The sequence below is a fragment of the Apteryx mantelli genome, chromosome 1 (genome assembly GCF_036417845.1).
Source record: "Apteryx mantelli isolate bAptMan1 chromosome 1, bAptMan1.hap1, whole genome shotgun sequence".
Classification (NCBI taxonomy): domain Eukaryota; kingdom Metazoa; phylum Chordata; class Aves; order Apterygiformes; family Apterygidae; genus Apteryx; species Apteryx mantelli.
Window position 1 is genome coordinate 190,490,248 of NC_089978.1, and position 144,179 is coordinate 190,634,426.

General features: G+C 36.5%; 1 protein-coding gene across 1 annotated transcript; it reads right to left on the reverse strand.

Moving 5' to 3' along the window:
* Positions 1-7,966: 7,966 nt before the first annotated feature.
* NRCAM (neuronal cell adhesion molecule) lies at positions 7,967-76,803 on the reverse strand. The gene is made up of 29 exons (XM_067289953.1): positions 76,707-76,803; positions 74,528-74,545; positions 72,446-72,551; positions 69,337-69,533; positions 68,277-68,399; positions 67,712-67,882; positions 64,992-65,103; positions 62,769-62,953; positions 61,153-61,284; positions 52,436-52,579; positions 51,271-51,382; positions 50,756-50,922; positions 50,525-50,672; positions 49,867-49,991; positions 48,970-48,999; positions 47,510-47,611; positions 45,205-45,402; positions 45,026-45,096; positions 43,928-44,153; positions 43,505-43,620; positions 40,974-41,178; positions 40,643-40,765; positions 39,307-39,483; positions 38,136-38,171; positions 28,572-28,697; positions 27,327-27,479; positions 22,855-22,986; positions 19,855-19,933; positions 7,967-10,335 (listed from the first exon to the last, which is right to left on the reverse strand). The coding sequence occupies exons 1-29, from the start codon at positions 76,792-76,794 to the stop codon at positions 10,098-10,100; spliced, it is 3,840 nt and encodes a 1,279-aa protein (XP_067146054.1). The 5' UTR covers positions 76,795-76,803; the 3' UTR covers positions 7,967-10,097.
* Between the last annotated feature and the right edge of the window lie 67,376 nt (positions 76,804-144,179).

Here is a 144,179-nt window from a genome sequence, read left to right on the forward strand (position 1 = left end):
TTGGAAATAAATGCAGCACTTTCTTTTCTTGTGCTAAGGTGGAGAATGATTCATTTTGCAAATCTGCAGTTAGTAAAGATTAAAATCTGAAAATGAAAAACTACAAGAAAATGGCAACATAATGCCTGGCAGACCCCAGAAACACGAACAGCAAGCCACCTCTTGCCACGCACAGGAACCTGGCTGCCAGTGGAAAGAGGGTTTCAGTAGCTGAAAAGGAACACGACTGCATAAAACCCTAAGCACTAAATACCTGAATATGTAAGCGGTTGCCATGAAGAGTCCAGGAAAGTTTTACATGGTACACACACTGTGACTAAACACAGCACAGAGGGATTTAAGCTCTCTTTACTTCCCCTTCACTCATCTCTTCCACTCCACGCAAGCCGAAATGCAACAGGAGTCGCTGGAGCTGCCAGTCCCCTGCAGCGAAGGCAGGAGCCCTGCTTTGGCGGAGACCCCTGTGCCATGAAGAGCAACACAGCTCCTGCAGCGAGGTGGAGGAGCATGCTTTTTAAGAAGAAAAGCATGAAAGATGAGGCCAGCGGAGGAAAAGATATAGCGTTCCCAGCAACTAGGTGTTCCTTAAAATCAAGTTTGCAGAGCGTTTATCTGCTAAAACACACCTGGCTTTCCACCATTTTAAAAACAGAGTGGTTAAGTCTCATGTATTAAACCTCAGGCGCAAGCAGCCAGAGGTCTCCTGGGCGCGCGTATGGATGTGCGCATGCATGCAAGCACCTGAGCCCACGTGCGGGCGCGGGGCGCTCCGCGGAGGCGTCTGCGCAGGGTGCCATGGGCTGCGGCGGTGGCATCACCGGGCTGGAGGCGCGAGCACCTGTGTGACTGCAAGTGAGGGCTGCTCTGCGGGCTGTTTGCACAGCCCTGATCTGCATTTCCCTGGCTGGACTGGACTCTCGTAATCGTCCTGATAAATATTTATGCACGGGTTGATGCAAACTCCCTCCGCCTTGTGCAGGGAAAAATGGGTGTTCCCAGTGTGATTCATCGGCACTTGCTTTCAGAGTGCCCTTGACTTGGTGTCTAACAACGCAACACATTTATTTGTATTTGCCGGCCTGAGTAAAAGGTGCTAGGAGCCTGGGTTTATTCTCCATTTCCTTGTCTGCTTGAAGAAATAATTCTAACTTAGTCAGTTCTTTATAAAGATACCAGTTTCTTGAAACACGTAACAAAATATTTATTAAAATAGTGAAGTGGAGTGGCTGCAGCAGCACTGTTTGCAGAAGCTGCTTCCAGTGGCTGGCCAACCTACGGAGCAAGAGGTTTTGAAGAGGTGGAAAAGCGTACGTGGAAATATGTGGAAACGTACTTTAAGCGTTAACCTTTCTTTCATGTCTCTTCAATAACTATTGCTCTTGGGAATGTTTTCCCAGCTGTGGGATTTGAGGATTGAAATACATGGACACCTGTAGGGAAGACCTGACTTCTCAGCGTTGAGCATAGAATTAGAGGAAATATAACTCTTGCTGTTGGACTGAGACATAATTTATGACAAAATTTTTAGTAAAGTCATCATTTCCGTTCCTATAGGCTTCACTTTACATTGCCTTTGGTAGAAATCAACCCTGAAAAGTTTACCATCTTTCCATTAGCTTTGAATTATAGCAATCCATGTATTTCATACATTAGCCTTTATTTTCTCAGTGGAAGTAATTACAAATTTCAGATTCAGTATCTGTGTATTTTATATGTTTAGGTCTCACATGGAAAGTTTACTTGAAATTAAAAAATGAATTACAGGAAAAGACTGATGCTAAATGTGGGACCAGGCTGTATTGATTGTCATAAATAGATCTGGTATTTGACAGACATCTTCTTATGCTATATAGCAATTTTTCTCTGAACATCTTGCTGAAAACCTCATCTCCTGTGATGAATAAATCACTCTTGAGACCTATCCTACTAGATGTATCAAAAAAAAAAAAAAAAGCCTGACAGGCAATCAAAAACAGAACCAGATCTGCAGACAACTTTTAGACTGGTGACGAGGCAAAGTAATCTTATTCCTTCTGTCATCTTTTACAAACAAGATCAAATTCCAGTCATTAAAAATAGAGAATTTTATCTACAGTTAAGAAGGATGCTACAATGTTTCTCCCCAAGCTTTTGTGCGTAAGATTAAAATTTACACTTTGAGAATGAGTGTCTGGAAAACATGGACTATGCTTCTGCACTGGTTCTTTTATTTTATTTTTATTTTTACAGATCTTTAGTAACCAGCTGACCAGTAATAATCTCACCCAAAATTACCCACACAATTGAAGTGTTCTGCTTTTTTAACATTTGTATTACAATGTTATTAAGTTGCATTCTGAAATACATAATTCAGAAAACAAAGATTGCTGATCTGTGATTTGGCTGTTTCTAGCATGTAAATTAGCCGTGGCAGTTATGTCCCTGTTATGTTTCCGCTGGAGGATGCTCCATTAGTGGAAAAACCCTGACACTTTATTAGACAGTCATTCAGTAAAAAAATATTCATTATGCAAACCTCTGCCCAAAGACCAGCATAAAAATGCCACAAGCAGGAGTCTCAGCTGGTGTAAATTAACACAGTTTCGCTGGCTTTGGCGGGGCTGGGGCTGCTTGCTCCAGCTGAAACATCTGCCCTGGATTCCAGTTTTCAGCTACTCTGCTCTCATCCCCAGCAGAAGAAATAATTTAAAAGAATTGATTTGCTAAATCTTTTTCATTATTAAACATTAACCATGTGTCTATTCCCATCTCTAAGCTCAATCTTCTTACGCCTATGTATTTTGTGTGATATTGATACAAGACGATTTTCCTATCTTGTTTGGTTTAGACCTTTACATAACGTTTTGTCAACTTTTATTTTCTTACTGTCTTAGGCTCTCTTGTTTTATTCCATCCATGTGACAAGTCTTCTGCTACAAAGCTGGGGAAGGTCCCGTGAATCTCTTCCCCTTCACCTCTGCCAGTGTCGCGCAGACAACGTGATGTTAATCCCAAAGGGCAAAGCCTCTTTGCTCCTCCGATGAAAGGTCCTGATGGCCTTGGACTGCTACTGCCGGCAGAGCCGCTCTGAAGGTAACGCTGTCTGACAACGCGAACGGCTCAGGCCAAATCAACGCGTTGTTTCTTCGTCTCCTTTCAGACACATGGGACTCCTCATGTTGTGATACCAAAAACGTGCTCTTTGTTGCCTGAAAGGTGATGGGTAAGTGCTGTGCTACTCGAAGGGGTTATAGCAGTAACTCTTGGAGGCACTTTAAAAGGAGTGACTTATAAAAGTCTCAGGCTCACAGAGTAGAGCAAGCACAGCACTCATCTTCACTTCCGCTGCGGTGGTACCAGCAGTGACCCAAACACATCTTAAACGCGCCAAGCTATTCCAATCTTCTTGCTTTGAGACCTTAATCCTTTCTTCTTTTACACAGATAAAGCACAATCCTGGCAAAGTCTTCACGAGACCAAGTACCAGACCAAGTTCAGTGAGAGGAACTGCTAATGAAGGCAAGCTGGAAACCTGCACTTGTCACAAGCTTGTGTGTGTCACTTTTACTTTGGCAAATTCAGCTGAGAGTGATACATCGACCTTTTCTAAACATAGTCTGAGTGCTTGGGGCCTTTAACTGAACAAGATCTGAGCTAATTGGCTACAAACAAACCAAACCAACACCTTTTTATTACCTTTATTATTTTATAGCTGCTGAGCACTGGTTCATACATACACTAATCTGGGAATTGACAAAATAGCAAAGTATTCAGCTGACTCCTGATTCATTTCTTTGGCAGTTCTCCAGCTTTGATCTCCAATGTCCTGTTAGGTAATCCAGAGAGCTGCCGCTACCTTCAAAAAGTGCCATTTCTGCTTGCCTTCGGTATCGCAGGACAGGGTTTGGTGCTGTACTGAGTTCAGGGCAAGCCCTCCCTGTACTGCTCACGATCCCACACTTCTTACCAACTTACTTTGCAAATAGCAATTCTGCCCAAAGTGTCCCTGTAATTTCTAATAACAGCAGCAAATAGGCAAATGAGAACAAGATCATTCATGTTATTGCTTACACAGCACCAAACCTGATTGTGGAAATAGTACAGATAGTCAGCATCAAAAGGCTCAAATTCTTGTACTTTTTTATGTTTACTCTCATGTCCCCACTGCCTCTCACACATACAAAAGCAACTCATGCATCCTCATTCTGATGGACGCTTTTCTAGGCACAGTGCGGTCCTGCACAATGAAGAGCTCAACCCTATACTATTTTTTTAAGTCGGCACTCATTTCAATGGGAGTGTCGCTTGCTTATGACTGAGGTTCAGGGTCACATGTGATATGAACTCTGATGCACTGTTTTGGATAGCTGTTTTCCATATTCTTCTGGTAACGAACAACTGTGTCTTCCCCCTAGTGCCCAACTGTTACTTCTAAATTCTAATGATTGAAGACTGAGCTTCCTGTTTGCATCAAAAAAATTGATTTGTTTTAGAAAAGCATGTATCAACTTCCATTCTGAAAAAAACTTATGGTCACTACATAGTTTTAATAGAACAGCAGAGTCTTATCGAAGCAAAAATTTTGACCCAAGCACCTGTTGTAAAATAGCCAGGAAGAAAAAACAATCTTTCAGCTGAATAAAAGTTCTTGCTAGATGACTGGTTCACTAAAAGTTCAAGATATATAATTATACCTAAAACTATGGTTTCTGGACACTTGCAAAATTAAAGCTATAGTATTCATTTATAGGAGGTGTAACTAACCCCTCTTTCTAGTGCTTCCTTATGTGGTGTTTGTTTCTCCAGACTGTCAGATGACAGAACAAAGGACACTTTCCTCTCCTTATGAAACACCAAAATATTCTAGTCTGTGTCAGCTTTGCTCTTTATTCAGTCTGTCCTCTGACTAGGCCAGAAATTGTTTCAATTAATTGTCCTCTTTTTTCCTAATTTTCCTCAAGAAGCTCTTCAAAAAACACTGATTTCAGTATTCCAAGTTTGAAGTCCTCATCAAGCAGATTCTCTCATTTACCAAATAATCTGCATGGTTCCCTTGTATCTTCCTGCAATTATCTAATGAGCTTGGAAAATTCCCACTTTCCTCGCTCTTCTTAGAACAATACTAGTCGAATCAGCTAAGGGAAAAAGGTCCCTTTATTTGGCTTGCCCTATACTTAAGGAAAGCACTGTGTTTCCAGGTATGGTTTTACTTTGGCTTCCAAAAGCGAGGAAACTAAAGCAACTGCCTTGCATCTGTCCACTTGTCTGAGTGCTTCGCTCATGTCAAACCTATGAACCTATTGGCCATTTTCAACCAAATTTGATAGAAGTCTCAAAGATTAGTAAGGTTTTTTAAGGCTCTTGAAACAGTAACTGGATAGATGAAAAAAAAAAATACTATTCCCTGGAAGGAAAGCTGAGGAAGCATTAATCTATTATATGATGTTTGTCAGCAACAGCTAGTGGGGTCTATGTGCAGGGGATTGGGCAGGCAGCTAGTCATGGGCCTCCAGACTAGCAAGAGCTCCTGAGGTCTCCTGCACGGACGGGAGGTTACTGCTTGGGAGGGTGAATTAGCTGATAGAAGTCAACAGAAAATAAGGTTTTGACACCTTTAATGCTCACAGAACTCATTTTTGATATGAGAAAAGTAGCCTTTGGCAACTTTCTTCCTTTTTGCCTTCAGGCCAGCTAACTAAATTGCCGCTTCTCAAACATTTAAAGGAAACCTCAAATACCATCCTTTCGTTCTTTCATTTTCCCTGTCCCAACAGTTTCATTTTCATTTCCTCTTTGGAAAGACTGGGGACTGGATATTTTTCCTCCTTTTCATTTGTATCCAAAATGTAATAGAACCCAGGCACAATTAAACCCAATTTAGACTAGCAGCTTATATTATGACTTGATGTCCTATTTGCTACAGCTGACAGGGAAACACTGTCTTTTAAACTTCTTTATTTTACCTGAGCACCTCAGGGTATGACAGAACAGGATGAAAGGCTGGCCAGGTCCTGCTGACAGGAATTATCTACTGCCCTCTGTCCTTCTTCAATTTGTAACATATGCAACTCCATTACTTGCAAGCTGGCTTCAGTTTTGTCTTGCTGGTTTTCCCCAGAGGGCAAAGCCAGTGCTGCCAAATTCACAGTTGGGCAAACTTCTCCCACCCCCACGTGAAGGTTCCATTTTTTAGCTATTAATTATGCATGTTTTGAAAGCTTTATCGACTCACCTACATTTCCGTACAGCAAACAACTCTGTGTAATTTTTTGTTATCAAAAGTTGTGAGATCACAAGAGTCAAAATTTGCTTGCTCGCTTACAATCATGGTGTATCACATCTATCGTCTGTCAAAGTCCTGTCGACATGTATTTATCTTGATAGTTTGATCTAAAGTTTCCACCTTGTGGAATTACTCCCCTCAGAAATTAAAAGCAAGAGCCAGTTGTACTTATGCATCCTGGGGAGCATCATGCAGAGGTAAATCCCTACAGTAGCACATTCAGTTATTTCTGTCTTCCTATGATACCAGTCATTGCTTCTGCCAACTCTCTGAAATGTTCCTTCCTAAGGTGGTAGAAGAGAGGGGAAGACGGAGAGAGAGAGAGGAGACAGCAACACACAACAAAGGACAATTACTTTTCAGAAATACTTGAAATTTCATCTTCTTCCTGCTTGTTTCCTTCTCTAATTCTTTCTTCAGAGAAAAAAAATGCTTTCAAGCTGTAGACCATATTCCTTCATATTTCTTCTCTAGGCCTTGTCTTAAATACAGGTCAGATTGCAAGTGAAGAGAATTTAGTTCACAAATCTTTTGCCACTTTGCTTCTGATATGAGAAGCACATGGAAACCATATTTTCCAAGGAACAATGTGAGAAGATTACAAGAAAGGAACTATTCTTGGGATATTCTCTTTAATTCCCTCTGGATTTTAACAACCACTTCAGTAAGAATAAAACCAAAAGCAAAAGTAAATCACTAAAAGGAAAATCCAGGTACTTTATGCATTAATACACTTTGGGAAACAGTCACAAAAGAACCTATATAAGGTACATCTCCAAAAATGATTATCATACAAAACCTTTTATTCCAACAAAACTGGGAATTCAGATCCCTCTTTCCAGGAATTATCAAAATAGAAACAAAGTATTTCATATATCCCAATCACTGCATATTGCTGGAAAAATCAACAGATACCTGTACAGAAAACTAGGCAGCCCAGTATTTGAAGGCGCCAGAACTGTGACTAAGCAGATGATAGAAGTTGGAATAGCCAGGGGGTTTCAATCACATAGGCAGCTTGGAGAGCCGACAGCATGGCTTCAGATAAAATCCTTCTTTCACGTATCATAGCCAAACATCAGTTTTTTTGATGTACTTCCTGAAGTATTTCTATCTCTTGGAATCCATACCTCTCCTTCAGTCTTCTCTTCAGAGTATCTGCCCTCCTGCCCCATCTGCTTCCATTCGAACACAGAATAGACAAGATATGAAAAGAGCATTGCGCTGGATTTTCTGTACTGTAAAAGATGTTTTCCTCACTTTATGTACTGTTAAACATACTATTTAAAAATGAATTCTCAGAATTTTGTATGTCAGGCAATTTCCTGATTCAGGATCCTATCTGAGGGTTCTTATTTTGGAATATATACTCTTATTTGTTCTTACTCACTCTTGCAGGTATGGAACATGTCTTCCCTCCTCCCCTCCTTGCCCCCTCCCTTGCTATTTTGACTAAAGTATTCATGGAAGAAAATGTAAATAGCACCTAATTTCAATGGGAAATGGTCGGAGACATTCACATTTTTCAAATGGTAATAAGTAAAGATATGCAACATTCTGCAAATAATTTGGTTAAAGAACATAAACTGCAATATCATGGGAATAACTTCTGACAGAGTTGTTTCATGCTTTTTCCACTTTTAATTTTTAAATATCTGGTGAATCAGATGAGATTTTTACTACTAATCCAAACAGAACAAACAGTGAAATTTTAAAACCACATTTATTTTTAATACAAAATCTGTTGCACTATTACAGAAGTGAGCCTGTATGTTTACCCACACATGCACAGATAATTCAGCATCTATAATTAAATAAGAGTAAAATTATACTTCTCTTTTACCAAAACCGTTGGCAAATCTTATTAAGAAACATTCCCTTTGTGCTTTGTAATCACTGTTTGCATTACTCATTTCTTATTTTGGCTCCCATTAAGAAAACTGATCAATGGAAGGCTCAGAGGTGCGAAAGAAGCTTCTTACAGCTAACTTAGATGTGTGATTACTTCAGTTGTGCTTTACCTACAATATATACATGAAAGCTGCAAGGTGTACTACAGTCTAATGTAATGCACTGGCAAAAGCTCTGAATGGTTTAATTAGGAATCTGCAGTAAATAAGTAGAACAGTTCACTATTTCATTTTCACAGCAAAAAAAATATATATTTAAGTAGATGCTTTAAAATACCATGCACACCATTGGCTATAGTACTTCTTACACAGTACAACATAAGATTTCTTGTTTTATTTGTAACATCTAGAAGCATATAGCATCTACACTTTATGTGTATTTACAAATTCAACAAAATATCTACATATAAAAAGCTTACTTAAAATTAAACTTGATGCAAGTTATGAAAAACCAATTTATTGGCAAATGAAACTGAGCATTCCTTCAACCATAGGTTGTTATAAAAAATTTATATTTGGAGGTAAACATTTGATCGATATAATTTGTGAGAAAATAATTTTGTAACTGATAATGGTAATCTTTTACCACTAAACCATGTTAGCACTTGTCAGATTCCTTGAATTCTGTGGTTCCCAGTGGTAACTCTCACACTGTTTCTGGGTGTGGATAATTCCAAAGCTGCCACGTTCATCTGGCCATGATACAGAGGGAAATGCACTCTTGCTGGTATGGCTGGTTGGTTTGTTTTTTAACAAATTATTTTGCAAGAGTTTATAATTTTGCTGTGTTAGTAAATAATTTAATTCTGACTTTTCTTTTTTTTAACAAATCTTCTAAGGCCATGAAAACTTGTTGTGCTCTGTCTATAAAGCGAATATTTTATTTTCAAGGGGAAAATATCATACTGTTTTTTGCGTAATTTAAAACATTGAAAACCTTCCATTTTTTAGCACAACAGTTTCATAACACTTTTTTTTTTTTTTTACACATTGTTACTTTATTTGGCAATGATAGTAGTCCGCTAATCACAGTTTACTGCACCAACTGATTTAGTAGTACAGTGCATTATGGAATGCATATTGTAAAAAGGCACTGAATGTATTTTGCCCTGTGTTTTCTGGAATATTTTCTCTCATTTTAAAGTTTTTCCTTCAGTGACTGTACAAATTCCAAAATGCATTGCAATGCGTATCTTTCATGCCCTAAAATCAATCCAATGTATTTTGATGTAAAAATAGAACACTGTACTGCTGTAACACTTGATAGATTAAAAAGGCTATAAAGTAATAGGAGCAAAGAGCAGATAATAGGGTCTCATTAAGCATCAGCAAATGCAAGTGTCATACTTAAATCATTTAGCAATTATATACTGTACATACTGTTCCTAACTGTCTTACAAAAAGACATATGATAGCTAGACATTAAGTCACCAATTTCACAACAATGTCCACAAAGACATTGAAGTTCTATATAATACTACTATAACACTCTGACAATGAAAACGGAATTCATATCCAGGGATTCAGCTGAGGACCGCATAACAAATTATCAAACCATGTTTTTATAGTGTACACAAGATTATCTGTGAATTGTGTAGCATTTTTTCATGCATTATACTGTATTTTCAACAGGAAATAATATTATCAGTCAATGTTATTTTTTGTGTCAGCTCCTTTTTTTAAAAAAAAAAAAGCGAGAATACTCAAGTTTGGAACCAAATTTGAATTTCTTATTTTGAGTCATACTAACATATCGCTTAATGTGTCATTATACTGTATAATTATAATGGCCTGCATATTCCCATAATATAAACATCTTGTGGTGAGGAGTTTTGCTACCTGCACGTTCATATTAGAAGGAGGAGGATGTACAAGTGCTTTAAATATAACTGAAGATACTGCGACAAGGGGATCAAGTTCTTTGATTACACAAATGAATTCATGGCATTTACAGGAGAAGGAGCCTCAGAACTTTCATTTCCTTCTGCAGGTTCTTTCTCTTTTTTACCACTGTATTGTCCAATAAAGGAGCCATCCTCATTGAACTGACCATTTACACCTTCTCCATAGTCAACTAAACTATCATCACTGTCTTCTTTTTTCACAGTTCTGTCTGAAGGTGTCCGGCTTCCTTTTTTTAGAGGTTTATGGTCCTCTGCATCACTGGAGACACACACAGATATGCACCAAAAAAAAAAAATTAAAAAAAAAATTAATGAATGTATTATTTATTCAGACAAAATCAGCCATGCATGCAGAGTTTAAAAAAAGCATGTGCACAGCCCTGTAACCCTTTAGAAAACCCACATCGCATTGTAGAGGCAAATCAATATGATGCAGTTGACATGAACACATGGTATAGTAATGGTTTAAACAGATAGTATCTTCAGTGGAGGGAGGGGGTTTTCGTGGTTTCTTTTTTTTTTTCATCGTGCATGATTTTTCAATGATAAGACTTGTGCCCTTGGCTCAGAAGCAATTTAGACGTAACTGCAAGCATTAAAAAGTGGGTTGTAAAGTTACATAAAAATTTATTTGTTCTTCAAAGAAAATAGCTTATAATGTGCCATGAAGTTAGTCTGTTAAACTTCTTAATTTTATTGACTCCTTGAATGTGAATGAAGAATGAATTTGGTTAAATGAAATATACTGTTTTTTTACTAGTAAAAAGAAAATAAAAGTGCTGCATTTCAAATAATTTGTTATATAATGCAGGCCACACTTGCAATTTTCAACCTTACCTTTCAAGAGACCTACATATTCCATTAAAAGGGTGCAGAAGAAACAAATGAAAATAGCCTAAGAAGAAAAGCAAAGTCCATATCCTGATAGTGATCAGTATTTTATGAAGTTGCTCTTAAAACTGCTAAAACATTTACTGTGTACAGGTAAAACAACAATTTAGCTTATATTGGCTAGAATCGAGCAGTTACGAGCATGCTTAGGTTTTTTTTGGCAGGTATGAAGAAATGTTTTACTCCATTTATCTTTGCTAACCTCACCCTGATGGTACTTCCACACTTTCATTACTTATCAGATCAACCTCCCTACCCTAATCCTCAACTGATAACATGTTCTGGCAATGATGATGATGATTTGGAGGACAACAGAAAAAGGAAAGGAGAGAGAGGCCAAAACTATACAGCATATACAAAATCACATAGATTAATTAATGCCTTATTGAGAAGCATTTCACTAAAAATCATTATACCAATTTTCCATTAAGCTGCTACTTTTCATTTCATCATCTTTTTTTGGCTTTGGAAGATACTGAATTATTATGTCCTAAAAAGATACATCTGTAATATGGATATACTTACAAAAAGAAAAGCATAACAAAAGTTTTATTTTTCTACACATACACAGGAAGAGAGAAATGGTAGGAATATAATCGCATTTCCATCTAAGAAAACCTTCATGTTAAAATTAAAATACAAGAAGGCAGAAACTCGCAACTTGACTATCAGCTTGACTTTGTTTTTGCTACTGTGCATGTGGCATGAGGATAAGTATCATATCATTGATCCTCTGTGCCCACTGGTTTTGCAAACAGACAGAGTATTAACACTTACAAAAATTTCACTTCAAAATGTCAAGTATCCAGAAGCAAAGTGAAAATGTTTGTAATACTACAAACACAACCATCGTACAAAATATCTAAGAGGGATCATTTTGGAAGGACACTGCATTTAATAGGTCAAAGAGAGAATAGAGTATTTAAACATCTTAGGTAAGAATGTCCTTGTTGGATAGAAATGTAGTTTGTCCATTATCCTCATTAGAGTGCACTAGAGTCATTAGAAACAGGCTATACAAATGAGATGAAGACCAGCCCCTCACCTTTACATAGTACTAGGTCCTACTCCTAAAGGAAAATGATCTGAGTGTTCAGTGCTTTCTCTGTGAGAGAAAGAATATTGTACATATGATTTACTGTTTAATTTTGAATGGTATTACAGCATAAGTAGGAATGAAAATAAATTAAAAGTGCATTTGTATCACATTCCAAATTGACAGAAAAATGTGCAAATATTCTGAAGTGTGAGCCTATCCAGTGTAATTCAGTGGGCTGGAATATACCATAAATAAAAAGTACATCATCACTGCTTTACAAATATTTACATTTTAGACATCTTTGTGTTTAATCCAAAACAAAACTAGAGGTTAATTTATAAATTAGATAAATCTGGATACAGGAACTTTCGCTTTGTGTTGCTCTTACAGTCTTCTTGTGCGCATTTTTTGTTTATAAATATTTTGCATTTGTTTATAAATAAATAAAGTTTATTTATAATCTAAACAATGAAAAAGTACTTACACAGTTGGTTACATTGTGTCTGTGATTTTTCTATATTTTAGTAAGGATGCAGATTGTACTGTCTGTATAATTAAAAAATGAACAAACAAAACTGCAGATTTACCCAGGAGTGTACCTGCATGGACGTGGCTACTGGTGTAAGTGCACACTTACAGCAGATGCAAAAATCAAATCTGAACCTGGGGATTCCCTCCCTTTTTGCACCATAAAAACCCAGAAAGAAGTTCTGCCCGGACTCTGGCAGTAAAAAGAGAAGTGGGAATACCCAGGGTGCTTTCCACTTGTTCAGGAAGAGGAAACATCAGCCACGGTACCATGATTCTTTATCAAATTGGACTGTGATTGTGACTCTTGTATTAGATATGAATACAAAATTTTGGACGGAAGGGAAAGAAACTGAGGAAGAAAGAGTAAGAAATGAGAGAGAGAGAGAGTGAGACAGACAGACAGGCAGAGACAGAGGCAGAGGCAGTGGAAGTGAAGACACCAGTGTTTTGGTATAACCCTGGGGTGCAAAACAGAGAAGGGTCCCTGGTGCTCTGGGGAAATGAATGGATTTTCTGTGTGCTGCCAAGAAGCGATTTGAAAAGGTAGCTGGATTGTCTCATTGTGAATACTGCAGCCCAAAGAGCTATAAAATACTGGCTTTAGAATGTGTAATACTCCACTGCAGAAACATGTTAAAGCCAGAAATTCTGATATAGTATCTCTGAGGCTTGTTAACCTTGTTTATGATCTTTCACAAAACTGTTCCAAAATGCAATCAGGATAGATCATAATTTCTTTTAGTTTTCGCTTGTGGTTTTGTTTGCTGACTTTTATACTTATCTAGTGCAGTATTTTGAAATGGAAAATAAAGTACAAGTTGGATTGAATAAAATTACTGTGGAATATTTAAAAGTATTCTGAAATATGTCACATACACTGTTCATACAATTATAATAGTGAGACAGTAAGTACTGGGAACAAAACAGGAGGTGAGCATGTGTATGAGTTCTGCATGTAGATGAGACAGCCATGAAAGTTAAGTCCAGTGATACTTTTACTATTTGTTGCCTTACAAATAAATTTCACACTATTAGCTTTTTAAGGATGACAGTTTCTTAATGAAGACTGATACTTACAGATAACCAGGCCATTTCAGTAAGTAACTTGCCATTTTAGTAAGAACAGTGCGTTTAATATTAAAGTATACTCTGAAAACATGATTTAAATATTTTTCATAAAGTACTGCTAATATATGAATACATATTTCTTTTTCTTCTTAGTTTCATGAAACAAACAGCAAACTTGCAGCTAATGATTAAAAGATATGATGAAGTAGGAAGGTGATAATGACAAGCATAAAGTACAAACTTACTTTAAAAAACAGTACTTCTATTTCACAAGCTTATCACAGTTATTGAAAGAAATGTGTTACCTTCAAATCTCCTTTCTTTCTTCACCTTTTTAATTTTTCTTCCTTAGAAATGGGTGCATGCAGCAACCAGTCAGAATGGGAAAGACAGTTTTACGATGCCTCTGCAGTCCAGCAGGCAATTAGTTCCCACTAAACTTTGCCACATTAATGGACATGCAAAACAACTCAATATATGGTTAGCAATACACTACTTTTCCGTATAACACAACTGTTGCATGAAAGGTAACACAAAACAAACAAAATGGGTGAAGCATTCTGGGCTACTGGATAAGAGGATGCAGAAAAAATCTATTCCTTTTTCTGTACCCTCAGGTCAACAGCCCAGAAATGTTTACGTATAAGCATTCATATAAAGTTACAGAAGTACCTTAGACTATGGCTTCCCTGTAAATTTTAAGAGGAACTCTGCCCTAATACCTAACATGTTTCTGCTCATGCTTATAAGTTGTTAGGGATCCTGAAGACCAGGTAGATGAAACACTCTTTCCCTATGCACCTATGCATATGTTTTCCTATGTGTTATGTCTCAATCCAGATTTCAGAACTTTTTACTATTTCTAATCTAGCTAAGATATACACGCATCTATATTTGTTTTCCAAGTAGCTTGTCTTTAGCCACTCTGCAATACTTATCTTCAATCTTAGCAGAAGCTGTAAAAACTGGAAACCTGAGCTCTTCCTCTAACTGGCAGTAGGCTGAAAAAGTTGTTAGTCAAAGAATCTGACTCTCTCCTTGTGAAAATTTTAGAGAAAAATTTACTTGAGATAAAGTTAATCAAATTTTTCACATTTACTATGTCTTCTGGAGGAAAAACATATAAAATGAAATCAATGCAATGTTTCAAAAAAGAAGTGACACGGATGTTCAAGAATTAAGTTAGGAACCATCAAAGAAAGCATGTGTGTGTGAATGAGGACACAGTAAGACTGCTGCCAAATCCAAAGAGACTATTCAGAGGTAAGAATCCTCAGGCAGTCTATTGACGTTATCTCTTGTGTTAGAAGCAACTGAGTTTAGACTTAGAGTGGTGAAGGCACAAGTTATTGGCAGATTCTCTGGAAACAAACCTGAATTGCAAATAAAATTTGAAAAAGTACAATAGAGAAAAATACTATTGCAGGTCATAAACTATATCTGCATTGTTAATCAACCCAGAGAAAGATGGAAGACTGTAATACTTAACAACCTCAGAGCTGTCCACCAACCGTTTCCAGAAAGTCTCTCACAGAGTAGCTAGGAATTTCTGGAAAAAATACTTTGTGCATCAAAACACTTGAGAAAAGAGGCAAAAGAATTCAATGAAATGTGCAAACAGCCTGTGCAACCACACCTAGCAGTCCTACCACTGTAGATGCTTTGTCCTGTTCAACCCTCCTGAGCACATTTCACAGATTGGAATGAGAGGACAAAAGTACATAGATATCATATAATAAAAGATGTGAAAAGCTTCCCTTTCATACCTCCCATAAAGTTTAACAAATCCATGCTTGTAATCTCTCCCCATCCTCAAATCCAAAAGTCTGAAGATGTTATAACTCCTTAATTTATCTTGATTCATGGCCCAGGACAGAAATTTATTTAGGCTGCTTTATTATAGATAGACTGTGCTGATCTGAACAGGAGCCCTATGTCTTTATTTTTTCTTTAAACAAACATTTGTTTATGGTATTTTTTGCAGTGTCTTGGAGTAATCATTCACTGTTCACAATTAACTGTATCAGTCTTCTATAACTCAAAACCATCAGGATTGTAATGCAATTGCTTTGCTATAAAATGGACTTCCAGAGGCACTGTTTTCCCTTGTTATGTGAAGACCCAATTACGTCTCCAGCCACAGGGGGATTGTGTATACAGTTATTCTGTGGTTCCCAAAACAACTGTGTTTCCTGAAGCATTATTTCCTTCATTAGGCTGATATGGCAGAAAAATCCCATGTTGGCAGGTTCTGCAGGAAGTATGCTCTTAGGTAAAGAAACACAGCTGAAGCGTGAAAAACTTCAAACAGGTCCAGACCATCTCAAAAATACCAGGAAGCCTAGCAACTGAATGTGACAAAAACTCCCTCTAAATCTGAGAGCTATGACTTTTCTGGAAAATGTTAATTAGTGGCAAAATTATTTAAATCTTACTTTGAAACAACTAATTTCCTAAGCATTGAGATTACTTGTCCAGAAATACTGATGCCCGTTCACCATAAATTTCCAAATCTTCCACTTTTCCCAGCTCCTGAGAAAAAAGGAAGCAAGTCTATATTGTTAGAAAGTTCCTCTTGATGGCTCTGATGTCTCTCAGAAAATGAGATGTCCTTTTGTAGTTGCTGTGAAATGACTGTGAGACCTTATACTTTCCCTTCCCTCCTTTAAACTTAGGAGGAGAACGGAAGGAGCTCAGACAGTTGTGAGGGTAAGAAAACAAAGAGCTTTCAATAGATCTTTTTTTTCTCAGCTGATGGAAGGAATGTTTGCGTTCTGAAAAATCCTTCATGATCTTTACCATGGATTCACCAAATAGCTTGCCACCTGTATATGGTAAAGACAGCAGCTGACATTTTAGATCTAGCGATGAAGTCCAAGGCCGTAGCCAAATAGCTCTCCAGGCTACTGTGAGGCAGGCCATATTTTTAACTGTGAGTCTTAGAGAATCCTCAGCTGCATCATGGATGAAATTAGCTGCAATTTTACATAGCCTCTGTGTCCTCTGCCTGGCTGTGGATTGGACCCATTTCTTTTTGACTCTGTCTTGTTCTTCCTCCAGCCATATTAGCAAGGCTCTTGAAGCATAGGTGCAGTAGATGGATACTCCAAGTTGGGCTGCAACTAGCTTGAAAGATCTTTTGATTGCTTCCTCAACCTTTCTATCAGTAGGATCTTTAGGTAGAGCATCCATATTAGCAGATACAGAATCCCCAGTAACCACTGCCCTGTCTACCTCAGGCAAGGCCCCCCACAATGCAGCCTTATCCGCTGGAAGAGGATACACCTTACGTAGGACTGCTGGGGCTTCATGTTTTGCCTCAGGATTACCCCAAATCCTACAGACAAGATTTTCCACTGCTGAATGGATAGGAAGGGCATTATTTACCTTGCCTTCTTCAGAGGGGATAGGCAGTTCTTCTGAAGGGCATTCAGATTTGGAAGATTTCAACATTAGCACTCTCTTAATGTGCTTGAACAGATAATTCTGATTCTCCATGTCAAACTTACGCACAGGATCTGGTTCCTCTTGGTCTTCTGTAGGGGACTGAGATGACACCTCCACATCTTCAATGGATGACTCATCCTCCAAGGCCTTGTCAGCCTTAGATTCCTCCTTACTAGAAGCTGTTTGCTCTTTTAAACTGCCCACACAGTCAGACTCAAAAGCTTGGAAGCTGCTCCCAGTTGCTTCTAGGGGAAACACAGGAACTTCTGTAATTGGTACCCTGGGATGCTTTACTGAATGGGAGCTAGCCTGTGCCACAGAAGTTATACTTTGTCTGGCTGCTGTCAGTGCGTCCTTTAACACAGTAGCCAACTCAGGCAATATTACAGATCTCACTAATGTATTTTTTTCAGATTCAGAGAAATGAGTAGTAGTAGAAGGTCTTACCTTCTTGTGGTAGGAGCTTTGAGAGTCTTCTGAATCTGAGCTGTAGTCTGGAGTCTGGATGAACCACTGCTGGAGAGAAGAACGCTGCCTTGCCAGTGAGCCACGAACTGAGTTGCAGCTGAGCCGTTGCTGGAAAGGGGGAGGCTGTCCTGCCTGAGAACCTGAGCCCTCTTCCGACCCCATTATCTGTTGCTTGGAAGCATGATGTCTAGAGCCATGCCTGTACTTCCATTCGTCTGACCTCTTTTCCTCTTGGCAGAGGGAAGCAGAGACAGAACTAACCCTTGTAAGCTCTGAAGACTGCCTAGCTCTCCTCCTGGAGAAGGAGGTCTCTGATCTGGTGCTGCAGTATTGATCCCCTGACCTTCTGAAGAAGTTGGATCTGTCAGATCTCACAGAAATTGCTTTGGTAAAGACAGAGTCTGCTTCAGGAGATTTGGCACAGCTACCTTGTCTTTTCTTTTCCTTGTCCATTTTCTTTACTGTCCAAGTAGACATGGACCTGAAGTGATGAAAAAAGTTCAAAATACTCGAATTCCTAGATCTTTCAAAAATTACTTCTTTTTTTTTAAGGGAAAACCTACACCCTTTTTCCTCAAAGAAGCACTGCATTGTGACCAGTGCCATATGAGACAGACAAACTGGGAACTGAGTGACTGCAGTGATGTTGGGCTGCAGAGAGGGTGCCAAGATATCTTCTGTAATCTGACTGGTTGCTGCTGCTGCCCTGTCTCTAAGGAAAAAAGAGGAAAGCCCAGACTAATTAAACAAAAAAACACGTAGAAAGGAGTTTTTGCATGGTAAATAGGATGAGCTTCTTCATACGAACAACTCTGAAAGCTAACCATGCAATTGTCCATATTCACCAGACAAAAGGTTGATAAATGCATTATAAAATCATTTAATGAAGCACTAGATGATTCAATAGATTAACTGAAGCCATTTAAATATGGACACATACATTCAAATTTTGCTACAGACCACACATGAAAACAGACTGAATAGTCTTATTCTACACCTGAGTAAAAATATATTCAAGCCACATAACTTGTACAATTCTGTATGAAGATCAGTTTCAGCTAATGAAAGTTCCAGCCACAGAAAGGCAGAGGAGCTATAAAGTAGAATGCAAACTGGACTGCCTAGGAAAACTTACACAATACTTATTTACATCTCCATCCAACCACTGCTTCACAACTCTCTTTTTATCAGATAAATTTAATTAACCCATATGCACTTAAAATAAAATGCTGCAATAAATCACTATTCTGAACAACAGGTTAGAGTATTTTTTTTTAAATCAAGAAAGAATTAAGAGAAACTGCTCTTTGGCATTCAGAATTGTGAGTCTCTTCTAGTCAGATTAAGATGCCCATTTGCCTTATATAAAGAAATTACAACAGAGTGAATCCTTCTTGAAAAAATCAAAATTTCCATGCACTTTTGTAAATTTTCCAGCTACAAAAAAATAAAAGGCCTTTACAATTTTTTGACACAGGTATACATTGTAAAATGTATTATAACGCCCAAGTAAAATATAATGGCATTGACATATTTAGAAAATAATAACATTATTTCCTGACCTAATCAAAATACACCAAATAAAATCCTGCTTTTTTAATAAACAACCACACACATATTTGTTAATATGAACACAGTTGCCAAAGCATGCTTTCTGTGTTACAAGGAGATTCGGTTAGCATATATTTAGGATAAAGGAAAATAATTAGGAATAAAAGCTGTGCGGCATGCTTTGAAGCAGCTTGCTATATTTCTTGCACAGAAACAGATGAAATGGAGATTTGTTTTTCTTTTAGGATGTTCTCTCACCTCTGTGTTTAACATATCTTCTTTGCTATTGGATTAAGTGTTAGTATTGTCAGCCATTTTGAATTAATTTAATTTCCAGGCAGTGGAACACCATGTTGTCTTTATTAAGTTTCTGTAAGAAACGTATTTTCAAAAAAAGAATGCAATTATGTGCCGCAACTCAAAGGATGCAAGCACACAGTATCTGAAAAGCACATAATATCTGATATTTTAATTATCTGAAAGATGGGCTTGTAAACAGAGATTCCTCACTTTCAGACACTTTGAGTTGAATTTGGACTTCAACTAGCATTAGTGGACAATCCTTAGAACACCTTCTAAGCTCTCAGTTCATAAATCTTGGGTGTTTAATATTGCTTCTAATGGTCTAACTGAAATGCTATCTATATGTAGTTCTATAAAACACTGGATACAAAATATTTGTCAGAGTGAAAAAGTTAGAATTTTGAATTAATAAGTGAGATATTATATGAATTACATGTGTGATATGAGTAGTGATCATGACAAATCACATCAGTTACTCACCTGTATTCACCAAATGTTCCATCATCTTCCTTCATAGGTTGTATTTCTGGATCAGCATGTGCATCCTCCTTTTCCTTCACTAAAATATTTGAAATTGGAATTTTTATCATTAAATTGCAAGATTAGAAACCTTAGGATCCTAATTTCACATACTGATCACATTTGGCAAGAACATATTTGAGTAAAAACTGTTCTCTGAACTGAGGTCTTAGGCTGTTACATTTTTCCTTTTTAAGGAAAAAATCTCTTAATTAGTTATAGAATTTTATCTTCATTCAAGTAAAAAATATTGTATGTCATTTGGCATTAATAAAACTTCCTTTCATTTCTTACATTAAAGGGAGTTTTCTGTTAAAAAGCCTACTAAAATACTTGCTTTGCTTATGTTATTAATAGAATTGTTTATTGCAATCTGAATAATTTTTACTTATCCATACTCCTTATTCACTCTTGGTATTCCTCTCATACTGATTGATAAAACTGAATCAGTGTCACATGTGTTCACTGTTAGTTTGTAGCCACTCTCCTTTCATGTCATGCACTAACAACGCAGTAAAGCTTCTCTAACAGATACTCCAGGGGAATATTAAATAGTATTTTAAAAATTATTAAACTTGGGAAAAAGTCTTTAGTCTGTTCATTCTTTCTTTTATATAACATGATCAAAAGCAAAACAAAAATGCCTATACTAGACCTAAATTTAACATAATTGCATCTCTTGCAGTACTCGCAATTAAACACATCCTCCTTATAGGTTTAGTAATCTTGTAATCACTCACTGATAAAAGTGCATGCAACTAGTCCTAAAACAACTATGCAGCACTGTCTTTTGGCACTGAAACCCACTAGTACCTGAGAAGACAGTTGTTTATGTAAAACAGATATTCCTATAAATTGAGACTGTTGACAAGAGTATAATAATATATTGACTTCTAGAATTATTTTTAACGGTTCTCCCCTGGGCCTTTTCATTTCTGTTTTTCTAGTTATCATTCAAATCCTTTCCTTGTTTAGCAGATAGTTATATACAACATACAGTCCAACATACAGTCTCATATTCTGGTAATTTACACACTTAATTTGTACATCATTAGTTTATACAGTGTTATTTAACATGATATGAATAATTCCTGAGAGTATTTTCTAACTGTAAAATGAAGACAATGCATAACACCTTGAAATGCATCTGGCTGCTATAATCTTATATTGAAATAACTTCTTTTTTTTAACCACAGGCAAGCTCAAGATGACATGCGAAAATTAAGACAAAAAAGCATTAATAACTATGCTTTGCATTTGCCAGTTCATCTGTAGAACAGGAATTTTGCAATGACACCAAAAACATAATTAGTTCTAGAGTCACTGGTACAAACGAGTATAGACTGATTCTGGAAATCTTACCAGACACAGCTGAAGTCTACCACATCTAGTCAACGGACAGTCAACAGCAGGGACTTCCACAGATGAATGACATTATCAGCAGCCAACTACCTTCTACACTTTTACTCTAGCTATGTTTTACCCTCTTCTGAATGCTCGCTCACTCCAAGTCCTCCCTCTCTTTTCAGTTTTATCACTTCAGTTATTCCACCTTCCCTCTAGCTGTCCTTCTCATTTCTCTCAACTAATAGTCACTTTTCCTATATCCTCTCTAATCTCATTTTCTCTTAACGAACTCCAAATATTAGGAAAAATAACTAAAATGTCTTCAGCCTGTCATTCAACTTGTATATAATACTGCATTCCTTAATTATCTTTTCTCCATGGGCAAAAGCTTTTGGGACAGAAGCTTCCCTTACTTTATTTTTGCTGTACTACAAATCTTTGTCTTCACCATAAAACAATGAAATACTTAGACTGTCTGGGCAGAGTAGGAGTCTTGTATTTATCAAGGTGATTTTATCTTGTAAAAATCATCTGATACATTAAGTTCTGCTATGAAAGATTTGCCTATATACAGAAGAAAAGCTTTAAATGTTCATGAACACTAGTTTTCAGAAGTGTTAATTGCAATAAGGCATTGATCAAAAAAAGTGGCAGAAATTAAAATATAGTATGGATTTTTTTTATATTTGTATAAGTATATCCATATTGTTCATGTCCAAATTGACAATATACACTTAAAGTTAAGCTTGAGTTGGCTTTGAATAAACATTCCAAAATCTGGATACTTGTATCATTTTCCAAACCTTTGGAGTCTGTAGCACTGGACAGAAAATTTCATGAAATCGTTGGGGAAAGATATATATAAGACATATAAACACATGCATGCATACATACACACATATATGTCTTTTATAATATACACATCCAGAAGGATTGGAGTTTGGATAGAAGAGGCACACTGCATAGGTCCCATTTTAAATTACAAATTATGAAACATATTCAGCCATTGCTAGGCCTAACACTCAAATAAACTAAAAAGAAAAACCATTCTAAAAGAAAAAAAAACCTAACTGGAGGATGAAGGCTTCAAATTTAGCTCCAACAATACACAGCCTGAAGAAGACATAGATTCTGAGTAAATCTGAATTTATTTGAAACAAAATAATCTGTGAAGGGAATTTTCCTATGAAATGCTGTTTTCCCAGTACATTAAATAACATGGCAGGTATGATCTGGCATATGTTTCCAGGCCTTCAGACCAATGAAATTCTAACTCAGCTCAATTTAGTGGGTTAAACCCATCTGTATTAGACTTCAGAAACTGGGGCACACAGTACTTCCTGGGAGAGCCAAGTATCCCCAAAGAAAGCTCCAACCTCTCTAGAGTGGTAATGCACTAATACTACCCTCCAGGAATGAGGGAGATACCCTTCTCACACTTAAATGGATTGGAGTCTTCTACCAATAGATGGATTGCTCCCAACAAGCCTACCAAATGATAGGATGGACACAATGTAAATGTAAACCACCAGCAAATGTAATTTCTCCAATAAAACTGAGATCTGCCCTATTAGGATTACCAGTAATTTTTACTTGTATTATTATACATCATACCTGGATATTTGCCACCTTTATTTCTCCTTATGAAGCAAACAATCAGTAAAATCAAAATAAGAAGAGCCACAGCACACATAAGACCAATGAACCATCCTTGAGTAGCAATGTCTACCTGCCGACTTGCCATTGCTGCAGAATAAAAGAAACATGAGATTTTTTGCTGCATTTAAATGTTATAGTAATTCACATAAAAGCCAGTATCCATTGTTCATTAATTACACAAGAATAACACTCACTGTGAAGATCAGTAATAAGAAAAAACATGGTAGTATATTTTGTGAGTATTTTCATTATTTAAAATGTTTGCAAGTACAAATACACAGAACTTCCTTTTGAATATATAAGCATTCTGCCAACTTAGTTCATCATTTAGGCTTAGCAACTATTACTACTACTTTGCAAAACATATACACATCCTACATTGCTTTTTACAAATCTCAAAACTATTCTGAACCATTTTACTGATTAAACTACTGAAATGAAATTGCAAATTATAATTAATACAAACATTTGGATTGCATTCTCAAAATGAATAAAAAGTCAATACTCATTAGCTAATGCACACCCATTAGTCTGAAACAGGGCAACAGATGGGTCATTCAGGACCTTAACATTCAATTTCAACTAATAATCAACAACAAAGCATCCTTTAAAGCCTTATTAAGCATTATGGTTTCTTCTTCTCCTCAAGCTCATATCTCATCCTACAATTTTCATGACTGCCATGATTCAGCATTACTATAGGACTTAGCACAGTGTGATTGGGAAGCCCTTCACTGGCACTCTTTCTATCCAAATCCTGATGCTGCTTGGAAGATAATGCAAGTGAGAAGCAAACTACAGAGGAAACACTACAGTCTTTAACAAGGGCAGGAATTGTATCTGTGTGGTTTGGGGGCCGGAACCTCCCTATTAGTCTCCAAGACATTACGTGGATTTTCCTGGTGAAGCCTATTCCTACTCTCCTATTTGGAAACACACTACAGACACCTGACCTTAGGATTTGCTTTTGAGATAAAATTGGAAGGGTGATAGGAGTGCTACAGATAGAAGAAGACGTGAAACGGGAAGAAGATGGACATCCATCCAACCTTATTTGTTCATTATTTACCTTCGCCTCTAGCCTCAAAACTCCTATGATGAGTTGCCCAATAGAGCTCTCTCTAGATGGGGAGATAGAGACAAAGATCCTCTTCCCACATGAATAAGGAAAGTCACATGCAAAAGGCTTTTTATGCATAGCTCACATGGCATTTTGGTTCAGCATTTTTTGTTTTTTTCTGGCTTCATGTGATAAGGTAAGAGGGATCGCAGTCAGTAAATTACCCAGGATTTTAGTTAGGATCAAATGTGCTTCAGATATCAGTTCGGTGGACACTCTGCACAAGGATGGGTTATACTTGCCACCTTCGGTCAGTCTCTTTCTTGGGGTCTGTGAGTACGTCAGCTCTTATTGCAGAACATGTTTCACCCAGATCTGCTAGGGAAGGTCTCTGGGCCTGTGTCCACTGAAGTGGTGGGGACAATACATAGATAGCTGTACTCGCAGAAACATGAAAGTCTCAGAGCCCCATAAAGATTTTCACCTCTCCTTACAGAAAATGCATCTTTAAGTGAAGGCTCATGGCAACATGTCACAGAGAACCTATTTTCAATGGAGCATTGACTGTTTTCTAGCCCCAAGTTCTGGTGATACAGCACAAACTCTCTTCCCCTTCCAAAACATGGGGGATGACTATTGGGAAGAGTCCCTGGCTGGGGCTGTCCTTTAAACTACCTGGGCCTTGTTTGGCAGACAGCTGACTGGCACTGGGCCGGCAAGCACAGTAACAATAAAATATAACAATATTCATTTACGGGCCAGAATTTAAACCCCTTTCTCAGTCTCACTTTATTTATTAGTAAAGACAGAGACTGAGATTGAGCTAGCTTGGAAACATGAGCTCTGTATGACCCTAGATTCCTGAGGATTTTCCATGGGCTGTATGAAAACTAAAAGTACCTGTGACATTTGGAGATAGTATCTGCTCTCCATTCCATATGGAAGACCAATGCTTATTCCATAGAAGTACTGGGCTAAAATTAACTCTTTACTTTGTTGCCTGTTTTTGGTTTTATTGAGCACAGGTATGATTTGATTTGCAGTTAAATAGATAATAAATGAATGTGTTTGGTTATTATAGGATTACATTTAGGAGATTTCCCAGCTTTTGGTAAAGACTATGCTTTCTGATATTTGAGAAATTGTTTCTTATATGCCTGACAATTTAAACCATTTTTGCATAAAAATGTCTAGAAGTTTTTTATATATGTGTGTATGTATATATAAAGGCAATCTTAAAAGACAAAATCACAAAGGCAATGTTCCTATGAACTATAAATCAAATTAATACAAATTCTTGTTTCCACATTAAGGTTAAAATTATTTTGATTTTTGCAAATGTGCATTTATAATAAGGCATTAAAGGTTGTATAATAAATACTATAGCAAGACGTAAAAGCACATTTAACATTCAAATGTATTAAGAAGTAGCATTGAGCAAAACAACCCATGCGTAAAATAGGCAAGACAGATGGGAAAGAGTAAAGATGAAAACTTACTTATGCAGCTTTCTGTATTCTTTAACTTATTGCATATCCAGTAGGAAAGGGTTTCTAAAGCCTATAGAACCCAGTGCTACTTTAAAAACAGCAAAACATTTCCTGTTTACTCTAAACAAATTATCTGCTTCAGGCAGAAAGACATTTACTTTTGGTGAACGCAGAAGCTGCTAATGCAGGAGTCAATGCAATAAACTATACTGGTATGCTCAAAAAATAAAACCACACACTATGAAGATGCTCTATAGGAATGCTTGCTAAAGAAAAAGTTGCGATAAAAGCCTCATATACTACATCTTGCAGTTTCCTTCCTTATTAGAATTCCTTCCTAACTAGAATATGGACACATTTAATATTCCAGTATTTTACTCTTTCGTCCATTTTATTTTTTCCCAGTGTTTAACAGCTTTGATCTAGGCTACAGTGAGACACAACATTTTTGTGTAAGAAATATGCTATGTATATCACTAGGGTAGGAATCACAGCGCTGTGCATTGAACCTTTCCTTGATCAAGATCAGAAAAGACTACCTTTAAACTCCCTTCTTCCTTAACCACTCAAGGATATAAGACAAGGCAACTGATTGATTCAGAAGTACCTACAGGACTGCTTATCTACTGACTCAGTATTTTTTGTTCAGCAAGGTGCTTCTGGGAAAGTCTCCATTCTGCTTGTTTTGAATTACACTACAGTCTTGATCCTTTGCTTACTGCCACTTTGGGCTTTGGATGTATATTTGCATGAAGTTTTACATATCTGCTTTTATACCTTAGCTGTTCTAGGCATAAACAACCTCTGTATTTAGCCCATACATACTTGCTTGGCATTATTATTCGGTACCATATTTTCAAAGCTTTCCTATAGGAACATGATACACTGAACAGAAATGGAATGAAACAAAGCAAAAAATTATGATTTTAGAAAGCATTCGCTTTCAAACTGACATGTTCAATATTATTCATTATTATTATTGTCTGATAATAATTTCATATTGTTCAGGCATATTTTCATATTTAAACTACTTTCTTAAATCATAACATTCTGTATTTGGTGAGGCTACTGCTAAATAACTATGCATGGGCCAAAATGCTTGGAATGAGCAGAAGTGGCTAGCAAACAGGCAACAAATGATAACAGCTAACCAAGAAAATGCTTTGTTGGCAACAACATATTCAGCATAACATCAAAAAACTTCCAATAAATCCCCTTCTTAGAGTTAAATGAACAAGTATCACTAATTTGCTTATGAACACATGACTGTTGCACCCTTTCTTTCAGTGACTGTTGAATTATTTTTCTATGGAAAATATACATAAAGAATTTAAAACAGTCTTCCTGATTCACAGCAGGCAGTTTGTGAAATGAAAATTTACATGAAACCGGTATATGACAGGAAAAGACACATTTATAATTAGAAATCCCTTAACAGTAGTTTAAATAGATTACATGAAACATAAGATTGAATCTGCACTTCTGATTATGCAAACATTTTAGATCAGATTTTTGTACTGAAAGTATACATTATTTACATACAGCAGTCTTATTATATTAATTAAAATATAAAGTGGAAGCAAATGAAATCGTTTATCTCCAGTGCACAGCACACAGACAGAGTGTGAGCAGTGAGTATCTTGCCCCTAATATAAATAACAGACGAGTGAGTTGAAAGGATGAAAACATTCCTAACCTATACAATAAATGTGCTGGCATTTCTAGCAATTTATAAAATAGTTCAACATTGCTCTAAAAAAAGAACTTACATAGATGTTAGCTACAACATCTCCTTGCTGGAACTAGTTCAGGATTATTTCAGCACGTGGTCTATCACAATTCTGACTATGACACAGAACTGGTATGGTGTGCCTCACCTGGACCTGTCTCAAACACATCCTCTGAACTCTTAAAACCAGACAGGCCCTCAGCACCAACCCGGACTTTATATGCTGTTCCTGGTGTTAAACCCTTTAACACAAAGAAGCTTCGAGAACCATTTACAATTTCTTTTTTCCAATCTTCTTTGCCTACAAAAATTTCAGGAAAACAACATATTGGAATTTTAGTTTTCTATGTGTTACTGAAAGTTTCTAGACAAGATACTATCAACAGTTAGTTGACTAAACTATTAATTTGCTGAAAGAAGTAACTACTCTCTCAAAAATAATAAAATCTTATATAAAATTACAACTGAATAATATATTGCATGCAATATCAAGAAGACATTGTACATGAATTATGAGAACTATTTTAGACATTTGTTCCATTGTACTATAGAAATACTATTTTCATCTATTTTCTTTAAAACCTTATTGAATTTTCAATTATAGTAAACATGAAAATAGATTTTAATCACTTAATTAGATTATGATTCTAGTGGTTAGTCAATATTTACTTGGTTGACGAGTTCTACTTTAAAATTTGAACACATCGTATTTCCTGAACATTCTCTTGCGTCTTTTTCTAATAGAGTCTCAGCTGCTTCTTTGAACAATATCCAGAAAAAAGCATTTATATTCCAATTCTCAGATTGACCATCTTTAGTCATGATTTTAGAAAGACAGTGTATTTGAACAGAAGTATCTTGGTTTTATTAACTAACCTGCTGTGTTTTAATGATTACTAGGAGTAAAATAAAAAAGGTATTATCAAAGATTGAAAACTATATTTTTATATGAATAAAAGTATGTAAGTTCATTGATATCTTTTTAAAGTTTAATTTGCTCTTTTATTTATTTATTTTTCCCTGAATTGGACAAAATTTAAGAGAACCATTATATCCTGTTTTAATAATAAGTAATCATATTTTCATACATGTAATCACTGTATGATAAACAACTTAGAGCAATTTGGGTTTTTAGAAGTTCATGTTCAAAATAGTTGAAACAATACTACAAAGGAACAAAGACTGATTTTCTATCTAAGCATTAGATAGCTGCTAAACATTCATGTTTATTATAATGAAAATTATTTGATCTCCCAATAAAATTAACAAAATAATTCTTTTAGACATTTAAGAGCTATCACAAACACTGTATCAATTTAGGACCACATCTACTACTAAAATATTTGAAAATATATCTGAACACTTAGAATAATTTAATGAAATGACTTCTTACTGCCTGCTACACCATATTCAATATAAAAGTTCGCATGATCTGGTCCCTCATACTCCCAACTGATATTGGCATAGGTCTCAGCAGCAGCTGTTGTAACATTTCTGATCCTTGGATAAAGTGGTTGCACTGAATACACAATAGAAAAACAAAGCAGAATATGAAATTGTGACTTCATATACAAAAAAAATTGAATTTAAGAATCTACTATGCTAATTTAGACCATATTCAGGGAAAGTATAGTATATTCATCATTGTTTCTGTTTTGGGAAATTAGTTACTAAATTAGCATATATGGTAGTGGAATCATAAGCAGTTATTATAATATGAAATTAGAAAGTAGAATCTCTGTACTCTACTGAGCATGCCCTAATTCACCAAGATTGCCAAAGACTTAAAAATACCTAATTGCCAAAATCCTGGAAAATATTATTTCTATTTATCTCAAAGTAAAATGCATACAGCTGAAAACTGAAAATATTCTAAGGGTAATAGGAAATGGTAGGAGAGAAGGGAGGTATAAAGGAGGTACACTCCTCTCTTTATTCCAAGTGTCACTGAACGGACTTCAAATGCCTCAACTGCAAGCCCTTTACAGGATTTTGTCTCTATTGTATTGGTAATGATAAAAAAGGAACACAATACCCTTATAGAATGTTGGACGGACAGTATGCATGACTGGGGAGGTTGCAAAAAGGGTTTCTGAATATCCTTCACCATCAGAGATAGTAGGAAAGAAAAAATAGAGAGTAAAAACACTTTACATCAGAAAGTAACATTTAAATAACACAGTAAGGCCTTACCTGTTAAGTGAATAACACATGCACACTCTACGTTCATGCAGGATTCAATCGGTTTTACTTGTTAAAATATGAAATGGCTAAGTGATACACGTGTATTTGAAAACAAACTGAATTTTGTGTGTACTTTTACAGAACACTCCTGAAATTAGCTTCATTAACATTAGGGATTCACTGAACCTTAAACAGACATTCTTCTGCCCATCAATGGCTCCCTCAAACCTAAGGATACCAAATTTACTCCTTGCATGTTTTAGTTTTGGCAAAGAAATCATAAACCACTTTGAAGGGCAAGTGGTCTTTGGATAGACACTATATTCAGAGGAGGAAGGGGTCAACTAGCCATAGAATTTACTTCTTGGCTCCAGAAAACCAGTTAAAACAGGATAACTCTAAAACCTCTAAAGGGTTACTAATGTTACGGTTCTTTGTGTGGTAAGAATTTTTTCTCTTAATCCACATTTTCAAATCTCCATTTATTCCAGAGAGTATTTTTGGTGCTCAGGCTCCAGTACCTGCAGCAAGTATCAGAATGTTAATTCAAATCTCAGTCAAACATGGAAACTGAGAAAGTGATGATAAATCTAGACCACTTTTATTTATTAAATATATTTATTAAAGACAGAGGCAATCACAGGCCCAGAATTTCCAAGGGTCACTTTTACTCATACTTTTCAGATATAAATAAAAGGACCTTGTGATTGATATGAGTGATGTCACTGAGAAAATATTAGCATTTTCAAAGCTGTATTTTGAAGATTAGAATTCTCAACTAAGATTGCTTAAATCCTTTCTCAGAAAAAAGGGCATATATTTTTATTAAATACCTGATTACTGAATTAGACTATGAAAAACTGATCTGAGTGTCAAAAACCTCAGGTACAGATAACTACACTGCTAATGCAGCCAATGATTAAAGAAACAAAACAAAACTTGAAAAAGTTTGAGTTATGACAAGGTAAAATTAATAAAAATAACAAAATTAATTTTGAATAGATTGAGTTTGTGATGATCCTCTTTCATCTTGTTGATGAAAGCTTATCTTAAAAAGTAGTAGTAGGAAAATATTTGGAAAGCTAGTATCAAAATATTCTGACTTGTAGGATGCAAACCACTGGAATGCAAAAAGCTATGTATTTTAAGGTACTATGGCTTATTAACACTTTCTTTCAACAGCAGTATTTTACACAAATATGTGCAATGTCCATATCTCTGAAAAGCCTAATATTACTGAAAATAGATTTTAATAGTCCGGTGCAGATATGAAGGGGATGTTCCTCAAAGAACAAGGCATAAAATTAATTTTTAATGGAAGTGCCTCATTACTGTAGCACTGTTTGCACCTGACATTTCTATCCTGCTAAAAAAATATCTTTTCAGTTGGAAATCACATCAAAAATGCTTTCCAAAGGACCACAAAACATCAGAAGTGAAATGCTCGCCTTAGTAAAGTCAAATAACAGAATTCCAGTGGCTTCATCTATACTAGAAAATAAAACAGGAGAGGGCTTGTTCTCAAGGCAAGTGGTGCTGCACAGTTGGTATCCATGTGGTTAAATTATTTTCTTCTCAAAACAAGATGACGTTGTTCACATGGCTGACAGGAAATAGTTCCAAATTAGATTCAAAGAGATTGGTAAGATAAAAAAATCTGTATATAATACACTGAAACAAAGTAAATAATAGTACAATGCCGAGAAAACTATAATTTCTTAGTCTTTTAAAAAAAGACATAAATAATGCAAATTCCATCCATTCTCCTGAAAATGTATTCTAGCAATTACAAATTTTCACAACAGCAGTTTTTTATCTTCACACATGCATCAAATTTTTCTTCTTAACTTCATCCCATTAATACAGATTGAAATGTTGAATGAGAACTAAATTTACTATTCCCACATTTGAAGTTTATGTCATTAAAGTGTTTTTAGTCTGTTATTCATTGTAGGTAAGTTGTGCTTATATGCTTTACATATCAGCCTAAATGCCTTTCACCAACACAAAATACTAAAGAATACATTTATTTATTTATTCTCTAAAATGACCTCAGCAAAAATCAAATAGAAAACTGTAGATTTAAAATAAGCCATCGAGGTTACTAAGTCAACAACAAAAACGCTAAGAAATATCAGAGCCAGGGTTATCTATGGGGAATCTAATATGCAATCACATACAGTATGGTGGTGTTAGGGGATTAGATCCTACTTCTCTGTGGCACTTCAAGGTAGCGAGAGGAAAGAACAGCAACTTCTAAACTGAGAAGGGCACAGAGTCCAGGATCCTTCCTCATTTGCGCATGGGAACAGATGTAAGCTACAATCAGGATCTTAGTATTTTTTCTGTGCGAAGAAAACTACAGGTCTGTAATCTAAATATGACTTGTTCTGTTTTGTTTCATCAAATCATGTTTTCTCAAACCCATATTTTCCCATGTTTTGGTCTTCCACAAGACATAACTGACTCACAGCAAAACTGTAAGACTGATATTTGTCACCATTGTTAAAGTCAAAAGAAATTATTAGCCATAATGCAAGTCTTGCACAGCAAGGTCCCAGAACTCCATCTAACATCTCCCTCCACAAGCTCAGGCACTTGCGGATGAAGTAAACCACCTCATCTAGTGTGAAAGACTCCAAATGATACACAGCTTCTGATACCACTTGGCAAATTCCTTCAGCAAATAACTACCTTCCCTGGGAAAAACTGCATCTTATCTCCATCTTTCTTCTTTTAACTCAGATTTTTAGCTTCTTCTCTGATTAAACAGTTGTCTGCCAGATTAAATACCTACTAGCTAGTAATTTTCTTTCTGCTTAAATAAATGAATGTAACAAGTTGGCTCTGAAAATTATCTTCATTGTCTTGGTGTCTTAGTTTCCAAATCCTCTCAAGTGGATTTATGCTTACTTTTCTAAGTTGTACTCTTATCTGATTCTTACCAAGAGCTGTTTGCATAGTTATCTTTGTGTAATGTTTAGTCAAATTTAAGTTCTATTTTTTCTTATTGAAGACAGTACACCAAAGAATTTGATCAGCAGCACACCTGTTTTCAAAATCATCAATTTTGTTATTCTTCCTCTTTTTCACTACTAATTGGTCTAATTTTTCCAGCAGGCCTGGAAAGTTTTGTTTTTAAGTCTGTTGCACATGCCGTATTTGCAACATGAATTGTGACAAATATAACATGATAAGACATGGCTGATGGATCCTGAGGTGATGAAAGCCTAAAGTCAAAGTAGTTGTATTCAAAGTCTGTTGCAAATCTAGCCAGGCTCTTGCCTTCTCAACCTAATTACACCTCTGATTACAGATAACCTTTTCTTTCTTTGATATGTTTCCTAGCACTCCTCACAAATGCAACATGTAATCATCAGTTGGAAGAAACTCTCAGTGTGCAAGTGTCAGTTGTTTAAAGGGAGAAAAGCTTTGTGTCTGGGAGAAGTGCTTTTTTACCAGAAAAGCACTATGTTCTCTAGATTTGTAGCCATACAACAGTGCTGTGCAGCATTACTGACAAAAGATTGACTCTAAAAAAGGTGGGACTGGATTGCTAATAAATTACAATTTTTACAAAAAAAGATTCTTATTCAGCTACCTCCAGTAAATTAAGCTCCTTTAAGCATGCTATGATGCAATGCAAAATTTAGTTGGCATCTCTGAGTATGGTTTCCTTCTGGTAGTGAGATACATTATACAAGCATTTGCCAACTGTTGAGAAAGACACCTAGGTCCAAAGTAATGTTTTTCTTTTTTTTTTTAAATTAATTCCTGTGCTTCCTTAATGCTTTTTATATATTTAACCTTACATCCTTTCAGGAACAGTTCCTCCAAATAACACAGTTACACCTGGGCTGCAGATTCAACAGAATTTAGTAAGACATGACATGAGACATGACAGGATTTTAATAACAGGATACACTCTCTCTCAAGATTTAGTTTAACAGAACAGCAAATTAAATACTCTCTAAAGTGATTAAAACTTTAGCAAGTCTCATGGGATTCACCAGATCTCCATGAAGAATGGCAGGTAAGTGATAAGCACACATTCAAAGGATAGTGTCAAATGGAGAAAAACTCCAAAGAAATATACCATAAAGAATTAGCTGAAATACATATGTAAAGTGGAAAATAAATTCAAATGAAAAAAATACACAAGAAAAGATGAAGGAAAAGGTAACATATTCTGCCAGAATCTGCAAGACAAATAGAGAGGGATTTTGCTTTTGTTTGTTTACTTTTTAATCTACAACTTTTACATTATGAAATTCAAGCCTCAAGATAAAAACAAGAGCAAATTCCATTTGTTGGCATTAACAGATGGGTACTAGTCAACTCTGAGATTATGTAGGCCACTGCAGAGCATTCCTGTAGTGCAAAAACACAGAAGGAAAAGAAGAAATGCAATAAACAGTTTCACTGTTAAACATTTAAATTGGTATGGATTTTGCATGATGTCTACAAAGAGAAAGGTTTTTGCATGGAAGGAATTTTTACATAGAAATCGTCATAATTTTCTCTAGTCTAGCATCCCAAGCATCACCATTTTTCCCAGTAGATTTAAAGGAGAATGCAGTGGTTCTGCATAGCTGGCCATAGCAAGGGAATACCAGAGATGCATGATGGAGAAGTTCACAAAGACAGAGTGGCCGAAGGAGCAATGCAGAAGTACTATAATAACCTGAAAAAAGAAGGTTGAACTTGATAGAGAAAAATGTGGAGACACTACATAAAATGATTCAAAGAAGGAGGTAAAACAACATAATTGGCAGGGAAAATGGTTTGAAAAAGAGCATTTTGTATGGAACAAAGACAATTCAGATGATCATGTCTTCTACTAAGACATCGGAGGTATGAACTCAGCTGAGAATGATTTCTAGCCTATAGAAAAGAGTATGTATCATACACTTGGAGATTCTGTCAAAAAAAGAGTAATTTCAAATGCATAAGATAGTACTTGAGTATTTTTTCATTGCAACAAAAGTATTTCTGTCAATAATTCTTAAGATATTATATGAAGATTGCAGACCAAAACAAGTACCATTTTGACTGGAAGTGCTTGTTTCAGTTAAAGGTAATTATGATTTCACGACTCTGTTTTAATTGCAGTTCAGAACTGCCAGTTATCATTGTCTGTGTGCGTACAGACTACAAGAAACTTCTTTCAAATAAAAACATGGACTATATAAAAAGGAAACTGAATACTGAAACAGGAGAGCTTGCTAAATGTACAGATTGGCATGTAATTATACAGGCATGACTCCCTACACTTCAGCTTACAAAAAACACCATAATGAACCCTTATGAACATTTATTTTAATCATATCTTTCATTTCTGCCACTGGTCTAATCTGCATTCTCTTCCTTCCTCTATAGTCCATTTAAAACTTGTGATGGAAGACAGTAGGAAAGACTTGACTCTAGCGATCACTCCAGTCAATTTTCAGCTGCCTCTATAATTATTTTATATATAATTAGCATCTTACTCCCCAATTTCTTCTCTCACAACTGTTGTCTCATGCTTGTTGTCAGACAGATGTCAATACATAATGGTAATATCAATGCATACTGCTTATACAATACTGGCTATAATGCATTACGTTTTACCTAGACCATTTTCAGACACATACATTTAGAATACAAGTTGCTAAAAGCACATTTTTTTAATCTGTAGTGTCATAATTTGAATGTCATGAGTCAGCATAGTATCACAGTGTTAGAAAAGGAAGTGTAAATTGGAGTATAAACGGTGCAACAGGGTAGCTTGCCCATGTTCAGTAGAATAGTATGTCTCACGATTTACTAATCTAGGCTTGCAGGAGGATGACATGAATCTCCCCTGTCCCATTAAGTTTCCCTGAAATGTAGAGCCTAAGAGAAGACCGAAACTCAATTCTTTGTCATTTGCCAAGACCACGGTATTTCTGTCATTTGATGCAATAGCTTTTCTAGTCCAAAGAACCTTTTGGTTAGGACAGTGGTCACCTTAAAGGAAGACAATAATTTCCTCCTCATCTTGTCCCCCATTTGCTGCAGTATTCTGTCCTTCTAAGTTTTATTCAAGGCACAAGAAAAAATGATTCCTTTGTCCAAACCTTTTATCCTTGTCCTCATATTCCACGTTTTCATCTAAAATGGTTATTTTACCATATGGGAAAAATGCAACAAAGCTTGCTTCTCCACTTACTGATCTAGAAAATTTTGGGATCTTTAGAAAAATTACCTACATCAGTGAGGTCATTATGATCAGACAAACTCAGCTAGGGCTAATGTTAAGAATGTCAAGTGTAGTAGTCAGCAGTCTTTGGTTATTTTATCATTTTTAAAGTAACAAAAGACTAGGTACACTGTGTGTGTGTTGGGGGGGGGAGGCACTTCTGTCTATACATATGGTGCCAAGAAACAGGGAATATACTTCAGGACTACAATCAGAGTAGTGAGACACCATAAGATTCTTAGGAGTACTGTAATATTATTTGCTTCTGTGCTTTTTTTTACTCTAGGAAGCGAAATATATCTCAAGTACCATACCTAGTCCAAGTTTAAATGATTTGAATTCCTCCAGGACCTTGCGTCTAATATTTATGATTGGCCATCTGTAGGCTTTCAGAGGCAGGCAGCCAGCAGATAACACCAGGTACAAAAATTTAGATTGAATTTTGGCTGTCTGAATCTGGATCCTATTGTCCTTCTACCCTCCAGAATGAATGAGCTCCAATTGTAAAAAGAAAGGATAATTGCATTGTTCTAGTAAGACCAGCCCTTCAAAAAGAAAAACTGAGATGATGTTTTTGATAGATTACAAAATAGTTGTGAATATCTAAATTTCATATTCTGTCTGGTGTGGCTTTGGGTCCACATTAATGAGAACTGATTATCAAGTGCTCTGCTGCACTTGACAGAGGAGAAAAATTCACTGTTGGATATGGCTTCTTCTTAAGTGGGCTGAGGATTTCTGTCTTCCAAACCCACCCACTCATGGGACCAAGTAATTTGGCACTTGATCTTGGTAATATGATCCTCCTTTTTCTTCCTGGTAGTCCCTGATCAGTAGTGAAATAGCTAATCATGCCGACATAAGTGACCACTGAGAACATTCATATGAAAACTGAAGCAACTCAGATGTCCTAACAGATGTCATGGCTTTGCTTCCGTTCTGTTTACTGTTACAAAGTTTTCATTGTGAATAGAAGAGCTAGATACTTAAAGGAATACGTGAAAATTTTGAAAACATAAATGGAATGGAACCAAAAGAAGGCATCTGTTTAAGTCTTCAGAGAACCTAAAGCGACAGCTCTGAAACATAAGCTGCTCCAACTGATCTTACAAATAAGATGTTTTCTTCTAACGATGGACTGTGATACAGGTATAATTAGACCTCAGTTTCACACACAGAATCCATTTTTCCTTGCATGAGTTTTTATAGCTAGCTACAAATGATAAGAACTTAATTTTCATTTCTGTTATAATGTCCAGGACTACAAGCCAGTTTTATTGTTCTGTGCTGACCTGCCAGCTACCAGGGCTGATTAAAAAGCAGTAGGAAAGACTTGTCATTAAAATAAATCCACAACCTCATACACTTAGCAGAAATATATTAGAATATTCTGATATTAGAATGTCCTTATATACACATATAAATATGTATAAAATATATTTATACATTATAGATATATATATACACATACAGATATATACATATATACATACATGCATACATGTATAGTTTGACTTTGCTTATATGAAATTTTATTCAAATTTATTGAAATTCTATTATTCAAAATACATAATAATCAAGTAGAAAAAATATGTATAATACAATTTATGCTGTCTCTTTCAAGTTTGTAAAAAAATGTCATATGGGATACTTTCATGTACAGATATGAATTGAGATTTTTATAGTCTGAGAATCTGAAACATGGATGTTCATAGGTGTTAATGACACCTCTGTGGTAAAATGAGACATATATATCAAGACACCTTTCTGGTTTATAACTACTTAGAAGTCCTCAAGACTATCTTTGTTTCTCACAACGAAGTTATCAAAATGCATAAAAACTGTGTGCAAGAATATGAAGAATACCACATTTGACAAAAGAACTGCATCACAAAAAACTGAATATTACTAAAGTCAAGAAGAAAGATGATAATATGTTTCAATCAATGAAAAATTCTCAAGTGCACACTCACAACATTTGTGAACCTAAGAAAGAGAGCAGAAAATCATTTGCCTGTGTATTCAATTTGATATTTGAACTAAGAAGTACACAGACGGTGTTGTCAGTCATCTGTCTCCTATGCACGGTTGGCTTGTAAATCAAATAAATGTGATCAAATGGATAGCATTAATCAGCAGTGAAAACAAGAATGCACCTACTTCTTTAAAAAAAAAAAAAAAAAGCACATGGCACAGGCAGTAAAAAAATATCCTTTGTAAAAGTGCCATTTTTTCCACCCTGACTAATCAGTGTTAGTGCTGCTGGACCCTGAATATTTATGACAATGACAAACATCTGTTAAATGTTGAGAAATAATTAGACTTTAGTGAAGCAAAGCTAATGAATTCCCCTGGAACTTTGTGGCAAAATAAACAGATGAAAGGTATTAATAAGTATTTTGGATTTTTATCACAAATGTTTCCTCCCAGTACTGATTAATACTTTGTATACTAAAATGTAGTCCAAGATTTCCTCTCCTTACCACTGCAGTTTCCCCATTGGCAACACTGCAAAAAATCCACACATTAACAAATCATGCAATTTTATTTTACCTTTGCCTGCTCCTACAGCAGGACGGAGAATACCAGCTTTAATGGAGGAAAATAAAAATAGGAACACTATATAATTAGATACAACACCAAAGGGAACATACATATATAATTTCATTATAAAACATAAAAGCATGCAGACTAAATAAAATGTACTAATTCAAATAAATTAGAAACAATACAAATATGCTGAACACTGACAGACTATTACAAGACAAAAAGTTAATATACATGCATTTATTAAATTTTATTTTCATGCTTGTTAAGATTCATGGTTTAAAATAAACAGTTCATATACAACCTTAATATACTATTAGAGAATTGTATTGCATATCAACCCACCTATGGCAATTGCAATAAACCGCAATTTTACTAACCATAAAAAACACATGAAAAGATGGTAACAAAATAGGCTTTTAATATTAAGATGTGCAAATTCATAAAAAGCTAACCCCCCAAAATTTCCCCTTGAATTAAATTACTATTCTTGTATTGAATTTTCATATTTAAATAAATAACATCTTCAACAAAAGAACTGCCAAAATTTCAGATCTATAGTGGCTGCAAATGTAAAAATGAACAGTGATAAAATCAAATACCAAAATTAAGATTCTTTAAACATCACACAATATCACCAGTTTCTTGAGGCCTTAGATGAAAAATTTATTACTGCAATGTCTCAAGTTATTGCCAGCTCTGTGGCAAAAGTTTAGACCTTACAAAAGCTATTGCATACTGCAAAAGAGAAATAATTTTCTCAACTAGACATAATGCTGCATCATTTCAGTATTTTTTTCTGTGACCAGAAGAGGTCTTTGAAGCAGAATAGATGAATGGAGGAAGACCACTTAAAATGTAAAGTTACATGAAACAAACTTTGAAAGTTTCTGGATACATTCTAGCCCAGAAAAGGCAGAGTCTTAGATCTTGTAAGTTTATATCAAATGAAGCGGTTTTATACCTCTTTTGTGCTTTCACTGCAGTAAAAAACCTTTGCACATCTTTTCTTAAAAACTATTTTAAATCTTTCATTAGCACACACCAAAGTTAAGAAAGCTCTAGAAAAACTTTTAATAGGGACTATTTCCTCAATGTACCAAAAAAGTAGTAATATTTTTAATAAAACTCAATTTTTTAAAACTCAGTGGATTTTCTTTATACATACCCATCTTACCTTCATCCATAATTGTTACTGCTTCCTCAGTTATCTGACTTCCTGATCCAACTGATGTTTGTGCATTAAAGTAAAACTTGTATCGTGTGCTGTAATTTAAATTTTTTAATATCAAGCTGCTCTCGTTGGCAGGAATTCTTATCTCTACCACAGGACCTAATTCATGTGTGTTGTTAACTGTTATTACAAGAAAAAAAAACACAGTTAGTTAGAAAAAATACCATTGTGTTTAATCAGGCTTCATCTTTTGTTTTTGTTTGCTTGCTGCATTGTTCATTTCAGATTATATGAATGATAATTTACAATTTCCAAAGAAAGTCATGTTTGGGGTAAATAGGATCTATGCAAGGGGCAAAAATTTAACATGGAGACAGGAAACACCTACATATTTTTTAAGTTCAAGTTCCACTCTTGTAAGAAATGTATGCTGAGAATGTCCAAAGGTATGTCAGCATTTGGACACATCTGAGAGCAAGTGTTCAGACACTGAACATCTGAATTTGAGATAACTGAGTCCACATCAGATCACCTGAACTAATACACTTTTGAAACACTGGTAATTAATGACTGTGAAGTAACTGCCTAAGAATAAATTCAGTATGTTTTGAAATAAAAATACTGACATGATTTCTATCTTATGCCAAAGAACATAGGAAGTTGGTAAGTGGGAAAAGAACAAACTGCCTTAACTTCGTCCATGTACAGGAGATTCACGATTTCAAGTGTCACTGCTGACAAATTTCTGGGCAGGGCAAGTAAACAGTGGCATGTGGATCCTAAGGAAATGACTAGCTGAATGGAAATAATGCACATTTTAATTTAACACTAGTACATTTCTGGTATTATTAAACAGTCCTGTGATCAAGGATTCTTATAAAACTACATTTATTAATTTTTGATTTGAAAATTAAAACACTATGAAAATTGGAGAAGCAGACAGCAATAGAACTGGATGTATTTTGTTCTACTTCTAATGGTATTTTCTTTGCAGTTAGAACATAAGCTTTACTGGTGGTAGCATCTTGCTTCTAACTTAGCTGTCAATTATATGTAGGACTTTACCTCCATTTTTCTGTGAAGCATGGTTTGAAAAAATGAAAGAAATAGAAAAATCCCAAACATGTATGTGAGCATGTGAGGTTTTCCAAAAGGGTCATCTATACTGTCAACATATTAATCTTTTCAAAATTAACCTCTACAATGCAAATTATAGAGGTATCATACCTTTTGCACATTATAAATATAATATAATCTTATATCTTTCTTCTTAATAAACAGATTACTATTTGGTAGGCATATAGTCCAAGACAGAGTTATAGATTTATTATTAACTTACTTGGCTGAAACTTCAGTATATATGATGTCAAAACACCATTTGGATGAGTAGGTGAACCCCACTCCAGAGTCAAAGAGTCCAAAGTTGGGTTAGTAATCTTCAAAAAGGAGGGTGAGCTGGGAACTTACAAGACGAATATATAGTAAATACAAAGTAGATGACAGATGACCTTAAAACAGCTCATGAATTATTAATTATTAATAATATGACTATATTAAGAAAGATTAATATTTTATGATTTCTAAGATGCAAAATCAGCAATTACATCCTTAGTGTTCTGTTTCTGAATATATCACACTTAAGTTTATTCTCTAGCTTTCTCATTTCATACCTCCTTCAGGGGTCTTAAATACTTCGTCTGGGCTTGCTGGTCCTTCTCCTTTACCATTAACAACTCTAACATTTAGCTTGTAAGAACTATAGGGCTCCAGTCCGGGCAACATTCCAAAAGTCTTGTTTCCCCTGAAAGTCAGGATCTTTTTTTCTACATGCCTCCTACTCCTTCTGGATAGACTGTGCACTTTCCAGTAGTAAACCTAAAGACAAGAGAAAATCTATAATGAGCATAGAGGTGTTTCAATTTTGCAAACTAAAAATTCCATGAATATCCATGAATCATAGGCAGGAACAACTGAAATTTTAATAAGCTCAGGTAAAAGCAGCATAGACCTTTGCAGCTCCAGAAACAGACCTTGTCCAGAAATGGCCATGTCTACATAACTGGATGAAAATTAGCACTTGCCAGTTCCGCTTATGATCAAAGTCAGTTTGACACAAGTTCTGGTTTGAAGCTGCATTAGTACCTGACAGTTCTCATGCTAGCAAGTCCATCTGAGAGGTAGGATTTATTCATACTGTCTGTTCTTGCACTAAGGTGTCTACACAGCTTCTAAAGCTACCTGCACTCTGCTGCCTTGTTATGCAAATAGATGTCATGCACCTGGCCATGCAGATATATTCCCTGTGATGTGGAAGCCAAGTTGACATTCTTAAATGTGAAAGAACCAAAATGATTTCTCTAGGCTGGAAAAACAGGCAAGTTATGAAAGGACTCTGATGTTACAATTATGGAATGATAGGCAGGAAGACTATTCTGCTTTTATATGATCACAATATCAGAGTACAAAGCTGACTGATTTCAGTGTCCATTTTGCTGATTCAGTTTCTTAGAAACTCACAAGTAATTACTGGAACCTCCTTGACTATCCTCTCTTTACCACTCAGTATCCCTACTGTAACTTTTGGAAAGACATTAGCAGTTGTCTCTAAAAAGACTTGTCTTACTCCTAGAAATGTCACTCTCAAATACACCATTATTCATTTTTCACAGGACAATTTTTTGCACACATGATTACACACTAAAACTGATAAAGTAATATAAATTGGTAAAACCCTGGCTCCATTTAGGCCAACTGCTTGTGTCTATGACTTTTTTTGTATTATTAATGATCTTTAACAGAAATTTGGTGATCTGGATTATGGGCATTAGCATTGCTGTAACAGGACTAAAAATAAGCATTAATTTCACTAAATTCTAATTCTTTGATCCTTGCATATATATGTTCTTTTGGTTGCCCATTTGTATATGTAACACTAGGTTGATATGATAGTCTAACAGACCTAATAAATCCTTTTTCTCAGCAGGGTTTATTATCTAGGGCAGAGCACCACGCTAACTACAAATACTTATGACAGCTCATACAGAACCAGCTAAGTATCTCTCATGGCAATATTTTGTGCCAGGTAAGTGACATCTACATACCAGGAGCTCACGTTCATTTGGTAACCAGATGTTATGCGCTCAAGTTTGGATTCAACATAACTGCACTCCAGAATGCTAGTCTTCCATCTTAGGACATACATTTCTTTTCCTCTAAATGAGGCCTTGCATTTAAACAGAAATAGTCCAAAATAGGCTGTCTTATAAAGTAACCTAGTTCAGCCTGTATAACTGATCTGTATGGTTGGAACATATTTATTAGTACACTTGCAGAGTAGAGAAGTAACTATACTATATTTTCTTCTATTGTTGCAAATGCAGTCACAGCATTCTCGCATTCCACCTTCCCCTCCGCAACAAGTCTACCATGCTCCCGCAGTTTCCACTCCTGAATTTCCTCAGCTGGGCTTCTAGTGCAACCTCTGAAGCAAATTGTGCTGTCAGATTTTCTCTGATCTCCCAAGGACAGAAGTTCCCCAGTTTCTTACCCCGCAGTCCTTCTGTCTCCCATTCTCTATTAATTGCAGCCTTTTGTTTCCAATGTAGCCTTCTCAGTTATCATCAAAGCCAGCACATTACCTTACACTAAACTTCTTTCAATTATACATACATTCCAAATTTCCTGCAATTTCCTACCATTCCCTCTTTTAAACTGAGCTTTTTCCTAGCCTCCAAAAAGACAAAACATCCAGCATCAGCTAGTAAGTGGCTAGTTAGTCACAATTAAAGATATGGTTAATCATACAATGGCAAAAGATGAGTAAACTTGACATTCAATAGCAGTAGACCCAGAAGGGATTCCTGCAGAAACTATTTCTCCTCATCCTCTAAATATCTTTTTGGAAAAAGATCTGTAATACTATCATCGTTTTTTAATCTATATAATGTGTTCCAAATTAACTGCAAGCACATCCGTTTTTCTTCAAGAACAATATCACAGAAGACTAATACTGCAAGGGTGAAAATTTGCAGAACTTTAAATGAATCTTATCAGTGTTGTTGCTCTTGGCAGCAAAACTTAGCTCATCAGAAAGCAAGAAGAATCCTCTTAGATATCAGTTACATCAATATGGATACAATTGCATATATTAGAGTGATCTGTTTTAATAAATGAGGAACATAAAGCTTCTGGTTGTACTTACTTTGTACCCTTGAAGATGCCCTCGGACAGTTTTTAGTGGAACTGGATCCCAATGCACCTTTGCTAATGTGCTGTTAAGAACATGAACCTGCACATTGCCTGGAGCAACCATTGGCACTGCGGGGAAAGGATGTAACAAATACCTAGTTAGCAATCAACACCATAGGAATATACTTTTTCAGAAAGACTCCTTGCATTCCATTCAAGGAGTAGTTTAAAATGTTGTTCCTGTTTGTTAAACAGTTGACCTCAGGATTAATAGTGCAGTGTTTTATAAAGCCTTATTATCTTCAAATTACTTCAATTTAATTTAAAAAGTATCTACTATCCCCCATTTCCAATATTTCAGTATTTTAAAATCCCATTTAGGTTATGTATTTAGTTGCTTTTTATTAGTAAAATTGAGTCAATCTAGGAAACTTACAGTCTTCCCCTGAATGTCCAATCACCTCTGAAGGCTCTGGAGCATATCCCAGGTCATTTAAAGCCTGTACTTTTATCTCATAGGGAACAAAAGTTGGTGTACCAGACACAATATACTTAGATACATTTGCAACTATAACAGAAGTCCATTCATCATCAAAATCTTTCTGACGCCAGCTGACTTTGTACTGAAGCCCTGGTCCATTGGACTGAAAACCTTTTAAAGACTGAAACGAAAAGAATAAATGAAATTGTTTTAAAACTACTTTGAAGCATCTGAAAAATCTAAAGTCACAAAGGAAATCTTTTTTACAATTTTACTGAAAATTTATCACTACATTCTATGACTGAGAAACACTGTTGAAATTCCCAAGCTATACTATTTAATCTTGACATGAATATAGTTCAGTTGCTTTTCATTCATTAGTAAAAATCCTGTAGAATGGTTTGAATAGGAGACTAGCTAATCACCATGCAACCATACAGCACAATTTCTGTATAAATATTTTGTTTTCAAATATTTCTTCAGAAGTTAAAGAAGGAAATACAGACCTATACCAATTCCTTATAAACCATGTTCCCTAGAGAATGTTTCTTGCCTGGGCTGGAAGATTGGTTTATGTGACTCTCATGAGTTCCTGTCATGATGGTAAGGACAAGACACAGACATAAGAGTCTGTAGCGGAAGAATGCACAATAATTTAGTTTATCACAAAAGTTGAGAGAAGAATTAGGATTTACATTGGAATTCATTCTAAACATGAGTCTACTTGAGATAAACCATAATGTACACATTCAAGATTTTCTGCACAGGCAGCAAAACATCCTGTATTACCAAATTAATGACTTGTCCTGGAGAAAATAATAATCACTCAATGAAAATACAGCACCTTGAAAAAAATATTTTCTTTGATAATACATTCAGCTTTTCCCTGAAAGTGAAGAAAGGGAAATATCTGGATTTTTATTCTTTTTCAAAAATATTTCCAACAAGAAACAAATATAGCTTATCATGGGGTATTCACAGTTACATCATTACTTCTCTAAAAAAATGCTACTCACAGACTTAAAACCAAAAAACCCCCAAGCCCAAGCTTACCTCCCATGTTATCACCAAATTATCAGGTTCTGAGCCTATCCCTTGTACATTAGAAGGATTTTCATCAGGGTCTAAAAATTAAATATTTACATGTGAAAAGGATGACTTCTGTGTGTGTTCCAAGCAAAATCAATGCCATTCAAAGTATAAATCATTCACAAATGGGAATACTTATTTACTTGCAGCTTTTGTCAGGTACTGCTCAGATGGTTCACTTGGCTGACTTCTACCGATCTCATTGACTGCTATCACACGGAATGAGTAGTTGACGTATGGAGACAGCTTCAACTGTGCTGTTGTCTGAGTTCCAGGAACTTCTGTCTGGTAATGCCATACCCCTGGTTCATGCAGTCCATCTTCATATTCAATAACAAAATCTATGAACAAAAATTGAATCCGATTTTATGTCAAAATTTCCAATACATTCCGAGATGCGCATAGTCATTTTTAAATGAGCTAATCAGAGAGGAACAACCTAATCAACTTTTTTTAAACATGGAAATTGAAATCCAAGAACACAAAACTCACCCAAAATCTACAGTGGGGATCTCAAAAGTAGTGCCTAAACAGAAATGTAATAGAAACACTCTTATTTTTATTATTAAGTATTCTTACTAGTGTAGCTGTCAGGTAACACACAAGAGCTCTCTCAGGTACTGGATTTAAATGCAAGAGGAACATGGAACTATCACAATAGGAAAGTGGGACAAGTTTGGAATTTTGATGTAAAAGTAATCTCTGGCAGACAGGTATATTGCTCTTAATTGTACGAAGCTGACAATAAAGTATCTGTACAATATTAAAACTATCTAACTATTCCATTTTCCCCAGTAAGATCAGTTTAGCAAAAAACTATTTAAAGCCAAGAACCAATAATTGAGGGAGGTTTTTGAGTGCAATCTTCAGTATTTTCAAATTAAACCAAGGGGTGTATGCACAGCAACTAAATTTCCTGCGAGTTCTCGGTGTGAACTCCACTACGATTGCTGTCAGGGCCTTGTGCTTCACCCCTACAGGGTATATAACCTCAGGGATAAATAGGTTTGTAGAACCCCAAAAAGAAGATCATTATCAAAGGAAAAAGGACATTTTCTTCACCTGTGAAACAGCCATAAGAGCCTCCTGTTCTTAGATATATGCGACAAAACTTCTGAAACCCTTAACAAGAGTTAGTAGGCTACAGTAAAGAAAAGGGAGAGGAATGCGTAGTCTAAGTACATTCCACGTAACCTTAAGTTCTGATATTTCAACTTTAGACCAGCATCAAATGTCTCTGTGCTATGTTGAAAATCTTGCCCTATCTCATTTATAGATATGGACAAGAAGCCAGAATAAGACTTAGAATATATCCTCTTTGCACTACTAAGGTAATTATGAAGGGCTTCTTGAAATTGCTTTTAGAAGAAAACTGATAGTACTATTTAGAAATAATATTCATCTAGCAGTGATCTACAACTATCTGAGGATCCAAGATGTCTAACTAGTACTAAGTATAGGCTTCTGGGCTTAAAGCTGGAAGATTTAATCCTGATCTAAGTGCAAGGAAAGAGGGAGAACTGGCCCCAAATTACTGTCTGAGTTATAGTTGTTGCTCGGTGCTCACAGATAAAGGTTTTGGGATACAGTGCTTTCTTGATGAGACTCTTCATTGAAAGGTTATATATTTTATATTTAAAAAAAAAAATAGGACAAGCACCATCAAAATTTTCATTACTGTTTTTTGCTTCCCTTGTAACTGTCATTCTGCCTGCAACTGTGGAAGAACAATTCATATGATACTTCAAAGAAAAATTTTCTACCTGAGCTTTCAGAGAAATTCTAGCATGTGAACTTTATTAACTGTGTAAAGGGATCATTCATTGCGAAGTGCTATCCTTGAGTCTTGACCCGTACTTTGAAGGGATAACAGCAGCAGCAAGAGGCTTACTTTTGAAGCAAATCTCTTTCTTGCAGGCACTCAAGGAATCACAAAGCAACTGGAATTGTATTGTAATTAAAAACAGCATTATTTAATAGGAAATGTTCAATTTCCAAATTTATTTTTCAGAGTGTAAGACAATATCTCACTTCCAGAAAAGCTCTGACATGAGCCAACACCACCTAGTATCATCTCTTATGAAGAGATCTCTTTCTCCTTCAAAAGCATATAGAAGTAACTTTTTATCCACTGAACAAGTTTACTCGGTATGTATTCATAAGACTCGACCTTGTCAGAAAGAGCCCATATCAGTGTCAACTTCTATGTTAACAGTTGGCTAGCACAGTTTTTTGGATCAAAACCCCAGCTCTTAGGGCAGTAAATAAATCTTTCTGCTTGACCATATAGTAGAGAACATTCAGTAAATTTTTGTTATGTAAATAAATGCCAAGTGTAGTGAATGAATTTGCCATTCTTACATGCTGCATACAATATTTATCTCAGAAGTCTTTGGAATCTAAGAACAGTTAATTTAACGCTTTTACAATAAATACAGACAAACATACTTGTAATTGGACTGTTATTTTCATCTCCTGGTATCCACGAGAGTTCTATGCTTCTTTCAAGCTGACCTGTCAATTCCAAATCAAAGGGTGGATTTGGCCGAGCTGTAAATCAAATGAACACAAAGTAAATACTCAGACCAGAATATGTAGTTTCTTCTTCAAAACAATCCTTGTATTCAAATCAAAATGTTTAAAATAATATAGCAATGCAGATCTACTTTAATTATGTAAGTATGATTTAATGACCATTAGCATGCAATTGTTAGAAAATGCAGAAGAACTGATGTAACTGGAAACCTATTAACGTATTATTAACTTAAAAACAAGAATCTACGTTTGATTTTATCTACATCTGATTGAATTGTAATGAGAAGCAAAGAAATATGAAATGCATGTTTAGTGAATGAGTGGTAATCTACTGCAACTAAAAATAATTAATAAAACATGGAAAATAAAGAAGCACTGACATGAAAGAAGCTGTTCAGAATCCCTACAAATATTTTGCATGTGAATTCAAAACAAATATAGTGCAAATAGAAACTAATTGCTAGTCACTGAGCAATTTATTTTTTGCTGTACTTTTTAAGAACCCTGAAATATCAAAGGAGCTGTTAATGTACATTCTCATCATGCATAAAGATATAAATGTCCATTCCAAATTGCTGAAAATAATTATATGAATTGTTACTCAATATCAAGACTAATGAGTAGGTTCATTTAAATACACATAAGCATTTCCACTGAACATGATAGAACTTATATAAATGTGCCCAAGTTACTCATACTTTAAAGTGTTTTCAGAATCAGGCATATTATGTTGTAACTTCAAATGCAAATTCAGAAAAATGTCGTCAAATTAAAGACTGTATGTGGCCAAGAGATTTTTTTTTTCATAGAGTAACTTTAATTTAAAAATCTGCATCAGAAACTTCATCAGGCACAAACTGACTGGGCAATACAGTCCTAACCACTTCTAGAGTGAAGTAAAATGAAGCCAAACTATGAAATAAAGTACATCACACCTATAAAGTTGTCTTTGAAGGCGGTGGAAAAATATACCATAATTTGGAGGGTGCAAGATCTTTCATAGTGAATTAGCTTTCAACCAAGATGTGAATTTACCTTTGGAATCTTTTTTTTCATTTATTATATAACTAATTTGCATTACAGTGTTCAACATGAAAAAAAACCCACACTGCAACCAACCTTAATTAAAAATAATTGAACTCTGCAAATTATTTATTTGCTAAAATACAAAGCTTTGATTCTACAGTTCCAAAGTCTAGTACTCCAGTAGTTGGAACAGTTGGTAAAACGGAATGATACCCCCCCCCCCACACACACATACACACAGAAACACAGAGGAAAAAAAAGGGAAAAAAAGATGTTGCAGTTTGCAATAGGCAAATGAGAAATATGTCTTTCAGATGATGTAGAAAGAGAACTTTGCATTAGTTTACCGTAAATGATAGCTGGAGTTGGGGGAGCAGCTGAAAAGAACATTAATATAAACGGTTTAATCAGTTAGTAGCCAAAGAAACAGAATATTGCAGGTAGTTAAAGACTACAATTAATAGAGAAGAAAATATATTTACAGTAAATGGTTGACTTTAAAACATATACTGGTAATTTTTCACTGAAAAGTGATACAAATATTAATATTTTATCCAATTTCTTTAATAAAATAAATAAAGTAACAATCTTGTAAAAACTTGTAAATAAATATTAAATGTTTGACGTATGTCATTCTTGAATAGGTATAAGATCACAATATAATTTTAAAACACAAGTGTACTTGACTTCAACGTTTAGGTTGAACTTTGGTTCAGCTTAACTTCATTAGGTAAGAATCACACAGAACATTATTCAAGACTATTACCAATTGTGAGCAGGAGCAAAGTAACACATTTTACAGCCACTTGCAATGATAAGAACTTAACAGAGGACTAATTTACAAAGGAAATCCTTGAAAAATCCTATTATCAAGCATGCCCAGTCTTTCTGAAGCAGAATTTAGTAGCCAACAAGGTTCTTGTGATAACCTGTTTATGTTCAAATATTCTGCAATATTTGATCCACTGTGTTATCTAGGTAGGATATAAATAAAAACCTATACAGCATGAAACTGAATGTGTTATCTGAACCGTTTTATAAGTTGCTGATTCAATGGTGAACTTGAGAGCAAGACTACTCTTTTTTTTTTAATCTGAAATGCATACAAAGTGGTGAAATTTCCTTTGTCCTATCCTAGCTACTGAAACTGTGTTTGTGTTTTTCATTTTAGATCTAATACTGTTTTCAAATTTAACAGAAATTAAACACAATTCTGCTATTATAAAGTTTTAGAGTATTCTTACCAACAACAGTAAGCACAGCACTTGCTGAAACACTGTCCAGAGTGGTATTAATTATGCAAGTATACGTTCCATCATCTTCATCAGTTACATTCATAATGGTCAGGCTGTCTTTACCAACTAGAAACCTGTAAATACAATAAATTCAGCCACTAATTTTTCAATAACTGGTACTTTTATAAGAAACTTGCACAAAAATATTGTCAACTCCCCTGTACTTGTGTACTTCAGCAAATATCTAGAGATGAATGTAAGCTATGGAACTATGTCAGCCTTTTCTGCATTGCTATTAAACATCTTCCCACAGTAATTGCCTCTCTTTCTCATGTGTTCTTATTTCCAAATATGCTCAATCTATTTTTAATTTTCTGTGATCTACAGCAAAATATTTCTTCCATCATCTGTTTGGCTTCTTATGCCAATTATCTTCTCCCTACAATTGATATATATTATCAATGTGCACATTTAAAAATTTTATATCTAATTTTATTTGAATTCTATCTTAATATTGTCTCCACAGTAAGTATGGCTTTTAGTCACCAAATATGAGATAGTGATGATATTTATTATTCTTCAATACGTGTCTTTCAGAACAGACCAGGAAAAAAAGTGACTGGAAGAAACTGGGAAAAAAAAAATATATATATTATTTTGTCCATACCTTTCATCATCTGGCAGCTCTCCATTATCTTTCAACCATATAACTGTTGGTATTAAAGTAGGATCATGTTTTATTGTACACTCAAATGAAACTTGGCCAGCTCTCTGAATCACTTTGTATTCTGGCTGTTTAATTATCATTGTTGGATCTGAAATTTAAGATCAGTATTAGATAGGTTAAAAGCCTGAAATTCCGCACTAACCTGTGATGAAACAGTGATTAATTTCTTACCTTTCACTTCCAACTGCACCTCATTTTGTATCTTTCCTAATTCATTCCTTGCTACACACGTGTATGTACCAGTACTATCCTTCTGAGCCACTGGAATTTCCAAGGTTCCATTATCATGGAAAACGTATTCACTTCCACGCAGGATGCTACCTTTCACTCCCTTAAACCTTTATATTAAAAGTAATATCATTATCCAACATCATACTTTAATTCTATGGAACTTTATTGTCAGAAAACACAAACCTGGACTACCACAGAATCTATAGGTGCTATAGACAGAATCACATACTGAAAAGTAAACTTGACTCTGTAGGGATAACTTAACTGTTGTTACGTTACATAAGTATTGTATTAACATGACATAATCAGCTTACCTTTAAAATATACTATTTTAAAATTGTAAATCAAGTAAAACAGTTTTAAAGTTTTAAATATTTGTTTTCATAGATATAACTGGTTTTTTTTGGTTTTTTTTTTTTACATATTTTAAACACAACAATAGCTTAATAGCTTACCATTCAATTTCAGGCTTAGGTGAACCAAAATAAGCACAGTCTAGCAATGCAGGATTGTTTGCAATGACTTGATACAGTTTATTAGCAGGAGTTAGAATTCTTGGAGGCTCAGCTGAAAAGACAAAGAAAATCTGCATACATATACAAAGATGAAAATACAAAATACTAAGACATCAAGAATGGTCTAAAGAATTACATGTTAACATTTTTCTCTGAAGTGATTTCTGGTCTCAGTCCAAGTCCAAGTATGTTCTGCTGCCAGTAGCCGAAGAAACTGTAGTATAGGAGAAATTTCTTGTTTAAAAAAAAAAAAAAAAAAAAGCTTCCTCCCTGCTTACAGTAATAGCGATGGGCACCAAAACAAACAATTTCATTTGCAGAGTCTTAATCAGAACGTATTTCAAGGAAAGAAACTTTTGGGATATATTTCCAAACCTGCAAGCAGAAAGAAGCTAGGATTATATTTGGTGAAACATCTGCTTTTTTGAAAGGAATCCTGGATTCAGAAGGAGCTCTTTCATTTAAAAGACAGTGACCCTCAATCAAAGGACCTGCCAGTTCCTTTAGGAGAATCTTTAGAGGTCATTCTGCCTAGAATTTTGCTACTAGTTTTGTTAAATTCGGAGAAAAAAATTAGAGAGTTCACAGTATCTCCTACCTATAAACACATTCTTGGAGGCCTTTGAGACAAATGCATAATCACAGCCCCCTGCAATAGCAATTTACAAAATCTCTTCCATGATGGAAATTAGCTGAGTCCTTTTTGGGGCTTATCTGAAGGAGGGATCTTTGCAGAAGGAACACAATGTGTTTTAAACTGCAATTTTTAGATGGAACAATCATTTAACTGATCCAAAATACCAACAAACAATGAAAGTGAACCAAAACATACTTAAAGCTAATATTCCTGCCTTATTTATAATACATACCTTTGCTTGATTTACATAAACAAGAAAAGGATAAAATTTCTTCTAAGTTTCCCCCAGGTTCCATGACTATTTTACAAAGAACAAGGTATATATACAGCTCTTACAGTGCTCAGGAAACATGTCCATTCCCACTCAATAAAGATCTCAAGAAAGGTTTGGGCATGCAATCTCTGTATTAGCAGGAAACAACTGAATACTGTGAAGACGACTGAAGAATTGAAAAATTTGTTTCTTACCCAAAACATTCACAAATGCATTTGCCAGCAGGTATCCATATTCATTAGAAGCATTGCACTGATAGACAGCACTTGACCTTTCTTGCACATCTGAGAAAATAATGGTGTCACCATCTACCTTTCTGCTAGGATCTTCTGGGGCAACTGTTGGTGTTTAAAAAAAAAAGTTGTTTTGCTTAACTTGCTGTTGGATTATTCATTTTGTACTTGTGAAAAGAAGAAACAATGTGAAAGAGCACAGGCTCTTTATTCTGTTTTCCTGGATGAGCATTTACTCATTAAGATGTGAATTCCAATGCACTTAAGGAAGTTCTGTCAATTTTACACATATTTAACTCAGGATGGCAGAGTTCATATTTTGTGTGCATGTGTTTTTTGTTTTTTTTTTAAGAAGTGAATTTAAGGTCATATTTTGCATGCATTTTGGAGGAAAAATACTGATATGACAAGTTTCAGGCAAATAGAGACAATATCTAGAAAAATAAAGGAAGATTTCTGAATACCAAAAGAAAATGATGTTACAATGACAATGGAACTTTAGAATTTTCTGTGATTTAAAGGTTTCAACTTTTCAAATAAGTTGTTATATGCATAAATATTTCTCCAAATATAAAAATAGCCTTACTCAGTTGAAAACTATCTCAGAGTAAAATACAAGTAAGCTTAATTCTTTAGCACAAAATTAAGAAATGAAGAATGTTCACGACAGCAGTGATAGTAATTCAGTAGGTGGCACCCTTTCCTTTGAGTAAGTATTAAACAATGTCGTTTCCTCAACTGTTCTGTAGTATTGCGAGCTGTATCCCAGGAGAGTTAAGAATATAACAGAAAAAAAAAATTCTGAGATATTTCTGAAAAATAATAGCTATCAGTTTTGATACAACTGAATGGAATTACAGAGGTAAAACAAAAAAATTAGCTTGTAATACCATGATGCATAAAAATGCAAACTATCGTTTAATATTTTAAGTAAATATTAAAACAATATTTTATCAAAGCATTATTAATATTGAAACATGTTAATAAAATTGATATATTAATATAAAATAAGTGATAACTCCTTATGCTTCAGACAATATATCTATATTCAACTGTGAAGAAAGGGGGGAAATTTTCCCTATATTTTCTCATTTTTATTGAGATATCTACTACTGAATCCTATAAGAGGGAAGAAACTGGATGAAAGGGACTACAGTTCTGAGCTTCTTCTTAAGGATATTTCCATCTTGGTTGAATTCTAAGGCCATTTTACATGTAAAGTAATTACACTAATTACCAAAGAGATGCCTCAAGAACAGTTTTCAACTCTATTGTTTTACTCTTATCTTAAACCACTCTGAGTTCAAATCAATAACACAAATTTAAAAAATTGGAAAAGGAAAAAGAAGAAAAAGAAGGAACTACTAGAAGTTTAAATGCTTAACTTTTCTCTGGGCTTCTGGATTGCTAGCACTTTTTAATTCTCTTTTGCTTTACTTCCTATTGCAACCTGTGTTCCATATTGCTTCATATTCCATTTACATGCCATTTGCATTAAAAGATTTATGGCCTGAAAATGGAGCAGATGAGCAGCCTAGCAGGCTGGCCAGTCATCTGTGATAAGTGGTCTGTCTCTGCATACAAATCACTTTTAAATGGAAAACACTTACAACTATCCTCCCCCAAAGTAGCAGAACTTCCCACACCCAAGGGGATGCTCTAACCCCTGTGCTACTCCCGGCCCCTTGCTCTGTTTCCCTTTCTTGTCCACTGAGTCTTGAATCATTTTCTATATGCTGACACAGCTTTAATGGCTGCACAGAACACCTCCCTCACACACGCTCCCATATGTAACAACTTACACATGGCTGCTCCTTTCAGGGAGATGGAAGCCATTAATTAGTTCAATCTTCTCCAGCTGAAGATGGAACTGGATCTTAAAAAAATGACCTAAGCATTAAATTATCATATAAAAAGAAGGGTAGCATCTTCTCTTCCCGCTGCTGCATTTACAGAAAAGAGAAATAAGAAAAAGAGAAATCCCTCCTCAGTCCTTTGAAGGAAAAGAAGTAGATGCCTGTTTTCAGAAAAGGGTTTCAAGCTGTGGGTCCTTAGAGGGCAAAAAATACCTGAGAAAAGTACCTGGTTAATCAGTGTTTCCATTGGACCAGTCTAGCCATTTGCAAGCTGAACAGCAGTGATTTTAGCAAGCTGCCTGTTGAGATTGCTGCCCATTACAGATTGTCTTCTGACACACCTAATGCTCCCATACATCACAAACAGCACCTTACATATCTTTGCCCAGGTGCTACACTTCATTTTGCATGGCCAGGCCCAAAAAGTTAGGTGTTATATCACCCAGCTGCTTTACTGATCCTAAACATTCAGCTGACGGCTATACTCAGGCAGAGCTTATTTGCCTTTACAGTGGGATTCTGGCCAGACAGCAACTTTACAGGATGGCTGGATGAAAGGAAGATAATGCTACTGAGAAATTTGACAAATCTGAATTAGACATTGGTATTGTAAGTATCAAACAATTTCTTAACACTTAAAATGGGTGCGTACAATCAGGATAACAAATGAGCGTTTGCTGTCAGAGTTCTGCTGCTATAACAGATAGTTGCACACATGGCCTGTAAAAGCCAGCATTTACTCCCCAAACTATCAAATCTCAACGTTTTAAAGACTTATGAACATGCTTACATCAAAGACCTGACTGCTTTGTTTCACCTTATTTTTCCATCACTGTATGACACAGATTTTTGATTCTACAGCTACATAAGCATATTCCTGTAGAGAGAAGGTACAGCCTCCATCAGATACTTTTGTCACAGTTAGTCATCAGTACCCCGAATAGCATCTGTTCACCTGAACGCATATTCACATTCTTTTTCATAAACCTTAGACAGTCCAAGCAATTACTTCTGTTAGTATGTTTAAATAACCACTTATGGCACCATTCTTTTTTCTGGAAAAAAAGGTGGAAACTTGGAAAGCACCAAATATGCTTTCTGAACACATATGGTTAAAACACACCACTATGCTTGAAAATGGAAGGAAAAATAACAGATTTTGTTGGAATTTTTCCCCCTCTTCTGCTGAAGTACTTCATTTTCCTGACCAATTCTAATTGCTGTTCGATGTATATTTGTGCACATTCAGGAAGTTAAACACAGTTATGATCAGAACAATTGTCAACTGATGACACAGTATACAACATAATGTTATCAGTCCAAACAAATAATACAAACGTCAGCCTGATTTCTAAAAAAAAATATGAATTTTTTTGACAGAAAATGCTTAAGATATGAAATTAGTCATAGTTTTTAGGATATGTAAGTACTAACTGTTTCTATTCTACAGTGAAAATGCTGATGACATCCTCAGATGTACTAGAGATTCTCCCTAGCCGAAAACAAGCTGGAAGAGAAAGGAACAAAATTACTTGACTGCTTTTCCCCATATCAATGAGAATACATACATAATATCTTGGCATGTGTGAAGAGGTTATCTTACCTAGATCAGTAAAATGTCACAGAAAAACATGGTGAAAAAAGAGAAGAATTTCTCTTTGGAAAAAAAGCGGAACGATTCATTACTGAGTGTCTTTAGATGCCTGTATCCCCTGCAAATCACAGGTAATCATTCCTGATATGCATTTACTATATATGACTATATATGATTGTTGAAAAACCTTTCATACAGTAATTGTTAGCTTTTTAAGTTTATGAATAATATGGTTTTGGACTACAGAACTATGCAGTACCTCTGAAAAACTGACAGCAATGTAGTAACAAAGTCTGTTGTTTAAGTGTTATAGCACAGAGTCAGTCTGTCTTTACTAAAACTGAGTTATGTTAGCATTCTGCATCAACAGGAAAATACTGTTTTTTCAGAGAAGCAGTGTTTATCTGCCATTATTTGATTTAGATTTTCATACAGAATGCTTGTCGTAGTTCTACCATTACTGTAATTCTGTCTTTAAGTTTATGCATAGATAATAGTGAAAGTAAACTGGTAGCTGAAACCAGCCATGGCTTAAAGACGATTTTGAACAACTCTAACCTTAGAAATAGCTCTGAAGACCCTGCTATTGTGAAAAAAATTAAGAAAGCAAAGACAATAGTTTTTTTTAAACTTGATAAGAATTTGGAAACATATGGTCCTTGTCTAGTGATGCTCATGTATGCTTTTCAAGTTCTGAAAGGATTGCAGAATCACCTGCATTACAGTAACTTTTGCTTTTTTATTAACCAACCGATCAATAAAAGTGGGAAGAACGTTCCAGTGTGTAGTCATTGAGGTGGCTTGATAAGAAGATATGTCCCTAATGCAGGGACCTCCTGGTTTACTATAAGGCCCACCAATGAGCATCCAGTTAACTCAGATCAGGTGATATTTTGCAAGACAAATCCATCCTCTCAAATCTGTGATCATATTGCCAAAATATCGTATTATGTATTTAGAGAATGTTACGGGATTAGAATCCTTTTTTTGCCTTTTTGGGGGAAGTTGGAGAGAAGAGGAAGGAAGGATAAGGTGAAGAAAGGGAATTTAAGCAATGGTTCACCTTACTTGGCTTTAAGTTTCATGGTCACATGGAACTACAGACATATTTCTATGCAGATAAACACTGATCTAATGACATATGCAAAAAAGCTGTAGAAGTTCTGAGCTGGCAGAAGCTTGGGTTATGGTTTCAGAGTTGAATACAGGCAGGACAAAAACAGGTAGTGAAATAGATGGGCAGAAGGGTGGGCAGAAGTATAGTGCAGCAGACATACTTCAGACACTATACATTAAAACCAGGATTGAAACTAAGCAATAAAAATGAGACTTAGTAAAGTAACCCAATTTTGCCTTACTCTACCCCTTACAGAGAACTGTCAGACTTAATTTTGGAAGAGATGGGACATGGAAAAAGATGTTCTTTTCCTTCTTCTACTAACCCAACTTGCTCCTCAGAAAAATCTTTTCATGAGACAATTCTAATCCTTGTTCCAGGGCAATTTTCTGATTTTGACAGTACTATTAACCCCCAAAGGGACAGCACAATATTACCTGCAGCCTCTCTCTCTATTCTATGTGCTAGCCACAACTGCTTATGCAGAATACATAAAACTGAGTATCTGCTACAGTTATTAGGCCAGATGCATAGTTCCAACATAATGATAGCAGAAGTGGTGGATAAATGCCTGTCCTGGCAGCGCTCTCCCCCTTGAGACTGAATTCCTTGGGGCATCAGAGTCCAGTAGACTTCACCCCCTGCTCCCATGGCTGTGGTGAACAGCTTGTGTGTATACTCGCAGAGAACGCAATGGATGACAAATCTCTCAGCCAGGGATTATCAAGTCCTTTCATGAAGCAAAACTAAGGGCTAATGTTTTTCATTTAAATTCAATGTGATTACTAATGGAGACTAACTAAAAACTAAGATTTAATGTGAAATGTGATATAAACAAGCAAAGGACATGTTGAAAGAAGATAAATAGCGCCTTTCAGTGCACTACTTTGTCTAAATCTAAGTGTGTGTATTTAATATTTAATAGCTCACTGTGAACTATAAACTACTGAACCAATAAATTAGTCTTTTCTGCAGTATTTGAAATGCCTTTCTGAAGTCCAATTATGAAAGTGTTTCCCCTCCCCAATTACTCTGGGTTGTTACTTTCCTAAAAGTTGAGATACTTTATGCATGGTTTCCCCTCTGTAAAACCATGCTGAACATCTAAGCAGTAAAACACAACGTATTATGCAGCAGTATAAACAATGCAGAACTTCAGCACTAATTGAAGCACAAGGCAAAGCAGAGTCATGGCCTGAACTTTCAACTGCTACTTGCAAAAGTAATTCTAATTGACCTCAGTGGGACTGTCCATGTAAGTTCAAATTACTCCTGTGAGTAAACATTATAAGGTTAGGTCCTTATCACTCCAGGATGTCTGAAACAGCTTGCTGTAAATTTAAAGTTTTTTCTTTTAAGTATTATTGTTGATGAAAATTAAAGACTGAAAGGAACCTAAAATCTTCCTTCAAAAATGTTTTTACTCTGGATAATATAATCTGGCAAAATGCACACCGTTGCTCTTTTTTTCACAGATATTTAAAATACATTACTTTTTTTTCTTTATTTTGATATGAAGCTGCTCTTCATCTTTCCTCCCTTTTCCTTCTCCTCTTTTGGTATTTAAGCCTCACCCTTTGACTGAGATATGGACGAATGGCTTTTTCTTCAACATTCCCCCTTCCTTGTCTGACTTATGGAAAAACAAAACCAGAAGAATTAGGCATTTCCCAGTTGTGCTTTCCAGTAGAAAATTAAAGTATTGCAAACAGATTACTGGGCCACAGGAGGCACATTGTGAGATATATGATGACAGCAGGGCTTTGAAATTCAAATGTAGCTCTTTTTCTTTGAAATGCTGCCATGGGTGTAGCGCTCTCAGCGCTGCTCTGAAGCTGAAACAGCTGCTTTAGTTTCCTTTTACAGTTTACTAATAATTCAGCTGCAAGAACAGGGGCTCAATTCTATCACTTAGTAACAAGTGAACAAAAGGGCACACTGTAGTTAGGAGTCTCCAGACCAGCTTTTAGTAATTCAGAATATTACAAAATCAAAAGATTCATAAGAACTGCATCTTCTGTGATCATGCTGCTTCTCTTTTAGATGCCCTGAGAGATTCAGTGTACTGGAGCATCCAGTAAACTTTTACTTAAATATTTAAAGTGAATAAGACTTCAGTCTTGCTTAGTAATGGGTGACCTTTTACATAAGGCAAAGCCACCAAATTATTCTTCTCCTGTCTTCTTTTTCCTTTCCTTTTTTTTTTTCCTACTGAGGTTGAGTGGGTCATTTCATTAAAGTCTCTCAATTTTTACTGAGTTCCCTTCCATCAGACTTTGTATACTGATTCCTCCTGGCCAGTCAGCCAATATATGCTGCCCTAGTATTTGGGAAGTTTGGTGGCATCCTGTAACTGCTTCTGAAAACATTATATTTCTTAATGTTCTATTGCTATTCTGCCAGGATGCAAGACACATCCTTGCTGTTCTGGCAAATGCACTTGTCTGTCAGACAAATAGCATGTCCTACGGCATTGACAAGGCAGCAATGCAGGGCAAAGGGGAATCTCATTATCAGTTGCAAAAGATGTTAGCAATCAGGAGGGCTGTAAAGATGGGTTAAACTATCAGGATGACAGGGTCTAATTGTATCAAAACAAAAAAAATGGTGATTATATAAAAGACAGAAAGGAAAATGAGACTACCCAAAAACCCAGAAAGAAAAGATCAGAACAGGTACAAAATTCAATTATAAACCAGGCATTAAGATATGCAGAGGTCCAATATATACAATATAAACATTGACGTTTTCCTGTCTTCCTTAAACACTTATCACTGTTCGCTGGGGTGAGAAATATCTCTCCGAAATGGTGGTGTTAGTTAACTTCAGCTTACATAACTTACTTAACCAACGGAAACTCTCAGGCTAGAGACTCAACTTTAATTAGTATTCTTGAAAGAGACTCTTTGGTAAATGCTTCTGTTTAAATGTATATATACATATATCCTCATTTTTTTCAGAAAGTTGTATATTCTTTCCCTTCAGCTCAGTTTCATCTCTCCTGTATCCCAAATGCTTTGAATATATCTTGTTCCTGTTCTCCTGCTGTTATTTCCTAGATTATCACTGCAGAGAATTCTCCGTGTCTCAAACTCCATGACATTTACTTCATCAACATACTTAAACCTCTCCTGAAACTCAGTCTTCCAGTTACTCTTTACTACTTTCAACATGCCAATATTTTAGAATATACTATCTCTAACAAGGCAACAGGGTAGATTGTTTGGTTTTTATAACACTGTCTCATGAAAGAAGAAGGATAAGGGTAAAAGGACCAAGAACGATTTTACGGTACAGGCTATGCCGAGTGCCAAAAGAACTGACAACATACCACAGTTTTCTCCAGCAAGTTCTTTCCAAGTTACATTTTATATATATATATATATAAATATATATATATATAGCAGCTATCTTGCGTCTGCCATACAGCATTGCCAGTCATAACACTTCATCAATTAAGTGACTCAATTACCAATTCAGGGTTGCTTTTCTTATCCATATACAGGGAACCAGCTGTTTCACTGCCTTGGCGGATCCTTTTCTTCAACACCTACTTGGCACAGGTTGTTTTCCAGGCAGTTGCTGACTCATCCAATCAGTTTTGCTACTGCTTTTTAGGGTTGAAGCCTTGACGGCTAAAACATATTCTAAACTGTAAACCCTGCAAAAGTGCTCTGTATATCTGAGTGCCTAACCTTTTAGGGTACCTTTTCAATTCTCAGACAAAATTAGTTTTCCACTAGGGCAGCAAATGAGGTAGCAACCGTGACTGCCAAAGCAACACAATGGTAGAAATTTGACCCCAGTAGTAGTCCTGCCAAAGGAAGGTGGCACAGCTTGGTTGCTATGACCCGTCCCTGCAGCTACACCATCAGTAGAACACCAGATGGGGTGACCAGGTGTACACTCACAAATTCTAACACTCTCGAGCGCATCAAAGGCACATTTTCTCTTTCCCCCTTTATGAACTCTAGCATTTTTACCACTTCATTTATAATTTAGTATTAACCGTCAGGCTAAAGCTACTCAGATATACAGTCTTCATTTATATTAGAAAAAGCTGACATTCCTCATATTCCCTTATTCATTCTAAGATAATTAAAAATCTTACTTGCTATGGGAACGCCATTTGTTAACCAGCTTATATTAGGCTTTGGGTTGCCATTAGCTCTGCAGATCAATGTCCCATCTTCTCCAGGAGACAAGACCAAGTTTCTGGGTGCTGTTATCCAGTATGGGGCAGCTGGCGTTAGGAAGAGAAACACAGCAATCATTTTCCGAAATGATATACAGAAAATCATATGGTACAGTCACTGTAACAATAAAATAATTCAAAAAAGCATATATAGCTATAGATATATACTTGCACTGTTAATTTTTTTTGTATCTGTGATACTCAAAAATTAACTGATAAAACTGCACTTTGGCTAAACAGAGCTATTGACCATGCACTGCACTGAAAAAGGGGATCGCTGTTTACTTCAAAATTCTGAGATAAGTAACGAGATTTGCTTTGTTTTGCTTTTAATCTAATTTGTTTTTCCTAAAGAAAGCAAACTATGGCATCTACAGCAGATAGAGTGATGTTTTGACTAAATTCAGAGATATCCATGGTTACAGTCTTTAGGCTGATAGAATTGGAGTTAGGGTAGATTATGCAAATTGATTTAATGTCAAGGGTGAAAATTAGAAATGACAAAATTCTTGGTCTCTCTGAATTCAATGGATGATTGCAGTAGGGCCAGATGTTCACCTCAGATGAAAAACACACAGGTATCAAAATGGATGAAACATTTTCCTGACCAAAAGGCCTTCATCTCTGTCATTACCTTTTGTACAATAAACCAGCACAAATAGCGTATGTTACCACATGTTGCAATTAAATTTCAGATTTCAGATTGATGGATAGATGCAAATAGAAAATTAAACTTCTATTCTTAAAAAGGAGGTAGAATTTGACCATAAAAGCACACTGGACTACAAAAAGATTACATTAATAAAAATGTATATTTAGCTTGCCAAATGAACACTACAGCTGATTACTTAAAAGAATAATTAGCTCTCATCCCAAATATTTTCTTTCATGATGTTCAAAACACATACTTACAGGGCATACTGAGACCAACATATTGTGTTTTTAGAACTAGCAAGATAGTATCATTGGATACAAGTGGTAAAAAACATGAAGGAGGAGGAATGACAGAAATACAGATTAAGGGAGAAAAAGGAAGAAGACTATAACAACATGAGACAAATAGACAAATGAGAAAAATATAGTAGAGGAAGAATCAGGGCTATATTAATGGAGAGCAGAAAGGATCAAGAAAATAAAGAGGGGCTGAAGAAGAAAGATGGGGAGGGAGATAAAAAAGAAGGGAAAGAAGCAGTCTAATGACAGGTAATCTAAGGATCTAAAGTAAATGTCGCACAGGTACAAGCTAAGAAATTATTTTACAATTATTACAGCACAGTCTCAATTTAGCTTCTTGCCTGATAAAATAACAAATTAAAAAAAGAAATCTGTTAGAGACAGAGAAGTCCCTCAGATGGTAGAATTAATTGGTTTAATGATCATTTCTTCACATTTTTTTTACCATTATCATTCATTCTTGTAGCTATAGTTCATCCTAGAAAGCTTTTCAAACAGAATATGTTCATTCTTGCATTCTAGATGCAAGGGATTATTTGAGGGATTATTTATTATTTAAGGGATTATTTGAGTATTACCTTTAACAGTTACTGAAATGACATGGTGAGTAGAACCTAATATATTTCTTGCTATACATTTGTAGTTTCCAGAATCAGCTTCAGAAACATCTATGATCTTGAGAGTCTTCTTAAAGTTTTCAAAAAATGTTCTGTTGGCTGGCAGTTCCCCACCCTCTTTAATCCAGCGGATTACTGGTGTGGGTCTGGAGAAGCAAAACCATAGATCATATTTAGGGACCAGGAAAAAAGGAAGACTAGGAGACCATTCATTTTTTCAATAAATATTTTAAAAATAATTATATTAAGAGCCTTCACCCAGATTTTGAGGCATGTCCAGCAAATCCGCAAAATCTGCCAGCATTTGTTTCTAGGAAATGACAAGCCTCACTAACACTGTCAATGGCCATCTGTTTGCAGGCTCAATAATTATGGAATACATTTGTCTGCTTATAATCTAGAATCCCTGATGGCTATCAAAAGAATACAAATATAATTCAAATCTTATTGCACTTAATACAATTTCTTGTGGTAAAATGATGCTCTTAAAAGGTAACTTCCGAATAATGACAAGTTTATAATTGTCCTTCACCTGAGCAATACCCTAATGCTTCATGATCATCATAAATTTTACAGCAGTGCTGTTAGCAGACAGAAAATCTTCCTATGAGAATTAAAGAAAAAATGTCAGTGCTTGCTCAGGTATAGTCACCTGGCACTGCAGTGTGTCTAAATCTTGGCTAAGCTCTTGTTGTCCACAGAAGTTGAGTCATCCAAACTCATGTAGATATACTTCTAAAATTTTAACAAATTGCAAGTTGTTATTTACTGAGTAAAATGTTCCCTCTCAAATACCATGATTCAAGGCAAATACTCCCTTAGAAGTCTAATATCGCATATTTTATAACAGAGACACTTAGGTAAGCTGAATTTAAATCATGGTATCAATAATTAGGAATAGTTGCTTTAAATAAATGGAAGAACTGAATCTGGCCCCTTGTGGACAACTGTGTGAGCTTCCCACACTGAAATATCTAAAAAAGAAAATTACATGAAGGCTAAAGACACAAAGCTAGTTATATTGTTTAATATTCCATTTTTTTCCCTTTTTTACTCAGTCATTTTACTGGAGCTTGGATCACTGAATACTTTTATTGCAGGGCTACCAAAAAGAACAAAAATAAACTGTGGATGAAGACTACCAGAGCCAATTCTACTCCCACTCGTAGGTGTGGTTATGCAGTAGTGCATGATTCAAAGACACCTGAATTGATCACAGCTGAGTTGGAAGCAATGCACTCATGCTTGTATCACATGTGTCAAGCTATGCCTGAGCGTGCCCTGTGGAGTTTACACAGGTGCAAACATCTGCACGATGCTCTGCTGCATCACTTGCAATTATGGGCTTGCCTTGTTGCTATCTCAGAGAGCTCTGCAACACATGCTTTTGTGCACTGTAAACATGTTCACAGTGCCGAAATAGGTACTAAAAAAGATTTTCCAGTTCTGCATCAAGGCTGCTCACTTCTCTGATTTCTTCTTGAGAATGAAACTGATGTAAGATCAAACTACTTCACGAAGTTAAACTACTATTTAGTCATCTTCTACCTGCACAATAACCAGCAGAGGCGAACGTGGATTACATCAAAGAAACAAGTATCAATTACTCAATTACAGTGGGATGTTGGATGCAAGGAGCTGAAGGTATGTTCTAATAACTCCCACCTAGCTGATCTAGTTAAGTAATTATTAGCAGATGTGTGAGTAGCTTTTTTAGATTAGACCAGCATACTCTTATCTATTTTAATATAACTTGAGGGCCTAATGATGGTAAATTTAAGAGAATAAAAACAGTGGCTTGATTCAGGCATTCTATCAGAGCATGATGACAGAGTCCTCGGTACAATTCTGCAGATGTGTGTCCAAGGCAACCCTGTGATGTTTCTTGCTTATGTCCTGAAAATGAACACTAGCACAACCTGAATCCTGTGTATAGAGGGTTGGTGATATGAGAAAGCAGAGGCCATAATATTTATGTTCTTAGTTTTAAAACCTACTGATGCCCACATAAATGGCTGACTTCTTTAAATTCGCTCTATTTTACATGTCTGTTTCTGAGGCTTTAACACTGTCACTTTAAAACACCTAGGCTTATACAGTGGTAACTTTTTAAGTACATCTGAACTGTTTCTCTCTGTTTTTTTTATTTTTAATTAAAAAAACACTGGCTAAAAAGTAACTCACAATCCTGCTGCAATGCACTCCAACAAAAGCACATTTCCTCTCAGTTCCACTTTGTTACTTGTGCTACCTGTTGGTGTTAGAAGAATCGGTTGCCTCTCTGTAACTGGTTTGGCTGGAACAAGAAAAAATTAAAATAATGAATTTCTAAGCTTTATTTTAATACTGATCAAATGCATACACCCATTCTCACATTTTGGACAGAAATTTTGCTGCACACTGGCCATTTAATTAAAAATCATCATGTTACACAATGACATAGTTCAACAAATTAGGGTTTCGACAGACATAGTAGAATCATATCTCAACTTCGCATATGCTATAATTTTGAATACATAAATGAAAAATCTTATATAAAAGAGGGGAGCATTTGATATAGTTTTTACACAGGCAACTACGTGGCCTGGTGGGTGCACACAGAGTCCTAATCCTAAGCAGCTCCTATTTACCTCAGCAGAACTATTTTGAAGTGTGAGGGACAACCGATATGAGTTATACTGTAAGACTGGAAGTTACCAAAAGTTATGGGACTTCCATCAGAACATAAATAAAGCAAAGTTATTGTATGCAGAAATATAAACCAAAGTGATAAAAGGTATACTCTACTTTGCACTATGCTTTGTTCATTATTTTCTAGACTGCAAAGGATGTCTCTCTTAAAGTTTAGTCATGCCTTCTCCTCTTGCTGTATGTTTAGTTCAAACTATTCTCCAGTCTGATAATTATGAACCATTTTCCACAAGAAATAACCACAGTCAACAGACAGCCAGAAATTATACTCTGTTGGCTTCCAAAGTCTATTATATTTCATGTGTCTTCATGAAAATCAAAATAATAGACTGTGTTCTGTAAATACTCTTATGTTCAACAGCAGTTTTATAACATACAATTAATTTGCTGTAAAGTGTAGTAGTCTAAATCACTACAATAAGTTATTGTACCTTTTAAAAAATGTGGGCAGAAACAAACATTTTTCTCTCGTTTATTAGGATATAGGATTTATTGATAGATTAATATAAATAGAAAACTTAAAACATTTTTTCATACAGTATGTACCTTGACTTCCTTAAAAACTAATACACGAATGATTCTCTTTAAATTGAGGGACAAAAAAGGCAGTCTAGCGTGAAGAACACAGTCAATAGTCACAGGCAATAAGTAATTTGTCCAGTTTCTGCTCTGCAAAGGGCCACTGACTCACATTACAAGATTATAAAAATCCAGAATTAGCTCTGGTATTTCTGAGCTGTGAGACAACTGAGTTGTTTTCTCTCCACTAATTGTAGTTACTACATCATACTATGTTCAGGTAAATATTTTTTGTTTGTTCTTGAAAGAAAACTATTTTTATGCAGAGAATTAAAAAGGTTCCATGCCCCTGCTATATTTTAGATTTCAGTAAGTTAAGGTTTAATATCTACAAAGACTCATTTAACAAGAAAAAAAGACAATACACTACATTAGTTCTATTTCGTCATCTATCTCATACAATATTAACTGGGGGGGCATCTAAAACTTCAACCCATATGAAATCAGTCTTGCTCCAAAGCAGCCACATGAAACACATGTATACCTGTTGAGGAGGATTTCAGTCACAATATACAAAAGAAGACCATTCAACTTAGATTAATGTAAAGATCAGCTCAAACAAACAAATACAACTAATTTTTCCCCTACAAAGTTAATTTTACAGATAGTGTTAAAGTGTTTAGATTTTAATTCATTCTAGTTTTCCACTCATGAAACACATTAAAAATGAATGGTACATTCAGGAAATTATTAAATGTGAAATGCATCTGTTAAATACTTAACTGTTATTACTTATGATGCAGCATGTGATATTGAATAGTCCTAGTGATAATGAATACATCCAATTATCAGTTAAATTGGAGGAAAAATATAAACAAGCAACACATTACAGAAGCAATTAAATAGACAATTTGCAAAATCTGCCCCAGTGTGAAAGGACTCATTTATTGTAAAAGTTGATTTTTTTTTATGAGCCATGTTACAATAACATTAAAACACTAAATATTTTAAAGGATCACACTGTGCAGTCCCTTTCTAAAGCAAATTATTATCACCAGTACTAACAGATACCTTTATTAGAAACTGGAAAGGGAGCAAAGGTTAAATAGCCGTGGAAGTGAAGTTAGTTGACTAAATGCTACTGTGAAACAGGGAGTATCAGTGGGGACCAGTGTAACTCACCACCATAAATATCAGTGTCACTCAAATTAGCAGCTATAGTGTCATTCAATGAATCCACTGAAATAAACAGAATATCATGAAGAATGCATATAAGAGGGATAAATCAAAGTACTGGGAATCAAAAGGTGATGATAGGGCCATGGTGAGTTAATCAAATGATCGATTAATTTGTTTCAACAGTTATGACAATAAATAAATTGGTATTCTTGCACATGAAAACCATTTCAAAACTGTTATTTATTACACTGTAATTTTTCATTAACTCAAATCTTACAAAACATTTTTTCAAAATAAAAAAGCCTAATAAAGGGGAAAAAATCAACAGCACTTAAAACAAATTATATATCAAGAAAATTGGAGATTATGTTCTAAATTTTATAGAGTAATTTAATTTCTTATTCAGAATTAAAATATCAAAATTTCCTAGTGTAAAACTATTTAACTGTTGGCAAATAACTAAGAATTCTGGATAAATATAATGTTAGGATGTGATTAGGTAATGCAATACCTACTTGAAAGAACCTTTACAGAAATTGGTTGCTTCTGCTGTATAGTTTGTGTATGATTAAATCTTGCATAGCAGATATAGTCCTCACGGGTGTCTTCTGGTTGTACGTTAGAAAAATAAAGGTCTCCATTTAAACCTTGGGAAACTCTTTCACTTTGAGGCAGCCTTTGGAAAGCTAAGCAAAAACAAGAATACATTTATTCCAACTATAATACACACACTATTGTTATGACCTGCAGACTCCACATTTGTTCCACTATGCTTTCTGTAACAGCTTATCTCTTTGTAACTTTCCCGTAGTTTTTTGGGCATTTTTTCTAGAGCACCCTTGTCTTCCCTTTCCTCCCCAGTGTGTTAGTCTAAAACACACACTGAGATCTCCAGCCGCTTTTGCATTCATGCTCTTGGGATGCATTACCCTCTTTTTTTCCCCCCTACGTAACGGGAAATTCTTTGAATTTTAGCTTAGAGGGAAACTCCACCATCTGTGGTAAGTCTTGGTAAGCACTGATGAACTGCTTAGAAAAACTGAGACCAGTATAGTAAGTCTACCTAAAAAACAAACTTACCATTATCCATCCAAAATATTATAGGTGGTGGTAAGCCAACAGGAGGTCTGCAGTGTAGTACTAGAGAATCACCTTCTCGAACTTGATTTGGTTCTAGTTTTTCTTTAGTCCACAAAGGGGATCCTACAGAAAGTAATTTTAACAAACATACAAACTATGGATTTACAAAAATTCCAAAATTTAAGGAAGAATTGCACATAAATTTCCAGAAATACAGGATAATTATATACATCAAAAATTTAGCTCCTATAATATTTATTAAAGATTTAATTTTTGTTCTTCTTTATGTTTTCCTGGGAGAAAAGCAAGTATTCATTAAAATATTGTTTTACAACAATGATTCAATTGAATTGAATCAATTTACTCAAATTATTTAGGCTAATCACTGAAGGTTCTACAACACTATCTTGGAAAGTTCGAAGTTGGGTAATCCAAAAAAGATAAGCGATGCACATGATTAGAAAAAAAATTAGACTTTCATGAAGTAGTATTTTAACTGATTTAATGAAACGTGAGGAAAATAAATTTTAAGCTGAGAAGCTTGAAAAACTGAGCTGAAATAAAAATGACAGAAATAGCAGTAGAAACAGTTTATCATTAATTAAATTAGCTTTATCTCCTTTTTGATCCCTATCTGTTCTATATTAAAGCTACTACAAAAACTATGAACTACGTGCATCAGAAAAAGAGAGTAAACTTGTCCTCATCAGAGATTTGTATTAAGAGATTTACAATTTTCTTTTCTAATTGTCTTTTCTAATTGTTTTATATATTACCCAATTTTAAACATGGCAGGTCATCCAGATGTATTGAAAAAATCAGGAAAACATTCTGGGTATTTAATATTCTAAGAAATTCTGGAGAGAACATGCAATACTTTATTAAATGTATTAAATACAATACCTTCTAACAACATTGTTGATTATTAAATCATTGTTGATGATTAAAAAGATGTCTTTTTTTAAGAAAGGAAAAAAGAGAATAATTAAAGCAAAATGTCCCTAAGAAAATAAGCAAACGTAAGTTTTTCACATTTTAAGAATATTAGAGTTTCACTTACTGGATGGCCTTATGACAATATTGTTGGAAATGGCTGCTCCTCGTTCATTCCTTGCTGTACACTGGTAGACTCCTTCATATGCTTCTGCCTTCCCACCATTCATAATATTTATGACAAGGGTTCCTGAATTTGGTTTCATTGTTACTTGTGCATCTTTATCTATATCAAAATGAGTTCCATTGCGTGTCCATGAGAAGCTACAATAACAAAGGCAAAAATAAAAATTTTTTCTTCAGTAGCTTATTGTAGATCATATGGAGAAAAAAAAAGTCATTTTTAGTAACACATTGCATTTTTTCCTTAAGTTTATAAATAATATCTGTTCTCAAACTAAATCAACAAAGAAAGTAATAAAGCACTTTTTTAATATAACAAATCTGGCAATACTTTAAGATAAAGGTTTGGCAGAACTTGGTCATTTCAAAGTCAGTACTTCTATTTTAAAAATTACATAAAAAGATTCAAAAGTTAATCATATACTGAAAAGAACTGCTTTCCTTTCTACTAAAGATGATACAGTAACATCTGCTAGAACTGATATTGCTAAAGCCGCATTAGCATTTCTGTTATAAAACCTATTGTTGAAAGGGTTTATAAACCTGCCTTTAAAAACCTGCTCTGGGCTGAAATGTGTCCCAGCAGGAGACCACATCTCTTAATTGGTTTGGCCATTTTTAAGTTACTGAAGTGAATCAAAGACTGAGTGGTGAGTTTGATTTCTTTTCACTATTCCAACTCAAACAACCGTGATTCATTAAATGAAATTTTGCAGTCTGATAGTCCATAACTAATCTAGTAGGTTTATACTGGTGTTACTCAAAGCAAGAGATGTTTTGTAAAGGAGCCACTAGAAATGAAGACTATTAAAAACCATTAAAAAATTGTAAAAAGTAGAGATTCATAGTGTGCAACTTCTACTATTGTAAACACTAATTCCTGCCTTATACTGTACTTTTGGCCGTTAACAAAGTAACGCAGAGCTAGAGCAATGTCTGTGAAGTGTGCAGCACTCAGTTTGCCAGACTGCGAATGGCAGTTTTTGTACTTGTTACACATCAGGTTCATACCCTTAAACACAAACATGATCACTACATCTGATTACTGGTTAGAATGTTACCTAAAAGTATAAATATATGCAGTACTGGAAAAGTTCAAATTTTAGGTGACTTAAATTGTGCCCCGATCTTCTGCAGTAGGAGGGCAGGACTGGACACTGTGCATTGCACCGTGGGACAGCAGAGAAACAGGGGCCGATCAGGAGCACTGTGACACAGTGGCAGTGTTTTGAGGAGGACCAGAGCCCTCCGAGCTTGAAGTGTGAACCTATTCCTTAGGAATTTGCAGGCGAAGCCACAGATTGTGGGGTTTCTGCAACCCTCAGCTACCAGGAACACTGAAGGATGTGGGGAAACAGTACAGCTTCAAATGAGAGGTGGCAAATGGGGTACGAAATCCTGAACTTGAGATATCTGAAAGTGAGAATCTTTGCTGCTCAAGCTATATGTAGCAGCCCATCCATAAGCCTTTATGCCAGCTCTCTGCAACAAAAAAGTCACCCTGCTTTAACAAACAATTCACACTCATTCTGACTGAGAAAGTTCAGCTTCAGAGCTTTGAAGCTCTTCAAATTCCAATATTCATTTGCAGGATCAGATTCAAGACTAATGGACCACGTTACTTATTCCAATAAATTAGCTGGATGTGATAACTTACAAATAGGCAAAACTAAGTACAAGCTATTTTCCTCCTTAGAAAATTCTGCACTTGAATCCTGCCTCTGTAGCAGGGGAACAAGGTGACAAACAGATTTGATGAGAAGGGTGAGGCTGTACAGCAGTTAGACCTGGCACATGACTAAGGTATCTGAGTCTTACAGACAGCGCTCATAGTCGCTTAGCTAAATCCACCCCAAAAAGGAGTTTAGGAGAAGCATCTGCAGAAACAGTAGAGTGGTTCCAAAGCACATTGTAATCACCCAGGTCAGCGTCCAGATTCTTAAGAATAGCATTATGCCTGTTAACTTAAAATGCTGGTAAACACAGTAGTGTTACTGCACTCCTACTATTAAAAGAACATTAAAAATGGTGAGAGCATCATAGAAAATCTCTATCTTCTTTACTCTGTTCCCCAGCATGATAATGACCATGACCCCAAGGCAACCAGAAAGAATAATGTAGAAAAAAACCCTCTTTAGTCATAAGTAGAAGTACATTTAGTGAGCTCTGTGTGAATCTGAGCAAGCAATTATAGGCTAACCTTGCTAATAAGTTGTAGATTACTGAAACACATTACTGGAAACACAGAGATGCACATGTCTGTCTTATAATCTCTGAAATCAGAAGCAGTTATGGCATGACAGAATGCATCACTCCCACTGCTTTTTCCAATTCAGGTACCCAGCAAAAATATTTGGAAACCCCCTATTTCATGGTACTGGAAACAGGGCTTTCTAATGGAAGACAATCAGGAATCTGATGTATACACAGGGTTACCATTTCTGCCAAAAATAAAACTCTTTTAAAGCTGCAAAATGCACCTGGCAAATCAAGGCTTACTGATCATTTAAACTGACACACATTCCTTAACTTCTTACAGAATACTTATGTACTTTAAGATGAACCTCACAGAATTGAGTGATTTAGAAAACAAGAAATATACTACAATAAAAAATGGCTAATGTCCCAAATTTGAGTTTATTAGGGTTAAATAAATTCAGACTGAATTTATTCACTGTGCATACTTATTGGACGTCATGCCAAAGACTGGAATGTGATCCAATTCCTAGTACGGTATGCCTTATAGTACTTTCCATGGGCAGTTGCCTATCTCTATTAGTGTAATAATCTAGTATTATTATGTCATTGGAGCTTTGAGGATAAAAAAAATACTAGTTGCTTGACAGTACAGAAATGAGACTACAGGATGAGAAATATTCAAATTTATATCACTTTCTGGTAGCTGTTTAAATTACAGAGGATGGGTGCATGCATGTCTGTGTGCGTGCAAGCACACATATATGCACAAACTTGTTAGTTTGCAAAAGTTACATTATCTTCTCCTACTTTTCCTATGCTGTTAGGCCAACAAAAGCAAAATAAATACTGCTAACCTTGGTGGTGGCTTTCCTTTTGCTTCACACTGTATTACAATATTCTCTCGAGGGTCAACAATGTAATCTTTTGGAGATTGCTGAGTTATCGTTGGAGGCTGAGACACTTCATTGTGGAATATAATTAAGAAACAGAGAGGAATTTAATATTTTCAAAGCATCAGCAACAGTTTTGTAAGTGGGGAAAGCAGAATTACAACTGGCAACAAAATCAGCAATGAGAGACTGGAATTAAAGTATCCTTTGTAGTTTGACTGAAACCCTCTACTCTTGCAAATCAGTGTAGTTCTACTACCTGTAAACTGAGTTATGCCAATTTACAGCAGATTAAGATCTGGATGAAAATGTTTAATGAATATCATTTGCTAACATCAGATTTCAAACGTTTTTCAAGAAGTCAAAGGACACTTCAATTCTATGTCCAATACATATTTCTGAATAAACAGCCATGGGACCTATTTCCACACATAAAAGATGTTTTTTAACATACAGAAATAACAAAAAATACAATATATGTTATTTCTAAACATTGGATGTATTTCCATATTCTCTATGCGTGTAAAAATTTTACAGATTTATTGTGTTGAACAGATTGAACTAATCTACAAAGCATGCTCCTAGGAGCTACTTTTCAGGAGTAAAAACTGTGTTTGAATAGCCAAGAGATAGGAAGAATCAGATAAGAAAAAAATAGTAATAAGAAGTTTCCAAATAGAGTAAACATGTGAGAAAGGTCTAGTACTGATTCTCCTGAAACAAAATAAAACAAAACAAAACAAAACAAAACAGTCAATTTTCTGAATTGATCCAGGAGAAACTTCCTAGAATGAGCAGCATAAAATGAAATCTATTTGCCTGACAAAGTAGCTGGTGCTTTCCTGAAGTAATTCATAATCTATTACCACTATCTATAGACATTTTTTGTGTAGAAAAATTCTTTTTATGACATTAAGATAGTGATAAACATGTCTTCCTCAACATTATTAATCTGTTTATAGCTTAGTGTCAACTAAAGGAACCAGCTAATAGCAGCCCTGCGAACATCCCTGTGCAAATGCTGTAAACTACCTGTCCAGCAATACACTCTGCTACTGCTCTGGGGTCTGTTTTAGCCACTTGAGCAAAATATTTCAATCATTAGAGACTGCTGTGCTCTCATGTCGCACCCTTTTATCTTAGCCAGTAAAAATTGTAAAACTGGGATTATTATTTTAAGCATCATTAAACATTAAGTAAGGCCTCTTTGTCACACAGAAAGAGGCAACAGTCTGTAAAGCACTACCCACATGAAATAGCCAGAAAAAAAATTCAGATCATGGAATCGTAACATTATATAATAGCTAAGCAGAAAAAAACAGGCCATGCAGAGCTAGATTTTGCTCTTCATCCTCACTGCAGAGAGGAAAGTGATTAGAAGCAGGAGGGAACATTTTTACAGGATGATGAATTTTTTGTATTCTTTTAAAGGGGCACTCCAAAGATAGGTTTTTCTCTCTCAGAATCAGCAGGCATCACACGCTTACTCGGGAAAAGTAAACACACTCTGAAAAGGCATAAGATATGAGCACTGTGCAATGTATAATATATTCTACGTGATACACATCAAAGACCTGAAGTCTTCACTCCTGGACTGTGTACTGCACTGCACTTAAAACATTAAATTTACCATGACGCTAGAGCTGAGTTAGGAGATCCCATAAAAGATTAGGTCGACTTAATTAACTGAACACACTCTTTTTTTTTAAGGAAATAAAAGTGACTCCAACTCAGACACGTAAAATAATTAAACAAATATCTTTACTCCTGAAAGTAGTAGTAAAACATTGCTCATGCTGATATTGAATATGGATTTTAATGTTCAGACAGCATACAATTGAAAACCATACACAATTCATTCCTTTAAATACCAGAATGACTTATGTACAGTAGTATTTTCTGCATGAACAAAACATTTAGCCACAGCAAACCAAATTACGAACAAAATGCCAGAATCACACATTTTGTATTGTAAATTCAATTTGTAACACAATCAGTATTAATTTTCAGCAGCACACAGTCTAATTTTTGTGGACAGGAACTTACATTCTTCTAGAAGTTTTGCTTTTATTCCCCCATCAGAAACAGCAGGTGAATGGGCAAATGGAGATTAAAGAGAAACATTTGTTAGTAAAAAGAAAATTAGCATTTTTGAGAGGAAAGGTAAGTATCTCTGGCAAGTACATTGGTCACCATTAAAAAGAAAACATTTACCACTGTAACCCATGCAGTGATTCCTGAAATTCCAGCAATTTCCATTGTGTCAGAAATACTACATTTATCACAGATTTCATGGTATGAGAAACTTCTCTGAACTATTGACTTTTTAAGGGCAACCAGGGTATGTGACTTCGACCCCACAAGGACAAGAAGGACTGATACGGAGGAGACAGGAAATCAGAATTAATGGAGTGCATTGCCCTCATGCTGCAGCCAAAATCAATCTACCCAAATGACCATATGGAAGAACAAAAGGAATGCTTCAGGCTAAAATTACTCTTACAAAGACAAAAGCATCTAATTCTATTCAACAGACATGCAAGTACTTTTATTTGAAAAATAACTAAAAAGAACAATTAATCTAGCTTGTCACATTTATTTCTTACTTTAAACATTTTGCATACATGGCCCCTCATCTATAACATTTTAGAGCAAGTCAAACTGCTTTAGGTCAGCTACGCTTTTGGTCATACCTTACATACTTTGAGACACTGAAAAGCATAAGAACTGCTAACCTAGATGAAACCAAAGGCTCGACTTATCCAGGATGTTCTTACTACCAGGTCCCTGTGGTGGCTGTGTAGGGAAGAACTACAGAAAATACAACCCTGCCTTCCCTTGTGGTGCTCTCCCAGTAGCCATTCCAACCATTATAATATATATAATTAAAGACATAATTTTGCTTAATATGATCTTTGGCTACATATTCACGTATCTACCCAGATCTAACACAGTTATTGATATCATATAGCAGGTAACATGTTAATTGAGAGTTAACATGACACACACAAAAGGACTATTCATTCTCGTCTGTTGATGCATTGCTGGTTAATCTAGCTTTAAGTGTAAGCTACAACAGTATTGAACAAATTATATACATTCCTAAACTATCAGAAGAGTTTAAAACCTTACTTACAGGCTGCAGAAGTATTTAGGGAGAAAAATTAAGTTTAGAAAATAAGACATTTGTTCACTGTGTTTTTAAAGCTATCTATAAGCCACAGCTTACTGTTTTAAAGGCATTCACAGCACTACAAGTCTGATGTCATTTAGATATATTGATCTTGCTACAGAAATAGAGGTCAATGGTTTGAGAGACTTGGAAAAATGTACAGGGAACCCCCCCCCCCCCGCCACCAAAGCGGTTGCAAATTATGTTGATGATTATTAAAGAAAAACAGGCATTTATGGTAGAAAGGTACCAAAAATATGGGGGCAAAGAAAGCTATGCAGATTAGAATCATAGGTGAATTTACTGACGCATTAATCCATCAACTTAACAGCAGACCTGATGTTCTCTTCTCTGGCAATTAGTTTTACAAATGAATAGTCAATGTGAGGTGCAACATGGCTCACTGAATTCTGAAAATGTGATCATGCTAATCTTAAAATGAAAAGAAAACCTGAAGCATGAATAAATTCATAAAAACAGCTATTAGAGCCAGATACAACGACAAATTACAGTATCTAAAGTGGCAGTTCCATAGAATTTACGTCTCTAAATACAATATCCCATGGGCTATCTAACTTCACCTGCCTAATGTGCCTAACTCTAAATTTTCCCCACATAAACAGAGCTAGATCTAGCCCAGTCTTGAGAGGGATGAGCCATTCAACAACTAACTTCCTGTTGTGCCTGACTGGCTATGAGTAGGAACAGTCCTGGTGCTTTCAGCAAATTGCCAATATGACCTTAGTGCCATAAAGAATTAGCTTCTCTGCCTTTCTTCATTTTGATCAACTAAAATGTTCAATAAAGGCATACAAAAGTGTGATATATTTCTCAGAATCCTCTGTTAACCTTTTTCAAGTGAATAATGATATATGTACGGTTTTTGAAAATCTTCAATAAATTCATGTAAAAATTCATAATCAGCGTCCTGACCAAAGTAAGCAAACACATTCCATGTTTAGTTCCATGTTGGAGTTATCTTAATCTTCCTGTATATAAATTATACAACTAATCTTCTGTTACTCTGCACTTATTTAGCAAGTTAATACTTACAGTCTAGAGGTACATCCAATGCAGAAATCATTTGGCACAGAAAGAGAACCAAGGAAGCTTTGCTTGCAGATGTGCTCTTTTTCATCATGATTTTAGGCTGTATTAAGTAACTCACACTGGAAGAACGAAGTCCAACTTCATCAGACTAGTGGCTTGGAACAGTTACGTAAATATAGACAAGAAACCTAGTAAATAAAAATATAAGAACAACAACATGAAGACACTATGGAGACTCAAATGATGACATCTTAATAATGTTATGAAGTACCAGTACTCTATGCATTATATCCAAGGATAAAAGCAGAGAACAGCAATTATACAATGTGCTCTAATGAAATACAAGTGGAGATTGAGAAGTTCTTAAGAAAACTAGATCATGGTACTTCCCTTTCCTAAGGAAGCTAGTGAATAACACTTACAACCTTCTTGAAGGTTAGGTAGGCTTCTGATTACACACAAAATGGATAACTGACATATGCTGTCATGCCTAGCCCTGCAAATCAAAATCTAATCAACTGGCACCACACTGCCAAACTCTCTTCTCTCCTTTCCTGGGTCAAGAGGTGGCAGAAATCAAATTCAAGGGAAATCTGTTCTTCTTTGAAATGTTCTAGATTTTCCCCCTCAAGCAAGTGTGAGAGATCAGATCAAACCAAGGTAGAAGAATGATTCTGACACCCTCCTTATTTTTACTGCATTCAGGACCAAAAAGAATGTGGAAGGATTAAAAACTAGCTGCCTGTGAGCCCCATCATCATTACTGGTGACCTACAAAGAGCTGTAAGAATGAAGCTTTAGAAATCCAGGGTAGAACTCTCTAATTCCTATGCAACACATTCTCAGTAATTGGACAACAGCTGAGAAACCACTTTCCAGATGCCAGAATGATCAGAAGGTTCACAGCGATCAGCATTAACTTACCTTGAAGAGAGCATTTCCCAAGTCGTGCATACAAATGCAGAACACAATGCTATAAAGCCCACAGGGAGTAAAAGTTGCAAAGAAGCAGCTGACTTAGGCTAAATGAAGAAGATTACTTGTATTTCCTATGGTTACTTAGGCCAATCTATGCCAATAATTTGCCTTAATATTTAGGTTACAGAAGAAATGATGTCTCCTAATTGCTTCTGTAAGTGAACTTTCTCTTTCTCTTTCTGATCAGAGACTGAATTGGAAAACAGCTCTGAGGTGTGAAGCTCAATCTCTAGACCTAGCGTAGCACATCAGACTCACTGATTCTTACTCACACTGGCTCTAACACTGATGCTTGTTTTAAAAGAAAAATGTTCCAACAGGTTAAACTCCAAGACACATCCTGCTCCTTGGACATCTTGGGAACTGCTGATTAAGGCACCACATGAGAGGAGGAATTGCTTATTCACATTCAAAGCTATCTACACTACCCCACACCATAAAGAAACAACTAAGTATTCCACATGGCAGATAAGAGAGATTACAAAACTCATCAGAAGAGACAATGCCCGAGTCCTAGCCTTTGTATAGTTATTTATACAAAGTGGAACTGTATGGACAGACAACGTGGTGAGCCTAACTCAAAAATACCCAGCAAGCGGTTAAGGCATACAGCGGGAAAGCATGGTAAGTGGATTCAGACTCTCTTAGTCAGAAAAAGAAACTGAACTTGGCTTTCCTACATTTTAAATGTGCACCTTAAATCATGTCAATGAAATCCACCCCACTTCCCCATTTCCCCCCAATTTGGCAGATGAAACCAAAATAAATAACCGATAAAACCTACTCATAAGTGCATTTGGGAGGCCAGGGGGAGAAGAAAAATGTTTCTTCCATCCCATTTTAGGCACATAAACTAGCTGGTTAGTTTCCTGTGAATCCTCTATTGTCAGTAAAGACAAAGAGAAAGGCTTCTCTTGAGCATGATTTAAAGCACTTGAGTTGTTTTCCTGCACTGAAGAGCTCTTCAGAGAGCTGATTTCATTTCACTGACTGTAGCTGTCTGTTCTCCTTTAGTTAAGCCAGGTTTTCACAAACTACTCTCTTGATCTTCATGCAGTATTCTCTTTTACAAGATCACTGCAAGTTCAGATATGAACTATATATCTGAACGACTATTTAAAAGATGCTTTCTCTGAACAATGTGTTTGACCCAGGATTTACAGGACAGTCTTTGAAGGATTCTGCAAGTGAGCCTTGACTTTTATTGCTTCTTCTCCAAGCAAAATTTCAGTTCTCTTTAGGAAAACACTGAGAACCTGATTATCCACTTTACTGTCCTGTTCTTTCATCATGTAAAATGAGTATTAAATCTTATTGCAGTGATTTGAAAGCATTTTAAAATTAAATTGCATTCCCTTTGAACAAGTATAAATGGATACGGAAGCAGCGGTGAATCAGGCTCATACATGTGCAATTAAAATGATTGTGAAAATAATACCCTTGAGAAAATACTTCACATTGTCTACCTCTGCTATTGCAGATAGTTATTTAGTCTACTGCTCTGATGTCTGGATATAATATGGGAATTTAAGATGCAATGGGAATTATAAAGCTGAGCTGGCACATTGACTTTGCCATTCTTCATAGAGGCAAAGTGCCCAAATGTTTTGTGATAGAACATATTTAACTGAAAATGATTGCAAGTTTGTCAGCACAACTGGATGTTCTTTTTGAACATATTCAAGATTAAATCTGACATAATTTAGTATGAATACAACAGCTGTTCACTAGAACTAAACACTGTTGTGACATAATATCATCTGCTACAAAATAAGGCCAAGTGTCTAAATGCAGATCAATGTATAAGCTTCAGTTTCAAAACTCAGAATACTTATACAACAGACTGCCTTTTCCTACAGATAATTTGTCTAACACCTCATAACTCAGCCTCTTTGTCCTACTTTTTTCATAGGAAAACAAATAGATTTTGACAGCTCATTCAGGAGTCTATTCACCGATTTGTACAAAATTCTATACACCTACATACCTCTTACTTACATAATAAAATATCACTTACTATGTCTCCTATGCTTCTTGCTGAAATGTTAATTAGTGAGTAAAAACACAGAGGTCAAAAGTCAAAGCTATGGTTTAACAAACAAGAGTCAAGGTAATGAGAATGCATGAGCAAAGTATAATAATATTTCATCACAAAATATAATATCAAATCTCAAAGGGTAGGCTTTCTGCATATTAGAAATGGACTAGAACCAAGTGAGAGACATCTATTTTTTTTCTTTTTTCTTTAAGGATATGTTCACATGTCAGGAACAAGCTACAGAAAGACATAACTGTAAGAGGGAAAGCCCCAGTGAGCCTGAGGTAGAACGTTTGGCAGTGTCACAGCACATGGTTCGATGCCAGTGATGTCTTTGCTGTGATTCACATGTCTGGACACTTTTGGTCGAAAAAAAGAACAGAATGACAAAAATAGATACTTTGAAAACAGTGAAGGAGCCAGCAAAAACAGTATGCATATAGAAAGGAGGCAGAATCAGAGTGCTTTTTACATTACAGATCAAATGGGCCAGGAATCTTCTCCTGGCTTTAAGAGCAAATGACACACCATGGTTTGCATCTATACAAACTCTCTTCCCTTCTGAAATAAGGAAGCCTCATCCATACTACCTACACAGTGAGTCCAACAGCCAGTGAGTGTGCTGCCCCCCAAGGCCCCCTGCCCAGGCACTGTCTGGGAGAATTATGGTTTGTCCAGGTCGAAACCTGCCAGGGAGAGGGTTAACAGTATCCATGAGCATGGAACATACACAGAATACATATATTTTACTATACTATATTAGTAATTATCATTACTAATCACCAATCAGTGTATTAATACCAACACACTCTCAATGGACATCTCAAAATTTAATCAATTAAGGCTCCAGCTGACAGAGGGAACATACTTTTCCTGTGGCTACAACAGGGGCAGAACAGCCTCACATCATCTTCAACATAAGCACACTGCAGCCTTGACTTCCTCGACATGCAGCTGCAGTGTTTCTCTAAGAGGATGTAAGAGGTGTAAGTAAGTGCATTTACCATTATTTAGAGCAATGCAATGCAACAGAATGTATCTTTTAAACATAATCTTGTTCCACGGAGCTTTGACATATCAACTGAATACGTATTTCTACTTGATTAGATTATTCTAAGATATCAGGGTCTGTATGAATGTGAACTGAAATCAAAGTTAATGTTAGAAAAGTGAAAGGGTTATAAAACTGCCAGAAAAAACAATTAGAATACTTCATGCACATTACAAAAAAAAGCATTCTGTTCTATGTAGTTCTGATTAAATTAACAGGAAACAACTTAAATCACTACATATGAAAGGAAAATTAACAGCAAACACAAAACTTTTCCTCTGCTTCATTTGTCTAATGCATTTATTTTTTCTCACAGCTAAAGACATATATTATTAGAATATAGGGAAAATAAACATTTTTCAAGGGAATCTGTTTTGAGGCAACCTTCTGTAGAGCTCCATAGAAACAATGAAGAAAAGCATTTTAAAATAAGGTAAATGGATTTAATGACTTATACATAAAAAAGAGTGTGTGTGCACATATAATGCACACATTTTATCTATATAATATTTTAAACAGAAAAAAACACAAAGTGCTTGCTTTTGAAGATAACTACAATTCCCTTATCAGTTAATGACAGATCTTTTGTAAGGTTTATGTATTTTATACAAATATGTTAACTATGCAAGTATCAATAATTTCATTAGAAACCTTTTTGAACAACCAGTTTCAAATTTAATACTTCTTTTCAGCTTATCTAGCATTTACAGCAAAAGCTAGGTAACATTAAAAACTCTGATTAGAAACAACTATTTCATTTGAAATCTTTCAAATAAAAACAGATAATCCACTTAGTGTCATATTACCTAAGTGGTATGGACAAAACACTATTTAGATATATTTACCTTACCTTAGATATACTTATAAATCTTTATTCTACTTATTTTTATTGTGGTAGCATGACTTCATAGACTAAGCACTCATGTAGGAGTCAAGAGACCTGAGTCCTATTCAAAACTCTACTCTTGCGTAATCACATATTCAATTCGACCCAGAATGGTTTGCTTTCTGTCCCTGTCTCTTCTTACCTAATAGATGTAAATTGTCCAAGGTATGGACCATCTACAGTTCGGTGGTCTTAATCTACTTGACACAGGACACACAGCTCTGTGGTGACAGAACACAGGCGTACCATAAAAAGATGTGTAAAGCTGTCCAAAATACACCAAAGTAGAAATCACAAAGTATTAAACTCTCTCTTCTGACCTACTCTTTATGAAGTCCATTGCTTTGGTTTTGGCTACATCATACCTGCTATGGGGACATCCATTTAAACAAGTCTACTGTGTAGACAGAACTTTTGCATACGATATGGAGCTCCTGAACACTAATTTAGATACCACAGGTACTTACTTCTGTTAGCTAGTTATCTGTACTTTAGCCATTTTTAAGTCTGTTTTCAAGAATGCCGATGTCAGAGCTGTGTGCAGTATTCTAAACAGGCTTCTATACAAAACTGCAGTTCTATATACAGTGTAAAATCACCAGCCTCGTCATGCTTATTGACTCGCCTTACACATAGCATTACTCCTTTGGCTCCAACACTGTACTTTGGCCTTCTTATTACGATCCTGACAGAATTTCCTGTCTCTGTACTCTCATCCCCCATTTTCCAAGCATAGCCTGCTAGCTTCCTTCTTCCTAGGCAGATGATTCACATTTTTCAATATTTAAAAATAAAAATTTGGCTCACTCTGTCAGCTTGATCTCTCTTTATGATTGTCTTGTCTTCAGGGTTGTTGTTGTTCTGCCAATCTTAAGACTACCAGCTAATTCCAAAGTGTAAAATTACAGCTGATAAAGTCAGCAATGAAAATGCTAAATATCATTGGGCTTTACATTGTTCCTCATGAGAATGTCACTGGAAAACCACCTAGTCACTGATAATTCTTTATTGACAATCATATATTACGACCAGCTAGGTAGTTTGTTATTCATTCAAGTCTGGTCTGTTACATTATATAGTTCAATTTATGTGTTTGTTAATCAGTGTCACATGGTACTAAGTCAAATGCTTCTCAAAGTCTATTACATCAACAGTGTCATCTTAACAAACATGTAATATTAGCAAATATTAAAAGATTAAAATCGTTTGTTTTACAAGCCCTACTTTCCATAAAACTATGTTGACTGGAATTAATTTCATTCATGGCCTTTAATTCTCTACCAACTGTGTCCTCAATCAGCTTTTTCTGTAGGTTCACTGTGATTTATATCAGCCTATATTTACCCTGCTCAATCTGCCTGTCTATTCTGATTCTGGGCAGATCATCAGCTCTCTTCCAGTCTTAAGGAATGTATTAAAAATGAAAACCAGTGAACAGCTCTTTTTGAACTCATAGGTAGACTTATCATACCTAGACCTGCTGATTGAAAAATATGTATCTCCAATACCTATTATTTAATATTCCTAACTGGTTACTAGTGACTAAGAAAGCTCTTCATCCTAACCTGATATATCATTCTTTTTCTTCAAATGCATCATCTTACTTGTAATAATTAAAATCAACAGTAAATGAAGAAAATGTTTGTGAAGTAGCACACAAAACAGTGCTATTCCCCTTTGTGTTCTTAAGACTTGTCCCTGTAAAGTAAATCAAACACTTGTCTACTTATTTCCTTCATGGCAATGGCCAACACATCTGCCATTAGAATAGAAGTCCTTTCACACATGGATCAGTACTTACCATGTATCTACACAGCTCTAGCACAATGGGATCCAATTGCCTCTAATGCAACTTCTGTGTAAACTAGTATTTAAACAGATTCATGCATCTGTATGCATTTGTTCATTTTTGTATCACTACTGAACTGCACTTGTACATGGTCATCTGACATTCTCCCAGCTGATACAACCTTGCACGAGGTTGAGTCCTGTGGCGCAGTCAGAACTAACAGGCTCCTACGAGGGCATGAAGGTCCTACTGAAGCATAGTCAGCAAAGGATCAAGTCCTGTAACAGCGTTTTATTAGGGCTAAAGACGTGTAAATGAAGGTATGCCTGTTCTGGAAATTCTGTAAGTCATACTCCAGTCATCCATACATTGAATGGGAGGCAGGAGGAAACACCTGGGTTCTAGTTTAGGGAAAGGCAGTTACTCAGCTTCAGTCTTTTCCACACTGACAAAACATAGGCAACCTGGATCTAGTCTTGTTCACTTGTTTTTTTATATTTTCTTCTCTGCAACTATATCTCCCTTTTTCTTTTGGGAGTCGTTACTGTTCTTCTTCCTTGAATGCTGTAAAATCTTATAGCTGCTAGCTGCAGCTTATTGGTAAATTACTATGAGCACTGGATAGAGCCAAAAAAGCAAGGATATTGGTCCTTAAAAATTTCACACAGCAAAGTCTTCTTTCAAGTGGCTGCTCTAGAAGTGCCAGTGTCCTTTGCCTAGAAGTGCCCAGAAGTGCAGAATAAGAAACACTAGGTTCAAATGTCTGATTAAGGGCTGCAGGCAAGCATGTAAGACCAGTCACGATCCACAGATTCAAATCCTCTCTTGAGAGCAGCCACTTATAGTTGATTTTTAAAAGACTGGAGCAAAGTTGATCTTTCCTTTTACAGTTGTTCTACATATTCCCTGAGGACCTTCATATTCCCTATTTGGCCCTTCAGAGGATTTAAACAGAGGACCACTTACTTTCTAGATCCTGATCAGATTAAGTTATAAGATGCTTTGACTGGGGCAGTTGCATACATGGCAGAGCAAAGCTGCAGATATCTCTCAAACAGGGAGATGCCTAGTAAGTTTAGATAACACCAGAGTCAAATAAGCAGGTGAAGGGTATTTTTGGATTGCAACTTTAAACCCAGATGTCTCAATTTTGCTCAAGTGTTCTACTGGTGTCCTAAATTCTTCACCAGAATTAGTCTTTATAACCGTATTTTTTTATCTTCTCCTTTAGAAAAGAAGATGGGATGGAGTATAAAAACAGTGTTTTAATGCTATTCTTTCCAGTAGTCCTTTAGAGTAATTACAGCCTGAGCAAATATGCTTCATCTCTTATGCACGTATATGTATGTTTTGCTTTCTTTCAAAGACATGGTTAAAGCATTTGAATTGAGCACAACTTTGCAAATCTGCTGAAGACTCAGGAGGGAGTGAAAACATTCCCTGCATAGGTTGAAAGAGACATAATTTGGTTTAAGGCACATCACTATTAGAGATGATAACTGAGAAGAAGTAAAGAATTCAGCCTATTACATTTCTTAGGGAGTTAGAAATCTGGTATAAAAAAAATTAAGAACGCATTCTTACAGCCAGTCAGATGTTAGAAACAGGTACCCACATGATGGTACTATCAGTGTAGTTTTTCAGGCTATACTTCAACATCTGTACAAGCATGCAACTGTTGCAGCAGCCATTAAGTTCATTTTCAGAAGGCCTAATTTCTACTGGGTTTCAGCAAGACACAGGATTTCAAGTAGCCCACCTCTTTTCCACTGAAAGTTTTTGCACTACAGCAAAAAAGTGCTTACTGAAAAAAACATGTATGAATCATCAGACTCTGCTATTATAGCAAAACCATATAGTGCAAACAGAACCCAAAGGAAAACTGCAGAGCAGGCAGAAGGAAAATGTACCATCAACCTGAAGGAGAGCTCAGAACTCAAGGTCTACAGTTCCTTGTAAATATGCAGAACAGATGCTCAGCTGAAATGCTCCCTGAAATCTTAATTTCTTTGACTAGGAAATATGATGAAGGGTTTTTTTTGTTTTTTTTTTAATCATCCAGAATCCAGAGCAGGGGCTTCAGAGGGCCTATGAGAAGGTAAGACATTCTGTATTACTCTGGTTAATCACTTTCTTTACATCCCTGTAGCTAACTACCAAAAGCACTGCCTTTTCTAGGAGAATTGCCTGCAATGCTGGAGACATTCTTGTGAAAAGCTTACTGTGCAAAAGAACAGAATCTGATTCAAAGATAGGGAAACTCCTCCCTTTGGGAAGTAGAGCAGAAACCACTAATATTAGCATGAAATGTCAGAATAGTTATGCTAGGGAGGAGGTCACTCAGAAGACGGACAGTGCCAGAAACTGAGGACTAAGGCATCCTGTCAGATCTAAAGCCCTAACAAGCACACTAACAATGGAGGGTAAACAGCGCTGAGGGAACAAGCTGTACGAATTCCAGCTAGTTGCCTTGGGGAGGCTGTCAGGAGATGGGGCACTGGCCACCTATATGTAGTATCTGTTTAAACAAATACTGCTGACGCACAGGCAAAAGTTATCATGTTTGCTGTTTTTAATTTTAAATCACTCTCCTAAAGGAGTTACAATGATATCTGTTAGCTTGGAAACTCTTAGCACACCATTAAAAATTGAAATGAATATGAACCAAGAGCTCAGATACAAACATTTCTGAGCTTCTGATGCCTACCTTCTTCTTAAAAAGGACTGATAATGCTCAAGATGATTACAGTTGTGCAAATCAGGCCTGTCCCAGCTTTAAAGGGCAACACCAATTCATGCTGCTGCTGTTCCCGACAGGAAAGTGCAACACTTAAACAAACAAACCAACCCCTCAAAATTTGCAGATATCACCAGAGCTGTGCTACATTTCATAAACAGGCCATTTCATAACTTATGCATAGGTTTGCTGTTCAGAAGCCTATACGCAGGCATTACTAGTGCCCTAAAAACAGCCGAAAAGAACTAACCAATTTTTAGATTTTCTGATATTATCACTTCTCTAATTGAGTATCTCTAGTTCCCTCTCACTCTCAAATACTTCATAACAAAATGTGAAGTGCTAAACAGCTTATCACCTTCATAAAAACTGCCTGCTGCAGCTGGCAACCTAAACTGTAGAGATAAAGTAAAGCAGTGAAGGTTGGCATTCAATTTTTTGTTGCCTCTCCTTTAATACTAACTTGTAGAGCAAATAAATACCTCCAGCTTGCTGAAGAATCTATGGTAGTAGAAACTGTGGTAGTTCTAAATTGGAGTATACAGCAAGGCAAAGCCTGACAAACCAAGGATTGTGGCTGTACAACAACGCGCTGTGAACAACGACACCACCACACTGTCCATTGGTATCATCAGGTTAAGAGCTGACTTATTTGGCTGGCACTTGAGAAACCGGAGGAGATTTGATGCCTGCCCTCAAGAGCTTACACAGGGAGACAGAGATATAATAAACTACAAGGGCAAATTCTTCCTGGCTACACTGCCAGGAGTTTTTCTTCCATTTTCGATGAACAGGGCGCACAGTAGTCCAGATACAGTGTCTTCTATTTAAAAATAAATAATAATGTCAGTCCTCCGTTAGGTGGCAGATTGACCGAGAGAGGACAGGGTAGATGCTTTGCCGAGTTTGGAGCTGGGGGAGGAGAGGGTGAAGGACAGCGTGGTAGGCAACTCTTTAGGCAAAACATGGAAATGGGATTCAGAAGAAAATACCAAACAAATATTATCTTTTGTGTTTCATTAGGTAGGGGGGAAAGGCAAGAAGGAAAAGAAGTGCAGACATACTTAAAGGCATTAAGGTTGGAATTACATGTTAAAATTGCCTGCATGAAGCCAGAAGGATGTAGAGAAGCTGAAATCAGCAGATACTAACAGGAAAATTACAAAGAGAACAAACATTTTCCAGCAGAGTTTAAAGCAGTCTGGAAGAGGATGGGGCAACTTCATCTATCCCATACACAAACGTATAGACCCAGTGCTCTTATGTTATTTTAGTGGAACAACCCAGAATAACAGGTACAAGATATTTAAATCTATATTTACAGGATTAACACCTCATGTTGCTGGTGTTATTCAACCAGATCTGCCACTGGCTTCATCTAAATTTTGGCTTGATTAAAACTCTAAGATTTGTTCTATAATTTTTATTGCAGCTGATTCTTTTAATTCTCTCCTCCCTAGTCATTTTCTTGTATCTGCATTATCAAAGACATAAAAAGATAGTAATCCCATGAGGGGCTTATTTTTATGTGTCTCACATTTATACAAATGTGGAAATTTTTCCTGCTTTTATAATGTTAAAGAATTAATATGACTATATATTTTAATGTATGAAAAATAAAGCCCTGCAGCTTAATTCTCACAATAAACCTTGTGCTTCTAATAAGAGTTTTAAAAATACCATTATCAAACTGAAACCTTCTAAATGAGAAGCGCTAACCTACATTGCCAGGCTGCTGCCCTTTCATTTAAAATATATTTTATACATTAAGAATATTTTACATTTGATGGTTACAAGAATCAGAGAAGGCACTTAATACCACTAAAATAATGTAATTTTAGGTTCAATTTTACAAAGTAGCAATAGGACAAAGGCAATAACTATTTGTAAGCCTGAGCAAGCTTTTTAATACAAATCATTAATTCAAACCTTTAGGGTAAAAAAAAAAACCAACCCTCATTTATTCATCAAGAAGTTAATCCAGTTTGTTCCCTAGCTCACATATAGCTTTCCCTGTGGTTTTTTTTTTGCATGTGTATGCTATTAATGAAAAACAGAAACTTACCCAGAGTTTCAAACCTATTATATAAGGAAACACTACACTTTGATGTAAAAACTTACAAGGTTCACAGACTCATTTTAATTTCACATTCACATTACCACCAAGGAGATCAAAGAAATTTATTTCCTACTGCTATGTTTACTACTGTTTTCTTGGCTTGTTACAACCAATTTATCTTTGAAATCAAGATCTCAAATTAAAACAGCATACTTTACTTTGCAAGAATAATAATTTATTTTTCTCTTTTAAATTAAGGTCAGTGCAGTTCTACACTGTCACACCAACGGATGAGGGAAAACCATTCTTCCATTCAAAGAATTATATCAAATACTTTTGTTTTTATGTTATATAAATACTATGCTATATACAAATGATATCATCCCACAAAATCAGTAATAAATACTGAATTAAAGGAAGAAAGACTTTTCAAGGGAAAGGAAAATAACATTACAAGAGAAAAAGATATAACAAAATCCAAAAGTCACCAAGAAAAAAACTTTCTGAAATTCTGCTGATACTACTGCAAAAACACTTTACTACAAAACTTGCTGTACATTCTTACTAGCAGACCACTAACAAGCACGTTATTTTTTTCCACATTTGAGAATGGATATATTTAAACATACAAAAATAAAAAAGTAATTTACTAACTATATATATAACTATATATATATATAACTATATATATACATACACACACACATAATATTTTTATCATATATTGAGCCATTCAAAGAAACATCTGTTTTTTACACCAATACCGCTATGCCAATACAGAAAAAGGGCAGCATAATTTCACCCCACAACAGGACTCCTATTCTCAGGAAAATACACTGTTTTATAATTACGCATCCATGCTTTTCCACAAAGAATCAACAAAAGCCAAATTACTTGCTAAATTTCTAAATATGCACAAAAAAATAAAAACAGATTTCTCTTAATATGGGTACACACAATAGCAATTTCTTTTAGCACAAATATTAGAAATTATTTTAGTATATTGTACCAATTTTAATTTTTGTATAATTGTAACATTTAATGCATATTTTTCATGCAAATGCAGTACAAAATATGAACATTTCTGAACTTCAACAAACTATAAACAGGAAAGCAAGACATTTATAAAGAGAAAATATATCATATTCTTAATTAGCTGATTACTTCAAACACTTGGCTTGGCTTTAGAGTTTTGATAAATTATCTTACTCTTTGAGGGAATTTTCAGTCATTCCAGTCATAGTTAGAATAACAGTGTATCAAGGCAGCTTGTCAGTCAGACCCCTCTCCTTTGCACATCTTGAAATATTGATCCTTCAAAGAAAATACAAACAACTGCTCACTTTAGTCTCAAGTACCTGCAGGTGATTCAGCTGTATTAGCATAATACTGTTCTGGATTTCAACATGTTAAGAATGCAAAATTGCTGTAAATCAACATTAAAGACTAAAATGATTTTCTCAGACATGCTAATTTAAATCGAGAGAGATGCCATTGTCCACAGATTTTTAATTTTACATTAACTTGCCTTACTGCTTATACACCAGAGAAACCATAGTATAACTAAAACCAGAAAGTACTCTTTTATTTTTAATATAAAATTAAATTTTGCCAGTTTTTCAATTTATCCAGAGACTTAGTACCATTTAAAACTGTGCTTTGTTGTATTCATTTCAATCAAATGTTATTTTAATTGGGTCTGTAAGGACATGCAGAAACTATTGCACCATTGGGATGAATCTAGTTTTTGATCTCCTATTCTTAAATCTTTCCAAATCAACCTGATTTTTATTCTCACCTTTAATATCCCCTCAGGCATCATTCCCTAGGGTTCCATGACTTCAATTTCCAATTCAAATTTTCTCAGAAGAATGTATCTCAAAGCAGTAATTCTGGAAAACCAGACTTCTGGAAATAGGGACCTCTCACCAAATCTTCCTTATGGCCTACGGGAAAATGTTGATGCATGAAGTAGGGCTCCTGGGAAATGCAGCACTGAGAATATGGAGAAAGAGGATGGCAGACCTAGGCGGCGTGTAGGTTTGTGGTGCTTCTGAGGGTAGCCGGTGTGCACGTATGCTACAAGACTGGAGTACCTCCTTCCAGCAAGGAGTGAGAAGTCAAGGCAGGACCTTGGACACCCAGTTGGGAAGGCACACCTGCTCGCCCTTCCCCAGCCTGATCTCTCCTAAGCACCTTTCCTTCCAGGAGGCAGACAGACGGCTGCCTTTACTTCCTCCCTGCAAACTGTGAGCTAGCCACCAACAGACTGGAGGAAGGCTCTTCTCCATACTGCTGAGAGTAGCAGCCGCCTATGAACAAGGAGAGTCATGAGAAATAAAGTCTTGCAAGGAAAAAGTCAGCCAGACTTTGAAAAAGCGCAATCTACCCCATGCTGAGATTTGCCTTTTCTTACAGTCAGAATTAATAATTAATAAATTTTCCTTAGACAGGGCAGTTTCAACAGCTGAAAGTGGCTGATAACACAAGGCAGCAAAATTAGAGCACTCCTCCCCCAGATCTTTACTTCTTCCTTCTTTAACAGGAAATTAACTCAGCTGTTTCACTGCAAAGATCTTGTCGTTCACCATTTTCTAGACTAAACTGCAAGATGTTAAATTAGTTCATAATTGTATTCCATAATTAAGTTGGATTCAATTTGCCTGGACAGCATTTAGACTAAATCTAAGTTTCATTCATCATCAGAGTAAAATTTAACGTAGAAAATCAACTTACATCTCTAACTGCATGAAAACAATATTTTTAATAGCAAGTTTAGATATTAGATTAGTTAGATATTAGTTAGACATTAACTCTGGGATTTTTTGGTTTGTTTAGTTTTTGTGGACTTGTTTGGGTTTGTTTTTTTTTTTGGTCATTTGAGATCCTAGAACAAACTTCTTAAATTATATTTTAGATGGAATTGGATCAAGTTCATGAAAGGGATTATATCATGTGGATTGCCTGTGCAGCAGTCACCAGATACAGTGACCAAGAAAACCCTTGCAAGCTTCCCCCCCCAGAAGGAAAATAGCATAAACAGGCAACAAGACATTTAGGATCACATATCAGTAGGGCACAGGAATACTCTTCTCATGACCCTGAAAGGAAGAGAATCTGCAGTTCCTTTAAGGTTCACATCTTTAGCTTTTTTTCATTTCAACTGAAAGTGGAAGAGAAAGACAACTGACCTGTTCCAACTTCTTATTATTTATTCAGAAATGTTACAGGTTTTGTACTGCATTGTAGGGGATCTCAGAATTCACACTCATGACTCATTTTAAACTTTGTAATTGGTTCTATAACTGGAGATGGTTGCTATAAAAAGGCATTAGATGGAAACTGTGGAGATGGTAGAGATGCAGGAAGCCCTTTTCCCACTCTCCTTTAATCTTGATAGTGGGTTCCCAGCATTAGGCTGGGGCCAATCTGGCAACAGAGTGGTTAAGAAAATTTTGACACCATAATGCTTGTTGCTGGGTAATTTGCCAGGTAAGATAATGAGATCTCTGCTTAAACCACATTCCTTTCTTCCTCAACAGCTGACAATCTTGGCTATTTTCAACATCGCAAAATGTATTCTCATCAGTATATGCTGGGAAAAGTGTGATACATCTCATGTTTAATATATAAACCAGAATTTCCAGACACAAAGCCAATAGCTGGCATGACTGAGACACTCTGAACTTCAAACATATGCTTTCTCATATGTTTAATCAGAAAGAGTTTACCTGAGTCACTGCACTGATTTAGCAGAGATATTGAATGTCATGGTGAAAGAGCTCAAAGACTTAAAACAGATAGTTAAAATACTGTTTAAAAATAAAACCCTTCTAATGTATTTGGGTCAAGGTATTTGTACCAGAAAAAGCATCCAGTGAAATCTGAATTGAGAAAACAAATACAATTAAATCTGAGTTAACTTGACTGCAAAGTAAAAAATGAAGCTAGCCATAAAATTTCCTTTGCTATTATAACAGCATTAAGAGCCAGAATTTCTCTTTTCTGCCAGCAATTACTGCAGTCTCTTGAACAAAGTACTTTATTTGAAGGTTTATTTAGGTACTTAATCTTCGAAACAACCTGAAATACTGCAACTATGAATAGGGAGGTTCATGGACACTAGGACAACTACTCTTATAGTCATCCTTTCTTTGCTCTCCTGAGTAGAGTCACAGCATTATGGAACTAACTAACCTCCCAAAACTAAAATAGGAAACTGTGCAAAAAAATTAGGGCTATCCATTCAATGGCCATACTCCTTTTTTTGCAAAGAGTGGTCCAAACAGTTCCTCTACAATTTTTGTCTTTCACTGAAAATGAAAGAGTTGGTACTTAACTCAAGTTTGGGTGCATTTTTGCAGTAGGCTTGCCCTGATCTAATGATAAGATGCTGCCAAAAAGACAGGGGAAAACGCAGAGGTCCTGAACTACTCTCCTGTGACTCACTGCACTTCCCTGTACCCTCCCCTTCCATTTGGTTTAAGAACTGTAGTATCCTCAGTAAGTTAGATCAGTTCATTGATCTAAGAGAAAACAAACCTACACAAGAAAATATTAGCTTCTGACCTGACAGAGACCGCCCAAAAGGGACTATCTCTTTTGGATGGCAGCCTGAAATTAAATGACATGACATATCATGTGAAACTACACCCTCAGTCTAAGTCTTAATGGAACTGAGCTGGGACAATACCATAATAAACTGTTTCTATCACTCCAAGTTTACCCTGTTCCTCCCCACTGAGGCACTGGTGAGGGATACTCTGCAAAAACAAGGAAAATGAAGAGAGTAAAACATCTGCAAACATATTCATGAGCAGAAGCTTTTCTTTAAAAAATAATAATAATAATCAAAAAGATCCTAATGTCTTTGATTTCCTCCATTTTAGGCAAGGAAAAGAAGGTCACCAACATCCACCGCAATTTTTAAAATCACTACAATGTCCAAAAAGGTAAAAATAGATGTTACTCAAAGACAAACTCCCAAATAGGTTTCCCCCCTCACCCACTTTGCTACAGAAAGCTATTAACTTCTCAAAATCACAGTCTTACTGTATTTCACAAGGAATTCTGACATGTTGCTGTTAAAATCTTCAAATTTCATTTATACTTAGCACTTTTATTCAGTTTAATCAGTTACTCAGTATGACCATTCTTTTGCATGGTGTTCAGTTAGGACATAGTTTCTTCATGTCCCTGTGATTAATGTCCATACCTCCTAGTATTCGCTCTTTTAAAAAATATTTTTCACTCTAACATTGCATTTGCTGACTTTAGCAGAATCTTATACCATTCAAACATTTAATGCTTATAATTTGGGGAAAGCAAAAGATATATTTTATTTTGATGCAACTCACTGAAATCCTTATCTCATATTCAGCAATTTTAAAATACACACACAGCACAGTCTTTAACCTCTTCCACATGTTCAGGACAAGATGTTGAATAAAACATGATCCAGGGATAGATGGTAAGCAGCAGGCTACAAACATATTAACTTAAGAATAGGAAGGGATGATAAACTTCCTCCTATCTACTGGGTCTTTAAATAGGTTCAAAATAGGCTTTAGTAGCCTCAAATCATGTAAATAATAATTCAGAATGGATCCACTTTACCTTAAACCTGAGGATTCATGTCCTCTTTGAATTTCTCTTGACTTCTTTCAAGAATAGGGCTGGAGGTGTGGCCTTAACCAAAGACACTGGGACTGTTCCCCACTTTCCTTCATAAAAAGAAGCTCTTTGGACATATCCCATTTGCTTCTAGATGATAACACTTTTAGCTTTTAAAAACATTCTGCAAGATGCAATAAGCAAATATTCCTGTAGTCCTCTTACCATCAAAATCCTTCATTCAAATTTTCACTTCTTTGGCCTTATAAAATTGTCAGGAAAAATCCTTCCAGACATAGCAATCTGGCTATCAAGAAAAAACACATCTCATCCAAGGAACAGATGATTAGTCAGACCCTCAAGCAGACCCATGGAAGAAAACTACGACCATATTTCAGCCATGTTGAAGAAACAAAAAATTCAGGACACCCAGGAGGGTTTTATAATGAAAAGTAGAATCCCATGAAGATTATGGGTTCCCACAGAGTCAAGCTCATCAACAGGAGACAGAAAAGGCCCTTGTAAGTACATTCTCATACGCACATGAGAAAAAGGAGGCAGCTAGACTCCAGCATGCCTAAGAATGAGTATTTCCTTCTGCAGGTCTCAGCCATCCTGCTACCGTTCTGACTAAATCTTCACCAGTCAGGCAGAAAAGGAAAGCTTTACAGGAGAATTCCCTGCATCACTACCAGTGCTTTCTCAGAAGTAAGAAACAGTACTTTTGCTCCAGAGAGTTGAGAAACAGCACTTTCACCCCACAGAGTATAGAATATGGCAAAAATAAAGTTCATAAATAGGTATGGAAAGAAAAACAGCTTTGTGAAATAAGGCCTGCTCATATCACATAGCAGAACATGATCTGGAGGTCTCTGAGGGACGCCCAACTCAAGCTTGTCAATGATGCAGAGCATGCCTGGCCAGTTTGGGTCCTAGAAGAAGCGTTACCATGCTGGATTTTATTAGTAAGTGGGTTCAGTGCCATCTTGACAATGCTATTCTGCTTACAGTTTTACAACAAGCTTTGCCTCAGCCAACTTAAGTAACTCTACACCAGCACAGAAATGCCCATGGCATTATCTTGAAGTTACTAGAGAAGACATGCATGTTTTAATTTAAGCATATTAGTAGTTCAGGTGACTTCACTAGGAGTCCTTGAATTCTTGAAATTCATATATATGTTGACAGGACCAAGTTCTCAGTCATGTAAATAATGATGACAGTTGTAATGTTTAAACACACTGCTGATAAATCCTTCACTTGCACTTCTCAGATAAAATTGCAGTTTCCAGGAGTGCCTTCTTTTAAACATGATTTAACCAAATAAAATATTTAGATTTGTTGATTTAAATCTTGAACTTACTTCTATTTTATTTGTATCACTTCACATGTGTAGAACTCCACTAACCTGAGTGGAATTACTCCTGATGTATATTGGAAAGAAGAACAGAATCAGGCCCACTGTCCTCATATGCTCCCCTGTGACATGCCTGTTTTGTAAAAGCATGGCAGCCTGTAAAGCCCATATGCACCCTTTTCTCACAATGTCTCAGCCACTTTCAGAAGATAGCAGATACATTCATAAATTTCACTGCACATTTCTGTTAGGAACACTAGTATTGACATCTTATTTTTACTGTCTTTATGATTCAAAACATATCTTGTATTTCTTTGTAATGAGTTGCAGCATTGTTCCTAATGTAGTCCATCAGGTATATGAACATTTAATTTAAAAAAGCACCCTCTAAAGAAGGGTTATACACTGTGCAAACACAGTAAGTATGTAAAAAGGAAAGTCAAACATTTACTGCATTTCCCTTACTGAGTTTTATATCCACCAACCTTTTACATTTATTTTATTCAAATAACATTTTTTTTTATTCAGGATAAAATAGTTACAATAAGTGTAAGCAACCACTATAAACCAGTATATGCAGTGTCTTGCAGAATAATTCTATCACAGTACTGTATTTCACATACATTTACCAGGATGCATTTTATATACACTGCAAATTCTATATTTGAAGGTTTTTTTCCCCTCTAAAGATAGGAAAATTTTATATATATATATATATATGTTATATAATTAGTTATGTTACTATATGTCTTATATTATTAGTTACACATATATATGTAAATACACACACACACTTTCACATATATATGAACACGACATTCAGTCATCTCAATCAGCTTGGCAAATCGGGAGCCTGTTGCTTTGATGACTACTCTCCTTTAAAAAAGTGCCTCATGTAATTTCTGTGCCTACTTGCATCTGGAGTATATGTCTGGCACAACAGAGTTTTCCATTTGCACACCAGTTTGCAATTGATATAGGAATCATTAAGTTATCAAAAAGTTACAGCAGCTATTAAAAAGAAAATGTGTAAGTCATATTTAAGCTATTCATGGAAAAGAGGTACACACAAAGAAGGGACTTGACAGAACACTGGTTAGTTACTTTGTTTGGTATGCAATGTAGCGGAAGAAATAACCCAAGATTCTCCATCAAAAGTCACTCAGCTATATCACAAATTTAAACCTACTTTTGCTAAATAATCAATTAAACTGTGTGCCATGTTAAATAAGAATTTGTAAGAGGAATAAATATTTTCAAGAGGTTTTGACTACTACTCTCATTTCATCTATTGGTACACTTTTTTAAAAGAAAAACAGAAATTTTCAAAGCACTGTCTTAATATAGTCAAGTAAGAGCAATGTTGATTTTTCACATGCATGGCAAGAAGTATTTAGGTGTGCAGGCTATTCCAACATAGAGATGTTTAAAATGCATTTCATTTATTTACCAGAGTCTAAAGTGACAGTCTTTCAAAAATGAAACAGAAGCAGTTTTTGTCCTCAAGGCCTAACAGCTATTCGAGCCAGCACCCTGACTTAGAAGCTCACTTCCTAGGCTTCTGCCAGGGCCATGCAGAGATGCTTTTCAGGCTCTGTTGAAGTTCTCTCCTCCCTTTCAGTGTGCTGTTGTCTTCAACTGATCAGATTCTCGCCTGTGTGAGTGAGCACACACAGGCAAACTATCCCTCTTCCAAATTTGTAGGAAGCCTTTTTTTAATTTTTTTTTTAGGTGGAAAGATATTTTTTCCTAGGAAGATGTTCAGCTCTCTTATATCACTCACAAATAAAAAACAGCAGCAAAGACTATCAGTATCAAGCTTTACCAGATGGCAGTAAACAACTATTTTGTACTCTAAAGCTGGTCAACTACTTTAAACATAAAAGAACTAAAAATTGTGTTGCCAACAATTATAGAAGGATGTCCAAGGATGCACATTACAGAAGGATGCACAAGAACTTTTGAAGGAAGTGTTCTATTAAACTTGTACTTCTAAAGCTATTCTAGTCAGAAATTCATTACTGAACTCTTTACACACGGTCTTAATGAATACAGAATTCAATGGAAATCACATCAACTTTTTTTTAATGAAAGTAAGTATATTTTTTAAACAGAGGTGAATGCACTCCTCTGGTAGTGAGAACAAGTAGTCTTTCCTTTCGCCACTTGACTGAGATTAAATGCTGCAGTAAGCAGACACAAGAGGTGCTTTCTACAATGCCCAGAGAACTTTTCCATTCTTTTTCCCCTAGGCAATCACGACCTGCTTTGAGGAAGTACAAAACAAGGGGGGGGGAAGCATTTTTGATTAATCCACTGATTCCATTTTATTGTATTTTGTCAAGCAGAATATATAATTTTTTTCATTCATTTATTCATTTTGCCACTAGATTAGGTCAATGATCTACTTACAAAACCAGCATAAATTTTAACATGTGAAGGATATATCCTCTTCCAAAATATTTGTACTGTTCAATTCATGGCTGTTTTGTGGCATTTCAAAAACTAATGAGTATGCTGACAGATGACTGGATGACAGCTTTCAAAGAAATGTTTTTGCTTTTTGTGGCTAAATATTTGACAGTTTTCTTGCAGAAGTAAGTATTCTGAATAACACTTTATAGAAATTGAACAATAAAAATTCTACTCCAAACTTGTAAAAGCCAAAAACCACATGAATTGTAATTATTTTAGAAACTAAGTGGCCATCAACATTTTTTATATCCAGTTTTTGTTTTGTTGTTCTCGCACTGTACACTCTCATTATTTGTCTTTCAGCAGTATTAAAAGGCTTTAGAAACTGCTGATACTCTGTCATTTACTCTTTAGTGAAGCCAGAAAGCTTTACAACATTAACAGACCATGTCACATATCAAAAGACACTTAGCTACTGCAAAAGAGGGCTCCTGATGCCAGACACATGACATTATTGAGTCATTAGAGTACTCTCATCTGCTAATTTTTAGAAGATCCAAGAGCTCATGAATCCCTCTGTGGAGTAAATATGAGATTACATGTTCTTCAGCATGCAGTATTTAACAGTGTTTCTGCTTTGGATTCTGCAAACCTTGTATAGATTAATCATTTAATAAAAGTCTGAAAATGATGGTGCTCCTTAGATGCTTTCCTGAATATAATAGTTTCCTATTTCACAAAAGGATTATATGGGTTGCAAAAAAAGGCATAACTGGAGAATTTTAGTATTACAAACTTTAGATTTGATCTTTTGGAACAGACAGAGCAAGCAATCCTTGGTGTTTAATTAAAAGTCTGAAATCACCTGCTACATTTTACTAATTAATACTGATCCTAGCTAAGTGCAGAAATCGTACTCTATGCATTTTTTTTCTCTGATGACAGTGTCCATACAGCACAATCCAGCTTTTTACTGATTTATTATCAAGCATAGAGTCAATGAGTCTTCAGATCAGCCTCCAGTCTAAACTGAGGTTATCCTTCTTGCCTCTGCCTAATAAGTTTAGGGACAAGACTTTTAATTTTCCATCTTTAGACTCACACATGCACAAATCCACATGAGAAAAACTGAGCCATTATCCTTAATTCTTTTTCAATTTATATTGGCTTTGGGTCCACTACTGTAGACCTGTGCCCAATTTAATCTCATCAGTAGCATATTAGGGGTTCTGAAAGGTTATGGACAAATGTCCTCTTCCAGCTAGCTTAATTAATAGAAAGGATTAACAAGGCTCAAAGAGGGAAAAGAACAAATGATCAGTTTAGCTGGCTGTCACAGAAAGGCAGGCAATACCAATCAGCAAGGAGAAATCAGGCAGGCTGACAGGCAATAACATCTTTTGCTGGCTCAGCCGTTTGAAGGACATCTTTATGTCTACATGCTATGTTGAGATGTGTTGAAAGCAACAGTTAGGTCAACGCAGTGTGTTGCTTCAGTCATTTCCTACTGTGAAGGAATGGTGATGAACCATGGTACCTTAGAAAGCAAAGGTTTTATAACTGTTGTTTAGTGAAAATGTTCAAATAAGGGCAAGGTGTATTTGCTATACGAAGTGCCACACTGCATCACAGAAGGTTTTTCATATCCTTTCATGGCCACTCTCCTTTCAAATGAATTAACTTGAAAAGAGCATATACATCTTTGTGTGGGTCATCCAACATATGTAGACTATTACAGGTGAAAAGAACTTGACAAAAATCAACTAGGAGAGGCGATTAAATCATTTGAAGCTTATTCCTTCAGTTTTCCTACACCATCTATCAAAATGATTTCATCACAGACAGACAATGATAATGATCAATATCCTAACTCTGATGAGGTCAGTAGGAATTCTGATGTTGAATTCAGTTAGACAGAATTGCATCTAAACATGTTTCTAAAACTGAATAAGGGAACTATCTGGTTGAATACAAGTACCAAAGGAGCTATACAATCCACTACAAAGCAAGTGCATCCTGGAAACAAAATCGAGGTTATGCTATACTAATGTGTTTTAAATTCAGGACAGATATACACATCAAGTAATTTGTTATCCTGACAGGTGTGAGAAGAGAGCAGGGTGCAATGGAATTCCTGATAGCAAAGGTGCAGTACAAACCACATCTTACAGACTCCACAGGGAAACTACTGTCACGCCCAGAAGATGTCAGAGGCAGTTACTGAACCAAAAAGACAAGAAGGTAACTGCATGAATAACAGAGATAAATGCTGACATCTGTCAAGGTACAAATGCACATACCATATATTGCCCTTACAGTATGGTTGTGTCTTAAGTTTGCATCTTTGATAACCTTTTTCTCATATGCTCACTTCTCCTTGCAATATCCTTTCTTCTTGAAGATTAACTGCAGCCCTGAATACAAAATTCACAGCCAACAGCAGAGACCTCCACTGAACAACAGGCTCAGGAAAAGAGCTGAAGCTCTGAAAGAAGAGCTGTTGTGCTGCAAGAGAAAAGGGACAGGAACATTTTAAGAGCTGTTACAATCTGCAACTTAATGTTTGTAGTATTCGATCACTTATGTATTCTTCCAGAGAAGAATATCTTGGTTTTTGACTGGCTAGATCATACAGCACTGGAAGCTTCTGCTTGCTGGAACCTATGCAACACTGGGGATATTCAACAGCTGGATGATTAACAGCCTTAAAATTCCAAATACTGTAGGCACAAGCCACAAGATCCTGCCTGAAAACCTAGGACCAAAACCAGAAAAAACAGACACAGGCTTTCCAGCACTGAATACCGTAAGGACAAAAGCACCGAGTTCCAGAGCAGAATTCACACTGTTAATTTGGATCCATATTCCCTATTACATTAAACATGAGAGAGGTGTTTGTGCATGCCTACCTCAAACAACAGAAACTACTGAAAATTTTAAAATTCTCTCTCTCTCCTGAGAGTTCTAAATACTATTATACCAGCATGAAACCAGAAATCAGAGCCTAAAACCTCTATAACAGTCATGAGGCCATGCCATGACTTTGAGCATGGAAGAAGGAGCAACATTGCAGCAACATTGTGCACAGCAGTCTGGTAATGTACCTATGAAGTAGAAGGAAGCCTTGATTCTAGGCTTTTTCAGTCCAGATGTCCCTAAGCTAATGAAAGGTCATGATCACAAGACTTCAAGTCTATACTAGGAGTCTATACTTCCCTTGAAGCTGTGCCACCGTGCAGTGAAGAAAACAGGAGTAGCCACTTCTATTCATTACATACAAAGAAGAAGCAATAACACTATGTCATTGTCCAAAATCTAGGTAACTTTATGTGTAGGACTGCCCTCTTCAAGGAATCAATACTCTGATACCCTAGTTGCTCTTTTGTGGAAGTCATTTCTGATGCTTAGAGTGCTCAGTCCTACTCAGCATATACTAGATCAGGCTAGAGTTGGTTTTTGAGAAAGAATAAAATTAAGCTTTCTTTGTGGAACTTTCAAGTAAAACAAAGAGTTATAGTGATAAAAAATATCTTTATTCGGTATGATATGGTACAAAAAATTCAGAGGTTGAAGGAAGCTTATTGTGGTTCTTTCCCTTTTAAGTACTACAGGGAAGGTCTTTATACCAAAATGCAATTGCATAAAATTCTCTCTCACTTCACCACTCCTTCCAGCTCCTCTGAAGGTTAATGCTTTAAATTAATAAATGGATCCCCATTTTAGTTTCAAAATGCATTATCTAAATGTCACAATAATGCTGGGAAAATTCAAGGACAGTGATGACTGTTTCGATCAGTATTTGTAGTAAGCCTTTAATATGATTGTTTCTGTAGAATACATGGGCCCTTTCTAGTTGCACTTCCTACTTATCAGTACTCCAGCAACTTCATGCAGGCTACCTGCATGATGATGGTAAGAGCAGTTTGAAGAATTAAACTCTTAAAATCTTTGTCATAACTTACTTTGGGGAGAACAGTGAGCAAGTGTCAAAACACCTTGAAAGGACTACTTTGGTTTTAAAAAGTGCAGGTTTTGATCTAGAATCCTTACAATTTAAGAGTGAGTTGATAATCACTCTTCTATATCGGCGCCAAAAAATGAGTCAAACAAAATGCCCCATCAGCCTTTCTAAACTTGTGTTAATTTTCAACTGACTAAACAAAGCATACTTTTGTGGTGAGCAAACTGATTTTACAAAAGCTTTAACTTACAAAGCTGATTTACAAAGTAAGTTAAAAACCGACAGCATCATACTTTATGAAAATTTTGAGAACAGCAATTGTATTTCACACTAAGTATTGTTTTAGGGGAGCTGTGTAAAGAAAAGAAACAAAATTCAATTGTTTAGTTAGAAAAAGAACTCTTTTATGGTTCCCTTTAAATCCCACCTCCACTTTTAACATCCGCAAGCTGCAGAAATATTTTGTTTCTTACCAGCACTTTTTATGAATGAACTGAATTCACAAACATTTCACTAATCAAAGTCTTACATGTTGCATCTTAATTGCTTATGCTTTTCCAGGTTCCTCAACCATCTCATTGTTTTGGTAAATATTTTCCACCCATCCCAAAGAAAAAAAAGTCACAATAAGTCCCAGAGAGAACAAAATACTATCTTTACTCTTTTAATAGCAAGTATTGTGTTAGCTGAATCTATGAAACATGCAGAAGTATAGCAGTAAATTCAGGGTAAAATGTTAAAATATACTGTAAGTAACTTAATCCATTTATCTTCTATGAATTGAAATTATCTGATTCTTCAGTGCTGTGCAAACAGTCCAAGAGAATTGATGCTGTCTTTTAAGTATGCAAACAAATTCATAGAATGGTTGTTGTATGTTATTCCATATCACCATCCAAGATACAGCTATATCTCAAAGTTTTACAACTGTTTGAAAGACGTTAACTGGTGGAAGCACACTGTTCTTTTGCATTCTACTGTTCTCAGTGTGAAGCTTCACTGCCTTCAAAAACTGTGTGGCCTGAGAGCTACTATTTCAGTCAAAGGACCAGAGAAACTTGTCTGAACAACCATAAACAAGTGGGAAGGTATGACAGTTGATGGTAGGTTATTTAAAAAATACCTACAGGGTTTAGATCCTCCTTGTAACATTTTACTCTCTTTTCTCTGGCTGGATAGCATCCACTCTTGCCAGCCAAACATCCATTTTCCCTTTGAAGTACTTCCTGAGAATTTAATTGCCTAGTAAATTGCCAACAAAACTTTCAAGTTGTAGACCAGCCCTGAGAGACTCCAGAGAGAACAGCCTGGAATACTTATTCATCTGTCCACAGTCAGTGAGGAGGGTAGAGTTGCGCTCTCAGCCTCCAGCCACAAAATCTATTTGTGAGTAGACTAAGCTTACTGAACTAAATACAGGCAAATACAGGAGTTAGCATGTCTCTCCGAATATAATCTGAAGTTAAATTCAAGCAATACTTCTGAGAATTAGGATATTTATTCAGATAATTAGTGGATCTAGCAGCATAAGCATTACAACTCATATTTGAAAATGTTTTATATTTGAAAATACTTTTTTTGACAATTTAGACTTCTACAGTTATTTAGCCTCTGTTACGCAGTTTTATCATTCTTGGCAGATCCTTTAAATTGACTACTTCTCATCATACATTTCAAGTTGCCAAGGTTCAAATGATAACACAACATAGGAAGGATAGAGGGAGAGGAGCATAAAATTGCTAATATTTTTTTATTTACAGAAACAGTTTTAGATTCTCAGTTTTGTAGCTTTCTGAGATAAATAATCCTCCATAACAATGCAAATGGACTCAAAATTCCTGCAGCACAAGAAATGTGAAGGCTAAAACCAAGCAAAGTTTTTTCAAAGACAAAGCCAGATTAACAGTAGTAAAGATCCTCAAAATGCTGACACAATTGCACAATACTGTAAATTATGCAGCTCACCCAATTCAAGAAAATGTATCATCTGACAGGACAATGTAAATTGAAATAATATTGAATTGCAGTAATGTCTAACATGATATGACTAACCTAGTTAACTTATATAGTTTGGAAACAACTGTTTTACAAAGCAAAAAATATTGTTTATACTAGAACACAGAATGTTAATCACTCATGACATTTTATTATGAATATTTTAGTGCATTCTTTTTAAGCTGTCAATTCAAAAAATTAAGATTTGTAAACACCAGATACTCAGGCCTGTTTACAGTGCTGGAATACATTCCTATGAAGGGCTAACCTTAACTGTATTATTTAGCTTTTAATTCAAGGATAAGCATTTTGCAAACAAACCCATACTTTAATACAAAAAGAAGGTATCACTTAAGTAGCTCAAATATTACTTCTCATATTTTATGCTCAGATCTTAATACAATATAATTTTATTGCTTTTCCCACTTCACTGGGAAGCTTCTCCCACTCAGTGTTTTGTAACGTCTGTATCTGAGTATGCCCTAGCAACACAGTAGCTAAAAAAGCACAGAAAAAAACAGAGCACCAGGTGCGTTACTAAGAATAAAAGATAAATATGTTTTATCTTAAAAAAAATGTATAAATATGGTAAAAAAAATTAGGAGAAACAGTGGAAATGAAAAAGACTTTGGAAGTTCCAATCTCTATGCCTCTATATTCCTCAGATCTTTGTCTCTGAATTCTCCATGATTTTTTAAAATATTGAAATATATGTACACATGTAGGAAAAAGAAGGGGAATAGGGATCAAGAAGGGGTCTTTTAAACTGTAGTCAGATAAAGAGTATCATCTACCTTCAAAGTTATATGACACTAATGAAAGTCATATTTCAAAAAAAAATCCTGGATTTAATCATAGTTTAACTTTTATTTCGAAGCTCGAATTTTAACCAAATTCTCATCTACTCTTCCATCCAGAAATGGGATGACTTTGTTAGAATCACACTAACAGAACAGTTACATGATTAGAAGGCCATTAGGACACATCCTCTTTTAATCCTAGGATTCTATATAGGCAAGTGTCTGCTGGGGTTTCTGACAGTAAAACCAAACAACATGAATTAAGTTCTGAAGTCAGGTTTTTTATTCTACTCTAAAAAGTGTTGTATTTAAAGAAACAGTTTCCTTATACAGTTTCTATATTATAACCTACGTTGTTTGTTCTGAATAAATAAAATCTTTCTTTGTGCAGAATATTATAGCCCCTTCCTTAATAGCCATCTTTGGGCTTTTCTAGTCTTCAAATTATTTCAGTACCTCTTTCACTATAATTTGCTACAATAACATGCATTTTTTTAGGCACTAATTTCTGGTAACTGTGAATGCCACAAAGCTACAATCACAGTATTGGCTACAAAGCTGGAGAGGCTTTCTGTAGAACTGGACAGAGGTACTCTTGAGTAAAATGCATATAGAATATTGGTGGGGGGGAAAGCTTTGGTAAGTTTTTGATGACTTCCCATGATGTGAAATCGATGGGATTTAAAAGTACATACCCTAGGCCAAATATGATCAAAAAAAAGACTCAGAAACTAGCTCACTTCAAGAATAGGACTGGCTGATATCTATCGATCCATTTGATACGGCTGATACCCATACCAAATATTTATAGCCGCAAAGGGCATTTCATAGGCCTGCAGTTGTGAGAAGCACCTGTTATGTTTGGTAAAGACAACGAGGAAGAATAAGAAGAAGGGACGGAGGAAGAGAGACAGAAAAAGAACACGAGAGACAGGGAAGTTCTGAGATCTATTACTGATTGGTTCTTCAACCCTTGAGTGATACTCAGAAGGGAGAGACTGTTTTATATCCACAGAAAGCTTTTGGTTTCAAGATTACTTCTTCTCCCTCTCCCTCTCCCTCTCTCTCTCTCTCTCTCTCACACACACACACACACACACACACACACACGTGCATGCACACAGAGGGAAATGTGTTATTAATAGCTAAGAAATTCGATAAACTGCATATTTTCTTGCAGGAAAAACTTTTGGCATTTATTCCTCCCTTGCAGGCATAAAATTCATCAAGAAGAATCTCCCTCTTAGACTTGTCTTGAATGGAAACCAAAACCATATGCATTGAACACATTAGCACTTCTTGTTTATATGAAATCTACAGATCTACATACCATATCAGAACACATCTGTAGCATAGCATGGATTGGAAATGGAAGACATTGCGTTTCATAAGTGATATAAAATGAGACTCCTAAAATACATTTTTTGAAACATTCAAAGAACTGAGAAAGAGTATTTCCTCAAAAAAAAAAAAAAAAAAAAAACCACAAAACCCTGGTGCCTACCTATTAGAAAAATGTGATGGCGATGGTCTTTTGCTAGACTAGCTTTTCATTTTTAAACTTAATCTTCTATTGATAAACACCTCCAACTAGTTTCCCTCCCTATCTGTCCTCAGGCAGTTTCTTTCACTGTCACATGCAGCACCATAGGGTAGCCAAAGATAAAAAGCCCCAAGAATGTCTTTGACCAGGCTTGAAAAGAGAGGAAGAAAACTATCTGTTAATGCAGTCGTTTGGCAGATTGTACATGGAAAGAGAGAAAGGAACATTTGCTAGTAAAAAATGAAAAGAAAATATGGAAGCAGAAAAATCAGCTTTTTCCCAAAAGGAGAGGCTGAGGAAAGGCTCAGGATCAGTGGTCACAGGACAAGCAAATAGGTAACAATGTCTACATGGTTCATATACTTGTCCACACCAAAAAGCTGAACATTAATTATCTGTCCAATCCAGCATCCACAGAGAATGTGTATGTTGCTGGGACTAAACTTCTCATTTTGCTTTGCAAATCACATCTCAGAAGTGCAGTAAGTTATGAGAATCCTAGTAAAGCTGAACTGTTTTTTAAAGTTGCGCCTCTGCAAGCAGGTCAGACCAATGTGACCAGTCATGTGAAGGAAAATGGGCAGTGGAGAAGGAGTTAGGGCACACCAATAGTGCTCCTTCAGCATTACAAGGAGGAGCAAGGAGCGATCCTGCCTCCTCCTCAGCACTGGTGAGGCCACAGCTGGAGTGCTGGGTCCAGTCCTGGGCTTCCCAGTACAAGACATGGACCTGCTGGAGTGCGTCCGCTAAAGAGCCACAAAGGTGGTGAAGGAACTGTCACACAAGGAGAGGCTGTAAGAGCTGAGACTGTTTAGTCTGGAGAAGAGAAGGCTGAGGGGGATCTTATCAATGTGTATAAATATCTGATGGCAGATTGTAAAGAAGATGAAGCCAAATTCTTCTCAGTACTGTCCAATGAAACAGCAAGAGGCAATGGTCACTAATTGAAATACAACAAATTCCACTTAAACATAAGAAAAAGCTTTTATACTGTGAGGGTGGTGAAACACTTGAATAGGTTGTCCAGACAGCAACCTGCTCTAGCTGACTGTACTTTGAGGGGTCTGCATCTCTAGAAGTTCCTTCCAACCCAAATATTCTATGGTTCTGTTAGGAAGAGACCAAACAAGGGCAGCTGCGTCTGAATAACATGGGTTTAATATCACTTGTTTTCTTTGCACAGACCAAGCCTTCAATAGGATAAAACAGTTCTCTTGCACATCAATTGCCTGTATGTGACTGTATTCTATGAAGGCAAGTTGTTCATTAGACTTAGGAATAGACTAAGCAATTACAGTCTAACCAGCTATTTTTTTTCTCCCACACATTTCCTGATGTCCAAGACTCAAGGTCTAGCCAGTATGAGAACTACATAACACACAGATTAAGACAATATATTTGTTTTCACCAATCAAATCACTGCATTGTCTATTACATTGTCTATTTGTGTCAGCATACATCCATCACTTCAAAGGATTTTTTTTTCATGCCCCTCACGAAATCAGCACTCAAGTGGTAAGGTTAGTTTAATCAGAACAGTCCAATGTATGACAGGAAGCCATCCTTTCCCTTTTATAATGCCTGTTCTCTTGCACCAAAGTATTGACAGTTATACTTTACAACTACAGGAGAAATGAGAGGAACCAATAAAATGTCACAGAGAAAAGCTAGAACATCTCACTCATGAGGAGCAAGCACCTGTGCACTGACCCAATTAGACATTCAAACACTTGTCACTTTGGAGCTGGCTGGTTGTCACTCATCCAAGTAGCCTCAGGGGACCTATTGTATGGTGGCATTGCCTTACAGGAGAATTGGAGCTATGGAGGCAATGAGGGCACAGCAAAAGGGTGCCAGGATCCTGGTGAGCAAGAGCAGCCGCCAGCAAAGCCAAGAGCCTTAGAGCTTCCTTAACTTGGTTATCATCCAAAAAGCTTTTCAAAATCTTCAGTGGTTATCCTTTTTTCAGGGCAGTCCAGTTTGAAAACCTTACAGTAAGAATCCTCTTTACGGAAAGCTACATTTAACTCTTGAGTGACTAACACAAGAACCATGTGAGAAGAGATCCTTGAAAGATTAAAAAAAACCCAAAAACTTCATTGGAGAGAAGGGATGTCCTAAATGATACTTTTAGTAACACCACCAGCATATAGTTCAGAAGTCAATACATTTCATTGCTTATTTTCTCCTTTCTCTGTTTTAAACCTATTATTGATGCTTTCAGATGCTCTGTCTGCTTGAACACATAAACGAGGGATAAAACACTGTGCAGCCATCCACGCCTACGCACACTATAAAAAAAGGTCTGTTCCAGTAGACTATACACAATACTGCATTCAAGACACCAAAATAAAATTTTTCTTTTAGAAAAGTCATATATTAAAACACTGATGACTATTCAGCAGCTACTAGTGAATTCAAGTAAGACTATCTCTGTTCTTATGTTGAAAGATTTATGCTACTCAAATACAAGAATGAGGTGGGGGAGGGAGAAGATTAAAAAAAGAAAAATCAAAACTTACTTCAAAACTTCCAAAACAGGCATTTTAATCTCAGGATCTAAACCACGGGACTGAAGAATTCATAATGCACCCATCACCAAAACTGTGATCTATGCTAGAGGAAAAACTTTTTCAGTACAAAATATCCCAAGACCCTTCTAGCTTCTATTTTGCAGAAACTCACTTGTTTACTATTTGACTTGTCCTGACACCTGTTGTCTGCAGCTATGAACATCAGAGATGATTAAGCTTACCTTCAAATATGTGATGCTATGAAATACTTTTAGCTGCTCTTCTAGTTAATATACTTGATTTGAGCCCTTCAGTTAGAAGCTGAGCTGACATTTTTAAATTTATACTAATCACAAACTGTTTACCCAGATAAACATGGAAGTGCAGAATACATTATATGACTTTCCTGACAGCATGTAAACGTAATGCCAGTAGTTTTTATTTTCATAGTTAGCAAGCAACATTAAAATTCATCAGGAAAAAACTATCTTACCTTTGTATGAATAACTTCAGAGCAAGATGGTCTATGTCTTTGCTTTCTTTCTTATCCCCTGTATCGCAGGTCTTTATGTTACTGCCTGGCCTGAAAAAATAATATATAACCTGAAATATTTATACAGGCCAGTAATAACATTCACTATTAAATTACGACAAATACATCAGATATGTCTTGATATAGCTCTAATACTAAATTCAGTGTAGCTTAAGTAAAGTTAAGCAGAATGGTATTTTACCAGGAACGTGGAGCTGAAGGAAAAATAAGAAACATTAGGAACAAAACTAAGATTCCTAACTTTCAAAATTACCTACATTTAGCTCCCCAAAATGAACATAGCTAGTCCCAACAGATCAAACCAGACCACCCCATACAAGTATCCAGGTTTTCTATACTATCAAATGAAAAACAGTCAGTGCTTCTGAAAGCTTCAGAGGCATGTTGACCGATCCAATAGGAAATCCAATGACATCTTTCTAAAGTTCAGTAACCTAACTTGAGGCCCACTGGGTGTCTCTACCTCCTCAGGACCAAAGGCTGCAGTGCTCTTTGGGAAACAGGTGCCTACGCCCTGCATAGGCTTCTGAAAAGACATTTGCTGGAAGAGGTCATAGCAGCAGTGCCTCTACCACATGAAAAGCTTGTGTTCACAGCATTTCACGAGAAAGCGAGGGATCTGGGCTTACGGTTGATTTGAAGCTGCCTGATCTCCCACTTTCTAGGTGATTATCCTAAATTCTAGTCGAGGAGTGGAAGAGAACAACCCCCTCCACACACTAAATCCTCCAAATGACAAACACAAAATAAACAGTGAGGAATCCGCAGGAGAGGTTCTGTTTGAAAATCAACTGCTACCTCGCTCCATTATTCAAAGGAATTCTTCATTCAGTTCCTCTCTCTCCTCCTACCATTTGTTACGTTAAGCCACTATTTTAAATAGATTGAGGTTTTGTTGAGAAGGAGCTTATTTTGTTGCTTATTTTTCCATGTTTAAGTATGTGTGGAGTTGAACTTTCAAGTGAGAAAGGTTCAAGTAGGATGAGAAATTTTGAAAGTGGGCCTCAAAAAATTTCTAATTGAGAATTCCCAGTACAGTCATTTCTTTTACAGTACATGTGCTCATCTGCAAACTCAGCTATGCTTACCACTATAAGCAGCCCTTATTTCAGTGAACTGCTGGTGGAGTGAAGGGCTAAAAGCAACAGACTAGCACCCATCAAGCCACCTGTTATTGTATATGTTGCACACTGAAATATCATTTTTATCTTTAGAAAAGTAATTATAGTTTATTGTTCACTTTTATGGCGGCTTAGCACCATAGTAAAAGGTAAAGCAGGAGAGAACACAAAATCTCAACTTATATTAGTGATTCAGTAAGATCAGTTTAGCTTCCTGTCAATTTGATAAGTGGTCATCATACAATTTCTTTCAGAAAATTTTAAAAAGACTTTTTATTGTGAAATTGCTCTGTAACCTGGCAAATCCTTAACTGTTGACCAGAACTCTCTTGTAACTGTTTCTTCCAGTAGCAAAGAGCACTTTGCTCATAAACGACTCTTTAAAATGCTCTTTCAAATCAACTTGTTGCTTTCATATAACAAAGCACTGGAAAGAATAAGTTATCTTTGTAACTCTGCAAGTTTGTCTTGGGTAATTCATGTGATTGCCTTCATCTTTACTCAGGCACTCAAATCCCTCCCCACCCCCATCTATATTTTCAGCTGGAGCAGCCACTTGTGAACAGAAATGACCTCAATTAGCCAAAGTCAGCCCTGAACTTGCACCCAGAAATGCTGTATGCATGAAACTCCTGGGTGACCAAAACCCTGAAGTATGACAATAATCATGCACAGTCTACTCTTGCATGAAGGTAATGGATACATCTACCCTGCCACTCATGCTGCTTCCTGGCTCTGTTTTGGACCACCAACTCCGAGATAAAAGCAGAGCATGTTTTAGGGCATGTCCCACCCCTGGGGCCACTCCCAAAGGGCAGTATTGATAAGACAGCATAAATTTTGATCCTCCATCCTAGACAGTCCTATGGGTCCACCCAACAAGGCACTGAACCCTCAAACACTCCACAGACCAGCATGCGATACCCCAGGGCACACCACACTGGATTATGCTGCAAAATCATCACTTTGGTGAGCTGCAACACAGCTTTTGCTATCTCACTCTGAACTAAAAGCACTAAATAGCTGTATCTTAGGGCTGCAGGGACATCACAGTACCCAGAGGAAACTCAGATTATGCAGGGTGCATTAGGCCAGTCTATTTTGGAAGAGACTAGTTTTGCAAAACAGACTGAAATGTGGAGGCGGACCAGTCCTTGCCAATTAGCCTTCCTTGATGACAGAGATTTGTCCCTCTCCTCCTTTTATTAGCAGTAAAGAACATGGTCTTAAATCCAGGGGTGGTTTGTGCAGAAGACTTCACAGAAAAAACCACAGCTTTGCAGTATCCACACGTGGATAATTTTTACCAGAGAGTTCAAAGACTCATTTTAAAGAAGGGGGTGGGGGGGGGGAGAGAGGAGGAGATAAAAAACAGCCCCCCTTATACTTTTGAACTAAATATATATGACTTGGGATGTACTTTAATGAATCACAATTTTTAATATTTTATTGAGAGAAAAGAAACTGCACCAGAGCAACTGTTGAACTGTTTTGAACTGTTGAGTGTAAAATGGTCAGAATATCAGTCTCTTTGGATGTCTGGACTACATTCATTCTGCTCCAAAAATAAATATTTGCTATAGTTCTTCTTGACATCTGCTGCTTTAACCTATTTACAGTCCATGACCAGATTCTTTCTCTGTGAGGTTATTTTCTCTGATAGTCTCTTAGGAGGGAGCTTAACAAAAGCTTGAAACTCCAAAGAAATCATGCCCATGAGTTGTTCGGTATAACAGGTACAGAAGGGCACTTGAATGTCCAAAAATCAACTCAGATATAAATGGAGAAGTAAAGAAGCAATCTCAGTTTACAAATACGCTGTATGACATTTTTTGCTCTTTGACAGACAACATAAAGCTTGAAATTATTATTCACAGGCCTAATCACATGAGGACAATACTTTAAATGTCTTGGTGACATCATCTTATGGAAGTCAACAAGAAAAGTTCCACTTATTTTACTGGGGCCAGGATAACCAAATGTCCAAACCTGTTAATTAATAACCAGATGTTCGGTTTTCAGATTAAGAGGAGTATTTGCACCCTTACAGAACAATTACAAGTATATTAGATAGTGCAAAAAAAAAAAAAAAAAAAGATCGAGAGGAGGAGCAAAGCAGAAGGTTTAAAATCATATCCAAAACCAGTTGGTTTTATAAGAAAGCCTAAAGATCAGATAAAATGTTTTATAATGTATTAGACATATTTGGGGTTAAGTAATTTCTGATTTTCTTCTTATGAGATTAGCTACTAGCATGCTGTGGATGGGTAATATACAATTTTACTCTTCTGCACCTGAGCATTATGCTTATTAATTACTGTACACTTATTTGTTTAAAAAATTGTGAAAAAGCTAAAATTTACATTGCATTGTTGCTTTAAAAACATTTACGCTAATATATATTGTGTCGATAGACTTCAGGAGAGCACAATTTGGAAGGAAAAGAGCAAAGATGCTAATACAAAATTATGCAAAAAGTTCAAATATAAAAAACTCAGAAAAAAAATTACATTTTCATTTTATAATCAGATTGACATCATTTTAGATAAAACATTCAGTACAGTCATTAAAAATTAAGATATTTTAATGTTCTTAATGTAAACCTTGAAAGTAGTAGAAAAAGGAAGTACATAGCTTTCTCTTAAAATTAATTACATACATACATATAAATTCAGCATTTCCTTTTATTTTACAGTGCCACAGAAAGTATTTAATACAAAAAATTTTCATGGGGAACTGGAAAAAAGCTTGCTTTGTGATATATAATTTAAGTATATCTAAGCACAGTTTTATGCTATTCAGTATTACAGAGCTCCACTATTCATTCTCATGTCATTCTTTCTTTCAGAATTAAGGACTGATGAGTAGTCCTCTGAAAAGAAGAAACTACCCTGTTGGTTGAGGCCAGTAATCCATCTTTCTGTCCTATCTATCTTATTTCTGGTGGTTGCCAACCCCAGATGATTCTGATGAACTAGTAATAGAAAAAATATCCTGGAAGTACACCAAAAATAATTGTTCAGTTTTCCACTTCTCATATACACATCCTCACAAATACATTTACTAGGGCACGTAGTCTAACCTAGATTATATTTATATCCTTTAAAACAATGTGCTAATTTTTCTTAAATTAGTCCACTAATTATAATAATCAAAATGGAATCTGAATTTCATTTATCTTTAATACATTGCAAAGTCATGCCATTCCTCCCTAGATACCAATTAAATTATAGCTGTATTGATTTTAATTCACTGAATATTAACCACAGTCAAATGTTTCAGTAAATTAAACAGAAGAGGTTTATTCCCCCTTTGATGTATAAACTCCATTTCCAGAGGTGTAGACTCCATATCCTTACATTTTCCCTATTCAGATAAACCAAACTAACTGATACTAAGGTACACAAACTGTAACTATTTAAATGACCATCAAAAAGAAACAGGAGAGAAAAGGAAAACTGGCTATTACCTTGTGCTTGCAGCTATATAGTCCTCTTCCCATTTTCTTATTAGTGAGAGATAAGAATTGGTAATACTCTCTCCTTCGCGTTGTAATCTTGACCAAATTCTGCTGTTGCTGGACTGTGTGCAGAAGCATGTACAGAAAAGAGCTGTTTCCAGCAGCCAATCCCTTTGTCCTTGGACCTCCCAAGCTTCTGTGTGATCAGCACAGGCTTTGTGGCAATACAATACGGGTTAAACATTTCCCTGTATTTATTTAAAAGCAGAGCTAAATCTGCCTAGCTGCATGAATCTTTTAGTAAAATGATGCTCACTGTATTAGGATTTTTTTCTGCTTGTTTGTTTTTAAAAGTGGCTTCTCTCTAAGAAAAGAAAAAAACCCTACAGTTCCTCATTATACACAGCACTTAAACAATGCAGCCAGTCAAATCAACAAAGATTTTTCTTGAGATCTTTCCTTATGAAGAATTTCCCCCTAAACAACTGTCAGTGGCTTGCCTCTTTTAACTTAGAGATCTCATTTCATTTGTTCCTTCATATGCTACTTGATGAATTGCCAATAGTGTAGCACTCAGTTCTCCATCGGTAGTGCCTGAGAGGCAGATTATTACAAAAGCTGCTATTTATGCTGACAGGTGAAATTCCAATACAAGCAAGCAAATTTATCCATACTCAGAAATAAATGAAAACATTTTAGAAGAGCTGAATGTGCTTGCCACACTATTAAGGCCACCAATTTCTCACTTCACATGAATCTCTCTGAACCACCTTTGCTTTTCAAACAACTATCCTGAAGCAACACTGACTCAAAATAGTGGTTTTTTTCAACTCTTTAAGAAGGAAACCCTATTCAAAACCTTTAATTTCTGTTCTGCCACAAAGGAAGATTTTTTTAAGTTCAATAAAAATGTTTCTAACTTTAAGGGATTTGCTGCTTTTTATAGGTAACAGTCAAAGTATTCTGACAACATTTATTAGCAACAGCATTAGTTCAGAACAATAACTTCATCTGCTCCTTTGAAACCTATTCTGTTTTCAAGGCTTATTTAGAATAATGCTTTTCTTCACAAAAGCACAATCTAAACATAAGAATCTACTTCAAAGCAGATTGCCAGTGAGGTTCAGTAATGATTGCAACCACCTGACCTCTTCAACATAACGAAACAGAACCAGAGCATCTTAATTGAGCTCCCACTTCACATATATATCACGCTTCTAAAGCTGCAACTAACTTAGCTGAGAATACTAGAACCTTAGAAAAAGAGAAATTACAATTACAGGCAATTTGTTTTTGATCTGAAGGTTTATCATCAAATAATATAGTGTTGATTAGGCAAAACCTCTGCCACTCAAAGTTATTCCTTTTTAATTGCACATTTACAGCTGTATATTTTAATGACACCAGCTGACATGAAACGTAAACAATTAGCTACTTACCACACCACAAATGTGGTACAATATTAATCTATTATTCATACTTAGTACCATTTAGTTCTCGCAAAAGCTCAATTTTCAAAATTGCTATTTTCTTAGCTTCAATCATTCCTTCTAAAAATGAAGCCCCAAACGAAAAAGACGATCTTCCTTGCCAATGCAGTATCTTAACTGTTGTTCCCCTCTGCTTTTGACAGCATACAATATTAAGAAATTAGTTAAAATATAACAGATTGAACAGACTTTTTATTTAACTGGGTTTAAGAGGAGATTGTTCTCTGAATTTTAGAGCTGAATGAAGAAGGGATGGGTCTGAATTTGTAGCCTGATTGACCAAGCCTAATCAGAATTATTTCTGCACGCTGCTTCACTACAGCTGTGGACCCATTAAACACTAAATGCTCCTGGAGACTCGCTCCCTTTCAGCTTCCCACTGGGCCTCATACTTTTCAAACAGTAGCTACGCAGTGGGCTACTCAAAACATTCAAAAAATGAGGTGCTATATTTAATTGACAGCTCAAAACCCATAACAAAATCTGTCACTGGACTGTCAGGACGGCAGCTATCATAATAAAACAGATTCTTTGTGACGGAAAGTTACAAACAAACCCTTTGAACTGATTCTCTTACCTTGCAATACATTTTTATTCTGAGGTTTTCAGTGATAGCAGCTATTTTTTCTCCAACAAAAATAACCATGTCTACCTCTGAAAAGGTTCACTGAGATACATGTATTTTCTAGTAATCATAGTATTATCTGCGGCATCCGGTTTTACACCTTATTACCATCTTAGCCTCAGGAAGCTTTTAACAAATATAACCATTAGGAATGTCTTATTGCACAATTTATATATTAATAAAACTACTTTTTTGACCTATTAAACTATTTAAGCTAGTTCTAAAATACAGCTGATTAACTGGATTTATATACACTGCCTTAATTTCTCTTCTTCATTTAAAAAAAAAAAAGGTTCACACAGTCCCTTTACTATATTGACTACATGCAAGCAAAGAAACATAGTTAGCCATGTTTCAGTTTAAAAATAAATGACAACAATATAAAAACATTACGCTAAACTTTAGTGCCAGCTGACTCCAGAGTTCTTAAATTGTCAAAGATGGTGACAGGGAAAAATCAGAGGTAAAATATTTTGCCAATGTATATTCCGTATAATGCTTTTAACGTGTATTTAATGTAATTATATTAAGTTATGCAAAGTAAAATAGGAATGACTACAGATATGTAAAGCATATTAATACAACTATTTCACACAGATCATAGGACAAAAGATCTTTTTGATATCTAAAAAATAATTCACATAGTTAACTTCAAAATTCTATTTTGACTGCGAATGAAGTTAGCATCAGAAGCTGTTTTCTGTGAGAAACTACGTACTGCAAATAACTGTGATGTGCACATACACTACACAGACAAGTCATTCCTTACTTTGAGACCTGCCCATTAGATGCAAATCAGATTCTGAAAAAAACAAGAATTGCCTGATGATACTGATTTCTCACCCATCTCTTTTTTCATGATTTTTTTGTTTTCCTTCCCAAATGTCCTCCATTTTTTTCTAGACTGGTGGTAATACTCAGAAAAAGCCACAAATCATATATGTTTTCTAAGATCAAAGTCATACTCCATCAAACTTTAGCTAGTGTAATACTCAGCTGAGATCTTCAAGTAGTTCAATAGTTAACTAGAATTTAATGCCAGATGCTCACTTCTGAGAATATGGTATGTCGGACTGGTCAAAATGTGTGGGGTCTGTAATTCTGCAAGGATAGGGTCATTCAGAAGTATCCAGGGATGGGTACAAACATAGGAAAGATATAGGAAAGATAAATCCAAAATAAAAGACGCTTGTGTGGTTAGGTCAGTGCAGCTGACATAAAATAGTTGTGTAATACAAAAGAATCATGGTACTGTAATGAAATAGGGCTGTTGTTTTCACTTGTTATGTTGGACACTGAATGTTTTAAAAGATTCTGCATACCTAATGATTACAGCTGAAGTCATGTAGGTATTACACTTTTTACAGTAAAGACTGATGTATTAAAAGGCATGCTTGGGTGTATCATTACCCATAAAGTCTTCTAGCATGTCCACCTGGAGGACATGAGGACAATAGTTAATTTTAATGACTGTAGAAGGGTCAAGAGTAGGTATGCTAAATAGGTGGATAAAAGGTTTTTTTCATTATTATTCTTTCTTTCTTTGAAGAGGAGAAGTGAAAAGACTTCAATTTCCTAGGTGAGAATTTACAAAATGCAGTCTTGATTCAGCCTTGTTCCCTGCACGTGTTTTGATAAGAGCCCTAAATTTCATGATTAGCTATTATTATGTTTCACATTTTTTCATATGCAAACTGAATTCTCAATTTTTTTCATTTTTCAGCATTCAATTTAGCTTAGATTCCTAGTAAAGTTCTGAGATCATAATTTTGTGCATAAAACTGTAAAATATATACTGTTTGCAGTTTCTTTGTGAAAAATGCCTTTAGGATTGAAAGAGTTTGAAAAGACATTAAAGTATAGATGACATTCAAAAACTCCTAATACCTCCCTTGCTGTAGCAATCTGCAAAAGCAATTTTAAGTAATACGACATACGCAAGCACAGTCTACTGCATATAAAAGTGACACTGTGCTAATATAATACATAATGGGGGGGAGGGAGAGGGGGGAAAAAGGCATGTACAAGACTGATCTGGACAACATATGCATGATATATGCTGTGTTTTAAAGGGTCTAATTCTTCAGTACTGAAAAAAAGGCTGGAGCCTAAAGTTAGCAATTAAAAATACATGGTAATTGTTAATCACCAACCACATTAGCTGATGATTTCTAAGAAATATATTAAGAAATATTAAATCACATGTGAATACTTCAGCTTGCTACTATATGGAATTGCGTATGACCAAAATATAAGTATTCAGTAAGCACCTTTTATTAACATTTCAACAACTGAATGCTTCAAGTAAGTTGTATGCCTTGTGTCAGAATTTGGTTGCATTGATTCACCTCAGGTAATTACCCCATCCTTCCTGACCTTCCCAGTACATCCTAGGAGAACCTACTTTGTTGGAAGCGGTCAAGGCAGTAAGAAGTAGTAAGCAAGAGCTTTCTGGAAATGCAAGAGACTCAGTTCTGCAACAGATCCCCAAATGCTAAAACACAGGCAGGGGGACATACTAAGGCCATTCTATAACATTCCAAGAAGGAAAAGAGCGGTAGATGTGGACCATCTAACATCATACAATAATGCAGAATAAAGATTGAAGAAATAGTTTTGGCGTGACAACATAGCTTCACAGGCATATGAAGACATATAAGAACAGAATTCAGTCCTCTGTATATCCTCCATTCCAAATATTCAGGTTAGGAGGTGAAGAGTGACTGTTAAGTTAAGTGCTATTCCAAAATTACAATTACGAAGATCAGGATCCTCTGATGAACGTGATAAAGCAAAATATATTGTGTTTTTTTTTCATAATGTTCTATCTAGATTAACAACAAAGCACAAGATTGTTTTTTTATACGAAAACTAAAAAACTTGCAAGAAAAAAATTTAGCAGTAGGAAGTATGCAGGAGATATGGGTATTAGATATACCAAAATATTTCATAAGAAAAAAAATGTTATTTTTCTTTTATGTAAATAAACTAATAGTATTTATATGGAATGACAAGCTTGTAGAGAGAGCCTGACAGTCTAAAAAGAAATGTGAAAAAGAAGATGCCACCATCAGTAACAAAATTATTTTAAAATTTCATCATAAGTACTTCTACTGGTTTTAGCTGTTACAACTGAAACTTTATGGACATGCCTGAATTAAGCCCATTGCCATCACTTCCTAAGTATAAATTTGCTTTGTGTTTTTTTTTCTGTAAACACACATAGGGATATTATGCCAGACTTAGCCAGTTATTCCTTATTATAAAACCCAGCAGATTATAATAAGCAAAACAGGCTAAGTGATTTTAAGTGAAAAAAGGAGAATGCTATTTTTATTCCATTTTCCAACCATTTCTAATAGCATACAAATTAATCTGCATAACTTACAGGGATTATTTCAAATGAAAAGGCATTTCCCAGAGTTAGGGATACTTCATTAATACAGTTTACTTTACAATTCTTGAACTAGGGTCGGGAAGATTCTGCCTCTTTCAAGCATCCTGACACTACAAAAATTAGATCCAAATAACTTACTTTCTCGTTTCAAAAATCATGACAGCATATATGTCTTGATTATCATTCCTAGACTCCCTTCTCTCCTTTCTACATCTTCTTAATGTTCATTGTGACAGCCAAAGCTGGCTATTTGCCAGCTGCAGAAAATCACTTACAGAAGGCTTTGGGAAGCAGACACTCACTGGTCTGATTCCACTGGCTCTTTTGACAGGCAGAGACTTTGTTCCCACACATAAGGTGCTTACACTGTTTATCGCACACAGAAGTCATCAAGGAGAGTGAAATTTCCCAGAAGGGACTCCAGCAAGACAGACTGAGAAAAGCCCTCTTCAAACAACTCAAGGTTTATTACCCTCCTTATTTCACCACCTATAGCCAAACAGCTTAGCGTTGCTGTAGACTCAGAGAAGCAAGTTTTCTTTTCTGCTTTCACATTACTTTTTGATGAGGATGTTACATAATAAGATTCCCAGCACTAAGTTCAATTATAGTAAGATTTTCTCTAGTACTGTTCTCTATCCTAGGGCAGAAATGTTTTGCCCTTTCTCTTTGTGCACAATGAATAGCCTTGACTTCAGTATGTCTAAGGTAGTTTCAATGCATGGGGCACAAAAACACAGTGTAAGTGAAGACAAATGCACACCTCCTGTCCCCAAGGTGAGAAGATCTATCAGCAGCTGCACTACCGACTGCAGCTTCTGCCACAAAGCAGTGTGTTGATGCTGAACTGCTTGCAGCTAAAAAGGGGAAAAGGTACTGAACCTAAAACCCTACCAAATACCTAGTGCATGCACCTACTGCACGGCTCAGGTGAATCCACAACAAATACATAAAAAAGAGGAACTGAATCAAGTCTGAGGAAGAAAAGGCAGAGGGGAAAAGGAGGGAGACGACAGCTACAAACTGAGGTTACAATCTTGATTCCCCAAAAAACCTCCCCAAGATTCTGGGGTATGTGAGTTTCAACCCATTCTCAAGGGGAGGAAAAAATACAAAACTTTTTTTGTTGCAGAAATATTTTTGGGATGCTTGAGCTTCCAAGAAAAAGAAAACTCTTGGACAAGGAATGTATTTTTTAAACTTCTGCCTGTGATGTATATATTAGCACCTAAGGCTGAAAAAGTGAACTGCCCAAAGAGGGACCTGGCTAGAACTGGGCCTAGCTCTATTTCTGCTGTTCCCCTGTCCAAACTCCTCTGCCATCAAACCTAGAAGCACTAAATTCATTGGTATCTTATATTTGACTTGAAGGTTGTCTAGCAGTCTACTGTTCTTCTTGTCACAATTTGAAAGAATCCAGCAGCTCTCTGCTTCAGTCATGCCTACACATTCTGACTGACAACCTGAGACTAAATTTATCCACCTAAACCTCCTAAAGGGCTGTTTTCAATAGGTGCACACAGAGCAAGCCTAAAACACAGCAGGACTGGGCTCCCCAAAGCAGTGGCACAGCTGTGATTTTCATTAAAACGACAACCAGAGAAAGACCGTATGGTAGTGCTTTCTCCTTTACACAGAGCGGGGCTGTCTCTGCTCAGTGAATCTTCACATTTTCTCCTAAGTGGTACAGCTTCCACAGAGAAACAGTGAAGATACTATCTACCTCCTGTAGATCACAGGTGGGGCACATACTAAGGTAAAAAAAGTTTCTCTTCTCCATCCCCTTTTCCCTCCACTGTCTAAAGATCCTGTAACATGATGTATATGGATTTTCTGTAGAGATAACAGATCCCGTAAGAGCTGGGGTTGGAAGGGACCTCTGGAGATCATGTGGTCCAACCCCCCCCGCTCAAGCAGGGTTAGCTAGAGCAGTTGTCTAGGACCATGTCCAATCAGGTTCTGACTGTCTCTAAGGAGCCGGAGACTCGCACAACCTCTCTGGGCAATCCTGTTCAGTCATCCTCACATTAAAGTAGTGTTTTCCTGTGTTCAAGAGGAATTTCCTGTGTTTCAGTTTGTGTCCACTACCTCTTGTCCTGTCACTGGGCACCAAGGCACCCTGAGAAGAGTCTGGCTCCAGGCTCTTAACACCTTCCCATCAGACATTTATACACATTGATAAGATCCCCCTCAGCCTTCTCTTCTCCAGGCTAAACAGTCTCAGCTCCCTCAGCCTCTCCTCATATGACAGATGCTCCAGTTCCTTCACCATCTTTGTGGCTCTTTAGCGGACAAACTCCAGCAGGTCCACGTCTTTCTTGTACTAGGAAGCCCAGGACTGCACCCAGCACTCCAGCTGTGGCCTCCCCACTGCTGAATGGAGGGGAAGGATCCCTGCCCTTGACCCGCTGGCAACTCTTAATTTTTGTGAATTCATTTCACTGATGACTGATCTGAAAGAAGTTTGAACTGTTTACCTAGAGCTGAAAAAAATCCCAAAACAACCCCCCCCCCCCCAACTTTCAGGACCTTCAAATCATTCATTCCTGCAGTCTAGTCAGAACCACATTTGAGTTTAATTACATTTGAATAACTCCATATTCCTTAGGGAAAGAGGACATTTGATATTTTTCTTCATAATTATACTCTTGATTTCAAAGTACCATCTCTCAAGGTGAAAATCATGTCTGTACAGAGCACAACTTGCCAATGTTTTGTAAGCTGTCAAATGACTTGGAGTAGCAACTAACTTTTCTAAACTTGCATGAATATACAGTAAACATTTCATTTTTAGGATATCCATTAAAAGAGTAATAAGCAGTAACCACATATCCATATTGTCTTGTTCACTTCTGCAACAACAGAAAATGGAACTACTAACACTTTCTGTGAAGACAATAAAAACATATGGCAATACATATGAATTCAATAATTAAATCGCATACCCCCACCCCCACAAAAAAGTTTCAGCAAGTTTGCAAATAGTAGGAGGGAAGGGAAGGTCGTAGGATGCATACAATATGCAGAAGGACAGAGAAGAAGGGTTGATTCATGTAGAGATAAAGTCATTATTAAAATAATTTAATATAGAATTTTTATTAAAGTAATTAACATCAGATTCATTATAGCCAAGTTCTCACACACCCAAACTCCCAGCAGGCTCAATCTTCGGTTTGCACAGACTGCATGATTTCTGTATTCTCTACAGTAAAAGAAAGTATTCACACACAAAAAACAGGCTTTAGTACAGTTTACAAAGGCCAGAGAAGTTGTTCACCTTTTATTTTAGTTTCCCCTTATTTCAGTCCATTGCCACAGGACTTTTCCTATCAGTTTAAAAGAAGCAAACCAAGAAGTCTCCATAAGATTCTGACCTTTGCAGAAGTCTGTTTTACAGCTATCAAACCACCTGACTGTCTAGACATCAGTTCAAGCTTGGTAAAGAAAGATCAAAAACAAAACCCTAGAGATGAAAATTTACAACCAAATCCACTGAAAGCGATATTACAGTTTTACTATTAAATAGATGGTATATTATGAAGTAGAAAACCTGGTACTTAAAGAGTTTTACTTTGAAATTTGTGCATCATTAAAGTGATGTTCCTTGTGGAGCAGCAGGACAAAGAGGCAATCATCATCCTCCTATCACAAAGGACTGTTGGATATGCTAAAGATTTTTTCAAGTCACACTTGATTAGCAGCAGATGCACCACTTTTTCATAGCAGTTTGAGGACAAAGGTGTTTGGAGTGACTCCTCCATCTAGGAGACTGGAGCTGCCAAGAGTCCAGTTTGGTTATTTACAGTTTGCCTTCCGTACAGCAAATCTGCTTTGGACCAGACTCACCTAGAACTGCTACACAGAAAGAGCAGCTGCAAGAATGGCACAGCTGTAGCTTCATTAAGCCAACAGGTACAGCTTGTTGGGTTAACTCCTGGAGCAAAGCATGTGTCTTTGCAATAATGCAGAGCTTCTTCCCTTCATTAGAAGTGTGTTACACGAGCCTAAAGGTATTATACATTATTCTTTATTTTGAGGAAGAGCAATTTACATCTAATATTTCCCTATTTAAATATAATCTGTTTTAAACACACTCTTTGATTACCAAATTATATACCACATATAGAATTGTAAAACAGCTACCTACTTTCCAAACTCAATGGAGTTCTCCATATAAAGGATGGGTTTTACCTGTACAAAAAAGCCTGCAGTGTCGGATTCCAAATGGTTATGGCCCAGAAATCAGTGCATTTCCAGTAGTTTGCTGAGGTAACAGAAATGGAGTGTTCCCCTTCAAAAGGGCAGATAATGCATGCGTGTAAGAAATGCAGCTTTGAGCCTCGAAGTTTGATGAGTTTACAAAATTATATAGTAATCAAATGTGATCTTAGGAAGGTGGGTTTTTTTGTTTTGTTTTTTGACTCTGAGAGACTTCTAAGGGCATGACTAACATTGCTGTGTTGTTTTTTCAGTATGCTGGTATCAACAATTATTTGTCACACAGACAGAAAATCATGGAGTAGAAGTGGTCTGTGAAGACCCCACTAAAGCTTTAACATCCGCTCATAACATGGTCCACAAATGTACTTTTCTTCCTAGCTTTTTTTGCATGCTTTGATTATTTTAGAGATTAAGATTCAGTAACTACAAGAGGATGTATACTTATTTGGGACAAAAATTGTCTTGATAAATGTGGTTCAAGTTTTCATTAAAACTTTGGTTCTAAAATACAAATCAACAAATTTTACTGATCTAGTCCACTTTTTGCATTGAACACCTCTTCCAATTAATAAAGTCTCTAGTTCCAATGAGTTATATCGTCCCTTCTTTCCAACAAACTTCAAGTCTTTTTCTAACTTTACTAGTATTTACAGGAAAAATAAGGCCTGGAAATTTAATCAAAGTAAATCATCTTATAACTTATACAGTTATACTGTTTTCCAGCTGTGGTCCGTAGATACAAACACATTTAATTTGTCTTTCCCGAAATCACACACTGATAAACAGGGATGTTTCTTCATCATCAGACCTGACAGCACATTGTCAGGCATCTCAGCTTCTGGCACAGGGATGTGTTTTAACCTACTACTTGAATACACCCTAAGACTGATCACTGCTTTTAACTCAGTGGTCTTACTCTGCCTCCTCAAGTCAAGAGGAATCTTATGCCATCAAACTGGATGTAAGGCTACATCAAGTTTTTGAAAATACATTAAGCCAAATCAGTGATCAGGAAGACAACGTTACTAATGGTGGGTGTATTTTACCTTTCATGTTGACAAAGGTTTTTGATTTACTTATCCAAATGCAGTGTGTTTCAAAACAGAGAACGTTATCTTCATAGACCAAATTTTAATGAGAAATTAAGTTCTAGGGAGAACTGGGAGGGGACTACTCAATACCCATACATGGAACCTTTTTTTTTTTTTCCTTTGAAGCAGGTATCTATTAACCAATCACAGCATATTTGAGTTGATTTCTTCAGTTCGTTTTTAGGCAGCAAAGCACGAGTTAATGGCTTTCAGTGCCTGGACAGAGGAATTAAAGAATAAAGGAATATTTTGGTTCAGAAGCTGTGGTAGGCCAAATGCCATGTTACAGAAACCCCAAATCTTATAGGAATTCTGCAAGATGTACTTGGAAACTTTCTTGGCAAATATATCCTATTACAAATAACTTAAACTAGTCTGAAAAAGCTGAAAATCCTTTCTATTGATCTTAAATAAGATATTATTCAGGTAGACCACCTCTTGCCTTGGTGAATAGGCTCTTAATAGTTCTTTTAAATCTAGAAGCTCTACAAATACAGAAATAAAGATCTGCTTTTACTATGCTAAGTGTTAGCTTTTTGTTTGAAAATATACTTAAACATCTCTAGTTATTGTTTTTCTGTTCTTGTTAATAAATTTTACTTTAAAGAAATATAAAATAGTAGCTGAAATAAAACTAACCAGTTTAAATATTAGTTAGGAATAGTTAAAGGATAATTATGTTAAAGTGAAGGTCTGGGACTTTAAGTTATATTATACCAATCCAGTAAATAATACCAAAAATGTATTTCATTCCAGTGTCGCTATGGAACTGTTTTCCAAGTGGAAACTGGATTTTTCCTCTCTTTACCACAGTGTTGTAATCTCTAACATCTAGGGTAATTCATCAGCACAGGCAGTGTTGATACTCATGTACAGTTCTCTCATCAGAAAAATACATAATGGACAAGTACAAGTATCAAACAATTTTAAAAATATATATTTTTACCCTCAAAATGCTAAAAGCATCAAGAAGTTAAGTATATACACTTGACACAGCCAAATTCAATATAGAAACTGGCATACAAATAGAATAAAGGGGGAAAAAAACCACAGTATAAGAAAAAAAATAGCCACTGCAGGTTCCTAAAAAAAAAACAAAAAACAAACAAAAAAAGCACAAAAAAAACCAGAAAAACACACTTATAAGCATATATTAATTGAGGGTAACACACAAACGAACTTTTTTTTTTTCTGCCCAGTAACTTTTAAAACATGCAATAAGTTGAAGTCAAAATAACCTTCAATATTTAATAACAGCACACCTTTAAACACTGACGTCTATTTTATCTAAAAAAAAAAAAATTAAAAGAGCATTTGAACTTTTTTCTTTAAAAAAAGATTTGTTTAATACATTCAGTGCAAAACTTTCAACTTCCAGCTTCCTGAGAATATTTGAAGAATTTTGCTTTCATGACAGTTAAAATACTTGATGAAGATATCTTTATTAAAAAAAATAAAGTGTAATTCAAAATATATTTTGTAAAAACAATCCTGAGGAAATTATGTTGAGTATTAGATTTTTGATAGTTTCAGAACATAGTTCTGGTTTTATATTTAGACTGATCTAGAACTAGTGCAACAAAACCTCAAGCTGAGGACAATTCTGTTGTTAAAATATCTCACCTTGTTCTGCTCTGTCCTTACATAGGCCCTGACCTTCTCAGTGTAACCAGATAAATGATGCTGAACTTGTATTGATTTAGGTGGCATCAGAGAGCAGAGGAATAGTACTTGTCAGATGGTGAAGAAATCATGTACATCCCCTCATCCCTCCTGTGTTAATATGCAAGATAATAAAATCAGATGTGCACAACAAGATATAAAATGAAGTACCTTAATTATTTGGTAAATCAAAGTTACAAAATCTTTTTAATATAAATTTAAATATGAGACTATTTTACAGAGTATTTTACAGACTTTCACAACACCATTTAAATTGACACAGTCAAGTAGCAGCTCTTAGTTTACATATCATATTGGAGTTCAAATGACTCAGGGTTAAAGACCAGCAACAGATGATATACTACAGCATGACAATTATACAAGCTTCAAAAAAGTACAAGAACTTAGGCAATAACATCACAGTAATAGATACTAGTTCTTCGCCCTGTTCTGCATGGTCCTGCACAGACTTATTTGGCTCTGCTTCGTGTTTCCCTTTCTCCCTGTACTTACCTGCACTCAGCACCTTTTCCCCAGCCCTAGTCTTCTGATCTTCAGTTCCCAATCTACTGTTCAAACCAGGTATTTATTTTAACTACCGACATCACTACAGTGGCCAGTGCATCCAGATAAGAGTCCTGCCCATTATGGCAGACACTACAATAAATCTGTATGAAGAAGTGGTTCCTGTTCAGCAAACCTCGCAGTCTAAATTATTCTCCCATTCAAAGCAGACTCTGTTGCACCTACCGAAATCACTGCAAAGTACACCCATTCTCTCCTTTTTCACCTGTCAGAGGCAAGTGACTAACACGTCTGGACTTAGGCAGCTACAACAGGCACCAGCATAGTAAAACATCTAGATCCTCTCCCCGCCTTTTTAAAATCATTAACAGTCTACAATACTGTGCAAATAGACAAAAAAAAGGTTTTCATTTGCTTGTATAAATTTTTACACCAATATATATTGATAACACCTGTCAAAGCTACAGGGTATGAAATTAATTTTCACCACCTGTTGAGAAGGTGAGCAATCCAGAGAAGCCACCTGGCTTCTCTAATAAGAAACACAACACAAGATAAAGAAGGAAAATAAAAATAAAAACCTCCCCCACATCCCTTTTCCTCACAACTTCCAGTATTGCTTTTGGCACAAGAAGAGGGGAGAAGAATACTAACACACACATTAAACTTTCTCCAGAGCTGATTTTTATCTTGGCTACAAGGTTGGAAAACCAACAAGCTTTTGTGAGCTGGCAGGTGATTAGACTGACAAGATCTGTGCTCTCCAGAAAGCCAGAGGGAGCTGGGGTTTTGTCGGCCTCAAACCCCCACTGACTTGCAGGAAAAGAGCTGACAGCGCATCCGCCATCTCAACAATGAGAGCACTGTCACTAAGCCTGGAAGCGGGGAGCTTAGCAGTGCTGCAAAATCTAACTCAGGGAGACAAAGTGAGAAAAAGACCCATAAAACTACCAGGCCGTATCTGAAAATGGAAAAGTAAAATCATTCATGCTGGAAGGGATAAGGGATTCAGGCCTAGGAAATGGGAGTTTCTGCAAAACGTTTCTCCAGAAGGTTTTGATATTTAACAATCAGCGTGTATGTCACCTCATTATATGTATGCTTCTCCCACCCTCCAATTTCATCTATATTTCATAAACAGCATATGGCAGAAGTGTTATCTTTAAGATGAGTTCTATTTCCATATCAATAATTAAATCAAAATTTCCAGCAGCAGTTTCATCCTTTTCCCTTATGTAAGCAGATCATTCATTACATCAACCTCAGCATGCTTGATCATGTAACAGTTATAATGAACATGCATTAGACACTAAAGCCACATCACACAAGCAAATTTTTTCTAGTGTTTCTGTTGAGTGCTTGATTTTGCAAGCTTTCTAATGTTCTTTTCAAAAAAATTTTCACACCAGATTTTCGGAAAAATTTTCAGAGAAAGAAATTCTATCAAATAGCACCATTATAAATAATGACATAGCTTAAAAGCAGAGTTAGAAACTTTAGGTCTGTTACTACAAACTTCTCCAGGGATCTAAAGAGGAGGAACTGCAAGAAGGGAATTTCTTTCTGTGAAAGTACACCAGTAGACAAAACAACATATGCTTTGCAGTGGATTACACAGCAGTAAAACGACAACCCCAAGATTTTGGAATCAACTTGAAGCTCTGTGACAGATATTGTTCAGAAGCCAGAGATCCTTTTCTGCACATTTCAGCCTACATGAACCTTTTCTGTACATCTGTGTTCCTTCTCTTCTTACAGTGCAGGCTCCTTAACCTAGTCTCATGCTCGCCCCTATTCAGGCCTCAGCTTTCTAGTCCCTCAGGGTTTCTGCTGGTAGCCCCCTCTTCCCAGTTCTTCATTTTATTGATTCCACTCCCCTTTTCCCTCCCCCAAATACACGTGCATAAACAAGCCTCTGGACCTATAGGCCAATCCTTTCTCCCCACTCCTTCCCTTACAGAATCGGCAAACAGATTCACTTTGAATAAAAGCATATTACTCACAGAAAAGGCCAGAGCAGGAGCTTAAGCACTGAGCTGCTAGACCATCCATACTGTTTGGCAGTTTACTACATGGCTCTCAGAGGTCACTCCAACTAGGCTTCCAAAAAAACAGTACTTCACTCTGGGGCCATTTGCAATAGACAGCATTAAATTTTGCACAAGGCTGCATTAGTTTGGGTTCAATTGGCAATTCCCCAATACCATCTGAGGCAGCTCTTGTACTCTCAGATATGCCCTCAAGCTCTCCAGGACACATGATATACATAACCACATACGTACTACAAAAAGGAATATCCTACAGGGCTGCAACGTAACCTTCAAGTTATATCAGACACTTTGAACTGAACCTTCCTTGCTTCCTCACAAAAATCAAGTGATTTAAGGCACAGGAATACCATGTAGGACTTGGAAGAGACTCATAGACAAATGCTATGTTGTGTGGATGCGGCCAGACTACTCTGGAGGATGCAGCCCTGAGCAATGCCAAGATAGCCACTTTACACTGCTCTGGCTGGGGAACCAAGCATCCCCTTCTTGGCTAGCAATTCCCAGTCCTAGTTTCATCAGCTCCACAGTTCCTCTCAGTTTCAAATCCCCCTATTCACCCTTTTGCCTATTCTTCTTGCTCCTCCACATTACTAGCTTTTCACCCCCCCAAATTTCTGACAAGCAACATTATCAGCATAAGGGAAAACGCATGGGATGTGGCTATGGAGGATCCTCTTGTACCCCTCCTGGGAAACCTGCATGCTCGATCACCTCTCTGAAATGCCTGTACACCAATGCACGCAGCATGGGGAACAAACAGGAAGAACTAGAGATCTGTGTGCGGTCGCAGGGCCATGATCTCATTGCCATTACAGAGACATGGTGGGATAGCTCGCATGACTGGAGTGCTGTCACAGATGGCTATGTGCTTTTTAGGAAAGACAGGCCAGGAAAGCGAGGTGGTGGAGTTGCTCTTTATGTGAGAGAGCAACTGGAATGTATTGAGCTGTGCCTAGGGGTGGATGAAGAGCGAGTCGAGAGCTTATGGGTAAGGATCAAAGGGCAGGCTAGCATGGGTGACACTGTTGTGGGTGTTTACTACAGGCCACCTGATCAGGAAGAGGAAGTCGATGAGGCCTTCTACAGACAGCTGGAAGTAGCCTCACGATCCCAGGCCCTGGTTCTCATGGGGGACTTCAACCACCCCGATATCTGCTGGAAAGACAACACAGCTAGGCACAAACAGTCCTGGACGTTCCTGCAGAGCATTGGTGACAACTTCTTGACACAGGTGGTGGAGGTGCCAACAAGGAGAAGTGTGCTGCTGGACCTTGTACTAACAAACAAAGAAGGACTGGTGGAAGATGTGAAGGTCGGGGGCAGCCTTGGCTGCAGTGACCATGAGATGGTGGAGTTCAGGATCCTGCAAGGAGGCAGCAGGGCACTAAGTAGGATCGCAACCCTGGACTTCAGGAGAGCAAACTTTGGCCTCTCCAGGGACCTACTTGGAGGAATCCCATGGGTTAGGGCCCTAGAAGGAAGGGGTGTTCAAGAGAGCTGGTTAATATTCAAACATCACTTCCTCCAGGCTCAAGAGCGGTGCATCCCTCTGAGTAGGAAGTCAAGCAAAGGAGGTAGGAGACCTGCATGGATGAGCAAGGAGCTCCTGGCAAAACTCAACCAGAAGAAGGAAGTATACAGAAAGTGGAAAGGGGGACAGGCCACTTGGGAGGATTATAGAAACATTGTCAGAGTATGCAGGGATGTGACGAGGAAGGCTAAGGCCCATTTGGAATTAAATCTGGCAAGAGATGTCAAGGACAACAAGAAGGGCTTCTTCAAATACATCAGTAGCAAGAGGAAGACTAGGGAAAATAGGGGCCCTTTGCCGAATGGGGTGGGTGCCCTGGTGATGAAGGATGCTGAGAAGGCAGAGTTACTGAATGCCTTCTTTGCTTCAGTCTTTACTGCTCAGGCCAGCCCTCAGGAACCCCAGACCCTGGAGGCAAGAGAGAAAGTCTGGAGAAAGGAAGACTTTCCCTTGGTCGAGGAGGATTGGGTTAGAGATCATTTAAGCAAACCTGACACCCACAAATCCATGGGACCTGATGGGATGCACCCACGAGTGCTGAGGGAGCTGGTGGATGTCACTGCTAAGCCACTCTCCATCATCTTTGAAAGGTCATGGAGAACAGGAGAGGTGCCTGAAGACTGGAAGAAAGCCAGCGTCACCCCAGTCTTCAAAAAGGGCAAGAAGGAGGACCCAGGAAACTACAGGCCAGTCAGCCTCACCTGCATCCCTGGAAAGGTGATGGAGCAGCTCATCCTGGATGTCGTCTCTAAGCATGTGGAGGACAAGAAGGTGATCAGGAGTAGTCAGCATGGCTTCACCAAGGGGAAATCATGCTTAACCAATCTGATAGCCTTCTGTGATGGAATGACTGGCTGGGTAGATGAGGGGAGAGCAGTGGATGTTGTCTACCTTGACTTCAGCAAGGCTTTTGACACTGTCTCTCATAACATCCTCATAGACAAGCTCAGGAAGTGTGGGCTAGATGAGTGGACAGTGAGGTGGATTGAGAACTGGCTGAATGGCAGAGCTCAGAGGGTTGTGATCAGCAGTGCAGAGTCTAGTTGGAGGCCTGCAGCTAGCGGTGTCCCCCAGGGGTCAGTACTGGGTCCAGTCTTGTTCAACTTCTTCATCAATGACCTGGATGAAGGGACAGAGTGCACCCTCAGCAAGTTTGCTGGTGATACAAAACTGGGAGGAGTGGCCGATACCCCAGAAGGCTGTGCTGCCATTCAGAGAGACCTGGACAGGCTGGAGAGATGGGCGGAGAGGAACCTCATGAAGTTCAACAAAGGCAAGTGCAGGGTCCTGCACCTAGGGAGGAATAACCCCATGCACCAGTACAGGCTGAGGGTTGACCTGCTGGAAAGCAGCTCTGCAGAGAAGGACCTGGGAGTGCTGGTGGACACCAAGTTAAGCATGAGGCAGCAATGTGCCCTTGTGGCCAAGAAGGCCAATGGTATCCTGGGGTGCATCAGGAAGAGTGTTGCCAGCAGGTCGAGGGAGGTGATTCTCCCCCTCTACTCAGCCCTGGTGAGGCCACCTCTGGAGTACTGCGTCCAGTTCTGGGCTCCCCAGTACAAGAGGGATGTGGCACTACTGGAGCAAGTCCAGCGAAGGCTGCAAAGATGATTAGGGGACTGGAGCATCTCTCTTATGAGGAAAGGCTGAGAGAGCTGGGCCTGTTTAGCCTGGAGAAGAGAAGGCTGAGAGGAGATCTTATCAATGTGTACAAGTATCTGAAAGGAGGGTGCCAAGAGGATGGGACCAGACTCTTTTCAGTGGTGCCCAGTGACAGGACGTGAGGCAACGGGCACAAACTGAAACACAGACGCTTCCATCTGAACATGAGGAAATACTTTTTCACTGTGAGGGTGACAGAGCCCTGGACCAGGTTGCCCAGAGAGGTTGTGGAGTCTCCTTCTCTGGAGATATTCAAAACACGCCTGGACGCAATCCTGTGCGACGTGTTCTAGGTGACCCTGCTTGAGCAGGGGGGTTGGACTAGATGATCTCCAGAGGTCCCTTCCAACCTCAGCGATTCTGTGATTTTGTGAAAACCTCCTTTCCCCCCTAAGCCACCCATTCTTTTGCCAAGCCCCAGACTTGGCCAGCTCCTAAGAGCTTTTTACTATAATTACAAGGAAAGCTTTCCCAGGCATCTGCAGGTATGATCTGGAAGGTACTCAGTGTAGATACATTGTCTGTTATAACTAATGAGTTACTACTGAAAATGGGCAAGCTGAAAGACATGGAAGGTTCTTTAACCTAGCCAATAGCAGGCAAATTTTCATGAAGATGAGAAAAGGCTATCTCTGTCAGAAAGGCAAAAAGCTTCTAAATAACAAAGCTGTTTTGGCTTTTTTTTTTTTTTTTAATGTCTTGTACTCTATCCTCATCTTCAGAAGTGACTGAAATACTTTGGCTGAAGTTTTTCAAAGAAATGTGGCTTGCAGCAAACACTAATGTCGAACAGCTTTAACAGAGAACACTAACCCCCTTCCTTAATAATAAAGAGTAAGACATGACAAACTGTTATAAATCACATTTTTTTCCCACACAATACGATATCTTATTACTGTGCCTGTAAGAATTAAAATAACTCAAAATAGGAATGAACACATAACAAAAACTAATCTCCAGTTTTGAATAGAGCTCTGATTTTAGTTCATCATTGTGTAACAGCTTCTTTTGAAAGTAGAATTTTATTCAAGGTATTGAACTATAAAAATTGTTCTCAAATACTTTTGAAAACACTGAAAGAAAGACTGCATATAGGATTGACAGTTCAGTAGTATCTGTTCTGGTCAGAGTAAGTAATACTTAACAACTTTCATCTAAGCATCCCACATTCTAAGAAGCCTCCTTTGAACAGTATATAATTCAGGAATGCAACAATCATAAAAGCATCAAATAAAAAAAAATTATCAGCTATATATATATCTTCCACTAAACTCACAGGGGAATCTAAACCTTAGGAGCAGCAAGGATCCTTAGAGCCTAAGCCTACAGGGTGCTCCATGCCCTCGGTTCCAACCGTTTAGCAGTACTGCTCAGACCCTTGCAAGAGGCTCTGAACCAAGGAGCAACCTCCATCAGCTCAAGGAAGGCTCCTCTTCCTGTCAGTGACAGGGCCATTTAAAAGAGCTTGCATTCAAAAACAGCACACTGGCAGTAAAATTAGCTCAAAGTGCTAGATCGTGACTTGGCATCTAATCATAACACCAACCTACATGATTCACCAAACAGAGAACTCCCAAATGGCTGACCTTAACAAAAGTAAACCTCCGCCATATATGTACAGTAAGATTTTTTAAAGATAAACTGTGCAATATACACTAGGTCAGCAAAACCATACAAGTCAGACTCCTGCATACACACCATGTGCATTCATTTTACATTATTAAATGAAATAGAGCAATAATTAGGAACTGAAATATAATAACATAACAAGCTAGAAAAATGAAAACTATAAACTGCTCTATGTGGGGGGCTGAGAACCCACTCTAGATACAGGGGTGCCTCAATCTAACCAACAGCTATCTTTTCATTTGAAAACACTAAACACCTAAAGGAGACAGCTTTAAGTGCCCACATGCTTTAAAAACTGATGCTTCAGCTTCCCCCACATAGCATCCAGAAGCTTTTCATATGAAGCAGCAGAAATCTAAAATTAGGAAGCTTTGAATGCCAGGATGAGACACACTGAACACTTATTCAGATTCTCTCATTTAGATGCATGAGTTAAAAATGACAGCTCCAATTCTGTACAGACTTTCCTGTTTTGATCAGTTTTGCATTTTAATTTTTCCCCCAGCTTCCCTTCTCTGCAGAGATATCCTTCTGTACCTGCTCATGGGCCTTATATCACCTTGTCACAAATCCTGTACATAAACGGTCTGATTAAAACCAAGTGACTGGGGGAAGAAGGTTGTCTTTCACAGATTTCTCATATATATGTTCCTATACAAGTCTCCTGTAGTTTGCACACTTGGACAGAGACTACATGGTGGAGGGACTTTTTTGACTTTTCATACTTTCACTCTCCATACCAAGTGAATTACATGTAAATTGTTTTATGTGCAAATATACTCCATATAATGCATGCTTGTAATTAATTGTTTCAACAATGTAATAAGCAAAAAGGATTAAAATATTCTTAATGTTAATTATTAAAAGGCATGCATACCATTTTAGACCAAGAGGTAGAGTTTTTTAAAAAAAAGTCAATTTTTTTGTCTCTCAAATATTATTAATGGACTTTAAACTTGTACATACATAAACAAAGCTATACACATTAAATTATATTAGAGTAGGTATTTTGTTATATTTATTTCTGAATTCGTTGGCAATATGTCTTGTTTCCACCCTATGAATAGATACTATCAAAGGCTTCTAGTGGATTGAAAAAATTAGTGAACTCTGATTAGTTTGTGGCCATAAATTTGCACTGCTAACAGCTCAAAAATAATACGGAAGAGAACTTAAAGATCTGTCACATCTTTCAAAATTAATGTAATAAGATGAATCTAAATAGCTCTCAAATCCAATCTTTAGACAGATATATGTTAAGAAAATCTCTTAAAACATTTTTTAAATACTGAAACCACTTAAGCTTTTGGAGATTATTGGGGGGGAGGGGGACTTATTTACATTGGGGGTTATTACTGAGGCTTATTTAAAAACTACTGTTAAGAGAATACCTGCAAATTACCAATTATCCTGTATAGGTTAACAAATTATCTGCTGATGTAAATGTTTCCTTTAAGAAATTTAAATAATTAGAAAATGAGAGACTGCAGTTTATTTAGAGACATTTAAACAACCAAACAGAAAAGTAATCATGACAATATTGTTGAGACTGGACAAAGGTATTCTGCTTTCAAGTGAAATAAAAAAGGAACTGCACTTATAGAAATGTAACTAAAAATTTTATTTCACATTATGCTGTTCATCTGAGAACAAGCTGTTTAGTCATATATTAATGGTTTGAATAGGGAGATGGCCTTTTGGAAGAAAAAGACACATTCCCTACTGTATCAGTTGTCTACAATTTCTGTATTGACATGTTCTAGTCACTTCTCAGTAACAATACTGGAACCATCCAGAGCAAATCCATCCTAAGAAAGATGTGAAAAACAGATCATTTTCTTCAGTAAAGGCTCTGGAAGTATTCGGCGTAAAGAAACTGAGTATGCTTCCTCTTGCACCTTGACTGAATAGCTCTTTTCACTATACTCAAACAGGTCAAGGTGTTAGAAGGCAACACAGGTTTAAAGATCCTTGAAAAGTCATCTGAAGGGAAGAGAAAATCTTAAGTTCTTCAAAAAAACATTTGAAACTTGACCAAATATTGATTGCTAGAAAGTATAATGAACTAAATTACAATTCTGTTGTATGCTGGAAGAACATAATTGAAGATATGGAGAGCTAACGAGGAAAGAGGCCTTCCAAAGCAATATATGCTAGCAAGGCATAGAGATCCAGTCCAATTTAACAGCTATTAAATCAGTAAAAAGAGATATCAGGAAAATACACAATTTTAAAATGGGATGTTCTCACAAGTAATGATTAAAACTGGAGATCATTATCTGAACAGAAGGTTACTGTCAGCATTCTCCTTCACACTATAAAATGCTGATGGGCTCCACGGTACTCCATACTCAGGCTCCATGGGTACTTTTCTTCCCTGCATCAGGAAAATTACAGCATTTCTCATTACATCAGTTTTCAAAAGCATAAGCAGTGTTCAGCAAGAAAAAAAAACTACACTTAGGCTCAAACTGTGATGCAAGTCCTTTAAAATCCTGCCAGTTAAAAATGTCAACCTTTATATTCAAATTTCACTAAGGAAGACATTGAAGATATCATTATGTTTCTAAAGCTGTATTTATGCAGTGCATCATCTGTCTGGAGATGCACAAAAGATCTTACAAGGTCTTTACAATTGAGCCAGAAAGTTAAATGAGGCAAGGCACTTACCATGAGAGGAGAAGGTAGTCTCAAGAACTAGTGCAAGCTGGTTTAACACTAAATGAAAAATGTATAATTACATGGATTTGACATGTTCTCACAACAGTGTTTATTACTGCAGAAAAAGTTTCTCTGTGTTCTGAAATTAAGCTTAAAAAAGCCTCTCTTGATATCATACAATTTCAGTACTATAAAAGTCACCCCATATGCACCCTTGTTCTTTACAGCCCACTGCTGTACCACAGACATGCCATCCTTAGGAGTACAAAGGATGCTCCACCAAATAGGGATCACTGGCTGTTTTCTATAAATCATCTTGAACTTCAATGAGCATTTTAACACAGGTAGTTCAGATACACATACATATTTGTCTTCCACAGAGAAGAGGAGAGAGTTTTCACAAAACAACTGACTATTATATCTAAGAATTCAATACAGCACAACAATGACAATTTATTATTATAGAATGAAAACTACAAAAAATAGGTATTTGTTAGGGAACATTGTCAGGAAAATTTGTTAGGGAAACCCAGATAAAGAGTTATTTAGGTTTCCCTCACAAATAGCATACAAAATGCAGTGGAAAGAAAGGATTTATTTTTAGTTGCTCATGGTTATTTACAGAGGAAATTAGGATGTCAATCAAGCCCACTAATCATGGCCCAAAATGCTGAGGTTATGTGGAAGCATAGCAAGATATTTTTCTTGACTTTGAAGAGACTAAGCAGGAAGAAAACATGAAAGGACATCATAAGAATCACTGCAGAGCACAACGCGCAAGTTCTGCTTTCCACTCCTTCCTGTGCTTCAATAAACATGAAATGAAAGTTTTAACTTACTACAGGGCAAAAAACCAACCAACCACCACCAACAAAAACAACCAAAAAACCCCACCCCACCTCAAAACACCAAATCTCCTCTATTTTAGAAGTGTTCAAATGTTTAGGCCTTCAACTACAAATGCATATTTTGACATTTTCTATCATATAGAAATAGGCAGCTTAGATTGCCTTTCTCCATCTAAAACTAACCTATCCTTCCTGGAGCTTTTACTTTCTTAGACCCCCTAGCCTCAAACAAAAAAACCCAAAACCATACACCCCCCCCTCCACTTTTCTGCACTTTGTTGAAACTCCTGTTCTTAGAGCTCAATAGCCCATGCAGAGCTAGACAAGCTTCCCATTGTTTTGCAACTGCATAAAATTAAAGAGGTTCTCTTTCTCCTCAGTCATGAGGGCAAACCTTTAAAAAAGTATTTAAACAGCACATTTGACTTAATTGAAAATTAAAATCCTAAATTCCAAACAGTAAGGACAACTTTTTCTTCTTGGTAAGTTTCAGGTAACTACTTCCCTAGAGGGATAAGAGTCTTCCTACTTCGCATTCCCAGTGGGAATATTGTTTTATTTTGAGCTGGACTGTGGCAACAGGATGGTAAGTAATCATCTGGGATTCAGAAACTGGTGGAGACTGCAGTTATCTTAGGCACATTAACACCATCAGCACCATGTGCCTAGTTCAAAGTCCAGTTCTCCCTGACAGAATATGATGCAGAATATACCCAGGACACTGGTCTAAGCCATAGGAAGCCATTTTTCTACTTGAGAGTACTTCTTAATTCTTTTCTTGCAGCTGGGTCACTTCATGCTCTAGAATACAAAAATTCCTCAGTCCAGCAGGTGCCAGACACTCATGCCTAGGACACTAAGCAGGGCTAAGATACTCAACTTGAAGGCTAGACCATACAGTTTGCTCCCTGAATTATTTCTATCAAATTACTATAAACAGGAAAGATACAGAAACAGTCCAGGGTTGAGAATCAGGAAACATCATTACTTTCAACCTCTCTCCTTCCTAGAGGGAGAAATCTCAGTCTCTCCATAGTGTAGAAACACACTCAAACACTTCACATTTTCAGTATTCTTCTCACATGACAAAGCTGGTGGGCTGCAGCTCCACATACTAAAATGGAAAAAGCAATGGTCTCACCCACTGTGTGGCACAGCCAGTAAGACAGAAATAATGAATTCTTAGCACCAGAGATTTGGTCTATGCAAAACAAAAAGTCTCAAAGTTTTTCTTTTATTTAGCATCTGGCTGCCAACAGGCCATCATCATTACACCAGGCTATGAGTATTTTTGTCTTAGGGTGGAAAGGATTTCCAGCTCTCAGTACAGAGAGATTGTGTTTAGCACAATGTTAAAAAGAAGGGCGCCTAAGGATGCATTAGTATCTTCACTTTGTCACTTCCTAGGCAGTGCAATGTTCAGCATGCTCCAGCAGTTTCAGTGAAGGGACCTGATTCTTCCCCACATAATACACTAGCTCTCTGAGCACCACAGCAAATTTGACTCTCAGGCATTGCATTGCTAACTGCAACAATGGAGAGTTTGAAGAAAATATAGAAAAATGGATCAACCACTAGTTGCTGGTTGAGAGATGCAGTATGTCCATACTAATCTGCTTTTTAAATCAGGCACAAGAAAATGCAAGCAGAAGCAAAGAAAAAAGTAGTAATTTTAAGAGTAAAAATACCATGAAAAGGGGGCCAAAGGTTTTACCTGGTTTGGCATTTTTTCCTGTTTTGTTATTGCTTCTCCTCCTCCCTAATTTGTTATCAGCTGTCTGTACTCACCTTTGTTCTTTCTTACCATTAAAACTGAGGTGGTGTATGGCATCAAACAGCCTCAAATGACTGCTTTCTCCCTGAATGTGTGTCTACATGGACAGCAAAGCACAGGGTAGCTACAATTTTAGCTACAAAATTAGCAATTCTTTCTAGTATAGGATATAGTCAAAATCAAATGAAAGTTTTGTGCTAGACGAACCAATCCAAATCCAAGACAAGGCCTAAGAACAAGTGGTGACTCATCACTCAAAGTGTAAATAAGCCATGGAACTTTAACACAGGTCACTGAACAACAGTGTGCAGGGATTCATGAAGTGACCAAACAAGTTAAGTGAAAGAAACTATTGAAGGCTATTAAAAAGGGGGGAGGGAGGTGGCCCTCAGAAAGTTACTGGAGTTACTGGGATGAAAAAACTGCTAGAGAGTATTATATACTCTTGCCTGCTCTCACTCACCCTCTCCCAGACCTCTACTGTCAGACTCAGACTGGTAGGACCTTTGGTCTAATCCAGCATGCTTGCACTACAACTGGAAGTGGGACTGAATTTTGAATGTAGGCGTCTGCTCCAGGGCAGAAAACCTTTGGCAGAGAGGTTTACTACCATGTTCTTCATATGTACGTTAAAGCTAATTAGTACTAACTAGGCACTACCGCATCTAAAAAAGTGCCTGGTCTAAAAAGCTGATTCTGACAAAAAAATTGTCTAATCAACAGAAGCCAAAGGCAGGTAGGTATCTCACCAGGAAAGGAATGGAGAAGGGCTTATTTGCTTTATGGCCTAGTAGTGAGAACAGTAAACTAAACAGTAGAAAGGCAGAATTCAATTCAGCAGAATTCAGCCCTAGGAGTTGGGCACGATCTAAGCAGGAATACTGGATCGTGTTCTCTGACTGGAGTTTAAGCAGCTCATTGCCCATCTCAGACTCACAAGGGCTCTGGTGCCCACACCACCGACCACGGCACTGCTGAGACGAGCAGGCAGAGGGAACCTGGCCCTTTGTGGTTACACAACAGATGAGGACCTTTGAGGAGTGTTTATTCTCGCTTCCTTCTTTCACAGGAGCCCGAACAACTGCTTGCAGATGGTAAATTAGGTCTCTAATTTTAGATAAAATACACCTGTCTGACCTGAATCTGTGATGTAACACAGGACATAGGAGAGACCCCATGGACCGCAGGAAAGCAGTAAAGCTTTATGCCCATTTAATCAAAACAAAAAATTACTTTTATTTCAAAAGTATAAGATTGACCTACAGGATAAACTGAAGAATCATTATAACTTCTAGCTGCACCCAAGACACGTCTCAATTCATAAGATGAACATGATGCATGGTATGATCTTTAAAAATGATTTAAAAAAATCTGCCTATAACAAACCAATCAACTAAAAAATAAGACATTTTAAAGCTTCCAAAACTTAAGATATAAAAATTTATTTTTTTAATGAAAATTTACCAGAGCATATAATTGCTCTCAAATACCAATAAAAAATAAAATGTAATTATCAAGTAACACCTAGGGGTATAACATGAATTTAATAGTTCATCTTCTAAACAAATTTGTCTTAAATGTTCTATTTCATTTTAATCATATTTGAATGAGATTTGCCATATAGGTCCAAGTAAGACTGAAATAGGTTACTGTGCTGAGAAAAACTGCCTCAGGGAAAGAGGAAAAAAAAAAGACATGGGACAAATTCATCCTCAGTAGTGCGCCACACTGCCTTGATCCGTCAGGTCTATTCTTTATCATCAGGTCTATGATCAGAGAGCTGATGCCACAACAGCCTGTTACACCTTTGATGAGTTGCACCCAGGAGAAGAATACAGAAGGATTTTCCTTCCAGTTTTGTTTAATTGCTTTTTTCTTTGATAAGAAAAAGAGGGAGGGGAAAAAAATGCTCACACATTAGGCTACTAGAGACAATGTGAAGCCTTTAAATTCCTTTTCAAAGCAAACAAATTCAGATTAAATTCAAGCATTTGTGTACCTGTGAGAAACAGTGCAAAACAGAATGGACAAAACCATAGAAGCCCAGAAAACCAGACACTATTTAAACCACATTAATAAAAAATTTTATATTAAACAGTTCATTCTTCATCCACAGTAACTCTTATTTTCCCTCATATTTTAGTTGTACTCAGCTTTGTGCAAACCTCCTGCTGCTATTAAACATAATAAGAATCAGAAAGCATAGAAATAAGAGCTGTGCTTTCTATACACTCATCTCATTTATAAGAGAATGATTTACCAATTCAAAAAGCTTTCCCTACCACTAAATAATATAGTGAAAAGATATCACTAGAGCCAGCTTCATAAAATTTGGGGGGGGGGGGGGGGGAAGACCTGAATAAATGGGTCTGATGCAAACAGAAGGGATGAGATAGTAAGAGGCAATAGACATACAGCTAGTATTGCGAATTGGTAGGAAAAAAATTACATACAGTTTCCTCCTCTTCCTTCATCCACAAAAGCAGTTTTTATCTCCATTAGATTTATTAAGCAAGGACCAACACTTTTAGACAAACTATGCATGAACAAAGGGAGCTCAAATTCTGTCAGGCAACAGATATTCCTGAAGATGATGTCCAAAACAGGAGATTTTAAGCACAGATACAAGTCTTCAATCTAGCAGGGGCAGTTTACATTTTACAGCTGGCTCATGATGTACTGCTGGCCTCTAATTGGGAACCGTGTTCTCTGGGGTGAGGGAAGGAGGGTTGCCCACTTGTTTCTTTTTAAGATCCTTCACCTGACTGGGGAATTCAACTAGATGCACACCCAAATCCACAAACTGTGTGTGCACATGTGCGTGTGTGTAAAATCTGGCTAAATCACTAGAGGCAACTGCTTTCTTTGCAGTTAACCATAAGTGCTTAGATCCGAAGCACGCCCAGAGCACTAACACTATCAGTAAAAATATTGGCTGCCCTGGTTAATAAGGAAATGATGATAGCAGAGGCTTAAGAACAAGCAGGACATCTGTTGATAAGACTAGCTTAACTGAGATACTGTATTATGTAAAGCCTCAGAACAAGCAAATGAGGAACAAGGAAAACTATCTATAAAAAGTCTTCTCAGACAAATATGCTATCAGAAAGCAGATTCCAATCTCTTAGCCGTATCCATTATCTCCAATACAATTCCTCAGCAATAAGAAATCTCTCTGCTAATCTATAAATCCAGTAACCGCACATCCCCACCCTCTTCCCAGAGGGTGCTGACAAGGTTCATTCTAATTCATCCTTTGGGCAATATTTAAGCAGCTTTTCATGTAGTTCAGATGTCTAAATGCACTGTATCAACTACTTCATACTCTACTGGCCATCTCTTCTTAAATATATCTTACAGATAAATATAAAGATGTATCTTTACAGGTGCTGGTATCTAATCTCACTTCTGGACACAGAAAAACTGAAATTCCCTTCATCTAGTAGGCTTTTCTGATTAGGCTACTGCTTTGTTTCTCTTCATATGTTCAGATATATGTTAGTCTACAATGACAAATGAAAGAAGTGAAATTGCCATCTGATTTTATCTTTCTATACAGAATCAATTTGCACATTCAGGAATCAACTGATCAAATGAAAAGGAATATAGCACATCCTTCAGCACAAAATGCTCTGTTCAAGGCTGATGTTCAACCCCATGATCACTTATTATGCGGAAGACTATGTTATCATGTAAAAATATTTATAAGAACTATAAATGTATTTTTCTGTTCTCATTTTAAGTTACTTTGTCCTTAAGACAACCCCGTTCCCTCCCTGAGGCTTTCCTCTCAACTCTTCTCAAAGTTTTCTAGTCTGCAAACAGTATCTTCTCTCAATACGGCTGAAAAACATTTTCCATTTTCTGCTTCATCCACACAACTCTGAAAGAAAATGTTTGTCATCTTGCCATTACCCGTCACTTATCTCTTGAGAGCTCTGATCTTCTTTTTCTGATTGCCTCCAACTGTCTGTTCTTTCTTACTGTCCTGTACAGTGAAACTCTTGCACTTACTTTGATTAAGGAAAGGAGGGGGAAAATAAAGAATAAAGATGTCTACTTGCAATTCACTGAAAACTTGAATCATAAGAGGGGGGGGAAAAACAACAAAAAAACCCACAAGAGACTACAGAATCACAGAATGGCTGAGGTTGGAAGGGACCTCTGGAGATCATCTAGTCCAATCCCCCTGCTCAAGCAGGCTCACCTAGAGCACATTGCACAGGATCGCATCCAGGCGTGTTTTGAATATCTCCAGAGAAGGAGACTCCACAACCTCTCTGGGCAACCTGTTCCAGTGCTCTGTCACCCTCACAGTGAAAAAGTATTTCCTCATGTTCAGATGGAACTGTCTGTGTTTCAGTTTGTGCCTGTTGCCTCGCGTCCTGTCACTGGGCACCACTGAAAAGAGTCTGGCCCCATCCTCTTGACACCCTCCCTTCAGATACTTGTACACGTTGATAAGATCCCCTCTCAGCCTTCTCTTCTCCAGGCTAAACAGGACCAGCTCTCTCAGTCTTTCCTCATAAGAGAGATGCTCCAGTCCCCTAATCATCTTTGTAGTCCTTCGCTGAACTCGCTCCAGTAGTGTCACATCCCTCTTGTACTGGGGAGCCCTACATTACAACAAGTACTGCTGCCAGTCCTACCAAGGACATAACAACCAAGGTATTGCAGAATCAGAAGACTGAATCAGTCAGCTTTCTCAACATGACTATGTAAAGACAGACGATGCTGGCAGGCTGCCCTGAAGTTACATCTACTTCAATACAAAAAAAAGGTTGGTTAGAAATTTAAGAGTCAAGGAATGCTTATTGAGAGTATGAAGCCAAATAAACCTTTCTCCTTCCCTGGTGGGAGGTTCTGCCCTGTAGCCAGTACCGCGGCTTGCCCTGTCTCCACAGCCAGGTGTCTGGATTCTGGGACCCAGTAGCTACGCACACACCAACAACTAATACACTATCACTCCTCACAAATAACTTTTTATTTGTGAGGACATTTTACAAGTCTGGCATACTTTGTTTTCTCTGCTTTTAGTTTGATGCTACAGCAAATGATGTTTGACAAAAGAATGAGCGTAGAATGATCTCAACTTCAACCATTAACATGTGTTAATCAAACAACTAAAGCAATGCAAGTCTTTGTATAAAATATATGTATGTACACACACAAACAATGTGACTATTATTAAATGATTACATCTGTGAGGGAGAGAAATCACATACTTTTGAATGATGCATGTATACCATAAGTAATTAAAATAATTTATACTAATAATTGTAGGTGTCAGTCTGGGTGTGCATTTCTGTGTTATAAAAAGATTTTATATGTTTAATTGACATTTTAAAACAAAGCTTTGCTATCAAAGAATATGGGAAATCAGGTATCAGACTTTCAATTACTTTATACAGACATGCATTAAGAAAAACAACCCTAACAT

Excerpts from the sequence above, each read along its gene's own strand:
- NRCAM (XM_067289953.1), bottom strand. The coding sequence starts at position 76,794 with ATGATGAAAAAGAGCACATCTGCAAGCAAAGCTTCCTTGGTTCTCTTT. Across the intron at positions 51,383-52,435 it reads TGCATTTGTGAATGTTTTGG|CTGAGCCTCCAAGAATTCTA; the intron begins GTAAGAAACAAA and ends TTGTCTTTTCAG. Across the intron at positions 10,336-19,854 it reads GGAACATTTGGTGAATACAG|TGATGCAGAGGACCATAAAC; the intron begins GTGAGTAACTGA and ends GTGTGTCTCCAG.